This window comes from Notothenia rossii (assembly GCF_949606895.1).
Source record: "Notothenia rossii genome assembly, chromosome: 3".
NCBI lineage: Eukaryota > Metazoa > Chordata > Actinopteri > Perciformes > Nototheniidae > Notothenia > Notothenia rossii.
The window spans coordinates 87651933-87796111 of NC_136901.1; the positions used below are offsets into that span (position 1 = coordinate 87651933).

Genomic DNA, 144179 nt, shown 5'->3' on the forward strand with positions numbered 1-144179 from the left:
GGTTGGTGGTTGCAGCAGTTTTGCCTTGCTATATTTGCAATTTCTCCCTGCTGTGTCCGCCATTTTCGTAGCTATGTTTTGTATTTGTGTTTAGGATTTTGCACCTTGTCCTGACCTTAAAAATCCTAAAATCGGCACAAAAAAAAAAAAAACATAACATTTTTGAGAGAGGGATTGAGAAGGGGTTGTAAGGAAAATCCTACCGCTTTTGAATGATTTATGAGGGATGGATTCGTACCCATCATTTCGTTCTCTCTGTGCATACTCGTGAGTTGCATGCCTCCGGCCATGTTTGCTCCGCGCTGAGCCAACTGAGTGGGAGATAGACCGAACCATTAAAACCAATCACTGAGATTCAGCGAGTCTGACTTTACAGAACGTCAGGTTCCCTCACAAACAGTCCTCCTTCGTGTATTAAAAGACCGAGAGCTTCTTAGTTAAATGCAAATTAAAGCTGATTCAATAAAAACATGTTTGATAAGTCGAGGCTTAATAGAGTGCAAGAAGTTGTTATGAAGTTACATTGCTTCAACAGCTATTCCTTGACAAGTTGTTTTGTTTTGGACAGCTGACATTTATTTTTAAATCCCACGGTTAATATTTGCTTGAAAGGTTAATTATGTTCATAACCTCAATCAATCCAGGGATGGTTTACCTGAGCAGAACAAATCTGTTGTTGATATCCTCAAAGTAATCCCTGTCTCTCTCCTTAAGAAATCTATACAGACAAGTTTCTTGCTCAGGGGCTCACATACTCGCTTGAACCCAGAAGTTACAAAACTGGAAAACCGCAGTTTAAAAAGGGGGCGCAGAGAGGCTGAACTCCAATTAATGAGTTGAATAACAGAGTCACCACAGACAAATTGCAAATCCTTGACATTTATATGAAAGAGGCGGACTGTGAGGGGATCTGCAGAGATGTGTCTCAGGCTATAAAGACGAAGGCTGCAAGTGCATGAAGAGTTTATTTCATTTGTTACGTTCATGGTATGCACAACTTAATGTATAATAATTGTTTACAAATCTGTTTAGTGTCTCTGTGAACACACCGTTGACCAAAAAGAAGTAGGGAGAAGAAAATAATCTCATATTACCTGCCCCTTTCAAAAAAAAAAAATAGAAATATATGGTGTGTCCTTCATATTTCTTATTCACAGCCAAACATAACAGTTTTGTAGGATAATAAGAGAAACACAAAAACGTAAAACAAAAAATATTTAGTTCCCACTTGACAGTTAACGGAAATAAACAAAACGACAACACCAAAACATCACATGTACAAGGGGAAGTGTAACACCCTCATCTGAGTCTCACTGGAGAAGATCTGTGAGGTGACACACAGAAATAGTTTTCTGCTTGAAAAGAAAAAGTGTCTAATCTTGTTTAGACATTGCATTACATTGTTCCAGCTGTTAAATTAATCGCAACACTTCCTCTGACTGCATGTTTTAAAGTTTAATCGTGAAACAATATGAACTTTAGAGGAGCTTTTTAAGATACTACTGGATTAAAGTGACAGTCTGTGGCCGTTTGCACGACTCTGAGCCAGACAGGCTGTTTGGTTCAGAGTTTAGTATTCATATCATTCCTGGACTGTTTAGAGTGGAATTAATGTTCTGTTTTCTCCCGTCAGACCACTGCTGCCAGGTTTTAGACAGAAACGTACGAAAACTGAGCAAAACAGCGATGTTATCTTTACTGGGTTTTCATGCCTAGAGCAAAAGCCCCAAAGTCAAAACTACTCAGTGTCTGTTTAAATTCTTTATGGGACACCGTGCTGCTCAGAGCCGAGTTCAGACTGTGACCTGGCTCTGAGAAATGAGTGCAAAACAGAGACGCTATAAAAGGGATATAACAATGGCTAGTCGAGGAGAAAACATTATTAGGTGGAAGACAAACAAGCTAACCAGAGGTATACTGTAACTGTGATGAAATTGAACTTAAAAGAGACTCGTGGAATGTGGCATATGATGGGAGTGTAGAGTGAATGAAGACTGTTTAAATTACAATATCAAATAATACAAATAGTTGCTACTAGCTGCTGCTATGACGTTTTATTTACACAATAATACGTGTGTGATTGCCACTGGTCTGCTCCTGAGAAACACAATTATTATATAATAAGACGTTTGATGTCTTTAGGAAACTGCGTGGAAGTTTAAATATGTCCGAATACATTAGTGCGGCCCTCCACTCCAATTTGTAGTTATAGTTGGTTCTGGAATAATCTGATTCAATACCCTATTCACATACTAAACAAGCTGATAGGTTATCACATATGTGTTACATTGCATTTAGCTGAAGCTTTTATCGAAAGAGACTTACAATAAGTGCATTCGACCAACAAGAAACAAACTTGAAGGAAACAGAATCATATAAGTACATCAGGTTTCATAGAGCTAAAACATTACAAGTGCTCCTCAACTAGCTTTAGATAAGCCAATCCTTTATTAGTATATAAGTGCTTTGTTAGTAATTCTATCGCTCGAAGTGGAGTCGAAAGAGATGAGTTTTCAGCTCACAAGCTTTTGAATACAGGTCACTGAGGTCAGGCTGGCACAAAAATGCTTAATGTTTAAACATGTGAATGTAATGTTGTTATGGCATTGCAGGAAAAAGGCATTCCTGCACAGCACCTAGTTTTGCACATCAAATAAAAATAAACAGCAATAGCTACATTATTTATTTTAGTTTGTACAATAACAACATCTTTCATGTGCTTCTTGAGTGATAGGATAATGAGAGTAAACAGTTCCAGCAGTGTGAAAGCAGCGAGGGACTGTAGGGCAACTGTCCAAGCCGAGCAACTACATTCAGGCTGAATGCAGGGCATTGTTGGAGTTTGTAAAAGCTATGGAGCCACCAGACCATGTAACACTCACTGCCCAGCCCCCAGTAGTGGCCTACATACTGGGGCAGTGCACTAGTTTGACTGCTCTTCTTCTTCTTCATCTGTTGTTGTGGGGCTTACACCCTAAGGCACAGTTTCATGTGTCATTTGACTTTCGCTCAACCAGGAATTACAGCCTTTTTACTGAGTAGCTAGAGGTAAATCTTCGTCCCGCTGCGTTTTGAATTGTCCCCTGTGGTCAATAAGAGGCACATTATCAACAGGCAGCCACACGGCGGTGCACTCAGTGCCCACAGTTTGAGCTGGAGGGTCAGTTTACGAGTTGCTGTCGACAAAGACATGTGGTGAAGCGGCAGGACAAAACTCAGTTTCACAAAGTGAGGAGCTGTGCTGCTATGTGGGTTTTTAAAAAGGCCACCGTCCACCTGAACATTACTATTCAACATGTTGGAAACAAGCATGGTTAAATACATCAAAAGTACACTAACGTTTTAGTATTCTGACAGTCACACAGCTCAAGTTTAGTTCAGGAAAAGACGTTTTGTAATGCATTGTAATCCTTTCACTTCAAGTTAGATTTATAGAATTGCTTAATAATAAAAGCTATTTAACTGAATGGACATTTCTCTTTAATATTAGGGCTGCTCAATTAATCGTATTTGAAACACAATTACGATTTTGGCTTGCAACGATTATGAAAACAACATAATCGAAATAAAACGATTAGTTATTTTATTTTTTATTTTTTTAATGATTTTTCAGTTGAATTATACTTAAAGTTCAGGCTAATCACAGGGGTGTAAACTCAGGTATGGTGAAAAAAGAGAGAACTATTCGAAGCAGAAAAAAAACAGCGTAATACCATCGGACAAAGGCCTGTGCTATAATGCTTCAATTAACTGGCTGTTCTTTGTACTCCGATCAATAGGAGACAGAGATGTTCAGTTATAAATCAAGGGTTTTTATTATTATTTACAGCAGGGGTGGGAAACCTTTTTCCTTTACATTTTTACAACATCCTCCGAGGGCCGTACAAATGATTGAACTCAACCTCTGCTTAAAAAAACTAAAATCACAGCCCATTCATTTCGCCTTTCTTTCATGCTTAAGCAACCTCTTAATCCAGATATCTCACCATGACTCGCGTATGCATTCACGTGCACGGTGTGGCATGACCACCAAAACAGAAAGATATGGACACAAGATGTGTGCAAATGTATTTACCGGTACATGATTTAAGTGGGGGGGGGGAAAACCTAACTTCCTCTAGGGAGGTCCGGGGGCATGTTCCCCCGGGAAGATTTTTTACTCTTCGGTTCTTCACGAATTACATAAGTCATTATGTAACGCTTTAATCAGCGTTAAAAAAGCGGGAGGCGCCGAAAAGTGACTAATTTGCATCACTGTAATCAACTGTTGAATTGATGTTTTCAAAGTAAATGGATAATCGTTTTTAATAATCGAGATTATGATTTTTGCCATAACCGAGCAGCCCTATTTAATATGTGATATAAAAGACATCATTAAAGGTGAAATGAAGGTGAGAACAGCTGTAATCAAACAGTCGGACATGTTTCCTGTATCCTTTACACATCCGTTGTAGGAATCAGTGAGAAATGGGTTTTCTAACATAAATTCACTCAAAAGTGGCGCTCGAATATTTTCTATCACTCCGGCGTTCCCTGCCTGTCGTCCCGAGTTTGTTTGATCAATTTGTGATGAGACACAAATGTGTTTCATTCTGTCTTAACTCCCGATTTCATTTCACCATTTCTCAAACTCTTCTGCCACACTCGGACAAATCCAAACTCAATTTTGCTGAAGTGAGGCGGACAGCCGTGTACTACACAGCTCATTGGAAAGCGCTTGGCGTCGTTCTCAATGAGTCTTTGTTTGCCTGCGGATTCCAGTGACCTTGCTGGACACAGGCAGGGAGAGGGAGGGAGCGAAAGACAAAGCAAAAGAGAGGGAGGTTGATATAGGAAGAGAGGGAAAAGAGAGCGCAAAAGAGGAGACGGAGGAAGAGAAGAGAGGGTGTGTTAAAGGAAAATAAGAAAGCACGAGAGGTAAAATAATCTGAGAGGGGTACAAAACAAGTCTTGAGCAAGAGAAAATGAGAAAAAGAGGTTTAGTGGAAGAGACGTGGATGAAAACAGACGAGCCGGAGCAGAAAGACAAATGAGAAAGAGCTGGAGAAAGAGAGAGGAAAGTAGAGCATTTAGCGATAAAGATACAGACAGAGACGGACAGTGAGACAGAAGGTGTGTGTGATTTATGAATGAAAGAGAGGGGTTATGAAAGTGTGGACTTGTGTATGAGAGAGAGACAGAAGGAGGGCAGAGAAGTGTCTGACAAAAGGCTTTTGTTTTGAAAGTGGCCATTTTGAATCTTCTCCTGGTTCCGGGTGGCTCCACTTCACTGTGTCCCAGCCTAGTTGTTTGGCCTAGTTTCTCATTTAGTCTCCATTTACACGACGACAGCGTTTACTCTGTGTCGGCCCGCTCACTATTTATGGCAAACATCATTACGGGGTTCCTGGAGACGAGGCGCAGCTTGATGCCACGCTGTTGAAAAGAGTTTCTCTCTCTCGAGGGCAGCCCACGATCCTGTAACATTTGTTCTTTGTGCTAATGCGTGTTTAAGCCTGTTAAATACACTTTAAATACGTGCCAACCATTTTTTAACAAGATAAGACCCTCTGACATTCAGGTTGTGACTCAGCTGCCGAAAGAGCTACCAATTTAATGAAAGAGAAGAAGAAACTAATTCACAATGTCTCATTTGACTGTCAGAGATGTTACGCGACAATGCTCCAATGCAGTGGTTCTCAAACAGAGTAATGACTGCAGTTTGCCTCCCTGTCAGAATGACAAATATCCTCAGTGAAGCACAAGCCCGTGTTTCTCACTAAATTGTAAGTACAACTTATTAAAAAGATCAGTTCAATGCAACTAATGTCGTCTTAGTGTTATTGCATTATGTTGAATTTGGTTTGCCATGAATTTAGTGATGGATTGTAAACATTTGAAATGTAGCATTTAAGTGTTTCTCAGTTAAGGTTGTTTTAATAAATCAGACACCGATGATGCAGCACTTTAATGTACCTCTTTACTGTATATAGGCATTTTTTCCCTAACAAATTGTTTTGCGCTGATCAGGGGGTACTTGGCTGAATTTTTTTTTCAAAGGGGGTACATTATTGAAAAAAAGTTTGAGAACCACTGCAGCCATTTCTCAGATCTAATAAATTGTCAAAAAGGACAAAAGTGTAAGGTTATTTTACAAGGATGGATAAGGAAGTGTCTTCTTTCTTTTCTGTAATAAGTTTACAAAAGAAAAAAAAGTCTGATCTTCAAGAAACTTAGTTAAAAGGGTGTAGCATGAGCCAAGGGAGAACCCATTACAATTTGGAGCAGATAAGAATCTGATTCACAAATTAATTTTCACTTCCATTAACATCGGGAGATAGGATGTAGCCTTGTCTGTTCCCCCTGAGAGCCCTTCTAATTGTTAACTAAGACTAATTAGCGTTGATTGATTAACCAACTCCGGCAAGTGGCTTATTGATTTCTATGCTGTGCGAGTATTAACTGAAAAGTGTTGATTGACATTTCAGTTTAGTGTGCAACAAGATCAGTAATAACTGTTATTTATCAAGCCTACAAGTTATTGTTAGAGCTGTTTTATATAATTGTAAAAATAATTATCTTAACCTGCTTGGATATTAAATTAATTCAAAAGTATTATGATCACCGAACCGGAAAAACATCACTATTTTATTATCGACATTTTGAATAAAAGCAAAAATCTGCAGAACGATTATCAGCCCTATAATCTACTCAAATCTACTGCATGATTGATTACTGCTATGTGATTGGGTATTTAATATCGACTCTGATCTCGTGTTCCATCATCAATATACTCCATTGAAACAAAGGTAATACTTTGCACATGCGGTGTATGGAAACGCATTGTGAAAAAGTGTCTGCAGTATATTGGATTAAAAGGGTTACATCCACAAAGAGAGACTCCCACAGTACACACACACACACACACACACATACAGGCTGTTGCGCATGCTTCCACAGAAGCACAGATAAACAGGCCCACATGCAGAGACCTCGGCCTTCTTATACAGTGAGTCACAACAGCCCGATTCATCTCCATTCATCTAAACCTGTTCAGTATCCTCTGAGTCAGTCCTCTTGTTATTCCTTTCTGCGAGTCATCTCACATCATTCATAAAGCGGCTTATTCCACTGAAGCGTTGCTATAAATGAGATTCACTATGTTATACAACCGCACTGTCAGAGTGTTGCTTCACCATCCATCGTACAGAAGTTTTTTTTGACCATCTGTTCAGAAGTTAATCAACCCGTAGAGCCCATCCATGCTTACATGCAGTAATAAAACAGATATATAGTGCTAGCTGGGATAAGCCGAGGCAAAATAATTCAGCTGGGATGAGCCATAGAAACGGCTTAGTATTATGGGATGCCTTTCTCTTGATGTTGCTCAAGCTAATTAAGCCTTGTACCGAGCTACTCGGGTCTGTTTGAAGTACACAAGACACTCACTTTAATGGTGTGCTTTGTGCAATTCTGTGTACTTACATTACATTTGAATATGTTTACAACCCAGGCTCCTCAGATATATAGATAGGGCTTCAGCGCTTATTGTAGATGTACACACATTTCCATCTATGAGTTAATTTCCTCCAAATATCGTCCTGAAATGTATCGATTATATTGAAAATGCAGAAATTACAACCAACCCATCTCATACTGGAGGTTAATAATAGAAGGCATCATTATCATTGTGTGCTCTTAGGTATTATGCATGATTGCTAAGTATCATTTTGAAAAACACACATTTATGATCTTTTTAAATTGGATTCATTTTGGATTGGACACATTTTATCTATGTGTTGGTAATTGCTTATTACCGTGATTACAAAATCTGGCTGTCAAGGACATTAGGCTCATTCCACAGGTGCATTCAGGTGGAAGTTTTGAAAGAAAATGTAAATGGTAGTGCACACTGACCCCTACTGTTGATCACATGTTATCACCCTGTTCTGTAAAACCCACCCCATGGCTCACTGTGGGGATTCAAGTGGGAGCAGCAGGGTCACTCAGTGGTTAATGGAGACAGGAAAGGTCACTGTGTTTGTGTTTATGGTTTTGTTTAGGATCGGAGTGCTGTGTGCCTACGCTGCCAACCAGAACCTGAGCTCTCAGGTGAAGAACATCCGGAGATTGGTGAACAGCAACATGAGGGACCTGCACACCTTCGTTAATGACACGCCAATGGTGAGACAGTAATGTAAAGTGGTATTCTGGAGAAGATACGGTTGGATTTTCTCTTTGCTTTGTGTCCTGTCGCGCCAACGCACTTTTAAACCATGTTAAATTAAAATGGTTGGTGTGAGAATAAGCCACTAGTAATGGACATTTTAGCGAGTAAAATAACTTGGGATGGTCGAATGAAAGCAAAACATTTAGCAATGCACTGAAATAAGAAAAGGCTGTCAGAGTTGTGTCAGACTACCTTGGCTCTGTGTTATCTTTTCATTACTGCTACAAATTGTCATTTTCAAAACATAATTCTTATTCCATTCAATATCAGGAGCCCATGCTTTGACATTTACTTTACTTTCAGGTGTTACATTGGAACGGTTTGTATTGTTGTGATGGTCCTTTGTATTTTAGGTCATTTTCTCCATTTCATTCTGACTGAAGATGAAACCGTGCCATGCTTCGGAGTGTCTCTTGCCGTCTATGACGAAACTAATAACCTCATTTTCATTTATTTCCATTTGTAACACTCTGCTCTGCTCTCTTGTGTTTTCCTGTTTGCAGCAAATTGATTACCTAATATCCCAATACGCCACAGCCAAGAACAAAGTCATCTATGACCTAGATAGTAAGTAGACCTCCTCTGCGCCTCTGACGGTAAATTAGGAGGACAGAAACGATTCACTGAGTTCTTGCTCTCGGTCATATATCATGCTTATTATCCGAATTCACCGTCCTTGAATTGTTTTCCTAACAGATTTATGACATAACAAGGTGTAGAAACCAAAAGCAGTGCCTGTTATAGAGGATCTCTCGAGTATTCATCTCTACTTTTGTGATAGCACAGCAGCCATTTAAGTTACACATAAACTTAATAAACAAAAGGGACTGTTTGTTTGTCTTCTTCTGCTGATCTGATGCTGCGTTCTCTACAGATATAGGTCCATTATTAGGTGGAAGGATACACGATCAGCTGGATAAGGAGGTCCATCCTGCATTGGACAGAGTTCTCAATATGGCTGGAGGTACGACCGCTTATTTTTCATTTCCTCTTTATTACGATATGATCAGGTTGCAAGACACTGAATCAAAATGTTATCAAGTGACATAAAGAACCTGGCTTTTATATCAAATGTAAGCCATTGATGCACAAAGACTATATTTAGAATGGCAAGGAAATGGCTTTGAATATAGTATGGCAATATTTGGGGCAAATATCTGTTAGATCGCACGAAAAATCATACTTTTCAGGAATTTCATTTAACCCTTACATGTAGATGATTAAGTGGGATTTTGTTGACCCGGTGGTTTTCTTGAAGTATCTTTGTAATTAAAAATGTTTTATCATTTCATATTCCAGCTATTCCTCAAAAAACATGTTTTGGATATCATGCCTTTTATATTTAAAATGTACATTTTAAGAAATTGTAGTTTTTGTATTACTACCCCAAGCTTCCACAAGTGGGTCAAAAATGACCCGCATGCATTTTCTATGGGATCCTCTGGGAACCTTTGATTCTTATCAACTGTTGCTGTCAGGAATACATTCACTGTAGACCACACAGACTACATCACATGGGACACCTCTCAGGAAGATTATTTGACACAGCAAAATCTGATACCTGTCAGTATAATAATAATAATAATAATAATAATAATAATAATAATAATACATTATATTTGTATGGGGCTTTTCAAGGACTCAAAATCGTTTTACAATATAAGGGAAGGTTAGGGTGGGGGGTATAGGACTATTAAACTTGATCAACAGGCATGGATTGATGGGGGGGGGGCTATGAGTAGACAAGAGGAGAAGAGATGAGTTTTGAAAAGGGACTGGGATACTGTGAGGGTCTCAGAATAGCAGAGATCTTTGCATCAATATGTTCCAAACCTATTTTTTCAAAATGTCTAAAATTATAAACAGTGAAAAATTAAATATAAAATATTTCTAGTGTGAACCAAAATATAATACTAAATATTATACAAGTGATTCTTCTTAACAAAAATGGCATAAAAACACATATTATTCTAATAAGGGTCCTTTTAGACCCACTTATGGAAGAGTGCAGAGTCCAGTCACTCGTGCATCTAAGGGTTAAGAAAATTAAGAGAAAGGCTAACATTTCGTTAATTGAATAACTTTGGTACTCATCTTGTTACTGTATGTGTTCATACATAGAAATACTTGATTGTGTTCATAGAAAAAGGCTGTTTCTATTTGAGACGAAATCACCTGTTCAGATTGACATATTCTGCCTTGGAAACAACATACAGTAATGTTTTTTGGAAACACATTTTCATGGAGATCAATGTTAAACATCAGAGTTAATAAAAGCTTTAACTTGTAATTATCTTTTTTACTTGTTCAACATTTATACTTTATGCTTTTTTATAAAGTGAAAATCGAGAGAGTCATCAAAGGTAACAGTAACTAAGTAACTGGACAATTTACCCACAACCATGTGACCCCTGACCTTGTGACACCAGTGTTGCTCCTGTGATTTGTTCCCTTGTGATCCTCCTTGAGCAACTTGGATCTGAGCATCGTCAACAACCAATTAATGTATATTAAAACTGCACTACGCCACAAAAGATATTTGGTTTTGTGAACTCGCAATCCAGAAATGATGTTAAGCAATATCAGTGCCGCTTTGTGACTTTAAAGATATATCTCATACAGACTTGTAAACTTACATTGATTTCTAAAGGTGAAAAGCACCACCTACACAAAGCACAGATGTTTCTTTGAGTACTTTCACCACATCAATTGTTGTAATGAAGATATATGATGTACATACTGTATAAACCAATATGTCTCACAGTGTTGCTTAGTGCGGTTTTAAGTTAATGGCATCACCAGATCTTGCCAAAAACCCAACCCTTTTCTCTCCAATTGTGTTTCCCTGCTGTGAAGTGAGCATACAACGTTGTGTTTGTTTGACAAGTCTTATTGCTTTAACTACATTTAACTAATAAGACAGCACACTCCCTGTACATTCACCAACCAGACTTGTTATATAACAGAAACAAGCATTCAGCGATCATCCAGAAAGTTAAGGTGGTAAAACACTTGATTGCAGATGACTGGAAATTAAGTTTGTGTCCTGTGTTGTGTCAGTCAAAGATTTGAAGTATCCGGTATGAATAGCGGTGTTGTATCAGACGTGCTGCTAGGGCTTTGTAAGATTAATAATTTGATTACACAGTTATAATGCATTAAGCTCATAGCATCCACCTGAGTACACACACTGTTTGCTCTCCAACACTCTTGTATCTCTGTTATGAATGTGCATGCCAGTGTTTTTTGCATTTTTATCCTGTTACATTTTAAAAGTCTGCTGCAGACTTCTCTTTGATTGTTAACTAACACTGGCTGTTGTCTTGTGCTGCATACAAGAATTGCAGGGGAAATATTGCCAAAAGAAATGGCAGCAAATTCACATTAAAGTATTCCTGTTTGGTTATTGTTTGCCGAGAGAAGAGTCCAATTTCAGACGCTGGAGATTCACACAGACACACTCTATATGCCAAACCTAATAACAAACTCCAGGGATTGAATATGAAAGTGTAAGATATTCTCGGCTCAGGCCTAGTCCTAATAATAAGTGTATTTGTCTTTGCTTTTGTGTAACATGAGCCAGTATTACTCAGAGTCCATTTTTTTTTACTGGCCGCTAAATCTGTTTGATTGGAAAAATCTAAAAATGCTCCAGAAACATTGACAAAAAAGTTATTTAACCTCTTTGAAAATAATAGTGAATTAACATACTTCCTAGTATAACATTTACACGTAATTTCCCAGGACAGAACTTAAAGATTTAAATCAAATGTTAATTATGAAGTCATTAAGTAATCATTATTCTCCTTATGAGTCATTTCCCCGCTGAGCTACAGTCTGGATCTCATTAAAAACATTTCTAACAACTGTTTTTAATTAAAATTGTTACCTTGAAAAATAGGTTGGCTAATGAGTAACTGAATAGATCATGCTTAACAATCCAGCTGTATCAACAATGGCTCAACTTATTAAAAAAATGTGAAAGGACAAGTTTCTAAAGCAAACAAGGAAAATGATCTCACCCTCTATTGTTCTATTTTTCACTTTTTTAGTAGGAAAAATGGTGTTAAGAGAGTGTTTTGTTTTATCAGCTATGCGAGAGACGAAGGAGGCTCTGGAGAACGTCAGCGTGGGTCTGGAGGTTCTCCAGGAAGGAACAGGGAAGCTCAACTTCAACCTGAGCCTGGTGCGGACCAGCATCAACCGAACGCTCAGCGACCCGGGCTGCCACGACGAGGACTCGGACGCCACCTCCGCCCAGCTGTGCCGAAACATCCGCCAGTCCCTGTCCCAGCTGCAGATCGGAGCCAACTTCACACGGGTACTAAACTCAGAGCTAATATGACTTTGTATTCTCACTGTACTACAAACAAATGTTTACACACTTGCACTAATGTACCTTCCCAAAGATATTGAAGTGACTGTTGTATATTGATTGTTGTGTTTTTATCTTAATGTATGCATATGTATAAATGTGCATTTTTATATGCTGGATTGTGGGATACAGTATTTTGATCTCTCGGTCTGTACACAAACTGAAATATTGTCAATAAAGTTGACTGACTTTGATTGAATTTTACTAAATGGTTGCTGAACTATTCGGATTTATCTCCTCCACGAAAATGATGCTCTCAGCCATTAGTCTGATAACTTAATTACGACTGAATCTTGAAATACTGTCTACACAAACTCATTTAGCATTAATGTATTTTAGGGATAGGACAGGGAGGCATACTTGTCAACCCTCCCGATTTTCGCGGGAGACTCCCGATTTCATTGCCCTCTCCCGGTTTCCTCCCGTGGTCATATTTCTCCCGCATTTCTCCCGATTTCTGACAAAATTAGATTTACACACGACTGTTTCCACTCGGACTGTAATACAGCTACACCATTGTTTGGTTTCCATGGTAACACGTCTCTTTAGTAGCGCGCTCAACTCAAAGTCTGAGAGGGTGAGGCAGATATTCACAGAAAACAGAACAAGAATCGACAACTTCTCTACTCTCTGCTCACACCTTTCCAGGTCCAGCCCACACATATGCTCCATCAAGGACGGTGCTACAGGCCGCAACGCAGTGCACTTACAACTACAATAAGCATGTTAATGTTAATCTAACAGCTCCGGCGATCCACTAGCAACCCCCTCCACCCCAATTTTGCGTTTTGAAATGCTCCCGATTTCTGAGGTCTAAAGGTTGGCAAGTATGCAGGGAGGACAGAATTGTTGATTGTAATATGTTGATGTATCTCTGTGAATGTGAACTGTATATAATTACTTCTGTCTGTTTATCTTTCAGCTACCTAAAGTGAACGATCAGCTGGAAAAAATGAACGATGTAATGAGAACGGACCTCAGTGCGATCGTCCAGAAGGTGAGCCTAGAACATAAATCTATAGATATTCTTACATTGTCATGTTATTGGCTCGTTGGGATTTATTTAATGTGCTTGTTTCAACACGTTTTTTAAGGTGGTTTGTGTACTTGTGCCTCAGTCAGTGTTTTCCAACATTGGAACAAAATGGACCAAAAATTCCATGTTCAAACACTTTGTCATTTTTCTCTCACAGGGCTACTCCTCTTTGAACGACACACCAAATATGGTGATTGAACAGACCAGAAGCGTTGTTGAGAGTAAGTGTTATTTTACACGACTAAACTGTCTTCTTAAAGCAAAACATTTCAGTTATGACTACACCTAAATAAACCACTGAGATGTTTTACTTCTTCATACATCTCTTGTATTCTCCTACCTTGAGAGTTTTCGCAACATAAGTTATATATTAAAGGGGACCTATCATGCAAAATGCACTTTTGTACGTATTTTCCTCCATACCCAAATCTCTTAATAAGGGGCTGCAACGGATCTGATACAGACTGATCCAGATTTGAACACTTCTGTGACGTCACAGAAGTGGCGCTACGGCTATTGGTCCAACTCCACCAATCAGGAGGAGAGAGCCACGGACATTGCCGTTGGAAAGCGCTGGAGACGCTGTAGTACATATGCCAGGCCTGTAGATGGTGCTGTTCTCTCAGAATCAGCCCATGCAAAGACAGTGTTAAATTGAGCGAAATGAGGAATGGCTAAAATGCATGATCTGTTTGGTATTTTGAAAAATATAAAGTATAAATATGCCTTATAGGTATGATCCTACACTATATTATTCAAATATGGCATGATAGGTCCAATTTAAGTTAGAATTTGCACTTAGCTTTCCAATTAAAATCAAGTCCAATTTAAAATGCACTCCATCTTTCATTCGTGTAACGTTGAATTGTTTAATATGAACCAATCTTTAAGTGTGTTAAATTGGAAGTGTAGCTGGCGCCTTTATTCCTTTATCTATTATCTTAATATATGTTTTTTATTGAAACTGATGGATTATGGATGGCTGTGTCTCTCAGGTGTGCAAGGTTTGATGGACGGCATTGGAAATAACATCAGCAGCTTCTCCAAAGTGTTCCCTGTGCAGAGTTGCCTTTCCAACTTCACTATCGCTATCAGCCATGCCCATGCCAAGATTGAGGAGTACTACCCTGAAATCGACAAACTGGATTTCTACAGGTGAACTCATCTCCTATTCTTAAAACTGTAAAAGGTAGAGAGACAGAAAAACATACTGTAGAAAGTGTAAATACAGAAATGTGGGCTCTGTGTCGATGCTTGTGTTTTAGGTTCCTGCTCTCTAGCGGACTCCTTTTAGGAACTACAGTACAAGTAATGTGTGCTATAAAAGCTTGCCCTAATATTTTGCATTAATAAAATATTCATATGCGTTCAACATTAATTCAGTTCAAAATAGTGCACTCGAGGGAAATCTAAGATGATTTAGGAGTCATTTTATTTTCCCGCATCAAGCTTATGTGCCGTTTTATAATAATTAGTTTTTAGCTTTGGCTTCCTTGTCTTACTCAAACACATTTTTCATCCTAAGTTTGTCATCTTAAGAGTGAAATATCTAACTGTGTGTCTGCTGCTTGCAGGTGGATTGGCTGTATTGCTCTGTGCTGTATGGTGGTCCTGGTCCTGGCCTTCAACTACCTGGGCCTGCTGTGCGGCACTCTGGGATACGACAAACACGCCTCACCTACGACACGAGGCTGCATCTCCAACACGGGAGGAACCATGCTCGTGGCGTGAGTCAACTTTACAACTGAAGGAGGAGGTTTTTGTCGAAAAATAAATCTTTGATGATGCCAGGGTTCAGGTCACTGCTAGAAATGTCTTACAATTTATTGCTAGTTAGTGCTAGTGCTAGTTACTCTCAACAACAACTTATATTTCTGCCACAACTACTGCTACGATTTATCGTACATATAAGCTACAGTACTTCAGAAAGGTGTAAGACCAGAGGATTTATTCAGAATCAAGGGAAAGAACCAAAGTGCATTTAGGAACAAAGTTGACCCAGATATTTTATTGAATGCAGAAACAGAAAAGAATAACTTTAGTGCATAACATAACATTGTTTAAGGCAAAATAAAGTTATTTACTCGAACAGTATTTGTTTCCTACATGATCAGGAAATCCCGTATTTAGGATTTAAAGGGCTCTCATACAAAGTGGAACAAATGTTTTTGAATTTCGAAGCATAAACCTTTGACAAAGTATTCTACATGTCATGATTTTTGTCTTATTTTATATCTAGTTTGAGATACTTATTCACATCAAAATGAAACCTCTGCTGATCCTTTTAATTCCCCTCTTTCCACCCATTCCAGTTCTGCTACACCTCCATCTCTGTTTGTTCAATACTGTTTCTGTACCTGTGTGTCCTCCTCCACAGCGGCGTTGGATTCAGCATCATCTTCTCCTTGGTGCTGATGGGAGTGGTGACGGTCATGTTCCTGCTTGGAGGAAACATGGAGAAACTTTTCTGTGAGCCTTTCCACACCAAAGAAGTTTTCAAGGCAAGTCAGGAGTCTCCGGAAAAAATAAGCACATTCAGAACTCTCCATTAGGGATTCGACCTAAAAACTATAAAAATGATACGTCTGATCGTAGCCTTGAAATAAATGTATGGGTTATTAGTGCCCTAAACTTGTTGACATTTTTTTTTACAGAAAAGAAAAATTGTTTAAATATTATTTTGGTATAATTTCCTTCTGTGCCTCTCTCAGCTTTCTTGCTGTTTCAGTTCAAAAAGGTGTAATAAAGGGATCAAGGGATGTGTATCGTTTTTTAAAAATTATATTATTATTATGAGTAATAATATTTATTATTATTATTATTTATACAAATATAACCTATCGTTTTTTTAAGGTTTTAACGGTACTTTTATCGATACCGCTTATCGGTCCGGTCTTTTAACGGTACTCTTATCGGTTCTTTTAGAGAAAAAAACAAGGTAAACTAACTAACTAAACAAATTGTGAACAAAACTAACATTGCTTTTTATTTAAATTAAATTAATAATATTTCACACCAAAAGAAACAACAATGCTTTAACAAATCGTATTAAATAATGTGATGACAGAACTGTAAACAGAATAGCTGAAACTTTAACAAAATAAATAACTCAGTTACCTCTAATCATTAGCCCATGTTTGTATAATTGAGTTAACTCCGTGTGTTGCTGCTAGCATACATAACACCTGACGTGGAAACGTTACTCGTGGACGGGGCTACAGAGCTACTAGAAAGACAGTCCAACCCGGTGCATTCCTCCGTCTGGATGATGTGCACTTTTGCTAAATGTTTAGACAAATTGCTCGTGTTACCGCGCTTACATGCTAAACTCTTATTGCACATTTGGTAAAGAGCATTGTCCACATCGAGACGGGTAAAGTTTAACCACACCTCGTGCGCGTTCTCTCCGCCATCCCCTCCGTGTGTGTGTGTTGCTGCATGTAGCAGCTGAGCAGCTGCATGTGTGTAAACTGTCCCGCCCCCTCCCAAGCAGGCGGGGGAGAGAGATATCTCTCGACTGGATTGGAAAGATCGAAAATAATTTTAAAAAACATAGATGCATTTTGCAGTCTTATTGCATATTAGAAACGGATTTGGCGACAGTAAAACTGCAATATAATGTTTGTGTAGCAATAATACATAGGGCATACATTTTTTAGATGTCTCCAGTGCCGATAAAAAGACCGATAACGTCAGAGCTTAACGGTACCGGTCTTTAATAATTCAGCCCCGCCCGTTTAATACCGGGGCTCGGTACCCATCCCTAATCAACATAAAGCCTTTCTTAATCAAACTGGACACTAAAATATTAGTTCGGACTAGTTCAACCATTATGACCGTATTTAATGATTTAATTTAGTTTTACCACAGCTATACTGCCAGGAAATAAATGGATTGTAACAAGAGAATTTCCATTTCAGTTACAAAACTAAATACAGGAATTGTGAAGCAAGAATGCCGCTTTGTTTGGGTTTGAGTGTTTGTCTTGAAGTATCCTAGCCTTTACTTAAAGTGGACCTATCATGCTATATTTGAATAATATAATGTAGGATCATATCTATATAAGGCATATTTATACTTTTTATTTTTCAAAATACCAAACAGATCATGCATTTTAGCCATTCCTCATTTCGCTCAATTTAACACTGTCTTTGCATGAGCTGATTCTGTGAGAACAGCACCATCTACAGGCCTGGCATATGTACTACAGCGTCTCCAGCGCTTTCCAACGGCAATGTCCGTGGCTGTCTCCTCCTGATTGGTGGAGTTGGCCCAATAGCCGTAGCGCCACTTCTGTGACGTCATAGAAGTGTTCAAATCTGGATCAGTCTGTATCAGATCCGTTGGAGCCCCTTTTTAAGAGATTTGGGTATGGAGGAAAATAGAGAGGGTTGTGTTTTCTGGCACTTGGTGAGTTCCCTGGAACACCGGGGACACATATTCATGTAGAAAAGACGTACAAAAGTGCATTTTGCATGATAGGTCCCCTTTAATCAGGGCACACTAATGATTGTTTTATTTCCTTGCCATGATAATGATTGATCACTCTTCCTCTTCCTGGCTTTCTCATCCACCAGGTTGTGGACACGCCATACCTGGTCAACCCAGAGTGGAAGAACTTCATCCCGGGCTACATGTACAACGACTCGGACCTGGAGCTGACAGCAGAGAGCTTGTACAGGCAAGGAACAACTTTTATGTATTTAGATGACCGTTTAATGTTTCAGAAGCAATCCTTAGGAGATCATTATCTTCCTCACAACCTACTCCACATCTGTCTTCTCTGCATTTCCTATTTAGATCTGACTAAACAGCTAAATTAATGAAAAAACAAACAATGTATTCAATAATAAGCTGTGGAATTACTGGATGAACAACATGCTGCTTATAATTTAGTTTTGGCGCAGGCGTTGGGTCAGACATCAAGCATGCAACTGAATGTTATATCCATTGATGGGGATGCAAATGAGAAGGAGAGAATGTATTAACCTTGAGAAGTTAATTAGCATCATTTTTCTACAATATCTGTGCTGCTTTTCTTTAGCCTCTTTCTCAGTGGTTACATCAGCTTTCATCATCTCCTTTCAGTGAGAAGCTGCATATACTCAGTAAAGGGGATGGCAGTCTTTATATACTTCCAAATAGAGCAGTGTTTCTTTGACCTGTCTTTTCTTTGCCAGTATTACTACTATACTAATACTGTGTACATGATGTGAGTCTACATGGTATGCAGCTGCCTAATGTTATCGTGGGACATTTATCTTTGTTATTTTGGCAAATATTCCAGGCTTTTTGTGTAACGGTACAATGTTTTCTGTCAGGGAACATGCCAATGTCATGTACTTCCAGTCAGTTTCACTTGGTGGCAGCAAATGTTTTCAATCAAAAACGATTAAGTTGACATTTCCTCTCTCTTTTCTTCTCTTTCTCCATTATGTCTGTGTCTTTCTTAGTACTTGCAAAGAGAACAAAGGCATCTACTCAGCCATGCGTCTGGACAAACTCTTCAACATCTCCTCCTTCCTGAACTCTACAGTGGTCAGTAAACTCAAGACACAACATTAAAACATTCCTTCATATGCAGTGACTAACCAAGTATCTTTCTATTACAAGTATAAGATTATGGATGTATTTGCAAGTTACAAACGGTTCAACAAGTTATGGTGTCACTTATTTGGCTCAATACATGTATGTTTTAAATAAGCACTCGGTAAGGGAGTTCTATATTGTACTGTAGTTCTGATTTATCTGAATCTATGTTGATGTTGTAAGGTATACTATACTCTGCAACTTCATGTAACAGAAGTATTGGCAGAATATACAATAAAGAAGGCATTGTACTACATTCTCAAACCAAAGGTAGAATTAAGCAATTTGAACATGTAGCTAACAGCTGATGTAGTGTCCAGACATCTTCATCCTTGGCTGCAGGATCTAATTAGCATTACCTAATGTCTGTGCTGAGGGCCGATAGCTTTGACATGCCTCAGCCCTTACCTCAGTGTACGCCTGAGACATTACACTGATGTATGTTTCTATTTCTTGTTGGCTGCGAGCCAGCAACTCCTGCCTGCCTGAGACATTCAGTACTTTCCTGTCAGTTGGCAAAACTGTCTTGGCTTGTCCAAAACAACGCTGGCATTTCCAATGCTGCTTGTCTTTCTGCATATTGGTCATTTATCAAAGTGTGTCATCCTACATGATAGGATTTGAAAAACAAAAAAAGACTATACAGTAGGTCAGTTATTTAATTGTTTGTGCAAAAGCTATATTGAAAAATGAGTTTACCCATAACGAATAGTCGCAACATGCTTAAAACATTATTGGATCTTTAAAATTATTTAATCTTTTCAGATATTGAATAGCTGTCTATTCCACATTAAAATATCCCCTTCTTTTCAATATGAGCAACAACATACATTACATTCCCATGGTGAAACATGGTTCTCAATCAAGTCACTGTGATTATAGAGATATTGGTCTAATTCTTTAATGGGGGTTGAGATGTGAATAAAGTTGTTCTTCAGCTTGATGGTACTGTAGTGTCATTATCATAACATGTTAATCAGACCTTTTTAGTATCATATCCTCTTGGTCTTTGAGAGAGACCATTTGACTTCACCATAATGCATACCAGATGATATGCTCACCTGTTGTCAATACATGTTGTCCCATAATAACTAAACATACCGTATTTACAGGGCTACATTTACATACAGTACCTAGAGACATTGACAAGTACCAACAGTATCAAGTATCATTGCACCTATCCAAGCTTTAAAAACAGGCAGTGGCTCTGTGTCGGCCTCGTGTGGACGAACCGTCTACGATAAAGAACCCGTTTCGTCTCCGTGTGGACGGGGCCTAAGGTTGTTCTGACTTTAGTTCCCTTCGTGTAGCTTAATCTGCCAATTAAATGAATTAACTGATAAAACATTTAAATGAATTCCATCTTTTAAAGAAAAACATAACTCTACTGTATACTCAGTACAATGACTATTCTGAGAAATCCAAACCATTGTCAGCCCTGGGGTAAACTCCTGTTTCGGCATTTAAGGGCAAAGTGAAGAGAAACATTTTAGGAAACAAACATCTCCATTGCCAACATTTTTGTTGTGTTCTCTTCAAAGTGCCATAAAAAAGCTTGAAATTACATATTACTTTTCAAGCCTTTTGGAAAATTTGAATTTTTGATTATGGCTTTCATAAACGACGTTACAATAAACCCTTATTGACACATAAAGTCATTGTAGAAATGTTCTTTCATGTCTGCCCAGGAATAGATGTCGTCTCTTGGTTTAATAACTTGGTTGGATAAGAAATGCATTCCAATTTGTTCATTCATGTAGCAACTTTCAACAAGTCAACAAAAGTGCTTTATGCATTAATAAGGACAGCAATTAAGAGTTACAAGAATGATTTGTCCACACAAACAACCTCAAGAAACGTAATTCTGGTATGCTATGTGAATTACTATCCAAACCACATCTTTAAAATCGTTTTTCACCCTAGTACTAACGTTTACTTAGCATTTTTGTAGGCCTATCATTATGTTAACAATTTGTATGTATTCACTCTGTTCAAAGACTAAAACTGTGACGTACATAGAAACCTTGGTGAGAGATGTGAGATGTTAGGTTGACTATTTGAGAATCCAAAATGTAAAATAACATAATTAAGCCGTAGTGTTTTACATGCAGTCCTTGTTAAAAACGGTTCCTTTTTGTTCGCAGTTCACTAAGGATGTGGTGAGTCAGCTGGACAGCGTTAAGATCGACCTGAGGGGAATAATCCTGTTGGAGCCAGAGGGGAAGCAGAACCTCATGGATTTCTCTGACGCAGGGCTGTCAGAAATCAACTATGCAGACTACCTGGAAGAGGTGACACATAATACATAACATAACCATTAGGGGTGCACGATTCGATTCGATTTCTTGGGGTCATGATTCGCTTCACAATCGATTCGCGATTCAAAACGATTCGCGATTCAAAATAGCTCAGGAGTCCAGTGAGTCATGAAGAGTGATTTCCTGGTGTGTTTCCCTGGATGCTGCATAAAGTCTAAGTGCCATGTTAGCGGGACATTACGGAGCTCACGCCGTAGAAAAAATGGAAAACAGCGTTGCGGCAAGACTGAAAAATGTGAATCGATTCTCGGAATTTCTGAATCGATTCTGAATCGGCAGAGATAGAATTTTTTTGCGCACCCCTAATAACCATTAACTGCTTACTGTAAGGGAAACCTCTGTGTAGCAATGCAGTGGGAGTCACCGACTCATGAAGGAGACACGGGAAGAGCAGGAGCTTTGATGTCAAACACTGATGGTTTATTTAGGAGCTTCGGCCGGAAAATTCCCACCACAAGTCCAAGAGCCAGAGGTTCTGACTTCACGGTAGAGATACCACGTCAAATCTGAAGAACTCTAACCCAGACCCATGCATTCAGCTAGTTCAGAGAGAATAATCAACATGCTGCAAAACAAGATAGAATCATAACACCTCTACCAGCTGACACCAACAGGCAGGAACAGGGAGACAAAGCACTGAGAGGTTACAGGTGCGTGTGCCCAGTCAGGACAGTTTGAACTGATAAACTGGGTCAAAGTTATGGGCCTTAGAAAATATTTCCCCAACACTGACAATTGCCATGCTTACATTTTGGATTCTTTATTATGAACTTTTTGCTACTTTGTAATCAAACTGCTGCACCACAATTTCTCTTAGGAGAAATAAAGATTTATCTAATTCAAAAACGTAATAAGTATAAGCCCAGACAGATCACACTTAAACTGTGCATGATTCAAAATCAAATACAGAACAAATGAACTGAAAACAGAAAAATACATTCACATAATAACTATATATGATCTGTATGGAAATTACAAAGTCAAAGTCAAATATAAAATGTAAGACATATTCTGAAACGTTACTTTAGTAAAAGAAGCAATACCACATTGTGAAAAGTAGTAGAATATGTTTTCAGTGATGCCTTTAGGTGTAATCACCAAGTTTAAGTGAAATATAAAACGAACATTGTCCCTAAGATATGCAGTTGAGTAAAAGTATAAAAAAGCATTACATGGAAATATTCAAGTAAAGTCAAAGTACCTCAAATTGTAAATACTAAGTAAATCTACTTCCATTCTACCACTATAGGCTCTGACGTCAATTCATTAGTGATATCTCTTTATACAGTACATACCACTTCAATGAAAGACCAGGGTAAATATTGATAACAGATTGTTCTATACATATACTATAATGTATGTACTTTAAAGGACTGTTACCAGAAATAGCATGGTTCCTAAGGGTCTGTTAAACCTCCCCCTCCCTGGCTGTCAGTTAACATACAGCAGGCAGCCATGCTTTACCCAATAGGAGCTGCGACCTGACACAGTACACTGGGTTCTGTTGAGCATCACTGAAGCCTGATTATCCAAAAGTATTTGTGCCAAGGCAAAGAGAGCGTAGGAACAAGCCGGGACTCGGTACTCCCGCCTTCTTCGACACCACCTGTCAGGTTCACTCAGATGTATTTCTTCTGAGAGCAAAGAAGAGGTTGAAGGACTCCATTCAAGTGCAACACCTGTCCTGATTCACAACCCACTCTCAACAGTCAGGAGGAGAGGTTTGAGGTTCTTAAACTTAGATAATAATAGTGTATTATGAGAGCAACTCTAGTCGAAATATATTACAGAGAGGACCCTTACAATTATGCAAGTTTCCAAACCCCTTGTCTTGGCCATTTCCTGCAATATCTATAGAACATTTAATCTAAATAATCTTTGACTTTTTGGAAAATTAATTACAATTGAGTGTAGGGAGGTTAAAAAAAAGAGATTGTGTATTATTCAGATGATCAATAGTTCCTTTCTTTTTTTAAATATTATGGTTTTAATCAAAAACTGCTACATAGAGACAACATTTCTCTGCTGCCAAACACACTGATTTGATCTTGTGCATAATGTAAGTGGCTTTTTTGTTAAAGCAGCTTTACAGGAGGTTTGAAGAGGTTACCTAAAGTGATAGCACCATGTTGGCTTTTTATTTATTATTTAGCCACTACTATGTCTTCATTCCTTTTGTTATGTGTACCTCCTGAGTACATGGATTGCCTCTGAGTTTAATAAGTATTTACTGCTTGAGCATGTGCTTCCAAAGGAAATACTGGAGCAGTGAAGTGGTTTTAAAATTCAACGTTGCCCTATTGATGTGTGTTTTTACTACAGCAGCTCCGGCTAATTATGTCTCAAGTTAACAGTCATTCCAAGGAGCAGTGGGATTTTTGAAATGTAAAAGCAACAAAATGAAGTCATTTTTTAAACCTGTTTTATTACAGTATGCAGTTAATAATGGATGATAGCCTCTTAAGTGTTTTAACCTCCAAAATGACCACTGAAAGAAGATTATTTATTCCTCTCTTTATACCCGCGTACCTTCAGGTCAACAAAGGAGTTACAGCGATGGACCTGCTCACATATGCCAGAGAGCTGGAGGCGCAGACAGACCTCATGGTAAGAACACCTTGATGCTTATTTACGTTACGTTACATTTAGCTGACACGTTTAAGGCTAACATACACACATGTTTCTTTAGAGGTACATCATTAGATTAACTTGTTTCTCCGCCCGTGTGTGTGTTTCAGCCCAGAGGCGGTCTGCAGAGCTCTCTGAAAGGTCACATCGGCACTCTGCGGCAGATCCACGCTCAACAGGTCATCCCCATGGAGCAGGCCATGGTAATGCCTCATTATTATTTTTCAAGCTACTGAAATCGCTTAAAAACGTTGCAATAACAGCAGCTTTTATTGTATTTTCCATCTAAATATGTGGCTTAAATCTGTTGTTTTACGACGGGGAAACAATGAACTGGCACGATATCAGGGTAGAAAATATTTGCAGCTGAACCTAGAAGTTCTCTCGTTAGAATTTTGTCGAGTTTGGCAGTCAGTGTTGAAGAGGAATGGACCACTTTTCTTAACCACACTGGCCTTAAAAGACCAGAGAGCAATGCAATGAGCGGGGCACGTTGTGTGCGACTGAGGGATGCTTTTTCTTGTAAAAAATGTACAGCTCTTGTTCTACTATTGCTGTAAGGGCAAGTAAATGCTGTACGTTCTTAACAACTCTTAGCTTGGAGGGTTGCTCGGGGACACACTGGGAAAAGAAGGAAAAAGATGAAGCAGGTTGAACTAGAGAATGCAAAACTGGATTTGACCTTTTAGGGTATCCAGTCACTGAAATGTACTGTATGACACAGGATTTGATATATAGGACAGTAAAGTGGAATACTTTTTATTAATTGCCAACTCCTGCCAATTCCTGCCCAACAGACTTTAAATCAAAAATATAATTTAAATAATATTGATAATAATATAAATATATCTATATAAAAACTAGATCCAATGACTATTGTTTATATGAAAATGGCAATCATAGCAACAAAGTCAGAGAATTGCCCTCAGCTTGGAGAGGAATTTAGCATCTTTGAGCTCATTGTTTTGGTCTTAGGGCCCGTAACGTTACAATACAGCAAACCCTTTTATAATTGTAATTATAGCTCTGTATACATATATAAAATAAAGATGTGCGTGTGTAGGACAAAGTTCATAGAATAAAAAGGTAGACAAACAGTATTGCATGTACGTAATGTAACAGTCCAGGCTTGATAGCAACAGTATTATGATATTACGGCGAGATGGTGGGGACCAAAAACAGCAACAAGAGAGAACATTTTGACTTGTATACATGCATCAGGTGGCTAGAAACGCATCTCTAAATGAATGCTAATGTTGAATGTGTTTGTAAAATGTTTAGCTGCTAATTTAAAGATCAAAGTGAAAATGTGTTCACAGCTTATTTCACTGCCAAAAGGTGACCCAAAAATTCATTAAAGTAGTCATTAAGAAACTCTCCTTCAGAATGCAGTCAGAGGCATTGATTTGTTATCAACGGGCTAATGCTAATTCAAGGGAATGATTACATATTAGACTAACATATTCATATCATTACAACGTGGAGTGTTTTGACCCTCAGGCCACGTTCAATCATCCCATGTTGTGGAAAACACATTAAATATCATTTTTAATTTTCCCTGTCAATACTATATAATATTGAATTAGGGTTTTACAGCTACTGGACATTCAAACAGTGACGCGCTTCAACACGACTTTTACAACAGATTCTTGTGTTTTTCTTTTTCCACTTTCCACTTCAAGAAATATGTTAGAGCGAGGGTAAGCTGAAATGTGTCCATACCATGTATTTAGTGTCCCCATTCATTATATGGATCATTTAGAGATATTGTATCTCACAGATGACATATAGTAATCTGAGAAATCTCATTCTGGGTGGTATTGTGGGATATTGTGTGTGCTTGTGTTTGTATTTACATAAACGTATCCTATTCAATGGTTTTAATCATGGTTTTGTACCAAAATATTCAATGATATCCACTTTAAGAAAAGAAATGCGAGTTTAATCCAGTTATTCATTTGGTATAAAAGCTCTGTTCTCTCCATCATTTTTGTGAAAATCAAGAAAATATTCATAATTTCTTTCTTTGCAATGTGGATATTACATTTTGGAACACAAATCTTCAGCATGCTTGTTATAAAAGCAGAATATTGTTCATCAAGTGTTGTTATTACCGGGTCTCCCTTTGTGTTTCTCTGGTGTAAATGGCTCCTAAGTGTTTCCCCTGACTTTTCAGGTTTATGGTGTTAAATTGTGCGGTTTTTTTCTTTTTAAAGAGCGCATTGAACCAGAGTATGAGGTTCCTGGAGAGAACAGCTTCAGACCTGCCAGTAAGCCAACAAGCTCTTCAGTATAAATCAGAAATATAGGCTTAGATTAAAGTCAAAACTGATTAAATCTGTAATTTCTTCCCTGCAGAACAAAGTTTTAGCAGTTCTGGAGGCGATTGAAGCGGCCCAGTACCTCATCTCCCAGAATGCAACACATTTAATCAATCAGGTAACGCATGGATACTTTAATTTGTTCATATGTTCTGTTGATCTGCACCTCACATTTTGTCTTAATCTATTACAGGAAACGGGAAAATACACAGCCACCATTGTTGGCTACTTCAATCAATACATAGAATGGGTCAAAACTTCAGTAAGTGTTTGCGTGTTGATTTGTTCGCTTTATTTGCACATTTTTAAAACACCAAAAGGAAATGAAAAGTAAAATTAAATCTAAGAAAAGTCAAATACATGTGCAGGTGAGGTAGAAACCCATTATAGGTTTATCAAAAACATATTTAAGTATACAAAATAAACGTATCTTAGGTGTATACTTGAAGAATTACATTATTAAAAAGACTTAGTCAAAACCGAACAGTGTTAGTACAAAGAGAGAAATGCACTTTGCATGGTACATGAGTCAATTCAGAGAAGACCAATATAACAATTACAACGACTATAAATTGGAGGAATTTTCTTTGTGGCTCATTGGTTTTGGCCGTAGCTAGCTAAAGGAATTCACAACAAAAGCAAAGACACGTCTATCACAATGTTTTTGTAGTTTTGTGAGAACACTTAAAGTACAAAGACCTACTCGGACTTATTGTGCAATGACAAGCTAGACTTTCCGTAAGTACTTAAGAACGGTACCAAGAGAGGATTTCATCTTTTTAAGCTGCAAACAGAATGAAACATAAAAGTCTGATGTGTTCCTGAATCTGTTTGTGTTGATGTTTACTGATTATATCTCTCTCCCTGCAGCTGGCCTTAGAGGTCGCACCGTGCAAGCCTTTCAGCAACATGCTGGACACGGCGGAGATCATTACTTGCAGTTTTGTGGTCGACTCCATGGTAATGATATCAGGGAGAAAGAATCTTTTAAATATGATTGGGAATGTTTAAAGAGGGGTGGTGCACCAGAACTCTTTTTTGTATATTACATTTAACAATGATCAGGTAGATCAAAAATATGCAAGACATGAGTTGGGCAAAAGTGTGAATTTGAATTGACATCACAGTTTGTTTGAAGCTAACAATTTAATTAATCGAGATATTTTCTTTATGCACAATTTCGTCTGTAAAATGTCTGAAACTTCATCTAACATGTAGGCCCAATATAGCAATCAGTAAATATGACTATTTTGTCCAAACAACCTTCTGAAACCTAAAAATATTGAATTTAAAATCACTAAAGATAAAAAAAGAAGCAAATCCTGTTCTTATAACTCGGGGAAATTGGGCATATTGTCTGGGTAAATGACTTCATTGATTTATAACTTATCACAATTAAAATACTGGACTATTGGTTTGTTTTTTCTCTCCACAGAACACCTTCTGGATGGGCCTGGGCTGCAGCGCTCTCTTCCTGCTGCCCAGCATCATACTCGCTGTGAAACTAGCAAAGTTCTACCGCAGGATGGACACAGAGGACGTTTACGACGAGTGAGTAGTCATATGTGTTACTCCTTTACAGCTGCATACATTTATTTTATAGTTTAAACTGCAAAAGATGAATCTCGTTAAGACAGTGTTTAGTCTTTACAATTGATATTATTGAATATGCTGTGGATGGTTCTTTCTCTCCAGCTTCTTATGTTCGGTAACACTTTATTTTGATAGTCCATAGTTAACACTCTATAAGTCATCAGTTGACATTTAGTAGCATGTCAACAGCGTATTAACCAATACTCAACCTTACTATCTGTCGATTGTGTCAACATCTTCAAAATTGACAATCAACTACTCAAAATCAATCTGTCAGTTGAAAGTCAACAGGGTCATGTCGACTATTTGTTGATAATCTGTTGAGAGTCAAGATGTCAACTAAAGATGACATTAAGCATTAGTTGATGATCAACAGATAAGCAACGTCAGAGTTTAGTTGACTATGTGTTGACCGTCAACTAATCTAGAGTTGACAATCAGTATACTTTTAGTCAGCATTCTCCACTAAGCGTTTGTAGGCATGTGTTAGGACTATCCAATTACAGTGAAAAACAGTTGAGAACAGTAGAAAGTCTATAACCTATCAACAGAACACATACATTCATCCACTAATTATATGCAACAGACGTGGGAATAAAGCAAAATGTTTTCCAGAACTGATCACGAACACTGGATAACTGAAGTCAATACCAGGCTATAAAGCACAATAATAACAGTTAATAACCTGTTGCAAAAAACATGTTGACAGTCAACAGACGCTTTTTAAAATCTATAGATCAACACTTGAGATGTACCTTATATTCTACTGGCAGTTAGTTAAATGCATGTTACTTGTCTGTTGAAACAGTGTTGTTGATTGTCAACTGATGACTTATAGTGTTAACTATGGACTATCAAAATAAAGTGTTACCTTATGTTCTACCCGCCTTCTGTAAGTTATATCTAGCTAAGCTGCAGAAAGAGGAATTTGACTTTTAAGTTTGTAGTTGTATAATAGACATACTTAATCATTTGAATATCATTTGAACATAAATTGCTTCACGTTTTTAAATCTACACTTCTTCACACTCTACAGACACTTTTGAGTTTAGGATTCAGTGACTTCTATAATGTGTTTTTTCGTTGATGTGTTTCCTTCTGCCTTTTCTCCCGTTTGTAGTTCCTCTGTTTCTGGGACTTGGCATTTTACTTTGTGATAACCATTTCTACGATTTCCATTTTCCATATTCTTTTTTTTTATCGTTTCATCCCTCTCTGTCAAGCACTTGGCACTTTACAAAGAAACATTGACACATTTGTCAATTTACATTTCTTCTCCGTGCACCTTCTGTTCTCTCATTTAATCCCAGCTTCACACAAACATCACGCAATGTCTCCATCAGCTGTCAGGTGATCTGTGCCGGGTCACATGTCTGTGGTGCATTTCCATCGCTCACCATTTCCATCAAATGTTTATGTTGTTGTTTTTTGTGTATCTTTATAGCATTGAGACAATGCCCATGAAAACGTAAGACTTTTAAACCACCTCCCTCTCCTTTTCAACTTCTCTCACTCTGTGCTTTTCTCCGGATCTTGTAAATAGACTTGTTTACTAAATTCTTGGTGCTGGTTTTACGTTTTTAAGCTTGACATTGCTCTTATGGGTGGATGGTGTGGCTTCTTGTCGTGTGCTACCTGTGAGACGTGCCCCTTACCTTTTAATGAAGGGCTCTTGAAATCATTACCTTACAAGTCCACCTGTTTTTTGTAAGTTAGTGTAAATAAAAAACGATGGTTTATACTCCAACAAATATTTATCTCTTAACATTCTTGAAAAGTTTGATGACTTGGAAAATAGGCATTTCTACTACAAAGCTTTGATCGGCATGTCTCTTACATTACATTTCTCATCCCTTTTTTTTGTATACGACATTTTGTTTTCAGTATGGAAATTGGTAATAATGGTTATCATAGTGAGAGTTCACAAGGTATCCCAAATCCTATGATGACAAGGTAATCCTTAAAATAATCCTGTTACTGCATGCTATGGGAGGTGGAGGCATGCCTGGGGACGTGGGATTCTTCACAAGCATTATGACGGACGAGTGCATGCCTTTGAGGGAGTTGATTCATTGCACACACACGTACAGTACACACACACACATGGTGGTCAGCTAATTGACAATATCAACAAAGCTGACAAGTAATGGTAGCTTTTATTAGAAAAACATAATATGTAAGACGTTAAGAGTATTTTCATAACAAAGTACTTTAAAACAGATTTTGTGAGGAATTAAAGATATATATTTAGACGATTTCAGAAATATGCATATTTCCTCTCTTAAGTGGATTTTTTCAACTATATCAACAATGCGGTTCAATTCCGTGTTTTTTCGTGAAATGCCATCCATGAAATGCACACATTAGGGTGAATTGTAATGACTTTAATGGTCTTTTCACTTTTAAACTAGCAAAATACTCAACACTTATTGGCTAACACACTAAACTAAGATGGGAAAATAGTAAACGTAAACATCAGCATGTTAACATTATCATTGTGAGCATGTTAGCATATTGATATTTAGCCAATTCAGTTAGAGTAACAGAGATTAATTAACAAGACAAAACATCGGGAATCATATTTGTTATCTTTTAAGACAGCCGGGATATGTACTCCCGGTGCCAGTCTTTATGCTAAGCTAAGCTAGCCCTGTCCGTATTTAATGCAAAGCAATGAGAATAGAGGAATCTGCTGTTGTAAATTATTTACTGAGTCGTCATGGTAATATTTTTGCTACCATTACTTCTCGTTATCTTCTTTCGCTATGTTCTGCTGTGTGGTTTTCGGGGGAATCTACTAACCTACTGCATGCTCTGTATGTTCCTGTGGAATGAAAAACCTTCCTGTTTCTTCTCATTCAGAGTGAGCCAAAACCCACCGAATACACACCTGATCATTTTGTTCAGAGAGAGGCAAGCATGTCAAGCTTTTTGGTGTGACGCTGCAAACGCTGCTCCTTTGTTTCCTCCTTTATTAACAAAAGGTCTAACTGCATGTTGTGTGTTTTCAAGTTGCATTTGGACGAGGAGACGACTGTAACAGAAGCTACAGGGAGAGAGCAAAACAGCTGGACCAAACATCTTCGCTTCAGCGTAATCTTTTAAACTCATTGAACTTCAGTATCATTCCAAAAGCTGGAAGGCAAAACCCAAAGAGAAAATGTTTTTGGGCAATTTTTATGATCTTTACTGGTAAAACATTTCAAAGATATAAAATCTTAAAATGAGTACAAGATGTTGGAATGACAATTACGAATCACTGTCCACAAATACCGCATGTATCCACAACCTCATTTGAGCTAAGGTTACAACGGCTGCTACTGAAACACTGACCCTCCAGTTTATCTTTAAAAAGTATTATTTTTTATAAATTAATATTTTATATTAACCTGTAAAGAGACACAAGCAAAGTGGTCACATTCACACAACCGGAGTGAGTGAATAACATTTTGGAAGCCAGACATTTTAGAACCTGGTTAAATTATCCTTTCGTATTGATCAGCAAACCCCACTAATGTAAACTTCATTTTATACTTTAAGACAACTCCCTACTCACTGCCCCTAAAGTGAGGATACAGTTCATCCATCGTGATGTTTATAAGCTGTTTTGCTCTCTGCCTCGTCAACCACTCGTTCTGCTTCTCTCGAAAGAAGAGAAGCAAGCAGAGGTTGTTACGTTTCTTTTATGTGGCTGTTAATGTTTTGCCCTCTGTGTGTGTGTGTTTTGGTAGCATCCCTACCTATGACACTATGAACAGGTTCCCGCGGGCCTCGGCTCCTCCGAGGCACATCGACTGGTGACAGAGAGCCGGCTCTGGTTCTGGCTCCTGAAAGGTACAGAAAACCTGCGTCAGACCTCTGTTTACACTTTTTTATTTAATTCCTTCCTTCCAATCTTTAGTCTTTCTTTTGCACAGCCATCATCTCGTCCCGCTGTTCATCTGTCATGAACACGTAATCTTTCCCTCTGCTGTTTTTAATCGTAGTTATTTTTAGTACCTCTTCTAACCAAACTCTTTATCACTTCTTTACAGCTTGTTTTAGTGCTGTTCTGCTAACAGTGACTTTGCAGGAAAACCATCATGGTGAAGGTTGCCAATTTTAGAATCACTCATGAACCATTAAAGGGCCCATGTCATGCTTTTCCGGTTATTACCCGTCCCCTTGTGTGTTATGAAGGTTTTTATGCATGTAAACGGTCTGCAGTCATAACCCTCAAAGCACACCCTGTAGGGAGTAAAACTCTAACACAGAAAATACCTCCCCAAAACGCCTCGTTGGAGATACGTCACTGTCCATTGATTCTTCTGGGTACCGCATGATGTCATGCGTTACCCGGAACCAAATGGACCAATCCGTGGAGCCGTTACGTTACGTCCGCGGAGCCGTTAGTTAAGCCCCCGCTGATTGGTCCAAATTGACCAATCCACGGACTTCCTCACACACACACTCAGTGAAGGCAGCTCTGCTGATCTCTCCTCCCTGGCTGCAGGCTGATAACAGACAGTTGGGATCGCGGCGAAAATCTCTCTGCAGACCCATTCTCACAGCGTTTATCAACCTTTCTCTTACTCAATATCAAGCCACACTTATTGTTTTTACTTCGGCTGTGACTTTGTGTCTGCTCAGGGTGAGTTTGGATGTGTTTCGCTGTGTATCGCTAAACAAGGAAACCACACCTCCACGGAGCTCAGCGCAATTCACAACGTCTCGACCAATCAGAGCACACTGTGCTCACAGGGAGGGTGGGGGCTGGAGCTACTGGAGCTACAACGAGCCGTTAAAGGCAGAGAGTGAAATTCAGTGAATACACGTAGTTTACAGAGATGCTGTTTGAGAAACCAAAGTGATTTTGGAAAATTGCACAATATAAATCTATTCTAGTAGACCTCAACAAAGGAATTATGATCAGTGGAAATGGCCATGACATGGGACCTTTAATGTCTTTGCCTTTTTTGATGCTGGTTGAAAATATTGTATGTTTTCTTCTAAAAACTGCTTTATTATTTTACTGAACGTCAAATAGCATAATGTCAAGGTTACTCCCAAACATTTTGGAATATTTCTAATACATATATTTGAATATCTGCAAGGAAATGCATTATCCCCAGAGGAGAGCAGGTTGTATAGGACTAATATAATAAAGGTTACATTTCTTCAGTTACAAAAAGCACCACGCAGTTATTGAAATTCCTCTGTGGAGCTTCAGTGAAGACTAATCTGACTGCACTCGTATGTCTGTTATTTCACAAAACAGTCAAAGCTACATTCATCTCCTGGTTCATTCAAAAGAAAAGAATATGTTATGCTAATTACATTACATGTCACTTGTATCCGATTTACATACTCAATACTGTGGGCAATCCCCCCAGGAGCAATTTGGGGTGAAGTGTCTCAGGGACACAACGACATGCTGACTGCAGTGGGGTTTGAACCTGTGCTCCCCCTGATCCGAACACCAACGCACTAACCCACTGCGCCACACAGCCTCCCTAATGAAAAAGAAAAATGTTCTTTGAATATAATTAATTATTTGGAAATATTTGTTTTTCTAGTGCCATCACAAACTGGAACTAAAACACACCATAGTAAGTATGTTTGACTCATTTACATTTTAGAAATAGATAAAAGGTGTTAAATCTTGCCAAAGTCATGAACACTTCTGGGATGAGGTGCTTTATTGAGAACAAGTGATATTACCTCATGATAAGTTTTTAATTTACTGACATGAAGAGTTACGCAAAGCAGTAAAACGTTTGGTACAACAGTGGAGCAATGCCTGGATATATTCGGTATATTTTTAGTTTACTAATTAAAACCTTTCTTTTGTTCCTTCTTTTTTCAAGCTGTTTGTTTCACGAGGCCTCGGACCAGAAGAAGTTCAATCGAAGCTGGTTTCCTTACAACAAAAGAACACACAAAGCCCTTTGGGTGTTTTTTTGTGTTATCTTTAGTGATCAACTCAACCTCCTCAATCAAGCAGATCACAGCCTTCGGTACAGAAGCCTGCTCCCCTTCAAAGAAACTGCCTGCAGGACATCAAACGTCTCCTTAATCAATCCGAGTCTGGCTTGTTCTGCATTTTTTTTTTTTTTTTTTTTTCATGGATTTCAGCGTCTGCGTTTACATTTGTTCAGACATAAAACTGAGCTGAAGAATAATTTCAGCCAGAGGACAATAACGGTGATGCCTGTTATCGTAATGTACTTGTCTGTGTTTAGGAAGTCAGGGACTGAAAGGTCATCTGGAGGTCATGGCGAGCTGCTAGAGGAACTGTTTCTCCTGCTGTTAGGATGGATCTATCACATTCAAAAGACGCTTATTCTAAAAAGGGGAACAGTCTGTCGTTGTATCTCTAATGCGAGGTGCAAATTAACGTGAAATCCAATGTGTTTAGTTGAGAATGGCACAGCGTTTTCAGAGTGTTTCATGATGAGTGAGAATTGAATGATAGAAATAAGGTGGTTAAAATAGAGACAAGTTGGTCCCAGGTGGATATATATTGTGATTAATATGAAAGACTTTAGCATGACTTTAAAACAAAAATGTTTACAATATTACAAAACATCCAGACACCACTGCTGGTTGCGGGGATTTGCAAAAGACTGGTTGCCTTTCAGAAGTTTGTTTCATGCAGTTTTTGTTTTTACAGATATGGTCCTTTCTTAAAGGGAAAATGAACCCACGGATGCTCTTACACTGAAAATGTCATTATTAATATCAGAAGTTTGACCAAAGAGGGATTTCCATGCTCAGATGCATTCATTCATCACACTGTTTTTAATGTTACATGTTCATCATCTTGGGACCCCTCAGGTTTAGCTTGGGACCATTTGGTACCACATTTTTAGACATCTGAAAAGCATACCTCCATTTAAGAAATCCTGGTTTGGGCATTAGTCAAATGAGTACCATTGATACTCAAACTAATTCAGTAAAATGCACCATTAAATATAATGTAACCAACGGTGTAAGCATTGAGGTGGATTTTCCCTTTAATTCATAAAGTTAGTTTATATATATTACAAAGTGTCAGGCTTATAGATTGTTCCCTAGCTGATGAATCGATTAACAAGCTATCATGTTGAGTTCACTAACATGACACTTTTACTGAGATGTTTCTTGCTTTCATAGTGATGATATGTTTAAAGTGGAGAAATACTTCTCAAGCCAAATTATTTTTCTTACCATAGGTCTGAGTCTTTAGTAAATGATGTGCATATTCAGTTTGTGCTTTTTAAACCCCACTGTAGCTATGGATACATTCGCAGTATACTGCACAAGTGAATGTATTCAAGAGCTATTTCTTATTTTTGTATAACTTGATGATGTTGGTTGAGAAATATGCTGAACTCTTATCGATAAAACGCATTAGACAAGCCAGTCCAGTCGTCCCATCCTCGCCGCAATGTTTACACATTAGATTTAGACAATCCGTTCACGGGAAAATTCAAATATCAGAAAACCAGAAGAATGCTTTCCGGTTTACACGGTGGATGGAGTCGAAGCACACTGTAGAAAAATAAATGTCCATCTTAACATGGAAAGCTTGATTTTTACAGGTCTAGCTAATTGTATACGCTAACCAAACAATAGCGACCTACAGTCATTACTTAAGAGTACCAAATGTAAGAGTTTAAAATATAAAAAATACGATTTAAAGTTTATTCAAGGAAAGAGAAACTGTGAAAAACATGAAATAAATTCGAACAATTTAATATTTAAACTGTATTTTGGTAATATTCGTAAGACAGCTGACTAATTTAACTCATTCATTAGTTTAAATTATCAAAGGAATAAGTTTCATAATTTGGGATAAAAGTTGTGACATAACAAAAGTACTTAACATTAGGTGGCTAGTGGGTGTTTCTCAATGTCGAGGACGCTTCCTTGGTAGGACATGTCTTCCGAGTCAGGTCCTTCAGAAGCGAGGCAAGAATCCTTCCTAGCCTCGGAAAACGAATAATGGTCGGAACAGGCTAACAGGTTTGCGTCATATCAGAGGCCCCGCTTAAAATGTTCCGCCAATTTTTTTTGAAATTGGTCCGTGCGCAAAGCATTTTGGGGATTTTAAGACTGCGGAGGACACACATGTGCAGCCTCGAAATTTCCCGCAACGAAGGACGCCGGCCTCGGTAGAATTCCAAGCATCCTGGACATTGGAACAGTCCTTCGGCGGGATCTAGCTAGCTCTCTTGTTCTAAATACAGTAACTTATAAACTACTGCATATACACGAATGTATACGTTAAATATTCATAAGCAGTATGCTGCATACTGTAGTCTTAATGTGAAAATCTTACTATCATTACGATATCATTCAAAATCTAAAGCATGTCTTCAGATGACAGTTTTTACTTGTTTCTTTATTAAGATGGACATTTTTGAAGTACCAGTGTACTCACTTTGACAGGCCATCATTCTTGTCCGCTATAGCGTCTGTATGTGACCCGTCTTGGGAGATCAATGGTGTGATTTTACTTTAAGTGCTAAAACTCGGTATCGTGTATCTGAACCTTCAGATACATCAAAGAAAGGTTTGAACATTGATGCTCTAAAGTTAGGCACTGATGGATCAACTGAAGAGGAACTTCTTATGTTGGGGGGGGGGATGAAGAGAGTGTATAAATTGTGAATAAACTTTGAAATTCAGTCTATCATTGTTTTGTTTTTCAGTTTTTATTTCATTTAGTGCCTTCAAAACAATGCCAAACTGGTTCTGTCAACATAACAAGTGTGGTGTCTTGAATGGGAAGTGCGTTTTTTGAAAAAAAAAAAAAAAAAATGCAATATTTGTGGAAAAGTACCCAAAAAAAAAAGCACACTTGAATACAAGCAAGATTGGCAAACTGTAAATATTTAAGGCTACATGAATTAAAATAGTGATAAGCTATTTAAAGGGACTGTATAGTAGTTGTTAATGTCAAAACAATAACATGACAAGTCAGAGAAAGTGGTGGAAGAAGTTGATCATAAGTGGGACTCGACTTAAAATGTGTTCCTAAAAAAATGTATCATGTAATTGTTGACGATATATTTTTGTTCATGATTTATTCAAATAAAAAGTAAATAAAAGTAATCAATCAAATGTAATGATGTATAAAGTGCACTATTTGACCGTTTTAAAGTAGCAGGATTTACTAAACGCCTAATTAAAGTACCTGAGTAAATGTACTTCTTAGTCACATTGCAGCACTGGAAAAATGAGACATCCTGCTCAGAGTGTATTTTAAAACTTTAACACAATCCTGCACATTCTTCTGTGGTGCTGCCACTTCTGGCCAGAGCCCACTGGTTGCAATACTGGTCAGCTATTTTCAATAGGAGATGATTATCTTCTGCCATAGGCTTCGTTCTGAGGTTTCCTTCTGCACCAACCAGCGTGTGGATAAACACCACCAGAAAAACCACATGCAGACTCATTCCTACCTCTAAGTAGGCTTGTATAAAACATACATGAGAACAAACAAAAAAAACATTCAAAAACAGAAGCAGCGGTTCAGATTAAATTCTATTTTGTATTTGTTTACTTGCACATCAGTCACTGTTTTTAAAATGGTTATTTCCCAGCTTACACAAGTTGTACATTACGGTAGAATGGTTGTTTTTGCAATTCAGAACAAGTTGTACATCATGGTATATGCAATGTTTGTTTTCTGAGATTCTGTACTGGTAGAGCTTTACACTAAGAGCTGGAGATCCAATGGCTCCTACAATAATGTGCACTATAATGGGCTCTGGAGAAAAGCTACTCGCATATTAAAAAGCACAAAACCGTCTACTCAGGATTGTTATTGTTTTTTATTAATATTTGTATTATTTCATAGCTCATTGTCCTATGTTAAGAGCAGCCACACAAAACAGCGCCTTACAGGAATAGATAGTAGAAGCTGTTTTAAACTCAATAAGATAAGAGGCATTGGACAAAGTGTACGGTGGATATGCTGCAATCTCAGGGGAACACAAAACTCTCGGGGTAGGTTGGAGAAGAGTTTAATGAGAAACACTGCTGATTCTGTGTTTAGAAAAAAATGGGAGCTTAAGAATTTCATCTGAGAAAAAAATTAAAAAACGTCATCCTATAATAGTGATAACACTTCTGATGGAATTCACTATGGGGCAAATAATAAATACACATCATTTTGAGATGCTTCTCATTGAGTATTTACATTTTTGTGCCACTCTTATACTAGTGCATTTCAGAAGGAACCATTGTAATGTTTACCCCCTCTTTTCAAGCTGTAAAAAACATGCATTTTACATAAACACAGTATTGAATGGAAGACTACTTACTATTTTTACTTAAGTAAATGAATGGACTGTACAGTAAGAAAAAGTTGTCATTGTTTTTGTTTGGTTTTACTGTAAATCCATAAACATTTAGGTTACTCATGGTAGGCCTACGCTACAATTAGTTTTCACTCATGTCTCACAATGGGACCTTTCTCTCTATATGGAAATGAAAAAAAGCAATGTTATACATAGCTAAACCCCCTGGTCTTTTACAGACATCTCTTGTTATTTCTCAATTGACAAAATGGCTTTCCACGCTCCTCACTGAATTTAGTCTGCCATGTGTGACTTCCACACACGTTACTTTGTGGTTGTGCAGGCTGATTGTGTTTATATTTGGGAAAGAAATGACAGGGTACCCAGCATGGTTGTGAGCTAGAACTGCCTTTTAAAAACAAGCAGGAACTTGAAGGCTTTGGGGAGGCTTGTTTACATGAGCGCACTTCCAGACATTTCTTTCTAAATGAGATGTACTCAGCAGACATGGGAACATTTCTGAAAACTATACTGTGTGCAGAGAAGAAACTGTTCTATAAGATGACTGACATCATTTGGTTCTTCTTTATGTGGGACAGGTTGTACTTTTTATGACATATCACCATGATGAACACGAGCATTACTGTAAACAGTTTGTGGTCCCTGCCTCCTCAAGACAGCTGATGGAGCCTCCTCCTCCTCCTCCTCCTCCTCCCATATATGTTTTGTTTAGTCCGTTTTTTTCGCAACATGAATTCCTTGCTCGGCCAATAAATAGCAGGAGGGACTGTCAGCTCGAGCAGTCAATCTCTCCTCCTCTTACACTCAGCATCAGTCTCACACCATGTGGACCCAGGTCAGCGCTCTGCTGCTCCCGCTCGCCTGGTGCCTTTGGTCAGCCGAGGCTCAGACTGCGAACAGACAAAGCATCTGGAACGACCCCATTCAATTCCAGACCAAGGCCAAGGACCAGTGCACCATGAGCATCACGGGTCAGGGGGATTACACACGGCTGAGGCTGATGTGCCAGAGCCGGCAGCGCTCCTACTGGTGCGAGTACGTTGGACAGCCTCACACCTGCGGCAGCTACAACAAGAACCCTCGCCACTACTTCGTGCAGATGATGTGGGGCCTCAGAAAGCTGCACAACGCCTGCCTGGGGCCGAGGCAGATCAAACCCCACATGTGCAGGAAGGCAGGCGATGAGTCTCAAATGGTCTTCTCAACCGGTTCCTTCTCCAGAACATCGCCGGAGGCTCCGACGAGGGCAAAACCAGCCGCACAGCCTGCCGGACCTCAACCTCGGCCAACAACACCCAATTCTACAAGGCAACCCAAAGCAAAGCCCACAGCGAGATCCAATTCACAACCTCTGACGCCACCTGTGGAGAGCAACGCTAAGAGGCTGGCTCAGCAGTACTGCTGGAGGTCGCTTCGAGGCATCTGCTCCTACTTTATTGGCTTGGTTCGGAAAAACTGAGGAAGGTAAGCAGCATTAGTCCGGGTCCCTTCAATAAACCAAACTTATATTATGTTGTTTTTTGACTAAAGAGAGACTACTTTCATTTTTTTTAATTCAAAAATTGCCTCCAAAAGGATTTTTTCTTTTTTTTCTTGCTTAACACACTACTGATCCAAATAATGTACAACTGAAAGCATCAAATGAATGCAATTTGATATGCATTTCTCCCCTCTGTTACATTCACAGATTTACAATGAAGATAACTTCAACTGTCTGATTATACCAGCCATCATGGAGGGAAAACCCGAGCAGCAGTCTGGTAGAAATTGTGGAAGAACTGTAGCGCCCTCTCCAGAGCAAGAGACGGTACTGCTGGGACCGTCTGAAGAAGGATTTCTGTGAACCTTGAATGCATCATCTTACAGATGTCACTGCTTGGAAAGACTCTACTACTGGTCTTAATTGGGTAAAAAAAAAAAAAGTTGTATATGATAAGTATGAAATGTAAAGTTTGACTTGTGAGAAGGTTTCTCCTGCTGCAAAAACATTCTCAACAACGCATTTGCCTTACTGGTTTCACTCATTAGTTGTTAAGCTGTTTACCTATGCGTATAATCTACGTGCATCACTTAATATTATATTGTTGGGAAAGAGCAGAGGTCTGATAAGATAGTGATTTATGTACTGTTGTATTTGAGGGAATATATAATGAATGTGAAAATATCTTTATTAAATAAATAAATATTATGATCCATTATTCTGTGTTGATCAACTTTTTTTCTTGCTTATTTGATGAAAAATGTGTGAGATTTGATAGCAAAAGAGTGTCAATATTGGAAACAGCTGCTATACACTGTATGTGATATATATTATAAATACAAATATCATAAAGTCTTAAAGGTCCCATGTCATGGCCATTTCTTCTGATCATAATTCCATTGTTGAGGTCTACTCAAATACATTTATATTGTGCAATTTTCCAAACTCACATTGGTTTCTCAACATACAGCATCTCTGTATAGTATGTGCATTCACTCTCTGTCCTAAACGGCTTGTTGGAGCTCCTGCCCCCCCCCCCCCCCCAGCCCCCCCCTGTGAGCCCAGTGGCCGTCTGCGAGACAGCGAGACACAGCGAAACTAGAGATGTCCCGATCCGATCACGTGATCAGGGATCGGAACCGATCACGTGATTTTCAAAAGATCGGAATCTGGACAAAAAAATCGGGGATCGGATATTTTTATTTTATTTTTTTATTATTTTTTTTATTCAATGTTACAAAACAAAAATACCATGTTCAAGTCTTAAAGTCATCCTGAGGCCTTAGTTTTGGTTTCAAATTACACAACATCATGTATGTGTTGCTTCTTTGGGGCTTGTTTTCATAGACCTGGTTGCTTATTTCTCTCAAATCTGGCAACAGAGTGGGCAGGGCGCAGTGTCTAATTGTAGCAGTAAGCTAACGAGTACTGATAAGCTTTATTTTGTTTTGATCCAATGCTGCACAACTGAACTGATCCAATGCTGCTGTGAAAGAAAGAAGCTATATCCATGTTGGATAGAATATCCAATTTAAATAAAAAAATAACCTTAAGGGACAACTTGAATGCTTTTTTTTCTCTTAATGCATTGCATAAATATCGGATCGGGAAAAATCGGTATCGGCAAATTGTCAAAATCAAATGATCGGAATCGGATCGGGAGCAAAAAAAGGTGATCGGGACATCCCTAAGCGAAACCCAGCCTGAAACACACACACTCCCGCAGCCTGGCTGGGAGTTTGTGTGTGTGCCCAGGCTGAGTTCCGCGTGTCTCGCCGACCCCACACCAGTGAGCCAGCTCACAGTGTCCCGCTCCTCGCAGCAGCGAGCCTCGCAACATCCCGCCGAGTGTGTGTGTGTGACGCAGTCCGAGGATTGGTCCAAACGTAACGGCCACAAGATGTACTTGCTTACGTCACTATACCCGAAATACGTCACTATAACCAAGAAGTAAACAATGCAAAAAGAGAAGTCTCCAACGAGGCGCTCTGGGGCAGCATAGACAGGTCTTCTCTGTGTTACAACGGCTACAGGGTGTACTTTGAGGGTTTGTGACTCTGCAGACCGTTTACATGCAGAAAAACCTTCATAACTCACAAGGGGACGGGTAATAACCGGTAATAACCAGAAAAGCATGACATGGGACCTTTAAAAGATCTTCATCCTCATCACCACATTGCAACACCACATTTGACCATTAGATGTCGCTGTTGTTTCAGTTAAACTGATCACTAAGTTCAATCAGTGATTTTCTCCTACAGAAAACATCTGGCTCTTTCAAGATATTTCCAGTATTAATCTTTAGTAAACTGTTCTAACAGATGATGGAGTTACAGTTTGAAAAGACTCAGAGCTAATTTGCATTTGCTTGCCTTAAAAGTGAAGTTATCGTAAAAGCAGCTGAGACTTCTTAAAGCAGGCAGCACAATCTACAATAACAGATCATTTTAAGTCTTGAAATCTCACATAACGCCGGTAGGTGTCTCCAAAAGTTTGAAGTCTCGAATGTGCTCGATGGGGAACGAAGACAGACAGAAATTAGATTTCAAAGTGCATAAAACAGTGAGGACATGTAGTCTACTCTGACACAGATTAAATACAGTTTGGTTGCAAAGCAGGATCTGATTTGGTGCTTCTTGTAAAGTGACTTTACCAGAACAATTTCCATTATTTGATTAAATCAACATGTTACAAATCTGCATAAGAAGCTTTGGTAATGGTTTGGGGTAACACAGTCCTTACAAGCTTTATCAGAATAGCAGGATATCTCTAAGGACCACCCTTTCATTAGATGACTGAACTCAAGCCGTCCAATCATGCATTGTGTGTGAAGGGGAGGGCTGATCCTGCAGCAGTGCACTGTGGCTGCAGGTACATTAAGCAGAGGAGACTCTCAGCTCTCAGGTGTTGGAACTTTAAACTCAAGTTTACTCTGAAAACTTCAGGTAAGTTTAGCAATCACTGTTTTTATCTGAGCTCACTCTGTAATGATTACTAATCTCTTTGGATTTATAGTATTAGGATTTATAGTGCGTGCTTGTTCTTATAACACTCCTACGGTGAGTTAAAATGCTCTATATGCTACAATACAAATCCATTTCTCATTACAATCACTATAAACGGTGTGTTGGTGCACTAAGAGTAGTTGTAGTATTGACTTTCTAAACAATCACTAAATTCATGTCACATGTTGTTCAGATTGTTTCATCCTAAAAAATCAAGGATTCAATCTCTTTATTCATTTATATTTCTTGCACTGATACCTTTCATTCCAATTATTATTCAAATGTATTCCTTAATAGCTTCTTTTTGTTTTCCATTTTATTTGTATCCAAAATCCAATATGAGACTGATATTGCTTAATGTTTTTATTATGTCTTTCCCAATGCATTTCATTGTCTTAAATTGCCTTTTAAATTGCCTAAAAAGATGATATTCTGGAACAAAACTTTGGATGGAAAACTAGTTATTTCCACGTAACACAAGGGCCTAATAGAGGATTGTAAAGATTATTATTAAGAAAGGGAAAGTAAGGGATTGTGGTCATATCTAAATCCTAATGTATCCTCTTGCAGGATTGTGTGTGCTGCTTTCATGGCTCTCCTCACCAATGTCGCCATCCTGCTGGTCCTGGCTTGTATTTCCCATCAGCTGATGTTGAGCAGCTGCCAGAAAAGCCATGGACGGCGGGGAAGAGAAACAGAGCGAGGACAACACAAGGACAAGCTGAAGGTCAGCCGCCAAACTAAATCTGTCTCTGCACAGCCCATCAAGGGAAAACTGGTGACCAAAGACAAGTCTGAGTGCACCTGGGCAGCAACGCGTGAGGAGGTCTTCATCCTCGGTGTCAGCTGCAAGAAGGGGGGCCGGAGCTTCAGCTGTGAATACGTCGCCAATCCGACCGTCTGTCCAGAGTACGTTTCAAATGTCAAACTTTACTGGAAGCAGATCGCCCGGTCGCTGAAGAAGCAGAAGACTCTGTGCAAGGACAGTAGTACATTGATCAGGACAGGTTTGTGCAAACGAGCTCCCAGAGAGGCTCATTTCAGAATCCATAACACCCCGGGGAAGACTGACGAGCGATCAGACCGACAGCCTGAACCCCAAGCTGTCAAATCCTGTCAGCCCCGTCACAAGAAGCTGGCGGGAGAGCACTGCAACGACTCCTGGTCGAGTTTCTGCACATTCTTCTTCACTATGGTGCAGGATATTGATTGCTGAGAAAGTGAGGACCTCAAATAGAATCAGCTATATATGCAATCACGTTAAGACCTGTCTCTATTAAACATTCTTTATAGATAATTGCTGCTTGTATAGACATATTTCTCCACATGTTGTTTAATGTTGATTCTACACATCAATAAACACTTTTCTATCTATTCTCTAATGTTTGTTCTGGGATCTGGTCAATTTGAGTGAAATCTACAGTTCTGATTACTATTGCAAGTTTTGTTTCTAAACATCAGATGTGTATGCAATTTCATTTTAAAGGAATGTATGTTCCATCATACCAACTGTATCCTTCATTCAAAAAATGTCTTAGTCAAGAGAGCCTCATCTTGTCCTTTTCAGCGGGAACAATTAGAGCAAATTACAAAACAATGCTTTTCTGAGCCTCTCTAACTTTGAGGTTTAATGCTCGTCTTTGTTTTTAAAGCGTAGTAAAGTGAACATCTTTGGTCTTAGACAAACCATTTCCTGACAATTGAAGACCAAACTATTAATCAAATAATGTAGAAAATAGTTTAATGAACACTGAGATGATCTGTAGGTGATACCTTTATATAATTATATACAAATAAATGTGTTTCCCAGCATACCCATTTCATTTAAACTCTGCGTCTATCCAAGCTCTTGTCTCTGTTTTCCAAATGTGTGTGCAGAGTCCTGCTGAACGTACTTGTGGGAGATTAGAAGTTTGAGCATGTTGGGTATTTACACAGTAATTTAACCAGAGGGAGTGAGATTTTTTAGAAAGCCGTGGCCTGCATACTTTGGCACTGACAAGCCTCTGAATTCACACACGCTCAACTTGCAAAATCAAGTTCAAAGGGCAGCAGGTTCTTGGATTAGATCATGATAATAACAATAGAGATTTGGCAAATCCAAGTCAAGAGACATTATTTTTGGCAATTAGAACAGGAACATTATACATTTCCACTGCATTTTACATTTGAGAAAAAATCTTTCCTAAAATTGCAGTAGCAACCAAATCTATTAAGAGTATCAAAAGTAATAGTACTTATAATGCAGCGTGGCTACTGTCAGCATCATTATATTATATAACCGGATCAGTATTATCAATTCAATAATATGTAAGCAGCAGTACTTAAATGTTTCTGCATTAGTCAAATGTTAATAACTATGCTACGTTAAAGCCTTGGTAGTTTTTTTGTAACAATGGATTCTGCCTATTCATGTGTGACTTAAATCTTATTTTTACCATCAGACTTGTTTCTTCGAAAAAGGTGAATTAGCAATACTCTCTTGTCCCTTAATTTGAGTTAGCCTTCAGAATGAAATGTATCCCATTAGTCTTATTTCTATCATTGGTGGGGAAAGTGAGGGCAAGAAACAACAAGAAAAAAAAGTCCTGAAGTTAAAAGAACAAAATGTGATATCATATCTCGCTAAATCATGGACAAGTGTCAGTACAAATGTTCACTTCGGAGATCACAGAGACATTTTTAGGGAAGAGGCTGACATGCTTTCTCCACCCACAGCTCCAACAGACCAGAACAGAGCAGCCTCGGGGACGTGCTGTGATTTTTTGAAAGGGGAATGACTCATTATTCTTGATGATTTTAGCTTCATCCATCATAATGCACTACCAACAGCCGAAATCCATCAAAATCCAAAGACTCTCAGCAGGTTGCATTCTGGGCCATGTATACAATCCCTTAATGGGGACATGAGGCAGCAATGTGGCTGCAACCAAAAGTAAATTAGGTGGCAGTCATAAAATATATGCAGGAATGCGAGGAAGTAAAGGAATGAGTTTTCTTTTCAAGCATGACTTTGAGCAGCAGCTGCAACTGAAAACACCAGACTTTGATTCTGTGGGTCAGCTTGTGAAATGTGAGGCAAAGCAGACAATTAGTAAATACAAATCCCATGAAAAAGACAGAAAAACCCCTATTAGTTATTGTTATTTTAACAGCTATAAATTGATTAAAAAACAGGACTGAAGTCAGTGTTCAAATCTATTGAAATCATTTCACATTAGGGGCCAACTGTCCTTTTCAAACGCAAGCAAACCGAGAAAAAACTATATTATTAGGGAGGTTAATGGGAATAAAAATGTACTAAATACATTTAATATGCAATCATTTGAATGCCTCGGACCAATTTCAGTGACACTTGAATGACCAGCTATTGTTATTCCCTCTGTCCACATTCTGCATGCCTCAGTAAGTGGATAAAAGGGAGTACTGTAGAGCCGGTGAATGGGAGTCGGAGGCGGCGTGTTGAGTATGGAACTCCACACTTTATTTTCCATTTAAATTTACAGCAGGGCAGAATACTTTGCATACACGCTACTCAAGCTAGAATGATAACAACCACCCGGTACACTCTAACAGGTCCGTGGTGCAACACACACTTTATCACAGTGAATTATGTCCCGTAATGTTCTACCACAGTACAAAGTATATTGTTTTGTTTTTTATTTAGTGCAGTAGAAGCATAATATAGAAATACTTAAAAGGTCCCATGTCATGCTTTTCCGGTTATTACCCGTCCCCTTGTGTGTTATGAAGGTTTTTATGCATGTAAACAGTCTGCAAAGTCACAAACCCTCAAAGTACACCCTGTAGCGAGTAAAACTCTAACACAGAAGAGACCTGTCTGTGCTGCCCCAGAACGCCTCGTTGGAGATTTCTCTTTTTCTTCCTGGGTACAGTGACGTGCCCATGCCCAAATGGACCCATTGGTCCAAATGGACCAATCCGTGGAGCCGTTTTGTTACGTCCGCGGAGCCGTTACGGTAAGTCCGTGGATTGGTGCAAATGGACCAATCTCCGGACTTCCTCACGCCCACACACTCAATCTTTTCTCAGCTGCAGCTACGCCGATTTTTCCTCCCTGAGACGGCGGGACACACTTTACCACAGATGAAAATTCGAATGAGCACTCAGCTGTCTCACTGAACTGCTCCATTTCATTTGAATGCGTCTCCAATGTGGAAGAAAGGTCATTTTTACCGCGTTGTCCTTCTGTTTTCATATTTGGTAATCCTCTCGGTGTCCGAGGTTTTGAAAGTGTTTTTCTTGAATAAAACACACAGGAAGCAATGCTAATGCTATGTTAGCCTCACATGCAAGCTAGCAGTTAGCCACTTCGTCCTGGAGAAACACTACACGTTAAATCTAGTTCTTTTTATCAGGAGGACATAAAGGACAAATTCCAACGGCAGGGTTTGATTGAAAATGTATTTTAAAATAGACTTAAAAACATGTGTTGTAGAACATAATCCAACTCGTAGTTTTGGTGACCGCCGTCATTATCCGCTTTAAAAGAAATTCCAACGTCAGGCCTGCTATGAGAAGTAACAACAGTCCTGGTCAACAACCAATCATAATTCAGCAGAGCACCAGGCAGTCACTCTGCGCATGCGCAACACTGAGCCGTAAATTCGTTGTGAACGTAGCGACCTGTCAAGCTAATTTAAAACACAATTTAAAAAGCAAACTTTAAAAGCTATTAGTCTAATTTATAAAAAGATGAATAACTGTAGCATTCTATAAGTATGTATGTCTTTCTAAGTGGCTGTGTGCCACTAAAACTAATTGTACTGCTGCCAAAAGGTGGCAAAGCATGGTTACTGCATTGAGATTTATCAGTGTTTATAAAATCCTCAAAACTATTAAAGTTACAATGCAGTTGCAGCAACTGCAGGTTATGAAGGTGAACATGTTAAGAAACAATAACTAAACAAATGTAGATGTTATCCTAAAATGTGTGTATCTAAAATACCTGGTAAAAATGGTATTGTGTCTTTTTTGTTTTTCTTACTAAAGAAGGGACAATTCACGTTGATTAACATGAGCAGCTGTTCCTGTTTCAATTCCAAAGAGCACTCAAGAGTACCAGCAATCATAAAAAGCCCTCTGTGAATAAGTGAAGTATCCAACATGTAATTGTTACTTCTATATCCCAGTTTGCACAGAGCGCGTTAGCTATTTTTTCAAATGTTGCAATTTATGCCACTAAAAACCTCTCCATGCCCTATTTTCTGGTCAAAGCATCCTTCCTCTGGTGATGTTGGTGGCCTGACCGCCTGTGGCTCCTGATTGGCTGAGAAAGGTGGGCCTTGGTCAACACAATCCGGCACTACAGACATTAAGGAGATTTTTATGTGTGTACAACAAAGCTTACTATGAATGCTTTGTAAGAGAGTGAAAGGGCATTTGGTTCATAAAGAGCTTTACTCTCTTTGGAGCCAAGATTACAAACTAAAGAGAATTAATGAAACACCACAAATGTTAGGCTACATTGTTAGCGTGACGTGAGACTGATAAGCGTGTGAAGCTGGTGGCTGGTATAGTCCAAGCAACCACAAGAGAAGAGAGCAGAAAATCACCTCAAACTCTTTGAAGAAGCAAATGTTTAACATCATTAGTTCTATAATGAGTAGAAGAAGTGATCGCCTTTGTTTGTTTTTTTGTCTATATGTTGCAAAGTTGTGGAGCAATATCCCCAAACTGGCAAAGGCAACTCAAAATGTATTTAAAGTATATACCTTTAAACACATTTTAGATGAAAATAGTCCACAGAGGCCAACTACAGTCCACGATTGAAGGGACCGTTTGACTTTAGTTTTGTCTTTTGTAGTTTACAAAGTCATAAAACATTTCTTAACTCAGTAATAGGGATACTACTTCATCTTTATCTAAATGTGACTCTGGAGGCTGGATTACAGCATCTTCCTGCAGTGGAAATGAGCACAAAGTGATTTATGACAGCCAGCTGCTGGCCACATAAACCCTGAGTCATCCTCATCGATTAAACAACTGCAACAACAAGCAATATTGCAGACTTATTATAGGGATTTTGAATTACAGCACCGTTGAGATCCCGACTATTGCTCCCGCTGAAAGCTATAAATAACATCAAGTAATATCCGTTTTTATTATTTTTTGATTAAATAAAAAGATAGCAATTTCTGCAGGAAGCAATAAACACTTTATTCACTGTTATTGTTTCTGATCAAGTTGCTCATTAAGAATGACTGAAATGTGTCCAATCAGGGAGCATTAAAAACAGGCATGGCTTGACTCAGCAGGTTAAGCTTTCAATTACAGGCCTGCTATCAGCACCCAACAGCCACTACTGCACTTCACCATATGCTTGCATAAATGTCACATACATAAATGAAAACTTAAATATTCATATTTTTTCCTGTATGAATGTTGTGGACATTTCGGGAAGTCCTTTATGAATAGATACGTTAAAAGCACATGTAAAAGTTAATTTGCCTTTTTTTAAGACTAATTAATGTTAACATACATCTGTCTCCTTTTTTAGATGGATTGCAGTTTGGTTTAAATACATTTCAGAATACTTGTTGATTTTGCCATATACATGCATTCATTGCAAAACATCATTCTCATGTTGTGCCTCATAATGAAATAAAAACACACGAGCGTAGCTGCAATAAAAAGCTCCTTACCAGAATGCCTATAACTACAGAGTAAAGGTAACATCATTTTTGCAGTAAGATTTGAGGGAATACGTGTCTGCAAAAGGGCACATGAGCCTCTGAGGGAAAACATGTCAACACATGAAAACATTTTCCAAATTGAACCTTCAGGTGGTTTTTGAATACGGAGCACAACGTCTGGCAGGCAGAGATTTAATGCACATAATGAGAGGCTTATAAATCACAGAGAGACATCTATAAATACCCATGCAGGTTAATTTTTCTGACAGGCCTGTGTTTAAGGTGCTGTTTACACTGGAACGAAACGGTTGTATCCGCTACTTTTCTCCTTCGTATAGCCCGTTCGTTCACACGAGGCCGTAACGGAACCGCGGAAACGGACCCCTAAATCGATAACTGGTCCCAAGGTGGATAGATCTGCGGACGGAATACTCTGGGGGGCCAAACGGATCCGTGTGTACGTCCTATACGAGCCTCTCCCCACCTCTGCTGCTCACTGCTGTAGCATGGTCAGTAGCTACCATGCTACAGATGTTAGTGCGAAATCTACAGCTCCTCTACCACAACCATCAGCAAAAAGTGGAGAACTACATGTTGCTAAATCCACCTCGGAGAATAAACAGAAGGGCAACCATGCTCGGGGGTCTTCTTCGCTGCTTTTGGTGTATTTTGTGGCGGAAGTACAGCGCCACTTATAGGCCCGGCATATGTACTACAGCGTCTCCAGCGGGTCGAGCGGTCTCGTGTGGACCTTTATATATACACAGTCTATGGTGTGAACGGACACGTTTATTTAGCCGACTGCGCGTGAACGGAAGACTTTTTTGATATCAAATTTGGATTGTTTGCGTTCCCGTGTAAAAGTCATAAGGATAAAACCACCAAGCCTAGATTTCCATATTCTTTAAGAGTGTGGCAGGTAAATAGATACTTTGTCACTCACTTAAGAATCACCCTGTTTTGATCATGGAAACTGATGTATTATGCATCCAAGTAGAGTCAAATATTAAATAGCTTCCTATTTAATGTCTTAAAACTAAGAAGTCCTGTTGTTAGGACAATTACTTCTGAAACCCAGAACTTTATTTGAAATTGCAGCTCCGATTGAAAGGTTTCCAAAAGGAACAATTTGAAAGTTATCCCTTTTTTTAATTTTTTTGTATTACTTTGGTAACCGTCTCTTTCTTCTATATAAAAAGTATTAAAATGTGTTTTTTCGAAATAGCAGAACGTGACATTGAGAGAGACATACAAAAACAAATTCAATTAGGTGGTATTAAAGTCTTTAAGTCCCTGTGAATGAAGTTAAATTCAGACTTTGCTGCCACCCTGTGGTTCAACTCCAACTAAATCTATTGATCGAAAGACCCAATTTGTTTGACATCGAGCCTTTTCATGCAGAAAGACATCGAGGCAGTGGATGTCTTTATATGGGTCAACAAATATCCAAAAGTGTCATATTATTTATTGATCACCGACAGCGATATTGTAATCCGAGTCAGCAGTTCATTTGTAATTAATGAAGGCAGGAGAGCTGTGGAAATATCCCGTTTAATAATTCAGCATCAGTATTGTGTTTTGTAAGCTGCATTTTACACACGCTTACAACGCATTACAAACAACTGTACATTTTTATTCAAAACAGGAGGAAGTGTTGGGGGAATATTATTGACTACATTCAAAACAAAGCCTGTACACGACATTGAGCCGTTTTCTTTCTTCTGTTGTCAAACCAAAAGCAAATAAGACTTTAACTGCAGTTCATGAAGATGTACGTTTATTGTCATAATTCAAAAACGTCAAGGAGGTAATTCACACTAATTCAATCAATAGCAAGCCAAAGTCAGAAAGAATCAACAACTCCAGATCAATAACCTCATCACATGTGCATCTTTGTCCCGCAGCAGCAGTTCATCATTCAGTGCTGAGACTATAGAACACCATTAATCATTCCCACCACAGAGGTACAGTAGAGCCTTCTGGTAGTCCCCATCTGTGTCCTCCTGCAAAACAACACTACATTATTATCAGCGATGGCAAAAGTACACACATCCTTTACTCAAGTAGAAGTACAGATACTTGTGTTTAAAAAAAAGTACTGACTAAACTTCTTTACTCAAGTAAAAGTAAAGTAGTATGGGCTTCGAAATGTGCTTAAGTAAAAAGTACCCATAACTACCAGCTGTTTTAAAGAGTACCTGACCTCTCTTTATATCAATAGAACAATAATGTCATTGTTAGCTAATGAATGTTTCGATGCTGAACAACGGCAACGTTTTCATTGGTCCCTCTTCTTTAGAAAAGACCAGGGGCCTCATTTATAAATCCGTGCGTAGGATTCACGTGGGAAGGTTGCTTACGGAGTAGAAATCCAAAAAATAGGTACAGAAATGTTGCGACATTTTCCGATTAACCAAACATTGCTTACCGGGGAGGAAAGTGCGTACGGCACTTCCTACGCCGGTTTCCATTTATAAATCACAATCGACTCGAAATGCGGTGCAGCTTTTGCGGGCTTCACGTAACGCCCATATTTGCCTATAAATAGTCAAAGAAACGCCCTTTCATTCATTCATTTTGACTGACTGCATGGAGAAGATCGCAGGAAATGTCGACAGAACAGCTAAAAAAAGACATCTCACACCGTGTCAGATTTTGGTTATTTTGGGGCGGTCGAGATAAATCATAGTGTTTGGTGGATGCAGTTTGAACCAGAGTAGCAGCATGGAGGTCAGATCGTCAACAAAATAAATAAATAAGTGGTCCGAAAAAGGTTAATGACAAAAAAAATACACATAGCCTTCCTCAGGCAGTGTATGTACCGGGGACAGGAGACCCCCCGTGATGAGAAACTGTAAGACATGATCGGGGAATCCCTCCAGAGTGGAGTCATGACGATAACTATCCGTATTTATTTATTTCTCCAAGTTATGTTTTTGTGTGCACTGAGGAGTCTCAAACAGGCGTTTGTTTAATCATTTTAAGATTGGCTTTAATCAATGTTTGAAAATGAATTCATGATAAATTAGGTAACATTTGATTTATGGTATTATTTCCACATATTTCTCTCCATTCTTCCTTCTGCCAACGGTGTCACAGTTTCTCGTCTCTCCCGTTTTTGTGCTTAGTGCGTACGCATGGGTTGAGGACCGCACATTTTCCCGTCAAGTTAGTATTTTATAAACCGCAAACATTGCATACGCCATTTTTTTTGCGTATATCCCTTTATAAATGAGGCCCCAGGAAATGATGGATACACGGATGGTATTCAAATCAATAGGCACGCAATGACTAAATAATAACGATCACGCCACCAAACACACATTCACACTAAAGTAACTAACCGGTTTTGAAGTAGACAGTATAGGTATTGGTGTTAAAAATATAAGTAAAAGTAAAAAGTCGTCAGAAAGATAAGTAGTGGAGTAAAGTACTGATACCAGAAACATTTACTTAAGTACAGTAATTAAGTATTTGTACTCTACTACTTCCCACCTCTGATTACTATGCATGTTATAACATTCTGAAGGTTCCCCTCAACTTGATATATTGATCCCGAGTTGATTTACCAACTGTTCGTTTCCATCTAATTTGAGCTTTTGGCGCCTGTGTAATGCATGTAAACTATATAGGTGCAATTTCAGGTACTGCAGAAGGAAATGATCTTTTAGCTGTAATCTGGCATGATAGCATCTTTCTCTCTTTGAGATTAAAGCAGTGTTGTGCGTGGTCCTTGTTTAATAAAGATATAATAATGTAGTATCCTAATAAAAGAGTAATATGTTGGTCTATTACAGTTTATTCTCACTAATTTGGTTTATTCTATAGATGTAATTGTTCTACTGTTGATGCATTTACCGTTTGTTATTTTTTTCATACATTTTATTTTTTGACTCTTGTGCAATGCATTTTGAACATGTTACAGTTTCAAAAATCCTGAATAAATAAAGTATTTCTTAGTATTAGTACATCTTTTTGCTCACTTTTGTTTAAATGCCCTTTAGGTATTTTTTCAATGACACCTCCATGCCACGTCCCTTTCTGTCTGTGTGGGCGTTTGTGTCTCAGGTGTTTGGATCGTCTGCTCCTCCTCCCCACATGTCAAAGTGTCCTTGACTGAGACACTGAATCTCACATTTCTCAAATTGTCATTGTAGCTTTTCACAAATGTGTCTGACAAATGAATATAAATAATTAATGTTTTTGTCACACATCTCTGAAACCCTCGCCCTTCAAACTATCACCGCACTCCACGCAGGCTCAGTAAATGCTAACAATATGTAGCCAACTAGCTCATTAAGAAGTTCGTGTTTAACCAGAAACCAAACCTAGGTTCTTCTAAATTCGGTCAATCGATTGCAAATGTCTGATTTACTTAAAGGGACCATATTATACCTTTTGAGATGTTCCCCTCCCTGTAAGGTAGTGGATTTGTGTGCATGTAAATCAGGGGTGTCAAACTCAAGGCCCGGGGGCCAAATCCGGCCTGTGACTTCATTTTATGTGGCCCGCAAGAGCTTGCAAAGAATATAATATGTTTACATGTCACTTTACAGAAGCAGGTTGCCCATAAACTACATGTCCCACAATGCATCTTGTTTTGTGACATGCACACTGAAGGGACTTGCAATTATTTGCCCTGGACTTCTGCTTTCAAACGTAGTTAGGTATTACCCTATCCGATAATAATCCAATTCAGAGGCAATAATGTAACATATTACATTATTTTATACATATATTTATATAGTTACAACCGGCCCTTTGAGTGCAACCATAATGCTAATGTGGCCCGTGATGACACCCCTGATGTAAATGGTCTGAAAAGGCTCAAATCTCAGAATGTCTCTCCCACAAACCCTACACGATGTGACGGGGCCTGGTTTTCCCACTCAGCAGCTGGTAATATTGTTATTAATTATTTGACATAATTATAAATGGAAGAAGATTGGTTTCTTTCTCTAAGCTTGATGTATCTGGAAGAAGCTGGCAGTCAAGTGGGTGGAGAGTAAGGAAGCAGGAATTGGTGAAACAGACATGTTTGTGTTATTCTGCACTCATTTCATGTTGAATGTATAGTATTAGTAGCAGCATTGATTTAAAAAAAGCCCATAAATCCATTATGAATGAGGGTTCAATTACATCAAACGACAGACTTCGGCTTACATACGTTTTCTTTTTCCAGGCACTCAGCATAGTGAGTTTATGTGAAAGCTTTTAACAAATAGGATGTGTGTTAATATGGTACCTCATCACAGAATGAAAAGCCCAGGTGAAACTAATACATTAATAATGACTCATTTCAAGGAGCCAGCGTGCAATTGCAGAAAACCATCATGCACTGCACCATGGTTGTGAAATATAATTGAAGAGCAGCCAGTCATTAGTTACACCTGTGAATGACATTTTAAAATATAAGCAGTGAGATTAGACGCTAATCATAAGAAATGAAATCATTGGGAGTAATACCTCTATCAAATATGACTACTTGTGAAAAATGAAAGGAATACTTGAAGTAATAATTGCTATAATAAAATGGATATTATTTTTGTAGTCTTTGCTGCTGCTACCGGAGGATGGAAATAATTCTTCACTGCAGGAACATCTGGCCCCGGGAGAATTGATTAATTTCTCTTCAGCTCTTGTGAATAGCATCTCATCTCAGTCTCATCAGGCTGCACAAGGCATTTAAAGTAAATGACTAATCTTTACTCCATCACTGCACTGACATGAATGGTGTATTAGCAGCAGAACGTTCGTTCATCCAGCTGCTGTTTTAAATCATGCAGAGGGAGAGATGGGCCATTTTAAATATATTTACTTTCTTCTGAAGGTTTGGAGCTTTTAGAACGTGTAGAAACCCTAAAAAGGTCGATAATAACTTCAGTACCTGGATGGTGGTGTAAAGAGATGCTCCATATTTCTTTTTGAAGCAGGTTCGGATGTCCAACATGTCTATCTCGCTCCTCGACACCATAATCCTCGTCAGTGTGGAGTCATCTGTTCCAGCACGCTAATATAGAAACAAATTCAGCAGTTGGGAGTTAATAATCTATGAAATTGCATTTTCTTTCAGCTTTCTATTCCAACTGTCAAACATCCAACTTCATCTGTTTCGTTTTCTTTCAGGTGCTTCAAAGACAAAGGACATTTCCCAAATTAGAGTTTAATCCCCTTCCTGTTAATCCACTTTGGAAAGAGGTGTTTGCATTTGAGAAAGATAATTTCAAAGACACAACTGCCTTTGTTTTGAGAAGGTAACCATTTAATAATATAAATTATCGGCCCAGACTCTAGGGGTTTTTAAAACAAAACTAAAGACTCACTTCTTCTCCCTGGCATTCTAGTCCGAGCAGAGTATGACTACAGACAATTCCCTGTGTTGGATTTTTATATTTGTTGTGGTAATTTATTGTCTTCTGTTCTTTGCGAATGTAGTAATGCGTTATTTATTATTTGCATGTACAGCACTTTGGTCTCGACCAAAAATCGTTTTAAAATGTGCTTTATAAATAAAACCTGATTTGATAATATAAATTATATTTCTATAGCACTTTTCTCTAACTCAAAGATGCTTTACAGTCGGGGGAGGGTAGACAGACAAGGACAGGCAAAAACAAACAAAACAAATAATAAATGAATAAAATAAAACAAATAAAATATGATCAACAGAAAGGGCAGTCAGGAGGAAGTTGATTCGGGGGGGGCTTATGGATATACAGAGTTGAAGAGATGAGTCTTGAGGCGGGACTGGAACAGGGTGAGGGACTCAGAGTCACGGAGGTTTTGGGGGAGGGAGTTCCATCGCTTCGGGGCTGCCACAGAGAAGGCTCTGTCCCCAAAGCTCCGGAGTTTGGCCTTGGGGGTGGAAAGCAAACGGGCTGAGGTGGATCTGAGGGACCGGGGGGGTTGGTAGAGGAGGAAGAGGTCAGTGAGGTAGGGGGGGGGGGCAGATGGTGGAGGGCTTTGTAAGTGAGGACCAGGAGTTTGTAGTGGATGTGGTGTGAAACTCCGCCAGTGGAGTTCTTTGAGGACCGGGGTGATGTGATGCCATGATTTGGTGAGGGTGAACATTTAAAGAGACTACCAGTGATTTGAGACGGTTTAGCTCTTAATCACACACACTGCATACATTTTTTTCAAAAATCTTTTCCACAATAATGGCTTGACTCCATCATTGAAATCCATGAACTCTTGACAACCTGCACTGTGTGTGTGTACCATAATTTAGCTACCTGGACTCACACATCCAAATTGAAATGTATATATATATATATTGAATACACCCATAATTAAACATGTCTGTATATATGTAAACACCTTAAATTTAAGTTATACTGTAATTGTTTTTACACTTTTTATTAGTACATTTATTTACTTCTATTATTATTCATATTAATATCCTTGTGTGAATTAAAAGGCTGTCCAATATTGTGCTTTTCCCCCTTGTTGCTGTTTATGCTAAGACACTTGAATTTCCCGTATGCGGATCAAAAGATATCTGCTTATTTTATCTTAAATGCATACTTTACATTTGTGGATGCATTTTTCCAAATTCCTGCTTTGAATAAAACATATATGTTTAGGATATATAAATGTTTTAGTCACAGTCTGCAATTTTGGGAAATACACTTTGAACAGAGCCAGGCTAGCTGTTTCCCCCTGTTGACAGTCTTTGTGCTAAGCTAAGCTAACTAGCAGATTTATATTTATTGTGCAAACATGAGGGTGGTATTCATGTTCTTATCCAACTAACCACAAATGCTTTCCAAAATATTAACCATTTCTTCCAACTGCATTGATTTAACCCTTTTGTTGTGTTCGGGTCTCCCGTGAACCGTTTCAAGTTCAAATTATATAATAACTACGCTCTAGTTTTTTTTTTCGGAACAAGGCTTCATGATATCCTCCACAACAGCTATATAAACACTACGAAACAGATTTGGACAATTTTAGCCAAGTCTGAAGGTCACTTAAAAGAAAAGTGTATAATTTGTGGTTCGGGTCTGGGGAGACCCAGCAGAATTGTTGTGGGTCACTCGGGGTCAAATTTGGCCCAATCAAGATTCATCTTTTACTTTAGACACCCCAGCCCCTCGCCATTCATCCAATGTAACAATATTTTTTTGCAACATGCACCTGAAAAAAAGTCAGATGCTGTCGGGCACCTACCCTCATAGATTTAGACAGGCCTTCAGCGAAAAACTCTGGCACACTCCTGACACATTTCACTGTGGAGAAAAGAAAGAGACGTAAAGGTCATGTGTGAAATGACTTTGTCATGTGGATCTCTGCTCTCTACTGCCAAGTGTTATTTTCTTCTGCTCCATTTCATTCTAACATGTATTGCAGGAAAGAAAAGCTCCCATTCTTCGCCGGCTGTGTGATCACTGAGGTGTCATCCTGATGGATCACAGGTCTTACCAACGGCCAGCAGTAAGTTCTCCAAATTCCCAGTGGTCTCTCCCTCAATGCTGTCCTCTAGTTCAGAGCCAGAGAGCTTCTTGTAGGCATCAAACACTGCAAAACAAATACAGAAATACTTCAATATAAAACATGTTTTACTCAGCATTAAAAAAATATTAGAAGGTTTTGAGTTAAGGGCAACTCATTTTGTGTGTTATATTGCATCTGGTTTAATGTAGCCCGTTCACTTTATTAGGTAGAATATTATCCGCCAAAAGCACAATCACATTACCACTTGATATTCTGACTCATATCAAATAGCTTAAAGGAAACATTTGCAGCCTTTCAACTGGATTAATATTGTTGTTTTTAGGGTTGTTTGTGCAAATGAGCCAGTTTACTTGGAGTTATGTTAACACCGAGTGACGCTGAACGTCTTAATATACATATAAGTATTGTTAGGAAAAGCAATTTTATTTTTACAAAATCTAGCAGCTGTAAAAAGCATGTGACAAAAGCAACTTTTTCCAAATCTGTTTCACAAGGAGCACCCCCATTTTTATACCATTGTGAAATGTTCTAAACATGTACATTTTAGAGCAATATATACACACATATAGATTATTTACCTTACCTATTTTGTTAACATATCCTGAACCTGTCACTGCGGTCCTGCCTGACTCATCATACTACTACTACTTCCCCTTCACTGCTCCCACAGGATTGTTGACATCCTCGTTGATTCATCTTCTTATTATAGACACATGCCTACCTCTCTGAAAGGTCCCAATGTGTTCATTTTGATGGGCTGTCTTCTGAGTGGTTAAACATTACTAATGGTGTTCCTCAAGGTTCTGTTTTAGGTCCACTTTTATTCTCCATCTACATCAATAGTTTAGGTGAACATGTCGATGGAGCAACCTTACATTTTTATGCGGACGATACCGTGGTGTACTGTGCAGGTCCCTCCATTAAGGAGGCTGTTGTTGAATTGCAAGCAGTTTTTAACATTATTCAGACTCAGCTCTCTGAACTAAAGCTTCTTTTAAAATGTTGATAAAACCAAGAATAAAACTTGAAGTGGTTACCTATTACAAATACCTTGGTATCTGGCTTGATGATTGTCTCACTTTTAAACGTCATGTCAATAACCTGCTTAAAAAAAAACTGGAGGGTGAGGCTAGGTTTCTTTTTCAGAAACAAGTCCTGTTTCTCTGCTTGAGGCCAGGAAAAGGCTAGTCACTGTAACCTTTTTACCTGTGCTGGACTATGGTGATTTGATTTATATGAATGCACCGGCCAATTGCCTGGTCAAGTTAGATGCTGCGTATCACAGTGCACTAAGATTTGTGACAAACTGTAAAGCATTAACCCATCACTGTACCCTGTATGCAAGGGCTGGTTTGCCTTCACTAACTGTACGGAGGATCAGTCACTGGTACATTTTTATATACAAAGCCATGTTAGGGAAACTTCCATCCTACATCTGCTCCCTGATCTCACGGCGAATTGTAAGTGGCTACTGCCTGAGATCGCATGCTGTAGTTTTATTAAATGTGCCAACTGCTAGGACTGTCTCAGGGAAGATAGCATTTAGCTGCGCAGCTCCACTGTCTTGGAATAGTCTGCAATTGAAATGGAAACTGAGCAATCTGGTGCCACTAAATGTTTTTAAAGCTCGGTTGGATGCTACTCAATCGGAAGCTGTTGGTACCTGTTCATGTGGATAGTTATTTAAAATTGTAAATCCCTGTAATGATGCTGTATGATGTCCTTTTTGTTGTTCTGTTTTTCTGTTTCATGTGGAACCTACTTGAGCAGGTCTCCCTTGAAAAAGAGATCAATGATCTCAATGGGATACACCTGGATAAATAAAATGTTTGAAATTAAATTAATGCATTTCCAAACATTTGGTCTACCTATATTGTAAATGTATTATCTTTTCAATTTACACACGGCATCTATTGCACGTCTGTCCGTCCTGGGAGAGGGATCCCTCCTCTGTTGCTCTCCCTGAGGTTTCTCCCATGTTCCCCTTTAAACTGTGGGTTTTCTCTGGAAGTTTTTCCTTGTACGATGTGAGGGTCCAAGGACAGGGTGTCATATTGTCATACTGATATTCTGTACAAACTTTGAAGTCCACTGAGACAAATGTAACATATGTGACACATTGATTGATATCCCAATTCCATTATAACCCAACTAGCTTAGAATCTGCTTACTTGGCTTAGTTTGTTTCATTTCTGACACTTTGTAAATGTGAATAAAGTCTATTATTATTATTATGAGACACAACGAGTGTTGCAGGTCATTTTGGAAGACACATCCGTGTTATCCTATTGTTTAGCTGTGAGGACTTGGTAACGCACCTTAATACGAAGTTACTCTAAAGAATCACGTTCACCGTTTCTCTCAGCTATGGTAACCCGTTAGCTGACCTGTTTCTTGCTGCTCGAGTTCATCCACTTAAATGTTGAAGTTTGTCGTCGTCTGACTCACACACCAGCTTAAACCACTCTCCAATTTCCACTCTGACCTCTTTCTGTTGCAGCCAGACATGTTTACCCCTCGGGACGAACAAGTTGTTTTTTCCTCAAACCTTAATGAACTCTGCTGCTTGAGCTTTGTTTTTGAAACTTTTGTGCTGCTTATATTGGTTTGGTCTCTTATTTTTAAATACTTTAAATTATTAATGAAGTCTTGGTCAGCAACAAATTGTTTCTTGTCCCGTTTCCCTTGAGTGATGCAGTTTCCAACTTTTGACGTTGCTCTTTTAAACAGGTGGCTAACAAATCACACCTTATCACATACTGACATATTGTGTTGCCACAAACACTCACCTTTTCTGAGATGTTCTACCCTCCTGTTGCCAAGAATTGTGATGAATTGTTCCTCATCGGTGCCAAACTTTCCCTCACCAGCGTCAAACAAGGCCTGAAATGTCAGACACACTTTTACACACACAGGAAACCTTGTGTACATGACCTGACTTATTCACACAAGCAGAGCAGGAATGACAGCCCTGATGGAGGAGCTCGTACCGCACCAAAACAACACGGAAAGTTTTTCACAATTAGTGTTTGCTATGAAAGAGAAATTAGAGTTCTTCACCTGCGGCTGTATGTATGTTGTTCTCATCAAGTTTTAATTTGTGCAAATGAAGCAATAATATTGATTCTTAATGTTTAATTATGAATAGTGTATTTCTGCTTCTTCTTTGTTTTGCACACACATAAGATTGAATAAAATCCAGAAGAAAAGCAAAATATAACCTAACAAGGAAGTTGTTGCGTCTTTCTTACATACAGTATGTTAGAAAGACAAAACAACAAGTGATGTATTGTCTTTATATTTAATAAAGTAACTAACCACAAATGCTTTCCAATAATGCTTTTAATAGAGTTGAGTTGTTCCATTCTATGCTTTAACAATACGCTCTGGTTGGTAAGTTATAAAATACAACACTGTATAAAATGAGTCATTTATCCATATTGAGTCGCTTTTAAATTTGAAAATTATTACTCTTATCTGTACTTTTACCTAATTAACATTTTAAATTCATGACTACAATTAGCAAAGCATTATTAACAGACTGTGATATTTCTACAAGGATCTTCCTTAAGAACAGTTGTTGACATTTAATACTTTAACCTTTTGTTACGAGTCAAACAGGACTGGCTTGGTAATTTTATTTCACACATGGGACATTTAATCTTTATTAATAGATCCCAACTCACAACTCAACATCAATAAGTAATGGCCCATAAAGCTCAATATGAAGCCAGATGTTAAATTCCTGGATGTTGATATTCTTTAATTAACTTATCCTATTATCTGTTTGTCTGACCTTTGTTCACTGCACTGTGGGGAGAAAACTCAATTACATGATCACATCCTTCACATGTTGACATTTGAAAAGAAGACAGTGAAATAAAATATGCATTGTACCGTAGAGGTTTCTTGATGTTTTGCACAGGATTTCTGCATCATTTTCAGCTCTTAAAGTTAATGTATGTTGCAATTTATAAACAACACATTCCTTTCAACACATGAAGTGTAAAGAATTAAAACCACAGTGCTTTCAAAGAAAGACTATCAAGGGTGTTTTTTATCAAGCCATCACTTTTACCGTCGGGCTTATGTGCTGGACTACTTCTCGGCTGTTGCCAGGCAACTAGAAGTTACTCTGAGAAAAGTACTCATATCTTTAAGTAAGAGTTCACAAGTATTAGCTTTAAGTTCTTATTATTTGGAGTGGCCACTTTCAGAACAATGTGTGATATGATTGAATTATAATTGCTGATGCTTTAATGTTGCAGCTTAAAAAAGGAGGAGCTCTGTCTCTTTACTTCGGCTCTTCACAATTCATTATAAAAAACACAGCACTACTAACTACTGAGTAGGGCTGCTCGATGACAAAAATCATAATCTCGATTATTTGGGTCAATAATTGATATCACGATTATTAAAAACGATTATCCATTTAGTTTGTTCTCCAATAAATTGATGTTTTCAAAATGTTAACAGTATGTGTTAAACAGTTGACTACCCTGAACTTTGAACTTTTAAGTATAATTCAACTGAAAACCAATAAAAAAAAAAACGTTTGTTGTTTTTGTAATCGTTGCAAGCCATAATCGCGATTAAAATACGATTAATTGAGCAGCCCTACTACTGAGGTATTCTACATGTACCATAAATCGAATCCACACTGCATTAGGACCCAGGACTATTTGGTCTTCCAGAATTATCATGGTAAATCTGAGATAGGGGTACTGGTTTTAAAATGCTTCACACATTAGATGAGAAAATCCCTTTGACTGATATCAGGATGGATTATTTTTTGTAATTGTTTTTTGTACTTTATGTTGATGTCCCTGTCCTGTTGCCTGCATAATTTATTGATATATACTGTAAGGTCTTTGTGCTTTATATGAACTGTAACAAGACCCAGTACATTAACTGAGCTATATGGCGGCCAAATTACTAAATATTTTGAACGAGTTAATTTAGTGTAGTACCCTCTAGTGGAGTGAGTTCTAGTGATGTGGAAATGCTTTGTGTAGAAACAAGACATTCTCGTGTTCTTTCTTCTTACCTTTGCATCTTTATCAATATTTTCCTCGCCTAGTCCATCCTCCCTGCTCCCCTTCACAGGCGGACAGACGAACAGAGAGACACAGGTAGACAGACGAACAGAGACACAGGTAGACAGACGAACAGAGAGACACACAGGTAGACAGACGAACAGAGAGACACACAGGTAGACAGACGAACAGAGAGACACACAGGTAGACAGACGAACAGAGACACAGGTAGACAGACGGACAGAGACACACAGGCAGACAGACGAACAGAGACACAGGTAGACAGACGAACAGAGACACAGGTAGACAGACGGACAGAGACACACAGGCAGACAGACGAACAGAGACACAGGTAGACAGACGAACAGAGAGAGACACAGGTAGACAGACGAACAGTGACACAGGTAGACAGACGAACAGAGACACAGGTAGACAGACGAACAGAGACACAGGTAGACAGACGAACAGAGACACAGGTAGACAGACGAACAGTGACACAGGTAGACAGACGAACAGAGAGACACACAGGTAGACAGACGAACAGAGAGACACACAGGTAGACAGACGAACAGAGAGACACACAGGTAGACAGACGAACAGAGAGACAGACGAACAGAGAGACACAGGTAGACAGACGGACAGAGAGACACACAGACAGAGACACACAGGTAGACAGAGGGACACACAGGTAGACAGAGGAACAGAGAGACACACAGGTAGACAGAGAGACACACAGGTAGACAGACGGACAGAGAGACACACAGGTAGACAGACGGACACACGGGTAGACAGACGGACAGAGAGACACAGGTAGACAGACGAACAGAGAGACCACAGGTAGACAGAGAGACACAGGTAGACAGACGAATAGAGAGACGAACAGAGAGACACAGGTAGACAGACGAACAGAGAGACCACAGGTAGACAGAGAGACACAGGTAGACAGACGAATAGAGAGACGAACAGAGAGACACAGGTAGACAGACGGACAGAGAGACACACAGGTAGACAGAGAGACACACGGGTAGACAGACGGACAGAGAGACACAGGTAGACAGACGAATAGAGAGACGAACAGAGAGACACAGGTAGACAGACGAACAGAGAGACCACAGGTAGACAGACGAACAGAGAGACACAGGTAGACAGACGGACAGAGAGACGAACAGAGAGACCACAGGTAGACAGACGAACAGAGAGACACAGGTAGACAGACGAACAGAGAGACCACAGGTAGACAGACGGACAGCGACACAGGTAGACCGACGAATAGAGAGACGAACAGAGAGACACAGGTAGACAGACGAACAGAGAGACACAGGTAGACAGACGAATAGAGAGACGAACAGAGAGACACAGGTAGACAGACGAATAGAGAGACGAACAGAGAGACCACAGGTAGACAGACGAACAGAGAGACACAGGTAGACAGACGAACAGAGAGACCACAGGTAGACAGACGGACAGCGACACAGGTAGACCGACGAATAGAGAGACGAACAGAGAGACACAGGTAGACAGACGAACAGAGAGACACAGGTAGACAGACGAATAGAGAGACGAACAGAGAGACACAGGTAGACAGATGGACAGAGAGAGACACAGGTAGACAGACGAATAGAGAGACGAACAGAGAGACACAGGTAGACAGACGAACAGAGAGACACAGGTAGACAGACGAACCGAGAGACGAACAGAGAGACACAGGTAGACAGAGATGGACAGAAAGAGGAATCATGTCAGTGGATGGGAAATCCTCTCAACACGTAATAACTGAAAATGACTTTATCTGCCATGTCCCATTACCAAGAAGATTACATTTCTGTCTGTACACCAAAACACATTTCTGAAACCAACAGTGTTGGTGTGTTGTAAACCCTTCTCCCCTCCTGCTCCAAACTCTCATGCCTGTGTAACGTAATGGCACCACCAGAGGCTCTCATTATTTGGAAAGGAAACTTAAGTCTTTGCAGCAGCCGCCACCACCCCCCCCTCTCTACCTGCAGCAGGACCACCAGTAGTCTCTGATAGTGCCCCGAGGTGTCACCGAGGATATCGGTCTCCAGCTTTCTGTTGAACTCTGGGGGAAAGAGGAGAAGAAGAGCAGCGGAGCAGAGGATTACTTACACTTCTCACACACAACAGCCACTAATGACTCTGCAGGAGGATTTACCCAAGCAGAGATTGGATAAGTAAGCTAACGGACACCATGGTCTTCTCTTATCCAAACCAAATAACTGTTGCATTTTTTATCGCATAGTATTTTTTCCATTGTGGTTTGTTGCAATCAGCTGAGGAAGGAGAGGGTTTTCATTATTCGACAACTCATAACACTAAATACTCCCTTTAGACATTTTGCTCACAGATCAAGCAGGATTGTTTTGATGGTGGATGTTGGAATTAAAGAGTAATCAAAGGCTGAAAAGCAGTTGTAAGTGTTTTGCACAACACAACAGTGATGTCACCCTGGAGTACATTTCTACGTCACAGCTGCGAGATAAGTAAAACCACTGGAAGTCAGTAAAGTTTCTCTTTACACTCGGATTTTACATTTACAACTTGCACTAGAACACAAAGAGCCTGACTTACACTCAAGAGTAAACATGTGTATCTGTCTCTCTCTTTCCCATCGGACTAACTCACCTTTCTTGTACGCTTTGACGATATTTGTAATCTGTTCGCCGGTCCTGGAGGCCAGGATCTCGATCAGCACCTCGTCCTCAGTGCCGAGGCCCTGGGAACCAGAAACAAGACGTGGATGAACATTGATTGGTGCAGCAGCGTGTTCTCAGACATCTCTTGTTGTATACCTTTGTTGGCCAAAAGCAAAATACAGGGAAGCTAAAAAAAGTTATAAGAAAAATGGTTGAAGGACATCAGTATAGGTCTGCATAAAAACGAAAAAGTATGCAATTAGAGCTTTAATAATCTCAGTTAAGAGGGAATTAGCTTTGAGGTTCATTCATAATTTAAATCAAACACTCTTCACTTGAAGGTTAATTAAATCAGAGAGAAAAGAAAAATGTCTGACAAGCCAAACCAATGATTCAGAAGGCGAGGGGAATGTCAAGGACAATTTTTACTGCTTTGCCTTCACTTTGATTGAACGATTCATTTGTGCTAAGTGTGTGTGACGTTTCAATGTGATGAAAGAATAATGACCAGGAGCCTGGAGTTTGAAAGAAACGCTTTTTCCCTGGGGGGCCCGTTATGTTCATTTTCAGGTTCTTGTGCCTCTACTGTGACATGTTTCGATGCTTTAATATTCAAAAAGCTCTTTATTTTTCTCATACCGTCTGTGCTGCAGCACCCTCTTTTCACCATCTGTCTGAAACCAGAGCCCAGTCTGCTCTGATTGGTTAGCTAGCCGGCTCTGTTGTGATTGGTCCACCGCTAAGAGATGTCCCGCCCCTTAGTTTATAACATACAATGTGTGTGTGGTAGAGAAACTTCCTCTGGAGTGAACACAGGGATTGTAGCCTTTGCAGATCATTTACATGCACACAAACCTATATAACACACAACAGGGAAGGGATTCGGGCTGCACGATATATCGTGTCGATAATCGCGATATTCACGACATCGCAGGACGTGACGATTAAAAAAAAAGAAAAAAAGGACTTGCGATATTAAGTAAGCAAATTAACTCAAACACTTCATGTTACAATTATTTTGCTGCTTGCTACAAAAGGAAAACTTTCGCGGCTCTCATGTCAGGGGTACTTGAGTGAGTGACATGCAAGCTCTGCATGCACCGCAAATCACCAATCACAATCTAATCTCCAAAACAAACGGACCCGGTGATTAAAGGTAAAAACACTGAATTAAGTGTTTCATGTGTTTCTCCAGGGCAGTTTGGCGCAGCTAACCGAGCTAGCTCAAGATCCAGACGTCCATGACAAAAATCCTTCATCCGGTTAAATATAGTTAAAAAATAAATAAATAAATTGTATAGCATTAAAGTTCAAGAAGGATGGTTTGCGGGGGGGGGGGGAAATGGTATTTTCTTCAATTCCTGTATGTTTTTGTAACGGAGGTGATCTCTGGGGCCATAGATTTCGGCCTCCGTTACAGATTGTGTAGCTTCGTTGGTGGCGAAGTGTATGTAGTGTGTGCATCTGTCTGTGATTTTAGTTTGTCTGTCTCTGTTTGCTGGTTTTGTTTTGAAAAGTGTCCCCCTTCCCCATGTCTGTTACTGTCGATTGTGTGCACCTGGTGCCCTGTGTTGTCTCCTCCCCCCTCACCTGTGTCCTGTTGGGTTGATTGGTCTGTGTGCATTTAGGCTCTGGGGTTTTTCTGTTGGGCTGGTAGTGTGGTGTAAAATCCCTGTGGTTGGTGACGGTGGGCACATGTTCAGCCGGATTGAGGCTGTGAATCAGGTGTTTGATTTAATAAATGCCCACACCGGGTTATATTTATGGACGTTCTGCCTCTGCCTCCTTCCTTCCTTCCTTGCAGCTCAATTGTCAGCTTCACAGTTTTCATATCGCAATATATATCACAGGGGGAAAATAAATAAATGGCAATGTCAGTTTTTTCCAATATCGTGCAGCCCTAGAAGGGATACAAAAATCCTATTAGGGCCTCTTTAATGCTCTGTGTGATATAAAAAGCAGCAGGTGCTCAGTTTATGATGCCCAAAAGCTAAATAAATCGATATTAAAATATGAATAATTTCTGTAACTATAAAATAATTAGCAAATCTACAGCACCAATACATTATATTTGTGCTCAGATTTTATACCTCTGTTCTGTTACAGCCTGCACTGAAACAAAGCCCAGGAGGGAAGGCAGTCACAAAAATATTAAAACAAGATTGTATCTCAAGAGTAGCTCTAATGAAAACAGCCTGGACCTCTGACACCTCTTGAGAAAATAACACCTTGTGGAAGATGACTTTCATTATGAAGGACTGTGTCGAGTGCTCGGCCTACATGGTCATATTTAAAATGTAAATGTCAACTTCATTTTCAACCCAACAAGTATACCGCAGGAATTTCATTCAATAAGCACAGAATACGTTTCGGTACATTGCTGTAATAAAAAAATAAAAAAAATAAAAAAAAAATCAGCTGGTCATTCTTGGTTTGATACTAAAGCCTGAAAAGAACAAAGAAACATGTTACTATAGCAGTGGTTCTCAAACTTTTTCTGTCAGGCCCCCCATTTGGAGAAAAAAAAATGTCGGGCCCCCCCCAACACAAATAGTCAGGCTCAGTGGCCAACACAAATAGTCGGGGTGCTGTGGGGTAGCTTGACGTTTCATAGAGGGTGCTCAAACATTTAGGGTTTCCCATTAATGTACCGGTCGCCACAGTTGAATTTGAAACTACAACAATCCCCACGCATATACACAGTGTACCCACGGCTGTTACAATTAAGGCTTGATAATCAGCTCACGGCATAGGTGTAAGAAGGGGTAAAGTGCTATTTTTATAGGTGGTGTGTGGACCTCACACCACCTAGACCGGGGGGTCCGGGGGCATGCTCAACACCCATTTGAAACAGAACTGTAAACAGATTGACTTTTTCTTTATGGATATTTTACAAATCACCCTTTTAAACTTTGTTATTTTTTTACTGTCATATAGTATTTCATACCTGTTTTTAATTTAATCTCTTATTTTTTTATAACTATAATGATCATATAAAGGTGTGCCTCGGAAATAATTGTTTACATTAATGGTGACCAAAACGTTTGAGACCCACTGAGATAACACTGAGAGAGTCCTTTAGCTCACTGAGTCTCTCAGTCTGACAGGAGAGGACTCTCCTCCACCTTGTTGTTGAAAAAACTCCTTATATCCGTTAGCGTAGCTCGCTAGCACCAGAAGCTAACAACAACGATCTCCGGTACCGGTGCGCTCTCTCTCTCTCGCTCGTTCCACACACACAGCTGAGCTTTAATGAAACACAGAGACCCAGACGTAATAGTACTGTACTGTATCATATTATTTTCGAATAAATAATTTTTCAAATTATGATTTTAAAAAATAATAATTTTATAACCATTTTTCCTCCTGGTCTCTCACGCCCCCCCTGTCATGCCTCTGCGCCCCCCAGGGGGGGCCCGCCCCCCACTTTGAGAACCACTGTACTATAGTAAGATCTCAAATCATGAGCAAACTATCTAAAAAAGTGTGCATTGTCCCTCCAAATGACTTGATACAACAAACCTAGTTATATTCCAGCATAGGGTATTCATCACTCTTGGCAGTTGTAATGCCATGTAGTCTACTGTGATACATAACTATTTTAAATGTCAAAACACAAAACGTTCTACTCTCACAGCGTACATTCAAACTTGTTGATCAGGTGATGCCAATGCCAAAGCTCTGCATGCCGTTTTAAGTGCAAGGCTTAAAGAGCCTTCGCCAGTGTTCTCCTTCTGGGACAAGTGGGAGTGAGTGCCTTTGAAAAGGTCCGGTGCTCAGCTGAGTGTTTCAGCATCAGATGTTGGAACATCTGTGCACTAACACCACGGTTTCCTCTACGAGTTTGAGGCTCATTTGCATATCAAATCTGCAATCTGTATTAAGTGGAGCATTGGAGGAAATGTTCATTAGTTACCTTCAGAGCCTTGTGCAGTTGGGAAGCATCATATGAAACAGGAGGGGTCATCAAGGCCACGATCAAACTCTCAAAATGCCCCCCGAGCTCCGACTTCAGAGCGCTGACCAGGTCCTGATGTGGGGGAAAGATTATTAATAATAAGAAAAAAACTATGTGTTTTTTAACATCAGCCAAATGCTGTTTTAATAAATACAGGTTTGATTGGCGGTGTTAAATTCCTGTTCTTAGATTGTGATCTTTTTTCAATTTAAATCTATTATTTATCCGGGCTTTATTCATTAAAATCCCTCATTTATCTTTTAATTTGCCCATTTTTGATACTGGTCCAATCTCAAAATACAATTGCATGTCATCTATAAAAATATAAATGTCATGACTCTTTTTTATATAAATGGACACAATCCGTAGTCGACACAATTATAGTCTTTTCAAGAAAGAATAACAACTCAGAATAAAATGGCCATCTGGACATTTTAAGTTTCTTCATAGTAAATAGTCCCACAATATTGTATTCCAGCAAAGAAACAAAATCACTTTACAGTTCCCCTTTAAACTATTACAAATAAGGCAACGGAACTTCCTAATTAAAGCAGCTACATGCAAAATCTCTATAACGGAATAAAAAGTAGTAGTAGTGGAAGTATAGTGGGAGTAGTAGTAGTGGAAGTAGTAGTGGAATTAGTTGCATAGAAAACCCCAATGACAACATTAGGGCTAAAATATTAAGTGATTCTTCAGAAATCATTATAACCCTTGCTCCTCCCCTTGTTGCTGACATGACTATAGTAATAAGAACAAGACATGTACCTGCAGAGAGACGTACAAAGTATTTCTTTGCTATAACTACCAGCTTTATTGATTTCTGTCATCAGATATCAGGGCATTGCTGGGAGCAAACCCTCATTAAATACGGTGAAAAGAGTGAGTTATACTGTGTGTCTGTTAAAGGGATCCTTTCATCTACCGTGCTTGGCAAGTTCAATATAGAGTCAAACACTCATCTCTTTAACGGCTCAATATGTGAGACCTCTAACAGAAATATTATTTATTTCTACATTAAATAATCCATCTCTTTTCACAAGCCGTTTCGATTTCAAATGAAATTCTAGGAGGGGGATTTTTCAAAAGATGAATATTGCAGTGCATAAATGACACTGTCTGGTATAAACTGAAACTAGCAGCAGAGAAAGAAGAGTATGCACTCTACAGGAGATGATAAAATATCTCTTATTTTAGATGGCATTGCTAAACAGTAAGAAGAAATGTTGATAAAAGGTTTATTTGGCAAAACCCTGTGATATTCAGAGATACTCCAGGAGCAATTTGGTGATTTTCAGATGCACCCTTGTTTCCTCTCAAGCTGCCACTCTGCACTTACATCTGCTTTTCCACAACACCCAGGGAAAGCAAATTAACTCGCAGCTTTCAATCCACAGGTGGTCATAAAATCGCTCAACAGCGAAATAGGAGTGAGAGCAGGCGAGCGGAAAATGCACAAGGTCGGGTGAGACCAACTGCACTGCACTCTGGTCCACGGGGGCTAGGGGAAATTGTCACTTCTTGAATGAATGTTGCCGTGTGTGGCTGTTGAATGTTAATACAAAATGTCAAGTCTTGCTCTTTCATTTTTAATGACAGAAGGAAGTTATTATTTATGATGGCTGGCAGACTTTTAAAACTCAGTCAGATCCTTTACTTAAGTAAAAGTAGCAACAGTTCTGCTTAAAAGGATGTTGATGTAATTGGGCAACATATAAAAACCTTCATTTATACTGTAGTTAAAGTAGTATGTGACACAAATGTAGACTTTTGCACCTCTTAAGAAAATCTAACATTTTGGCCAATCAGAGGTCAGTTCAGATAGACAGAGTTTTTGCCAATGCTTCTGTTCGTCCCGTCAGTGCACCAACACTATTCGGAGCCATAACTAATTTGTTAGGTTCAAGCACAAAGAGTCCATGGATTGACTCAGGAAAATAATTTTTTGGGTTAAAATGAATGGCGGAAGTAATTTAAGGGGCCTGCCATGTCAAACTTTAAATGGACCCATTCCCTTTTAAAGAGCAGAATATCCTGCTGGAAAAGTAGCTCACGTCTGTGGTTAACAAGGGGCTAAATCTCACCAACATATTCTCTTCATCTCTAAAAACGTTGTCGATAACGTAGCTATAATGCCTCGAATCACAGTACGCCCTCTCACAGGGCTTTAGAAGCACACAAGTCTGCAAAGAAAACGGAAGGTCATTCTCATAGAATTGCAGCCATAACGGCATCAGGACTGTAATCACTTTATGCTAATGTTTGAATTGTATGCAATGTCAGGTTGCTGTTTGAAGCGTGTTTCTATGCCAGTGCTCGTTTGGTTTGAAGGTCTTTGGACAGAGGGGGAATAGGAGAGCTGCATGGTGAGGGCAGGTCGTTTTTCTTTTTTTCTTTCAGAAAACTGCCCACCCTGAGGTACCACTTGAATTACAATATGCTTAAAAATGATAATCAAATAGTGCCTCCCCTTCCCAATATTTGCTTAGAAGATACAGAAGTTATTTCAGCAGTTTGCACTTCAAACTTGTCCTGCAGAAAAATTTACTTTGACTGATGGGTAGTATTTTACAAGCTTATAGTTACTTATTTTTGATGGTATTCGTTTTCAAAAAACACATTATTGAATACCGTCAGCCCCGCTCTTAAAAAATTAACTTTATCAGATATATCCGTGCCTTTAGGTGTCTACACGTGATGTGGTGGACACGGTGACATAACCAGTAACCATGACAGCAGCTCGTCATCGGCTCCGTTTCCCCTCCAGCAGCTCAGCTTACCTTTCCGTGCACCTTTTTATACACCGCCTTGATATCCTGGCGCTGATCGTTGCTGCGTGAAGTCAGAAGCATGAGGATGGTGTCTTCATGCGTACCTGCATCAAGTCAAGCCAGCATTAAATAACATCCAATAGTGATGATAATATGATTTCTATAGCCATTTCTCGAAATAATGTTAGCAAAGCGATTTATAAACAAGAAGCATACAACTCTGTCTGTTGATGCTGCGTAATCATGATTGTGACTATGATATGTTCTCCAGTTTTTAATTTGTTGTCTGTATCCAGTCAGGATTTGTATCAAAAATGAGACTTGTCCTTGTTTAAAAAAACAAAAAAACATTGAAATTCAAACCCAAGGCAACAATGATATAATAAAAATCTCAAAACAACTAAACACACCAATTAACAGAAGATGCAATTAACAGATATCATTTGACAGAACATTAAAGTGCACAGTGGTAATTCACATTCAAACCTGTTAATAAATGTGTGCTTTTAGAAGATCTAGAACAATACCAATATTTTAGAAGCCTAATATCTTCAGGCATTTTGTTCCACAGTACAGGCACCATTAGTATAAAATAGAGCTTCACATAATCGCTTGCCAGATATAGGCTGAATGGTTTGTACCAATCTGTTAGCAGAAGCATGAGCTCCTTGAAAATAATTGACAGCGCGCAATCTCCTCCTTAATGAAAAGTCGGCAAAACCATGATCTAACAATAAATACTCTCCACAAAGTCACCTGCACCCCCGAGGAAACGGCTCCCGAAGAGTGTTTTTTCCGCAGAGGGATCAAAATGTCAAATGAGTCCGAGGTAATTACGCCACAAAGCCCTGCTGATCTGTGATCACTGCTCTGACTGTAAATGTCTGTTCAGGTCGCTATTGTGCTCCTATATATATTTATAACTAAATAACTACAGTGGCCATTCTTAATTACTCTTATTGTGAGAGCAATGAGCTGACAGGAAGCAACAAGGTGGGGATTCAGTAAGGTTATATTAAGTAAGAAAGCATGAGTTTTAATGGTAACACACCTTTAAATCAGTGATTGTCATTTGACCTATTGATTTGCACTAATGACTGCGGGTGTTTTTTTGCATTTCTGCAATTAGAAATAACGTCACCTGAGAGAGGAAGCCAGGGTCAAATGTCAAACTGTTGAAATTGTATCCAAGATATGCCGAACAGCTTTCAAACAAAGGTGTAAATTATGTGACAACGTGACGCATCCTTTCAATTATTCATCCGTGGCAAATTACTACTGGGTTAACGGATCTGTGACATTCTGTTTTGTGAGCCTGTGATCTTAGTACACCATCCACAGGAATACATCAATTACTCACCCTGTTTTATATTTAAATATTGAATGAAAACTTGAAATTGAGAAGATGCCTGATGATTTGAAGTAAATTGTGCTAAAAGATGTTTTAATTAAGAGTCAAGGCCCATTTATTTCAATAAATAGAGAATTTTCTAAATGTTTTGATTTCTCAGGTTAGGGTATTGAGTTAGACATAAAATAATAATTTTGAGGGCATATTATTCCCTTATGTAAAGCAGGCCTATAAGAGAATAGATATTGACAATGTGATAGCCTCAAAAAATAAATAAATAAATAATAACCCTGCTGCTGTTGTGGGGGCTCACCTTACAGGGAACCCTCACACATGTCCTCTGAGTCACAATACACTGTAAATATTTCATTATGTTTGTACAGAATATTTTGGATAAACCAAATTGTTGCAAAACAATTCATGCATTTTCAACTTTTTATAGGAAAAACACCTTATTTTGAAATTCCTAAATGTTTTGCTTCACTTTAAGATGTCAATTTTAACTAAGTGTCAGTTGTATTCTCACCTCTATAATCTCGTTAGCAAAGATTGAAACTATTACTACAATTGTTTTACTAAACATCTGCCTGTGCCGTCACATTATAGACGTTTCTTTTGTGCGGAGTGTCTCGGTTTGACGCTACAATAACTGCTCATTACTGTGTTTCTTTTTATGTCAACATAAGTTTAAAACTGGGTGGTGCTCAGTTTCTCTTCTAAATTAGACCAAGCACACTGTGAAAAGTAAAATGATTTATTTTGCACCACAGGAAGAATGTCAAAACTCAGTTAAAATCAACCACACCTGCCATCATACCGTCACTGCATGCTTGTTTTTTTTACTGATTATACACTTACTTTCTAAGTGTCTTTGCATGATTCAGCCTCATCATTCCTCTCCGTTTTGTTATATGGTGTGTTTTTTATCTGCTGTCAGGGAACAACAATTGCTTCACTGTCACATTTACAGTGATGTGCATCAATGTGCTTTGTCCCGGAGAATAAATACCTAAATTAAAATAAGATCAGCAAATGGAAAGTCCACCCTGACAACTGTGTCATCACTGATGTTATATTCTTTTTTAGAGAGGAGCAGAACAAGCGTTTGATTGCATTGTAAAACTATGTATTCTACTTTGCATCATTCCACTTCAATTATAGTTCCCCATCAAGGTGACGTGTGGAACAATGACATTACTGCCAGGGATAAAGTAGCAGAGAGTGTAATGACGCTTTATATAAAGAATCAAGCTCATTAATGACCCTCATGTTCCCCTTGAATTTATAAAAGATTTCAAGGATCAGTGGGATCCCGTGACTATGTTAGTTGTAACTGCCACCTAAAAAAAACTTCCACTGTGTAAATCATGTATCTATGTTTACATTTCCTTGTGGTGTTACATGCCAAGTGTAAGAATGAAAATCTAGAAATCCTAAATAAGAGAGAAAACTGACCTATTCCCTTCATGGCTGCATGGAGAATTTCAGCATCGTGTTTGGGGTTGAAGTTGACGAAGGGTCTCACGCTGCCTCTGTACGCCTGCGGGAAGAGTGCAACACCAACACATGATGAAAAATGATCAATACATTTTTAACAAAAACAAAGGTTTCTTGTACTGGTTAGTGAAACTGCTGTGAAAAAAAAATCAATGTATGAGTTTGCTGTAAGAGATGTTTTTAATTTGCAAATGAAATTAATTTTTGTTCCAACAAGTATGTCTTAAGGGAAGTAAAACATATTTTAGTTATGACACTTATTTTCAGGCATCATATTTGTATGTTTTGTCTCTACTGGGACATGTTTCCATGTTTTAATGCTCAAAAAGCTATTTTTTCTCATACTGCCTGTCTTTTCACCCTCTGTCTGAAACCAGAGCCCAGTCTGTTCTGATTGGCTGGCTCTGTTGTGATTGCGCAACCTCTTAGCGATGTCCCCCTTAGCGATGTCCCCTATCACGTACAATGTGTTGGAGCTCTAGCCAATAGAAGTGTGAGTGTTGCGTAGTGATGTCTCTACGGAAGTAAACAAAGGAGTCCAATTGAGTCGTTTCAGACCATTTACATGAACAAAAACGTATATCACGCACTACAGGGAAGGGAAAACCCCCAAAAGCATAAAAGGGCCTCTTTAAGTGGGTTGCTGTACCTTTAAGAGACGCAATAATAAAATGAATATTGTTTGACTATTCATTTGTATTGCCCTCTAATGGTCTCTGTGTATTATACGAGGAGAAGACGCTACCCTAATAAGAATAAAAACCATGGGCATAAAACATTTAGAGGTACTAGACATTACTGCAGAAGACATAAAAATGTAACTCCATAAAAACCCACCATAACTCCGAGGCAAGTACCTTAACCTCAATCAAGTGTGGCTGCTGCTTTGTGTCATGCAAGTATTTCTAAAAGACACTTGGAGATTGTTCTTCAGGGGAAATGTCATTTATAGAAAAAGCAATACAAAAACTGTCTCAGCTGCAGCTCCGATCAACTCAGCAGGAAGGAGCTGTGGGAGAATATTGTCTGCAGCTCCTCTCAGCAAAGTTCTCTGTTTTTATAATCTCTTTTATGATTTGTCATCTGATTTCAAGAACCTATTTTTGCAATGAGACAATGTTTACTTTGAAGTGTCACTTAAACAGGTCATTGTCACAGCTTTAACCCTGCCTGCGTCATGAAACTCAATTTAGATTTGACACTCTCTTTAGAGACAATGCATCCTTGATTCTTCTTCTACGGTAAAAAAAATAACTGAGCTATTTCAAAACCTGCATTCATTACTGGGATTTGAGTCAACGTTTATTGTAAACTCAATTTCTGTCTTTTGTCACAAGATTTCGTTTTACAAAGACATCAGTTTTAGCTTTCAAGCTGTCATTTAATTCTTGCTAACGTTGCGGCTGTCGTGGTGGTAAATACGCACAATTTTGATCTCTCAACAAACTCGAGAGGATACAATTAAATCCAGGATATGAAATGAAGCTGCTCTCTCTTTTGGGCTAATGTGAGCATACTGCGCGAGTCGTATATTTTTCTAATGAGTGCATTGTGGCGGAACATAATTTTAGTGAATTACGGATCATGAACAAGTCAGGGGATCTAAAGCCTACATGTCAAGATTTCACAGGAGAAGGAATTAGGATTTAATGAAATCAAAATGTATGCAAATAAAGCATTGAGTGTTGCATGCAAGTCGAATGCTGCTGCTGACAGTTATTTGTGATGTGTATTATTGAAGGCTGATCATGCAGCACTACAGCTCTCGGTGTGGTTTAAAAATACACTGACCTTTCAGACAAGACACACTTCATCACACAAACAGGTTAATTCTGGTGCTGTAAACACTAGTTTTAATTACCTCCAACAGTGAGGCTATGCTTGTTAGCAGTAGAAAACTACTGGGCTAATTGCCATAAAACCTGGTGGAAAGGTGAAGCACTGGTCAAATTATTATATTATATTGGATTGGATCACAATAAGATGTAGACAATATTATTTTCACTGTAAAGACGGCCTTGAAGAAGATCTGCGCTCACTGAGTGCCATTTTGAAATCCACTCCAATACAAACAAAAACAGAGTTGTTTCTGGCAGTTTTCAAAGCCTAAACTTTACATACTTTAAGGATATTAAATGTAACATAAAATAAAAACAAATAAAACAAACTCTTACCATTATTGTTGCTGATTGAAAACAAACGAAGTAGACTGGAAGAAAATGCAGCAGATTCATATTGCAGGGTTAGTAATATCTATGTAGTGTAGGATGTAGAAAAGTGTAGCCTATATAATGAAGCTCAGCGCAAGTTATTTTTGGAAGACTGGGTAGGCTATACATTCACTCCGCAGCTGCATATAATCAGCTCATCACGGGCGTTCTTAACCAATTACATTTCACCTCAATCTCCAGCAGCCAATCACCGTGCTGCAGCCAAAGTTCAAAATGGTTCTCCTCTCTCCTGCAGTCAGCTGTGATTTCAGGTGTGATTTCAGGTGTGATTTCAGGTTATCATGCTGCCGCCCACCTGCTCCCCATCCACCTCCTACCCATCCGCCTCCTTCATCATATCCAGTGTCAGGAGAGCTAACCCAAAGACCTCATCCCTAGTGATGGCGAGATGAAGCCTTATGAAACTTTGAAGCTTTCCAGCCAATTGGTTCGCAAAAGGGTTCATCTTGTCATGAGGCTTCGTCATGGGCTTAATTTGAACACAAACCCCCCTGTTGGTCAAAGTGTGTAAAACAGGCAGATTTGACATCTCAACAGTGTGCTTCTCATACCGAGTTCCCAATGAGTAAAGCCTTAGAATAACTCTAAACAACTAACATAAAATAATATTTTTATGTTAACAATATTGTTTTTATTCCAGTTTAATGATTGTGATTGAAAAGCCTAAGGAGGCTGGTAAACATTGCAAAGAGGGATTTGTATTCCTTAATAATATTTGTAAACTTAAAACTATGTTTATTCATTTATTCATGTTTTTATTCCTACATTTATTTATGCTTTTATTTATTTATACTTATGACATGTTCCGACCTCTATATAAGTGAGGGTCTGAGCTCTTAATTCCATCGTGTAACCGGGCCCGGGTACAGGAGGGGTAATATCGTTCTTGTACATCCATGGGTATTATGAGCGTTGTGGTTCAACCGATCTAAAGCACTTTCTGAAGCAGTCACGTGGTATTGAGGGGCAGCAAGGCTTCGTTTGTCATCGGTGACGTCACTGGCCCAAAACGATACAAGCCTCGATACAAGCTTCACAAAAAGCTTCCAGGAATACTCGAAACACAGGGTGTTTCACAAGGAAGGCTGCTCCAGAGCCACTATTTCAAGGATGCTACGTCATCGAGTCCAGCCAATGACTGTTCCAATGTCCAGGCTCCTTGGAATTCTACCGAGGCCGGCGTCCTTTGTTGCGGGAAATTTCGAGGCTGCACATGTGTATCCTCCGCGGTCTTAAAATCCCCACAATGCTTTGCGCATGGACCAATTTCCAAATCTTTGGCGGAAATCGCGCTCCATTTAAGGCGGGGCCTCGCATATGACGCACACCTGCACACCTGTTAGCCTGTTCCACCATTCTTCGTTTTCCGAGGCTAGGGCCGTTTCTCAATCATGAGGATGCTGGCTTGGTAGTCGCGTACTTCCAAGTCACTTCCTTCAGAAACGAAGCAAGTATACTTCCAAGTCACAGCTTCGGAAAACGAAGAAGAATGGAACAGGCTAAAAAGTGTGCCACTCTCTCTAATGGTTTCAACATAACCTGTAACGAAAATAAATACCTCACGATGTCTATCTAATTATGAAATTGCTTTACTTTCACGGAACACATTTATGGTGGTAACAAATTTAACAAAGTAACAAATTTACCAACACATTTTCCAACCCACTACATACTTACATTTAAATGTGTGCTGCGTCGGTTTAGCCATTCTCCGCAAGGGTTTTTGAAATTGGTCCGTGCGCAAAGGATTGTGGGGATTTTAAGGACACAAAGTCTACCAATGTGCAGCCTAGAAATTTCCCCCAAACCAAGGACGCGGCCTCGGTGGAATTCCAAGTATGCTGGAGATTGGAACAGTACTTCGGCGGCACTCGATGACGTAGCATCCTTGAAATATTGGCTTGGAAGCCAGTATCCTCGAGATTGAGAAACGGCCTAGGAAGGATTCTTGCCTCGCTTCTGAAGGAAGTGACTCGGAAGACATGTCCTACCAAGGAAGCGTCCTCGACATTGAGAAACACCCATGCTCCGAAGCCTCGACGCAATGCGTAACATCACTACTCATCACACCTCTCCTCTTCATCCCATCTCCTCATCAAATCCAGATCTTCAGCATCATCACCATCGTCTCTAGACCCTGGGGTTATATGCTCACGGCTGCATTTCCTCCTCAAGATATACGATTTCAGGATCGGGTTCTAATCGCCAAAGACTTAACATTTATCATATGGCATGTGTCAATGTTATTTAAACAAAATGAAGTCTCTCCTGATTGAACTGTTGTAAGTACTGAAACACAAATTCAAGGTAGGCTACTTGTACTTTGTACAGAACATTTCCATTTTACACACCTTCATCTAAGAGGAACATTTTAATAGTAACCTCTTTTTCAAACCATGTAGCCTAATTATAATTGAATTAGAATGGTTTTAATAAACTTAAGCTTGGAGTCTTTCTTTGTAGATTGAGAGGTTCTCCTAATTCTCTAAACTACTTGAAATGCCTCTTGGATCAGCTGGGAAATCAATTACAAACTATTAAACAGGAATCTAAAAAGTCAGGTTTTTAGAGACACATCCTCAGAAGACAGTGTCAAGCAAACCAACACATGATGATCTTAAAATATTATAAGGTAAGGTACATCATCATTAACACTTAATAAGAAGACTGCAGAAAGGAACACAATAAATAAACATAATGGAATAACAGATGCATAAAAGAGATACAGAATAGTTTAAAAACAACATTGTAAATACGGTAGGTGCTAAAACACGTTAAAAGACTTCTGGATAAGTGATCATATATGATAATGAAGCGACAGTATTTATATAGGAATGAAATACAACACCTATACAGCAGTTAAAAGCAACCCACACAACAATGCAGCAGTAATATGAATCCAAAACAACCTATATAATAGTAAACCATCGACAGGGAACATTTTGCTGCCTATAATCTGTTTAAATTATATTAAAACGTTTTGTACTTCTTCCACCACTGTTAGTATGTTACTCTCTAAAACAAAGCATGAGTCCAGAGGAATTAGAAACTGTAAGTGTTCTTACCGACAGGTGTGTTTCTGCTCTCTCCTCACAGGTGAAGTGCGGCTCAGGTGGAGCTCTTTATTTTCTCCTCTGCAGCGTCACAAGGGAAAGCTGTCAGGACTTCCTCTTCCTGCAGGGATCGAGTGTCCCGCGCTGTCATTGGAAGCACGAGATCATGACCTCGTCACAACGTTTTTTGTGTGACCTTTAAAAAAATGACAAAGGGTTAAATATTTAAAAGCAAGTGGTTCTAAAGAGATGTTGCTATGAATAGTGGACGCCGTTTTAAGACGTTAAAAAATGTTCTGGTGGGGTTCCTGATATATTTAATTAATGAGAAAATAGTTTTGTTTTGCGAATAATAATTATGAATAAAGTGGTAACTAAATATTTGAAAAAAGGAACTCTAAATGTACTTCTGTCTGACTCTATACCCTTTTTAAATCAACATGTTCCGAAATAAAGTAATTAATATATTAAAAGAACAGATGATTTGTATTTGAGCCTTATCAGAGGTGGATTCTTCGTATCTTGTACTAAAATATAATCACAGTGACATTCAGTTCTACATTACATTTTTACTACATAAGTAAAAAATACTAAATACAGAAAAATATCCTCTGTCAGTGTTATACGATCTATACTTATTGAATTATGCAACCTGTTAAGCCCCGAGCCTGTTTCCAGGTCTCAGGCTCGAAAATGACATTCCCAGAACAAATGACTATAACTTCACTTCTAAAAGGGGTAAATTAATAATCTTTTTTCTCAAAGCAATGACAAACCTGTGAGTTGGATGTAGAAAAGTCAGAATCAATACAGATATTTTAATTTTAAAGTAAATTCAGATTGAACATAAATTATAGTGTCCATCCAAAAAAAAAACATTACTTACTGGCTGTGTCAACCACCTTATGTACACAGATCATCTTTTCCCCGTGCAGTGCTGGCTTACAACAGCTTCTAAGGATTTGTTCCCAGTATGTCATTGATTTTAATATGAAGTATAACGCCAAGAACAGTAGCAAGTGTGTGAAGTAAAGGGGATAAAAAGGCTGTATTTCCTCATTTTATTCTCAGTAGCAACATTCTTCTTGTGTGCAGTGAGATGAAGTACCTTGGTCATTATATCTCTGATGATCTCACAGAGGACAAAGACATCCATAGACAACGCTCCAAACTGTATGCCCGGGCAAAAATATTAACGCGGAAATTTCTGTAGTGCTCTGTAGATGTCAAGGTATCACTTTTTAAAGCTTTCTGTACACCATTGTACACGGCTCACCTGTGGAGTTGCAAAAACTAAAAGTTGCATACAATGATGCTTTACGGTTGCTGTTGAGGGTACCAAGATGGCACAGTGCCAGCCAGCTGTTTGTTAACTTACCTACTGTACCTGTCAAGCCCTTTTAAGAAATGTAGTGTACAAATTCATGTCTCGCCTAGAAGAGTCAGACAATCATGTTATCTCGATTTTAATTAACCCTGTGAAGAGTTCTACTCGGTTCCATGATTTGGAGACATTGGCGCACCAGCCTCTACAGACAGTGAGCATATACAGTATCTGTGGCTAGCTGTAATTGGACTGATTTTAGGTTTTTCATCTGTTTTTTTGTTTATTTATTGTTGTGTATTTTGTCATTTTGTATGTGATATGGACCTTGAGTCTGAAATAAAGATTGAATTGAATTATAGTGAAAACCACCCTTGAATGATGGGATAGTAGATTAAAAGCTTTAGGAATCCAAACTATAACATATAATAAGTACCCTGTATCAAGATTGATGCAAAACAAGTGAAATTTGACCTTTTTAGAGAGGTTTAGCAAAAAATAAATACTTCTGTGGTCATTTGGGTGGATTTTCCATATCTCCGGCCCCCCTTGGTCGATTTTGATGATTGACATCTCTTTTTAACCGTCAGAGCCAATATAATCGAGGGGAAATTCTAAATCCACCTACACGTTACCAAATAAGGAGTACGAGTGATGCGTAGCCAGAATACCCAAAACAGGAAGCTGTCAAACACTCTGGTAGCTATCACAGCAGCTAATATGAAAACTCAGTTTTTGACATAAAAATGGAATGATGTATTATCACTAATCATTTCAAAGTGACACAGACACATTGGATTAACCTTCAGCCGCGTTTTTCTCGTTTTAATGCCATTGAACATAACTTTTGATCAGAACAACAGCTACGACGTTTCTCCCGTTTTTGCTCCATAAAGCTCTGTGTTGTGATGTCTGTATTTGCTTCCCATGTCACGAGTTCTGATCGCTCAGTGATGATACTAATACCTCTAGAATCTGTGGAATCTCAGCTTGCTAGCTAATATATTGATTGTGCAGATCCGATAAGTAATAAAGTATTTATAGCTAGAGTTCTGTGCTAAGTGCGTTAGCAATTTTTCGCTCAGGGCTAATTTAGACGCTTCTTGTGAGATTTGTGTTTTGTTTCAGTAAAAATGGTTCGTATCGTCATTTAGCTGAGTTTCTTCCCGTTAAGTGAGTATGACACATTCATAGTTTATTAAATCTTAAGAAGCCCTGAGACACAATTCCGTGAATATTTTTTACACTTAACCTGTTAAGCCCCGTAACCCCCCGCCGGCGTCATTTAAAATGTTGAGTTGGTTGAGGTAGAGCTATTATTTCATTTAATAATAAGATAAGATCAGAATGTTTTGTATGTAAACCCAAATGTGTAAAGTAACAATGATTGTTAAATGAATGTAGTGGGGTAAAAGTAAATCAGGGTTTAAACTTGAGTGAATTAACAATACCTGCATGTTTTACTTAAGTAATTTGGTTATTTTCTATTACTGAATATCAACAGTGAAAGAGATTCCTTTTAAATAATAATAAACCATTTTGCAGTGAGATTTAACATGTCATTTTGATTAGTTGGCTGCCTCTCCCTTACACATATCCAGTGTATGTTTCATTTCGGAGGACATGTTTTCACGAACGGTTGATTCCAGGCAGACGAGTGTTACTGCAAACAGGAGACGAGCAGATGCTGGAAGTCTGACAGGAGTGAAGGGATCAGCAGAGCGAGTCGCCGAGGTGCATCTCACATATAATCAACACTGCCCCTGCAAACCTTAATTAAAGTGAGAGCTGTAATGAAGGATGAGAGTGTGAACACCATCTCTCAGGTTATCCGGTTACAGGCGCTCCAGTTTCATCTCAGACTGACATTGAACCAATTTTCATTAATCCGTTATAAACAAGCAGCTAATAACACATTCATCAGATTGAATATTGATTTATTTTCTTTCATTCCTCTATAATTGAGAAGTTGTTTTAGTCCATACCCTTCATGATTAATCATGCAATGGATCACTGTTTGAAAATAAAATCTATGATAAATATTTTAATTCCTTAACCCTTGTGTTGTGTTCGAAAGCTGTACATGATGTTCACGGGTATTTCATTTTGACCCATGATTTATCTCAGTCCAAAACACTCAAAAAGAATGACTATCATCCAATATTGTTTTAACTACATCATAACTAACTTATAATGCATGCATAACCGTACAATCCTGTTGTAATTGTATTGTATGGCCCAAAAACACATTACACCACATATTGCACACGTGCCTGTGTGTTTTCAGGTTCAAGTGTTAGTGTACATATTCTTTGAGAAAGGTCGGGTTACCGTGGGGGGAGGGGAGATCAGGTGCATGTTGCGAAAAATTATTGTTACAGTGAATGAAGGGGGTGGGGGTGTCTAAAGTCAAAGATGAATCTTGATTGGGCCAAATATGGCCCGAGTCACCCACAACAATTCTGCTGGGTCTCCCCAGACTCGAACACCAAATTATACACTTTTTCTTCTAGTGACCTTCAGACTTGGCTAAAATTGTCCAAATCAGTTTTGTAGTGTTTATATCTGTTGTGGAGGATATCATGAAGCCTTGTTCCGATCAAAAAAACTAGATTGTAGTTATTATATAATTGTAACTTGAAACAGGTCACGGGAGACCCGAACACAACATAAGGGTTAATGGAGGTTTTGATTCCATCTATAGTCTTGGGGTTATTCCTTTATTATGCTCATTTAAAATGTCATAATTGTATTTTGTGCCTTTATACTGTGACGTGTTTACATGCTTTAATGTTCAAAAGATCTTTATTTTAGTGGCTTAAACCTAGTATTTCAGAAATAATTTGGAAAGAAAAAAACGCTTTATTATGTGCATGCATTAATCATAGTGCCTCCAAGGAGGGCAATCAGTGCAGTGTTTTTATAAAAGCCAAATCATAGCTAAATCCCAAATTGATGTCTTTTTAGGTGTTGAAATTCTCTTCCTGGACAAATTACCTAATTTAAATGTCATACAGTATTTTGCAGAATGGCCCTGTTACTAATTTACATAAATAAAGTTAATAAAATTCATATAAAACACCCCCGTATCTCCAAAAGAAGAAGAAAATCTAAAGCTCCAGAGCAGATGGACTTTGACGTGATGTCAAATTGAGTTTCAAGATTTACATTTTTTACCTCAAAATAAAATGAGTTTTCATTCAAGAAGCAACAGCCATAAAGTGCTCTAACTTTAAAAATCAGGGAGCTGCTGACTGCTTCCCCTTCCTGCTCCCTGAGTTGTTTGTTGTTTCTAAACTGAATCAATGTGATTTTTGATTCATGAGCGTAGCGCCATGGGACAGCAGGTGTACAGAGCTGTGGACTGATCACTTTGTCAGGTGCTGACTGACAGACAATAAGCCATCATCAATCACAAGACATCCACAAACAGCTCTCAGAGGCTGTTTCATGTTCTCCTCTCTGCTGAGGGCAGGTGTTATCAATGCAGATGGCTCTATTTCAACAAATATTAGCTGGCCTCTTGAGCACATCATAATATTTGAGTCAGTTTTTTGAAGGGTGAAAATCTACCTTTTGCGTTTGCTAACTTTCCACAGCCCTGCTGGAAAGAACAATGTAGCATTGGACAGAGAGTACAGTTTCCAGTGTGGCCCATTTGAATAGACATTTAAGTAGAAAACTCCATGTAAGATGAGCACTGCCTGCTGTCCGACAATTCCTTCAAGACAGAACAATATGATGTAGTTGTATTAGCTGCACCAGTATTGATTATCTGGAGTTGATAGGGAAGTTAGCCTGTTTGCCTGTTAGCTTATAGCGTGTTAAATGAACAATCAAATGACGGCATGATGTGAGCCTTGAAAACAATGTCCTATTACTTGGGAAACTACCAGCAAAGTTAGCTTTGCCTGCTGTCAGGCATACTTGCTTCAAAACATAGGAAAGAACAACATTAGGTGTATAGTCTATTATCCGCACCAACATTGATTACCTGGAGGTGGTAGGGAAGTTGGCCTGTTTGCCTGTTAGCTTCTTTAGCCTCGATTCCACTATAAAGAAAATAGGCTTTAGGGCCTACAACCTCTGAACCATAGCCCTCTCATTCTAGAATATGCTCAGTCCTATTATATTAAGCAAAACATGTCTCTTCATCTCACCAAATAATATTTATTTTAAGCTAATAAGCATGACTACTTAAGATAAGATAATTGCATCTTGCCATTAGATCCATATTTAGCACATCTGCATTGAAAGCTTTTAGCTAGAGATAGCATGTGATGTTTGTTAGCATAAATGCAAGCAGGGGAAACGCTGTCTAAAGAAAACATATCTGGGTCATTCCTAGCATTCGGTGCCATTTCATTTAGGGTATTCAAAAATAAAAAACCTAATTTTCCATGTTTTTTTAAAATTTAATCTGAATGATGGCTTGTTAAAGTATAAGAAAAATATTTTGGTCAAGCTCAGGATATTAAGCTTAAACATTTATTTTTGTACCATCCCCAGTTACTGTGTGTGCACCTGTTACTGTGAAATATAATAACAGGGTGGACGGTAACAGGGTGGACATTTTATGCTAAACTTGGCTATTGCTACATGTGTGATGATAATCAAGCTAGGACTCGGTGACAACAGAAACATATATTTGATAGATATATTCACCATATTTTCTAAATGTAAAACAAATGATCAGTTCCACTAAAAATGAGCATAACAGGGTGGACATTTTATGCTTTACCGCAATAGTTAAGTTCTTTAAAACATTAGAAAAACGTTGAAGGAAGAACGCATTCACTCTGCTTCTTGAAGATTATTTCCCACTCAAAATGTATCCTTCTTCTTCTTGAGTCATACAAATAGTAGAATAGTAAAGGGGCGTGTCCAGACGGATTCAAATCAGAGTAACAGGGGGGACATTCAAACAGGGGACACACACTTTATTTTCAATACAAATGAATTAATAACAACAATTTCAATTTGGTGAGGAATATTAGCAAAAGGGTCATACAACACTCACAAAAATGTAGAATTTGTTTCTATTTCTTTGATTTCTTTTTGTATATCTGTTACAGAAGTTGAGCAAACATGATTGGGGACACAGCAATTTGGCCTACTTGTGCTAAAATCAGAGTAATTATTTAGAATTGTTTATATCCTGGCTAAATAACATTGTTGTTTTATGGTAGAGGGTATAAACATTTAAAACCAAGCTTTTAAAAAATAAGCATTAGACCTTTTAAATACAAAATATATGATATAATGTGGTGGGGACCTAAATGGCACTGAATGCTAGGAATGACCAGCTCATCTAAAACTCAGAAATTAATTTATAATGTTGCATCTTGTTAGTTGAGTCAATACAAAATAAATAAGTGTAAAAACCACATTGTGCCATGCTAAACCATGCTAATCATCTGCCCGCTGAAATGACCCTTAAGAACATAATTAAAAACCTGATTAAAAAGCAAAATAATGTTAATATGTTAAACTACTTAAGCATGTTAGTTAACATGTGAGCAGCAGAATAGCATGTTACATGTAAATTACTAATAAGTGAAAAATAACATCAGCTGTCAGCTTTGAATCCGTGTCTTGTGATTGTTAACAATAAATACATACTCCAAATAGGTATGATTAAGACGAATAGTAATACCAATGTAAACCGTGATACTGTTACCACTCCAAGTGTTTTCATAGCTCACACAACAACACAACCATAGGGGCCAGGAAATGGACACAGAATGTGGGACAGAGACTGTTCCACTTTCACCACATGTTATCTGATGTTCTTATCGTTTCTTGACCAGAAGCTCTCTCTCCAATGTCTTCAGGATAAACCCAGCAGGGGAATACAACAGACAGGACACTGTCCCATGGATGCTGTCACTCGGTAAATGTCTGAATTAATAAGGATTTTCTCTTATGGGTCTGCACATGTGCAATGTATTCGCAGACATATGGCACTGTACTTATTAGAGGACGATTGAGACAACACAGACGGTCAGGAGTGCCAGGGGACACATTTCAGCTCAACAACAGAGAAGGAGAAACATGGCGTCGTGGGATCTACGCACAATGTCAGACCTCATTAAACAGAAGCTCAGTTGCTGAAGGGAGCTGCAAACTGTTATTAGTTTCTCTAATAACCTGTGTTCTGACGTGTTGAAGGGAAAACCATGAAGATGTCCTTGTTTGAAATAGAGATAGTAGGAGTTTTCAGACCGACCAATAGAAGTGAGAGACCGTATTAACAGGAACAACCTTTTGGGAAATACACTTATTAGCTTACTTGACAAGAATAACACAATAAGATTCATGGCCATCACCTCTTTACTCTTTGTATGCAGCAAGTTTTAGCAGCTGGTTAGCTTAGCTTAGCATAAAGACTTGAATCAGAAGAACAGCTGGCCTAGCTCGGTCTGAATAGGCCAATATGTACACTTTGACTTCTGTACAGGTTAAAGTCGATAATTAGAAAGCTTTATAGGCAGTTATATTTTGTAACCTTTGTACAAAGTTAGGAAAGATGTTACCCCTGTTTCCTGTCTTTATGCTAAGCTATCTGCTGTTTCTAAAATGGATTCAATCAAAAATTACTTAAATTAAAAGGGGTAGTTATCAGTGACAAAGTAGTACCAAATATAAACCAGTTTATTTTGTGCAAATGAAACATAATACTGAAAACGAGGACACTCACAATTAAGACATTTGTTGACTCTTCGCAGAACATCAGTGCCCTGCTCTGTTAGGGAATTATGCAAAATTATTTTTTCTTTTTATAAAAATCAACTCTATCTTCTCATCTTACTTGGCAAGAAAATAAAAAGGCAAACAGAAGCCACAAAAACAACAGAAAATAGATGCCTTTAAATGAATCTATGGGTAGAAATATTAACGCTAAGGCATCTCACCCAAGAGCTCTCAGTCTGAAACATGTTCGTTTTAGTTCTTGCTCTTTTCGAAAATTAACTGTCGATGTTTAATTAACATGCTCCCCCTCAGGGAAGTGGATATATTGATTCCTCTCGCAGCATTTAATCACAGACAGCCTGGCGACCTCTCACTAATGACTAAAGAACATCAATACACCTAAGAAACAATGATAGAAAAGGGTTAAAAAGCCTCTGCATATGTTCAGTCACCACTTGGTAATGAACACCGGCGAAACTCTTCTTGCAGTTCACATTTTGCTTTTCCCTCTAGGGTCTCGTTTACTCTGTCTTTTGACATGGACAGGGAGGTGAAAGGAAGCGGCACATAGCTCTTTTCATATTTCTCCTCGTTGGCATATCCTCAATGTTCCTCCTGCCAATTTACCAATGAGATGAGAGAAATGCAAATGGCCCACCTGGATGCAATGCTTTAATCAGCATTTTAATCTTGGCAGTGCTTTTTCTCAGCAAATAAGATGCTTGTGCTTGTCTCTGTTTATCCACCTGAGAGATCAAATGAAATAGCTGTTGCATTATAATAAGGTTTTTAATTTTGCAGGATAATATAGATGTTTCCTCATGCATGTCAGAGGGACAATGTTGTAGAAACCATATTACACTGTTAAAAAGTAAAAAAAACAGACAGTGATTTCTATAGACATGTACACGTTTTATTATTTTTAGAGGGAATATAAGCATTGGAGTTTTAAAGTCATTTTCTTACATGAATCTGCAAAGAAACTCCAACACGCCTCATCCCTGGCATTGTTTTTGGCAGATTTGTCCCCTTTTCTTTCACAACACGTGCTGAAGCCTCTGTTCTAAGCCAGGTTGCCTGAAAGAGCGTCCAGGCTGCAGTGAGGATTTCCCCACCGAGTTACTCAGCTGCTTGAGGAGCATCCAGAGGAGAAGCAGCATGAGGGTGAGGAGTCCGAGGAGCAGCCCCACGTACAGGCTCAGGTTCACGCTCCAGTCCAGAGCCAGGGGCAGCGAGGTGGACTCCACCAGAAATTGTCTGGGGGCAGGCATGAGGTTAGGTAGAAACCCACCCTGCCTACCTCTTCCAACAATAACGAAAAAACCTCTTTTCCCACACTTTGATCTTCTCAGGGGTTTACAGATGCTGTGCTGTAGCTGAAGGAGCCATTGTACGAACAGGTATCCAACTGGTTTTGCTATGTTATTGAATTCCCCTCTGTTCCCATGGTTTTATTCTCGATAGAGTCCCATGTGAGTGCCGTCAGTAAGATATAAAACCTGTTGAGAGTGTGTGCATGGTCTCAGCTGTCCATTCTCCTGAAATGGTGGAAGGCTCTCTGCAGCTGGATGTGCTTCCTCTCTCCTGCCAGACTCCTCGCACAAAGCCTGCCTCCCAATTTATCATGAGAAAGTGGGGAAGAGAGAGAGATGCCTACAACGTCACCAGCTCTCTCACTTCACTTTCACCAAGGAAATCAAATCAGTGAATGACGACTAAAAAAAAAAGAAGCCAATCTGATGTCATTAATAATTCATGCAGACAAAAAAGGAGCAATGGCTTGCCACGCATGATATTTATGTTTCCATTATACTAATTAAAAATTCAGTCTAACAATTTATTTAGACCATGTTGGATTTACATTACTTACTTTGAGGGATAGTAATCATTTCATTGAAGAATTTTCCATAGGCTAAAGTGTAAATGCGTTGTTCAAGCCATTCTCCTATTTTATAAACAGGCTTTTTATTTGACTAAATCTTATTTCTGTGAACGATTTAACAAGCCACGTTTAAAGTTGGAAGTGTTTAGTACATAAACACCTTTTTGCATATGAGATCATTTATTCCTTTGCTTTAAAAGGTTAGCCTTCAGGTGTGTCCAACAGTTTAAACGTGTCTATGCAGGCTATTCCCCACAGGTTAAATGATGGTCTGAATACAATCAGAGCTACGCTAACTTGTGTTGACTTTTCTGTTGAAGTCAGAGTGTTTGAACTCAAAGTATTGCAGAAGAGATGTTAAAAATAGAATGTCCACTTCAAGACATGGAATTACCATTAGTTGAATTTCCCTTTGTAAATAGAAGAAAACCTTTGAGCAAAAGTGGTCCTCTGCTGCCCCCATGTGTTCAATGTGAGCATAAAGATGTAGACATGAAGTCTGACTTTAAATGCATTTTATTTACAAGAGCCATATTTTACAGTGCAGATGGTGCCTTGACAAAAGCAGTAGAATTTACAAGACTCCAATATAATGACAGCTGACTCCACTACAGACAAAATGTACTTTAATCTGCATTTCACGACGTCAAAAGTTTAACCATCAACAATGACTGCTTTTGACCCAAAACCATTAAAAGTGTAAAAAACAGGTTTTGAGTTCAGAACATTACAGGTCTAGTGGAGATTAAGACGCTGTAGCTTGAAGCAGAATGAGCGCTGATAAGGCCTCTACATTTTGTCTGTGATTAGAAGTCAACATTAAAACTGCTTGATTCACCAACAAAACTGTAGCATCTGGTGTGATGTCAGGATTATATAAAAATACCTTTTTAAAAAAAAACTCTAAACATCTAGCGCTACCCCAAGAAGAGTAGGCATTTTCATTTTAAATTGTGGTATACATCATTAAAAAAATATTGAAGACCGACAGGGTTACAAAACTACACGGGGGGAGGGGGGGAAGAGAAGTTAGTTCAGCAGCAATTTCGACGGTGCATCGATGAGGGAAACTTCAGAGTACCTGGAAGATAAATAAAGTATTTTAGAACAATTGTTCGACTTCATAAAACAATAGCCAATCCAAGGCGTCCAATAATGAGACTAGTAGAAGCTACTCACTTGGGGCCCTTGTATTTCTCTCGAACAGACTGCTGCGCATGCTGAGCAGCATTGAGGTAAATTTGGTGCAGATCCTCAACACAAGGCATCAGATCTTCCAGGGAGTAGCCGCTCATCTCTGTCAAGGACTTGGGCTGAGGAGCAGACATGGAGAGTCATGTTGCCGTTTGCACACACAAGGAAAATGATTCCCATTCAGGGGAAGCTAGATGTTTAAACTGACATCTTTCAGCAGAGGCTTTCACAAATATATCTTTCACATTATGGTGTCGTTTAGACCATTTTATCTAAAAACTTACCCATGAGCCACCAGTCACCGTGTGGTTTGCCAGAGTGTAGGCTGCAGCTGCTGTGTGGGATGGGATGTACTTCAGGAAGGGATCAGAGTCGACCAGACTGAGCTCCCCAAGGTACTGCAAAACAAAATGTAGGGATCAGTCGTTGCCCCCTTGGATAGAAAATGTTTGATATCGCGTCCAGAAGCATTGGGACTTTTATAAAATATTTGTTCTGCAAGCTTACCATTGCCAGGCTCTGCACCTGTTGGTTGACTGACTTATTGAGGAAGTACTGGGAGAGAAACTGGATAATTGTTGGAGCAGCCAGATCAAAGGAAAGCACTTTAAGCACCAAATGCTCCATTCTCAACACTTGCTTCTTTGTGTAGGTGTCGTCTGTGATGTAAACAAACTCTGCCACCTCTGGGGGGTAGATTTCTTCAAATTTCCTGCAGAGGAACATTAAAATAAACATTTCACACATCAGGAAAGAATACAATAAAACATTGCATTTCAATATAATATGTGTACATACGAAGCCAACAGCATCGCGGCGGTGCCGACCAGCTGCAGCTTTCCCCTCAGGACAGACATGGACGAGAGGAAGCGATCGATGTAGTTTACAGCCAGGTACAGAGTCTCATTCTGGAGCTTGTACTCTTCTCCAACTTCGACCAGCCAGTCCACCAGGATGGCCCTCATGCTGTTGGTGATGTCCGGCTGCTTCTTCATGTAGCCTGCTTTAGGCCTGGTCTTAATCTGTGGAGCAGAGAGTTACTCAACAACTTGCAGGAGAATTGTGAATACCTGAATGAGCTCTAGAAAAGGCCTCGTCAATTATATTTAACTTGCAAAACATGGCTTAAAGGATTGAGGCAGAGATGCATTTGTAGTATTTCTCACCTCCATTTCCCTCAGGTATGTGTGGATTTCGGCAGCATACTCTGGGACATCATTTACATCAACTAGTTTCTCCTCCCCCTCAACCACAGACATGTCCATGGGAGAGTCTGAGGAAAGAAAAGTTTAACATTTAGTGCAATCAAAAGTGTGTGTTTCTGCAAAGCACAGGATTGTGATTGTCAATTACAAAAATGAAGATGGTTTGTCTGAGGTGTCTTGTAAAGGTTGCAATGTATTCAGAACCCACCAAAGCTGACATCCATTGATGATGGAATATCGAGGGTGGCCAGGGGCTGTCGGAGCCGTGCCACAGCACTGATTGCGAGGGAAGTCGCTTCAGCGCTGGCCTTTGCTTTGACCACAGGCTGTGGCTTCTTGATGCAGGCGCCATCAGGCTCATCCACATGGATCTGGAAGATGGGTGGCTTGGCGACTGGCTTCTCTGAGCAGTTTCTGCCCAAATCTTCATTTTTGCAGGACAAGGACTGTGATGATTCCTGAAAGCAGAAAAAAAAAAAAACTGTTCAGCTATTTATCCCACAATGGGAAATGTTTACACACCTGAAATAACCCTACAATAGTACAAGACATTAAAAAGTGTTGGTTCTACAATCTAAATATGTAATTGAAGGCTCATATACCGAGGCTACAGAAAGCATGAGATTGTAAAGTGTTTATTTGTATAGGGATTTAAAAAAAGAAGGTCACTTCGCATCAAATCAGGCATGTGAAATTCCACAAGCTACTTTTAAAGCACATCGATATTGCATACATTTTTTGTGCATCTAAAATAGGATGATAGCATCGAGCACTTATGCAACAGCCACTCATAGTATACAACCAACAGAGAAGGCGGGAGGAACTCACGTACACACAGATGATTAATTAGACATTAAACCACAAGACAAGTCTGTAGTGAATAATAAAATCCGCTGAATACAGCAGTAAAAGGATTAAGTATTTCACAAATGGTGAGATTAAAATGGCGGACTATCTGGAAAACAGAAGTATCCAATATCTTTAAAAGTACATTAATCTGCATTGTTTTATAACCATGACGCAGTAAAGCTGAAGTAATGTTAACTAGCGAGTGTAACAAATTATTTGCCTCCAAAAACTACAATGGCACCCCCTCCTTTCTTATTTACAGTCATAATTAGCAGACACTAGCTGCAGCTTGGTGAGCTATGGTAGCATCGTTGTCCCCACACTTACCTGTTTCTCGCACTGGTTCTGGGCTTTGATCCGCAGGTTGTTCTGCAGGGCTCCCAGCACGGTTCTGCTGCCGGCGGCTCCTTGTTTCGGTGCAAGGTTTTCTTGGTTTTCGTTTGCAGCAGCTCGGGGTTTCATGGAGCCTCTCAGTCGTGACAGCACATTCTCTTGGTTGTGAAGCGCACTAGTAGCCGCGCTTCTCTCTCTGCTAACTCCAGACATGTTTCCCCCTCAAATAACAAACTGTCTTTGCTTGCCTGAGATGCTACAGCTGGTGTGTGCTCTTGTAAATCACTCAAATATAAAGCGTTTCGAAGTATCGCGTATGGAAGGTTATATATGAAGGCTAGCGTTAGCTGCTAGCTTGCTGAGGAAGGTTCTGTTGAGATGGCAACGACTCTTGGAACTGAGGCGCTTAAATAAACAAAGTCACAAAACACAACCAAGTGCACCGGTGGTACAATTACAACGAGGTTCAATGTGTTTCTCAAGTCGCCATACTCGAGAGTAGTTCCAAAATGATTTTACCAACCTACAAACAGCAGCAGCAGCTAGCCTTCAGTGCATAAACAGTAAATCGTGCAGATGTAGGTTTGTAGCTTTCTCTCAGTTCAAGTAGCCCGCGAGGATTGAAACGGACCAATCACAGACCGCACAGGGAGTGACGGAGGCAGTTGTACGGGTGCCGGTAGAGGACAATATTCGCTTTATTGCATATTCACAACCGGTTTGACACATTTGAATGTAAAAGGCGCACAATTTATTGTTCAGCGTAACAGCTGCGATATGGTATCCACAGCGTGTATTTAAGTATAACTAGTAATAAAGCTTTGCATAAATACTCTGGAACAAGTACAAGTATTGCATTTAAAAGTATTACCATCAAAATATACTTAAAATTACTCATATGTAGTATATACCTTGTGCATTAATGAGTAAACATCCTACATTAATATATTACTAATAATAATAATAATAACTTTATTTTATTTATAATAAAATATCATCAGACAATACAAACACATGCTCTATTGGAATTTCATTTGCTTTCATTTCAAGTATACGATATAGAATCATTATTTGCAGCACACACATTAAAGTTATTTAGGTTAATGTGGCTGTGATCGTTTATCAGTGGTGATAGATTTTAGTTTCTGTACTTTATTATGGTAAGAGAAGCATGACAAGCATTTAGAGTCGTGTGGCACCTTGTAAAAATAGATAGGCATAAAGGCTATGGATATAAATATATGAATAATTATAGGAATGAGACTAGAGTGTTGTGTGGAAAATTACTGCACATTTGTAACATATGTCCCATGGTATCACACACGTTTTTTCTTCTTATTAAGTTGTAATTGTTCTCTGTACTTTCCAATAGCTCCTTGAATTACTCAATGTTTCCAAAAAAGGGGGAACTCATAGTGCTTTATAAATCTGTGTGCTTTTAACTGGCTTATATTTGGTCACTGAAACTTGATCCAAAGCTTTGTCACGAACAAATATAGCAACCTGTACAAACTTTGCAGTAGTTTATTAAACAACACAATTGTTTTTAGATGCTACCAAAATAAATTATATAAATATTTATGTACTGTACAACACATGTAGGTCAATCTAAATGACGGTATAACAAAGGACATTGACACTGATAGTAACTATCATCAAAAACCTAACTTTTGTATTTACAATACAAATATAGCACAAAGGAAGAGACTGAAAGACAAACAAGTAACTACATATTCACCCTTTGATCTACATGTTCTCATGCTTCATTGAAAAAGTCTAAAAGTGAATTTAAGTCATAATTATCAAGTATCTCCAGCAATGAGGACACCTTGCTTTTCACATTCTGGCCTTTAAACTTGAATTTGTCGATGAAGAGGTCTGTGATCATTCCTACAGGAAAGAAAAAAGAAATATTAGTTTATAATATTATTTATATTTCATAATAAGAGAGTTTTTTTTATTTATTCTACTAATTCATCCAAAAAGAAAAAATATAATTCATACACACAAAGATAAACAAAATGAGTAGAAGCGGGGGGGCTGAAGCATAGCTTATTGGAAGTAGCCCTCTCGTGAATCATCCTAATATCACATTGGCATTATTGCCTCAGAAACGTATAGAAATGAAGGAGTACAAAGAAATAAAGAAAAATAAATGCATATATATATATATATATATATATATATATATATATATATATATATATATATATAAAAACTAGATATAGGATCATTTTCTACACATGTCAATAGCAGTTGACTATCATTTTTGAAAAGGAAAATACTATTTATAAAAATATATGTACTTGGCAAACAAATAATAATAATATATGCATATACACATTGTGAACACTTATTTTCAAGTGACTTTTTTTACATTCATATGTTCACACATACACAGAATATACATAAGCACCATATGTTCAGGTGTATAAGTACACACATACTCATATACACCAATACAAATATTACAATGCAATTTCCAGGGCTGAAATAATAATTCAATCGCATAACGATGAAAATAAATAAGTAATGTAAACAATATTAAATAAATAAACAAACTGAGAAGTTATTATTTCTAAACAAATGAATTGATTCTGGGAATACCCAATATTTGTTAGCTGGAGAAATCTGCAAATATACATTTTTTGAATTTAGTGTGAGTGAAATGTAATGAATAAGCTGCACCGTAAAGCCTCTCAAGATGCGCTGGCTGCTTCTTGTACTCCACAAGTAGATTATTGGACTCATCCAGGATGTTACGGTACTCTGGGATGAGGAAGTCAGCGGTTCCCTCATGGACCTGAAGCTCCTGCCAATCAGAGACATCAGAGAGAAAGTGAAGTAGAGGTTAGTAATTGTTGTTCAGGGATGCAAACTCATCAGGTATGAAAAAGGTGACAAGGATCCGAGCCCCCGGCTCCCCCACCCCACGGAATGACAGAGGATTTTAGCAGTCAGAACAACTAAAGCAGCAGTGTTAATAATAACAGAAACGCCAAAGAGTCACATCTAATAGAAATATATAAAAGCATTTATTTTAAATTGTAGCAGTCAGTTTATAATTTTGGCAGCACTGTTGAGCATTTTGAAAATGTATTTTCATGCCTCTGTGCAAGGCTTAGGTCTTTTTATCTTTATAGCCACATGGTGTAAAGTAACTAAGTTCATAAACTCAAATAGTACTATACTTGGGCACAATTTTGAGATACTTGTACTTTATTTAAGTATTTCAATGTTTTGCTACTTTGTTCTTCTACTCCACTACAGTTCAGAGGTAAATGGTGTACTTTGACTCCACTCCATGTATTTAATACCTTTAGTTACTTCACAGATCTGGATGAATTAAGTGAAATATAATCAAGTGTTGAATCAGACTTTAGTTCCACCTGGAGTAAATCCAAAAGCTACCCTGCAGTATACAAAGTCATTCAAACTAGCTGCACCTTTACCAGCTTTGAGAACACTTTAAAGTGTAATCATTATAAAACATATCATATCTATTATTCTGAAATGGACCAATCTGCACAATGACTACTTTTACTGTCACTACTTTCACTATATGGTGATGAGAATACTTTTCTACTTTTACTTGAGGAACATTTTGAATGCAGGACTTTTACTGTAACAGAGTATTCCTACACTCTGGGACTATTACTTTTGATCAAGTACAAGATCTGAGTACTTCTACTTTTACTCAAGTACAATATATATACTTATACCACCTCTGTTTATAGCCTATGAAAAAAACTATTAGAAATAGAAGGCTAAAGCTAACGTTAGCAGATAGTGACAATGTATGCTAGCTAGCTAGCTAGCTCAATGATTTCTTAAATAATATTGCCACAGAAAAACTTTTCAGTTCACATCACGCTCTGCCGCTCCGACAGGGAGCTCTGCTCTGAACACCTGAACGGCCCGTTCTAACAGCTGTTCACCAGCGGTCCAGTCTGTGCCACAGTGACTCCGGACGCACAGTTAATATTAACGAACGCACCCGTAGGTAATGTAGCTGCTGAAGCTAGACCATCATCTCGGAGCAGCAGAGCCTTATTATACATCCATGAGCAGAGCCGACAGGCAGGAAGACTCGAGCACACAGCTCGCACTTCATTATACCATGCGTGTCATGATGGCACATAACAGCTCACGGCCGCAGATTACTCCGGGTCCCAGGCCCCCCCATAACCTAAAAATATTTTTATTGCAGATCTACATGAATCCCACAAACGACCTATTTTGGATTCAAAACGGCGAATTTCGCCGAAAGGTGACAAGTTTGCATCACTGGTTGTTGTACAGCCCACAGAGAATGGGTGAGTACTTTTAACCAAAGATGGGCTTGTGGGCATACACGGGAACATATTGAAACAGACGTCAGCTTCAGAATGGATTTTTCCTGAAAGATGTCACTTTGAACCAATACATACTTTTAGTGCATCGATAAGCTGGACTTTTCTAGCCAACATCAACTGGTACTCCAGCTTTGGATGTATCATCTTCAGGGTGTGGCTCACAGAGTCATCATTGATATCTGAAAGATTAACAAACAAACATTTTGTTTTACAGGATTTATTTTGGCATAGATATTTCCCTGGAGCTTTATGAACAATTACACATACCGTATGACACGTTCAGATTGATTTTCCTCTTGGTGGCTTCTTGGAGAGAACATCACTCAGTATGGAGATGGTAGAGATGTTGTCTGACTTGAAGTGACCCTCCCCTTTGCTAGGAGTAAGAATACAATTAAAACATTTAATTCCAAGTACAATCAGAAACAAAACCTATACAATTAGTAGGAAAAGGTTAAATGATGCTCAGCAGCGCAAGTTCTTTCAGGAAGACTGGTTCCCACGCTCTCATTCACAATTCTCTCTCACCATGCCCGGCGCCTCCCATTTGACATTCCTGCCCTCCTCCAATAAACACGTTTTTATTATTTATAAAAAAATATATATATATATTTTATTTTTGTAATTATAAATAAACTGTGAACTTTTATGCTACGATGTATGTGATATCAGATAGTAACAAAAAAAAAATCGCAGGCTATGTCAAATAAATGCAGGTGTCTGTTGTGATTTGTGATTCGTCCACAGTTAGACCAGTCACAGCGTCACACTCTGCTGCCTATTCTGGATTTGTTTATTGTGCATTCTGTAGAATCCCATTTCTGTTGAATTACAAAATGGACATCAGAAATTGGCTTAAAAGGTCCAAGGATTTATTAAAATATCCTCCTCCTCCTCCTCCTCCTCCTCCTCCTCCTCCTCCTCCTCCTCCTCCTCCTCCTCCTCCTCCTCCTCCTCCTCCTCCTCCTCCTCCTCGCCGGTGCCTCCACTACAGACGCTACCTTGCAGCACATCAACAGGTAGGCCTATTATTGGGCCAGCAACCGCTCAAAGACCAACAGCCCCGGCCCCCAGATGATCTTGGGGTTAATAAACCCAACCAGGTGAAACTGGATCGTTATCCAGGGAGATTGTTTTCAGGAAAGAAGCTCACTTTTGCCGCTGCATGGTACTACAACAGACCATGACTTGAATATTGGTTAAAAGCAGACGCAGCCTTTTGATTCCCCTGTAGACAGTTTAAAGTAAATGAGTCTTCATCTGATGCGGCTTCTATTGTCAAAGGTTTTTGCGACTGGAAACACGCATTACAGACTGATAAAGGACCGCTAAGACAAGCCGCATCAAAAGAACACATTTCATGTGAGAGTTTGTGGAGAGAGAGAGAGAGAGAGAGAGAGAGAGAGAGAGAGAGAGAGAGAGAGAGAGAGAGAGAGAGAGAGAGAGAGAGAGAGAGAGAGAGAGAGAGAGAGAGAGAGAGAGAGAGAGAGAGAGAGAGAGAGAGAGAGAGAGAGAGAGAGAGAGACGCGAGGAAACAAATAAGCGAAAATTAGTACTTTGTTGCAGTTTTACATTTTCTCCCATGAACATCATATGCCCTCCCTTTAGATTTGTTCTGGCGCCGGGTCTGTCTCTCACTCACTCACTCGCCCTTTTTCTCAATAAGCAAAGACGCAACTTACCCCAGCTAAACCAATCGGTTGCGTCTTATCCCCACAGCCAATCACAGCACACCCGGCAAACGTTTAAATCTGCTCTTTCTCTCCCCTGCCAGCATCGTTCTGGAGAATTGATGCAACCCTCCTCCACCTCCAGCTTCATCAGATCCAAGGCAGGCTAGCCCAGAAGAACTCTCATCACTCCGGATTTTTATTTCCCTTTAGTACTCACCACCACCAGTGTCGAGACCCCGGGGAGTTTCTCTTTCTAGTCGGCTTCTCCTCCCCCTTAATTCATCACAGTAAGATGGGGTCTATTCTCCAAAACGCTATTGTGCATACGGCAATAAAGATGTTATCAACTACGAACTAAGTCTCTCCTGATTGAAATACAAACATAAACAAAACATTTCTAGGGGGATTAGACAAGAAATGGTACAACCCCCTTGTCAGTGATCTCATAATGTCATCAATTGTATATGCAATCCTGGGAGAGCCTTTCTACTGTGTACTTGTATTTACCAATAAGTTGCTTCAAGCTGTGTCCCAAGGAAAGTGTTGTGGAAATAGAAAGCGATGCTCTCTCCTGCCGGTGTTTTCTCAGGCACCTCCGGCAAACAGAAGACTACCCAGGAGTGGATCTCAGCGAAACTGAACTGTCCCACCAGACTGAGCCTGTTCATCGGCCTGTAAGACGGACACAACAAATAGGATTTGGATAGCATTTCATGGCTTCAATTAAAATCCAGATAAAAATCTAAGGTTTGATCAAGTTCGGATTTTTGTTTTACCTTTCTTGGTCTATGCTGTGTGTGCGCTGGTGCAGGGACAGAGGCTTGATCTGGTACTGGCGGACCTGGCATGTCTTTGGTTGCAGCCTCGGGGTTATGTACGCCTGCAGGGTGCCATACTGCCCCTCAATGGACCTCACCTAGAACAGTCATTGTAGATTAAACGTTATTTTTCTGTGCTGCATCCTCAAACAGTTCTGGGTCAAATTGATTAATGAAAGGAGTACTTAATGCGACTCATAATTACAGAAAGAAAGGCTCACTCACTATAGGCGCTTTCACACCGGAGTACTTTTCCCGTTTAGTTCCGATAGTTCCTGGGATTTTGCGTTCACACCAAAAAGAGAACTTAGTTTATGAGAACTTTTACCCCCTTTTTAGTACCTGCTAGAGAGCAGGTACTTTCCTGGGGAAAAAAAGGTTCCAATTTCTGATTGGCTGGGCAGATTGCAAACCACGCCCCGTAAAACTCTGAAAAGTTTTGTGAAGCCGCCATTTTATTTGCTCGCATTAGCATTAGCCCAGCGCACCAACGCAGAGACTAAATTATGACAACACAAAAGAAAACATGGGAGCGGTGGAGATGAGGAGGTGACGGCGTTCTGGCGATTTACTCGGAAGGCTTCAGTAGAAGCTGCTGGGAGTCCCAGCAGCTTCTACTGAAGCCAGTCCCCAACTCCGGGGACTTCCGGCCGGGAACTTCAGGCGTCAGTATACGCCGTGAAGTGGTTTGCGGCCTGCCAGTAAACCCAAAGCAGAAGAAGAAGAAGTGACATCAGCAGCTTCATTTGCCTAATCCACCCTCAGGGACTAATTCCGGTGTGAACGCGATCGGCTCTTAGTTCCATGGGGGTACTAAGTGCTGGGAACTAAGTGCTGGGAACTAAGTACGGCAAAGTACTTGGTGTGAAAGCGGCATTTGGTATTGTATAGACATACTGTAGGTTTAAAAATCTGCTCAGCTTTAATGCAGGTCTTACCTTGAGCTCTAGCCTGGTGGTGTTAGCTTGACATCTGTACGTGGCCAGGAGAAAGTTCCCATTAGGCTGCTGCAGACAGAATAGAACAAGTCAGATTTCTGGGAGCAGCATTTCTTTTAAAGTATGTTTGTGTACAAAGACATACCATCTCACCTCTGAGTCACATTCACTGAAACTGACAACTGCCGAGTTCTTGTCCACATCCAGCAGGTCTATAGGGACGTCGCTCTGCACAGAATATTCATGGTTAAATTACATTTGGTATGTTTATGTGTGCAACAGGGGATCGAGAGCAGGATTTATAACGAGGACAGTCTCTAGGCACCAGAAGTTACAACCCTCAGGGATTTTTTTAATGAGCACACCTGGAGCAGCAGGTTGTCGATGGCGGTCTGCACCTCCAGCATGAGAGTGTAGCTGGCGTCGTCCTGGCAGAGGGTGAACTTGTCGTTGATGCTGAAGACGGGCACAGCAGAGACGGCGGTGCTGGACTGAGACGTCTGCTGGTACTGCTCCCGGCCCTGCAGGACTTTCACCTGCAGCTGCTCCAGCTCAGACCTGCAACAGAACAATATGAGCAGTCTTACTCAAACTATTATATAGTAAGTCAAACACTTAAAGTGGAGTACCGACGCGGAGGTATAGCAATGATCTGCTGTGGATGAGGGCAAACGCAAACTTATTCTAGCCACCGAAAAGAATAAATACTGGTTTAAGTGTACACTATATTTAAAATATTTGGTCACTGTAGTTTCCTTCAGACAATTTCATAGCCACTCTAAAGTTGTGCTGAAAGGTGAAATTAATGTTTTTGAGGAGAAGTCCAGAGGCCTTGAAGTGAGCCTTGTTAACCGCGTCATCTACCCGTCTGTTTTACGTTAAGGTAAACATACATGTTGTTGCTGCCCCTCCACAGCAAACAACCACACCTCAAAACATCCGTTAAAAAAGACACGAGAACAGACTTGGTACCTGAGTGCTTCTACTTTGGACTGGACCTCCTTGCTCATTCTTATCTCGTCTCCCGGGCCGGTCTCAGCCTTCTGCGGCTCAGTTGTTAAACCAGTCACCCAACCTGAAAGAGAGTGGAATAGGCTGCATGTCAGATCTCCTTTAACTACTTTACAATAATGGTTGGGTTTTAAGAAGCTCACACTACAAGTTAGAAAGTTTTACCAGCAGGACAAAAACGCATATTCTTCTTAGAGAAGCCTTTTCCTAGGTGCTGTTTATAATCTATTTCTTTTTGTAATCTTACCTGTGTAAGTGGTGGTCAGGATCTCATCATAAGACTCTTTCCCTACGCAGCCCCCCTGGATGGAGGTGATGCTCTCTGACAACACCTGAAGGCGGGAAAGACAGGAAACTTTGAGCATCAATGATCAGAATAAATCATGCAATGCAAAAGTTATAATTGTAGGGGCATCTAAGAAAAGCCAAGCAAGGTATCAATGCAGGGGCAAAACAACATAATGCTATTGTTTCCTTGTAGTTAGTAAGAAGGAACATTGACATGAGTAAACCCGGGTACATGGAAACAAATCCACTGATAGACATACAGGATTTGTAATTTTATAAACTGATAAAAGATGAACTCACATGCTCGAAGCGTAACGTGGGCTCACTGGCGCTGTCGAACCCATAGACCTCCACTGTGCCATCATCCCTGCCCACCAGAAGGTCATTCACTCCGTCGTCCACAATGTCGTAAGTGTCAATGCAAAGAATTCCTAATGGGGACAAAAGAGTGTAAAACTACGAAGTTAGGGCAACCTAACATATTAGTGATTTGTTGAAGGGTGTGATCCTGTGAACTACCCACCTCCTTTCTTTTTGTCGTTTTCTATCTCCCATTTGGTCGACGCTGAGCTCTCACCAATGTGCACCAATCCTATTTTACCATCTGTAGTTCCATAGAGGATTTCCTCCCCTGTAGAGAAATCATTAAAGTAACGTTAGATCATTCCTGATCCGATTCTTGGTATTGAGTTGCTCTAGCACACGGAGAGGTCCACTTGCCTCCGTCTTTATTGTAAAGTTCCAAGAGAGATGGAGGGCCAGGGACTTCAATGTCATAGGCAAGCTCTGATCCCTACAGGAAACAAATACAAATAAATTGAGTCTGTTAGTTTGAGTTGAAACTAACGGTAATAAAATCAAAACAGTCAATCAATTACTTCTTACTTGCTACCCCTCTCCCTCAACCCCACTAAGGGAGTGCATGCTCGTGGACACGTTAGTTTTGCTGCTATAGGCTTAGACTGTCGGGGGACACCTTACTTCTTCCTTCTGTCTGTCTGCACCTGTGTACTCTCATGTTCCCAATAACCCAGCTTCCCCCACATTTATTTTTGGTGTCTATCTACGCCGGGATCCTGAGTCGAGGCTGATCCTGTTGCTGTGGTCCTGTGTCCTCTATCCTGAGCCCTGGACTTCGAGTCGTGGCTGAACCTGTCTCTGCGGTCCTGCCTGACTTTCATCGTACTACTTCCCTGAAGGCTCCCACAGGATTGTTGACATCCTCGAGGATTCATCTTCCTATTATACACACATGCATTTCCAAACATTTGGTCTACCTATGCTGTAAATGTATTATATTTTCGATTTACACACGGCATCTATTGCAAGTCTGTCCGTCCTGGGAGAGGGATCCCTCCTCTGTTGCTCTCCCTGAGGTTTCTCCCATGTTCCCCTTTAAACTGTGGGTTTTCTTTGTAAGTTTTTCCTTGTACGATGTGAGGGTCTAAGGACAGAGGGTGTCGTATTGTCATACTGATATTCTGTACAAACTGTGAAGTCCACTGAGACAAACTTAACATTTCTAATATTGGGCTATATACATAAACATTGATTGATTGAATCTAATCTTATTTTACCCGCAAGACTCTGAGAACCCGATCTTGGCAGGCCAGGATCGGGACAAAGCGAGTCAGGTTTTCTGAGGATAGACATGTGATGTCATTGATTTTGTCTCCAGAGAGGTAGTAGTCTTGGTCCTTGCAGTCACAGTAGTGGTTGTAGATGTAACTCGCACACACAAAAAGATCAGCGCCGGAGACATGCCTGAAGAAGAGAGATAACCATCACGGCTTAAAAATGGTGTAAATCACACAGTTCTGAATTTGTCAAGCCAGCAGTTCAAGTTAATTTAAAAAGAGTAAAAGAAGTGGCTCCTACATGGCGTTAATGCTCTCAGTGAGGTTGGCTTCAAAGGTGAGGAACTGTTTGCCTTTCTTGGTGAATCCTCGGACCTGAGAACCAGAACAAACAAAGATCTTCTCCTGTGGAGTTCCCGCAGCTCCTCCAAGATCCAACCTGGTTATTTTCTGCCCCGGCAGTGTTTTGAACACAGGCTGAAACAGAGTCAGATTCCTTTCCATTAGAGACTGAAATTCAACACGTTAGAATCCAACTGACTAAAAGAAAAATCGTACAAATGGACACTCACCACTGCTTCTCCCTTCTTCATCCCAAAACAGGTTAGGACACCATCATGATCAGCAACAGCAACCTGATACAAAGGGACAACAATGAAGAATCAGGCTGTAGTTTAAATCAAATAGCATGTATAAATATCACTTCTGCTTCTGATAACTGTGTCCTATTACAACCTCTGACCTTCATGCTATCTCTAAGGTATTGTAGGAAGCTTATTGTAATACCTTAGCCAGGGACTATTTATATAATGTTTACATATACATCTGGACCCTTCCTTCTTTCAAATATACTAAATTAAACTGTTTAATCCAAAGACAATACACAGCTACAAGTTGTTTATCTTGGTATAATGTTGCATATGCATTGTTTTGATATATTATTACCTTTTGGGTTGCCTTTTTTCCCACTGCTGGAAGCAGCCTCATAGTTTTCTGGGATGTCACACCAACCTGTGAGGAAATAGCAATCAACAAAAGTAAAAACAAAAGTAGTTTACTTGAGGCAGAAACCCTGAATAGACAGTACATCTACTAACATTGTAACAGATGAATAAGCAACCAACTTAGTAACTAAGTACATTTACTTAAGTACTGTGCTTAAGTATCATTTTGAGGGACTTGTACTTTACCTTAGTATTTCATTTTTTTTTTTATTCTGTGTACTTCTACCCCACAACAGTTCAGAGGTCAATATTATACTTTAACTTCACTACATTTGTGTAGCACTTTTAAATAATTATATGTATTCAATACTTGAATAAAGTCACACCTGCATTAAGTCCACAAGATACCCTGCAGCATAGAAAATTAGCTGCACCTTCACAACATGTGATAAACACATTAGTTCTTCAATAATTATAATCAAAACATAATACATATAATTCTGTAATAGATCAATCTGCATAATGAGTACTTTTTCTTTTGGTACTTTAAGTATTTTGATGCCAATACGTTTTTACTTTTACTTGAGTAACATTTTGACTGCAGGACCTCTGGTATTCCTAGACTCTGGTAGTTGTAATTTACTGAAGTACACAATTTCAGTACATCTTCAATCTCTGAACAAAACCAATCCATTGTCTTTGTACTTTGTGTTACCTGAATATAATCCACTCGATTAAGGTGGATCTCCATCTTCTTTCTCCACTGTGTGTTATCTTAGTGGCGAAAAAAAGTGTTGCAATTCTTCCAGGTAGGTTTTCCAGTACCACAGGAACCCCCTAAAGCTATTTAAAACGGCTCGATAACATTTCCATCGGAATTACGGGTGGTGGGTTTTGGTGAAGTGAGATTATCCAAAGAGATTAGCTCGACGTGCTATTGTTAGCTAGCAAGCTAATTGGCTAACACGATGTATTAACACATAAACTCTCTATTGTGCTAAACTGATTTAATCTTTCATTAAATCTAACGAGCCACGGAAACCTATTTGAGGCAGGCTGTGGTCTTTAAATGCTGTTAAAACGCATTTAAACCTATTTTAAAGCGTATATTAGCTCGAGTTAGGCAGAAACGTTCAGGACCAGATAAACGAAGCGCCCGTTGTCAATAGCAACGCTGCAGTTGTAAGAACCTGTCATACCATTGGATGGGATGGAACAGAGATGCATGCTGTGTCCTGATTGGTGGATAAAATGTGATACCATTGGATGAGAAGACATTTAAGGTGTGTTCTGATTGGTGGACACGCAAAGAAACTCATTAGGCTGCAAATCACTTGTTGATGTCATTGAAAAATGCGTTCATTCAACTATGCATTTATTAAAATCAACCTTTATTATTATAATTATGTTCATAGTCACATGTGGTATTTACCTGCACTACCTTACATTATATTGAGGTGTTTCCACATGTTTGTCTTTCTCATTGACATGTATACATAAAAGGGTCAGTAGTAACATTTATCATTCACTTTTTTTTAAAGAACTCATGTTAAACTACCAAATATCCATATTAGGATAGAAATGTTCTTATTTAAAACAGCCTAGGCAAAGGTCTGCACTCTTTGACCACCTTTTACATTTTAATTTGTGTCAATAACTAGGACAAGATTAAGTACAAATATATCAGATCAAATGTATAACCTCAAACCACATTGCTGTTCTTTAATATTTTATTGGTTTAATTAAGAGATCATTTTATTCTTGTCATAAAAACGTGGTTTGTCTGTAGGCAAATGAACACATTTAACACGGCAGACAAAGAAATCAGAGCATGCGTTAAGCAAAAAAAAAAATACAAACTACATAGCAACAAATAAATGAAGCAATATGAAACGAGATATCGGACTGAGAAACAAAGTGAGAATGCATTCAAAACATGACAGGCATCGTGCTAATCCTTTCATCTATCAAGCCTACCGCAAAATGCTTGGTACCTTAACATATTCTATAAAATACAGCAGATATCTTGTTTCTCAAATCAACATCATACCTACATAGACTTTGAAGTTGTTAAAAACAGTTAGTTGATGGCATTGATAGGATACACTTAAAGTTAGGCATTTAGTCAAATCAGAGCCTTGGATGCTTTGCACATACAAAAAGAAATTGGAACGTGTAGAAGCTGCACACAAACTCCATTCAACCAAGCACATCATGATCATTAAAAAAAGTATTAATAATGTAGAAGCTTATTTTTAATTTAAGTTACTAATCTCAGAATGTTAATGTTTCATCATATAATAAGCGATTTTCATGAATAAATAAGGACATAAAAAGGAAACAAAGATAACAGCCGGTACATCACGTTACAGCTGATGACAACTGAGCTGCATCCAGTGAATGTAACATAGTGAGGGTGTCCACCGCCTGAATGAGGTCACATTAAGAAGATGGGGAAAGGAACATCACCATGAGACTTCAGTGCATTACTGGCTGCTCTTCAACTGTACTCCAACATACAGAGAAGTTGGAGCAAAGAGTGTAAAGTTGACATTCGAAAAACAGTTCCTTCTGTTGATGGCAACGTCTGTCCTCATCAAAGTTTAAGTCACATCTTAAAATGGTGGAAAAACTAAACATAAAGAAAACAAAACTTCTATGGAGCGTGATCAGACCCCCGTGGGGGCGAGGCGGCTGATGAATGCGATGCTGCTGAGGCACGCCTTCCTGAAGAAGGCGGGGCAGGCGGGCTTCATGATGAAATGCTCCATGAGGATCCGCAGCTCCGTGAACAAGGTGCTGGGGAGGACACGGATGGGTTAGATACTCAAATCAGGAAGTCCTTCAAAGATTTTACATTTCTGAATCCCACACCTGTGAAGAACATTTGATGTCCTTTCTTACATTAGTCAGGGTTCATACACTTTTTCACCAATGACTTCTCCATGACCTTTACCTAATTTTCCATGACCAAAAAAAAATTCTCTCAGCGGTACCACTGAAAATGGTTTATTTTAACATGGAAAATAAGGTCTGCATATGAAACATGTTGAGCCTATCTAAAACAAATAAAATCCAATAGGCTAACTAGCTTCTGCACGCTAAAGCAACTCAAATCTCTCACCAGCAAAGTACCTCGTCAGCTAAATGCCATTTTACGTTTCATTACTATACGATACAGTATTTATTATCATTATAGTATTACTATTTCAGCGATTCGATAAAATATAAATTATATTTGATGCAACTTTTGTTACATTTTCATGACTTTTCCAAAACTTTGGGAACATTTTTGTTTTCCATAACTTTTCCAGGGCCTGGAATTAGCATTTTGAATTTCCATGACTTTTCCAAGTTTTGAATGACCGTAAGAACCCCGATTAGTTTTATTTTTCTCGAATGTCAACGCCTTCGTTAATACTCTTGCTTATGATTGATCTCAGTCCTTGCCTACAGTGCATTTCTGTAAGCTAAATAGCATGCCAATCAATCCTTTGGAGCAGACTCCCCTTCCAGTTGCTCCAGAGAGATTCAGAACTACAGCCACCCGCTTATTGCAATGTTACAGATGTTGAATGATTGATTGTTTAGTTAAATATAGAATATTCATTGCCAGGCCTTTCCACACAACACATGTAGCAGAGCCAGACTTATAGCCCGACTAGATTTAAAGTTATACATACTGACCTCTAAGAGATAAAGAATCTATTTGTGACACAGTTTCTGAATTGGCTCAAAAGGCAATTTCAATAGTAGTATTTCTCATAACATGTTGGCCAACTGAAACATCTATACCGTACTAACGATGCGCAAATCTTGGCCAATAGTATCAGTCCAGCTCCGTTATTGGTTTCAAAGGATGCAAATGGTCTTTCCATCGCTCCAAACATGCCATATCTTCTGATTTAATTGAATTTTGTTTTGCAAAGAAATATACTTTAAAATAAATGTTTAATGTCAAAAGCAGCAAAACACTGCGAGAACTGGACTGAAAAGATTCTGCAATAATGACCAGATTGTTTTATGTCCTCATTTTCATAAAGACCTGAGCTTTGTTACAACATTATTTATCATCTTACCGGCAGTATGGGTTTCTTCTGGATGTGTAGCGGAGGGTGAGGAATCGGTAGTAAATAAAAGGCAGCAGCAAGCTCCCCTGGCCACTGTTTCAAAGACAAAATGGAAACTGAGATTAAAATGCAATTCAATAAACAATAACATCAATGAGGGATGCTCCGATCGATATCGGCCGATACTCACTTTCTGCCGATCGATCGGGGTTTTCTAAAAATGGCGATCGCATGACGTAAAATACATGACACTTTTCTCTGCGCGGCAAAACAAGCTCGCCAAAATGGCTTCACCGGTCTGGCAGTATTTTAAGGTGTCCGGAAAAGACAGTAAAATAGCGGTATGCAACGTGTGTGAAGCAGAAATCCTGCAGCTCCGCCCGCTGTGACGGACCGGAGAGCGAAACACACTAAGAGTTAGACCTAACACACTTCGCTATTTGATCTACCTCTGGAACAAGCTACACTAGTTATACATATATTTATTCTTCACTGTCGGGTCACTCATTACTGGATCAGTGAGCAGCATGAGACGATACTGACAGGCTGTCAGGAGAGAGAGAGAGAGAGAGAGAGAGAGAGAGAGAGAGGGGAAAAGAGAATGCTTCTGCTCATTTCTCACGTGTTATTCTCCAAAGTTAATGTAAACTTGAATAATGTACTTCATTTGAATGTAATAATTATGTTGGTTGTTGTTTGTGGAAGCGCCAGTGAATGAGCCACATTAACTGAGTTTTAAACATCACTTTAAATGGAAGATCCCCATAGGCCCCGCCCACTCAATCGGATGATACTGATTCCGGCGATTGGCCCCAAAATTGGCGAGCGGAGCATCCCTAATATAAATAAAATCACTTCATTTGTTCAGCACTTTTCAAAACATTCAATACAAATGAAAATTGCCATAACAATGAACAGCTGCATAATCTAATGCAATCCAACACAACCACTTCACCAGACAGGACTCTTCGTGCAGACTGCCTTGGGCATTTGAATATGAAAATGTTACGTGTCAGACAACTAGGGTTGCAAAATTCCGGGAATTTTCAAAGATGGAAACTTTCCAAGGGAATTAACGGGAATTAATGGGAATAAACTGGGCATTTTCAAAATTGAAGGTTGGCTCTTCACAGGGAACTTAACCATAGTTGGGGAAAGTTATTTTAGCATAATCTTGACTAAAACAAACAGATGCCATTCAAGTACACTTGAATACCCATACCATAGCACACTGCTTACGGCATGGCTATTGAGACCACACAAAGGTTCGCAACAGGCTCACAAATGTGAGAGTGGAAAAACTGGTTGGCATTCGGGCAAACCTAAGGCTCTCTGAGCCTGACACAGAGCCATCCTCATCAAGGCTGGACAGTGACACTGAAGAGGAAGACTCAGAGTGTGATGTTGATGAGGCTCAGGAAGAGCCTGTTGACTGAAAGGGTTCAGCCAAAATGCAGAGGATCGCTTGAAGGAAGATTTGCATGTGTAATGGGACTGTTTGGAGGGAGAAGGGCTCTTTTCATTTCACATTTTGAATGGGACTTTGTGGGGATTTTTGGATGGGGGGTGCATTTTTGTTCATTTTTTAATGAGTGGGGTTGGTTGGGGGGGATGAGTAATATTTAACTCAACATTCCTGTTTTCGTTCTTCAATGAAACAAATAATTGTTCAATAAAATAATTAAAACCTGTTCTACTTAAAAACATGTTTTTACCGGAAATGTTCCGCCCCTTTGCAACCCTACAGACAACCCTAGAAGCTGACACGCACTGGTAGATACGATCTACTAATAAATATAGATAATGTGGTAATTATGGGAACTGGGATTTGTTGGGTTTGCACTATTGCTGCCCCCACGATTTAAAACGCAATTATAGTGACTTAAAAAAGATTACATGACATGTCACTTGTTAGACGCTTTCATCCAAAGCGACTTACATACTCAACTGTGGACAATCCCCACAGGAGCAATTTGGGGTGAAGTGTCTCAGGGACACAACGACATGCTGAATGCAGTGGGGTTTGAACCTGTGACCCCCTGATCCGAAAACCAACGCACAACCCCCTGCGCCACACGCCGCCAAAAGTGTTTGACAACATGGAAAACCGCTCTGTTTTGGTTTCCTTTATCTGTCCTGAGTACGTCTGGCAACACAAGATTGATAAGCAGAAAACTGTCTGTAGGAACATCAGCTAAAATAGGTTTCGATTGTTGTCTAAATATAAGAGATAAATAAGTATGCCTTAATCGTCACATTTAACATCACTACAGACCAGAAAGCAGGCGAGTAAACGGAAAAAAGCGTTATGTTTTGGTCAAAATTGTCCTTTTCCATGGGCACGTACCTGAAGAGCAGAAAAGCAGTGGCTGGCATCAAGAAAATCTCATTGCAGGCAATAAACTTCAGGATGTTCTGCTGGTTAGATGTAAGTTTGTCCAAAAGGTTTCTGATGAACATCAGGCTGCTGGGGCCCACAGACTGCAAAGAAGAAAGATTCAAACATCAGAAACTGAATAACTCATGAATAACTAAAAACAACATTAGGTCGGTCCTTTTCTAACCGGGGCTTACAAAGAATGTCTGTCTTTCAGCATTATACATCACAACAGCTTCACACTCACATCCAGGACTTTCTTTGTGTAGGTAGTTGCGTGAAGCACTGAGAAGAGGAAGACTGGGAATATGCTCACTGGACACAAAGGTTAAGGGTCATCATATCAAAAGACAGAATAACCATCCCACAATGATTTAGTGCAATGAATAGAGTTACATCGTTTATATACATGTATCTTAGAATGATCTAGATCAGGGGTTTTCAAAGTGTGGGAAGGTGAGCCTCCCCTCAGAGAACATAACAGCCGCGCCCCCCCCCCCAATTATTATTGCTATTATTATTGTTGCTATAATGCAGGGGTATTATTATCCAGTGGAATGCCCTTACCTACTGGCCTAGTTAAATCAAAGTGGCTGGGCAGTGGAGTTTTACACACCGTCTTATTTGACTTTCTCAGGACTTAAAACTGTTTTTTGGGGGAAGACCCTCATAAAGAAAAAAATACATTTACACACGTAAGGTCATCATCTTAACAGTTTGTTATGCTCATCGAGTCATCCGTGAGCAGAGCATCAAGTTGGCATGTCTATAACAGCTGAATGCGGCGATTACCATGTTGTTCAGCAAAACGCCTCACAAACTGATAGCTTTAGTGCGTTTTGATTCGATGCCGAGTACAGCCAAACTTCAGTCTCCTCTCTGTCATTGTAGACCGCACATACCTTATTCCCTTTGTGTACTTGGGTCCGAATGCTTCTCATTTTGCGCCGTCCCGTTCAAATGAAATCGCCGCCTATCACATTTCCTCGCTCGCGCCAGGGCCGGGGTTACAAGGCTTGCGTCTTGTGCTGCATTCACTTGCACTCGGACATTAGAGATTTTCTCTCATAAATGTCCGATGAGCCACAACTTTTATTTCAAAACAAAGGTGGCAGCTGGGGTGGCAAGGCTATCACCCCGGTAGATCCGCACCTGCTTGACCGGTACTTGCTTTTGATTAAAGTCAATGTGGAAAACCTGCACTCACACAGGTAGGCGGAGGTGAAGGGAATGAGCACTTTTACAGCTTTTTGGCGAGGTGGGGGAACTCGGTCTCCACAGACCGCCAAGGAATGTGTTCTGCCAGACGCTGTCTCCTCTCTCACTTTAGGTAACTTCACTAAAAATCGGTCCATGTTGCCGCTCGCATAAAGTTAGCTGAAGTTAACTAGCGGAAATTCTCGTTATTTTTTTCCTCACGCTGCGCCTCCCCTGAAGCTCTCTGGCGCCCCCCACCACTGATCTAAATCATGGGACTAATAAGAAACTCTAAATGCACCCTTGTTAAAAACAGATGAATGGAGAATCTCAACATTATACCCAGCACTATCCAGCTGTCTTTTCCCCATGTTTGAAGGGTAAAGGATACTTGTGATGGGGTGGGAGTTGACCAGGATGAGTGAGTAGAGCAGGTAATGACAGCTGTCCTCCTGAAGAGCCTGGGCCAGGAAGGCTCTGCTCAGCTGAAAGCGTGGAAGCCTTTGATGTAAGCGTAGGGCACTGGTGAGGGCGTTCGCTAACAAAGCTCGCTGATAGAAGTTAGCTGCTGCATAGGGTCTGAAACAAACAATCAGTCACAACAAGTCTGACACAAATTCAGGCTGGGAGAAAGGAGAATAGCTGAAAGCAGTGTGTTGATGATGTGCTCGGTCACTGAATGTACTCACCCTAAAATCGGTAGAATAAACATTACGGAGCAGTAGACAGTGAAGAGCCGTGAAAGCCACATTGCCGTTTCTAGCTTGTTACTCATTAAAAATTGCTGTGGAAGAGAGAAAAGATACATTTAGGATTAATGCTGAATGAATAACCTGCTCCATCACTTATGATATAAGATCATGGGTAGATGGTGTACAGTGTTACATGTGCTTGAAGCAAAGTACTGGGATATCCAGGTGACAGGAAGGTTTTCTGTTGCCTCACGCTTACTGAAAAGTGTTTTACTGAAAGGCTCAGAACTCCCCTCATGCTCCCTCATTGGTCAGCAAAGCCAAGCTCAACTCAAAAACAACTTTGCAGTTTCATTTCATAAAATAAATCACGTTAAAGACGTTTCTGTTGAATTTCTTACAATTTATAATTGAAGAAAAGCCCTAAACAATTAACTAATTATGATTACTGAAATGGTTGAGGATTTCACTTTTGCAGCGCTAGAAATATTTCAGCAACATTCATTTCTGTGCAAAAATGATGCAGTGCTAATACCTATTATTTTTTCATTTTCATTGTGTAAGTCATTAACACAAATAATCTATTATTAAAAAACTATGAATGCTTAATTTACATTATTAACAATGTAATAAAGCTGTAAGGGTTACTGACAGTTTGGGTGACTCTGTAAAGTGGTTAGGGGCTAGTTAGTAGGCTCAGTAGTATCTTTGTACGTGGAATCAGAACACCTTACAAAGGGACTAATAGTTGAAGGGTTAGATCAAACAGACAAACTTACCACAGGCCCTAGCTGTGGAGGAGGAGGAGGAGGACTTTGTTCGTTGGTGTCAGCCATCTTTGGGATTGTGGGTTGCTCTGTTGGGAAAAAAGTAACACCATGAAGCAATACTGACTACCAGCAGGGGTCACGTAACTTACTGCTTATAATCCCCTCCCAGAACTGCTATTAACAATGTGTCTTTTTTGACAAGTCAGCCTATTAATTCTGTAGGAAATGAACACAAAAAGATATTCCAAAACTATGCACTACTCTTTGTTTCAGAGGTATCATTTACTTTTGACTTCACATCATTGATCTGACAGCTATAGTTACCAAGTACATCCTAAATTGCGATTTGTATAGACAATCATGCAACATACCACTCACAGGGAATCCTTTCACTTTTTAACTCTAAATAGCTATATTCCTGATTATAATTACCCTACATACTTTTATATTACATTAAGTATTATGTTCAATGCATGGTTTTACTGTGTGGTATTGACCTATTTTTAATTGCAGGAATTTTACTGGAAAATCAGTATTTCTTTGGTGTGGTATTGAATACTTCCTCCCCCACTGTGTTTTTTTAGCTAAGCAAAATGAAAGACACCATGTCCCTCACGGTGAAATCATTCATCCGTGTGGGACCAACAGTCACAGGAAAACCCGCACTCAAAAATAACTACTATTATCTATGTCAATATAGGCTAAAACTGAAATGAAAGACTTAACGCTAGCTAGGTTAGCCCACCTAGCCTTCTCTAGTTTGGATAAGTAATGACTACATTATTATATGAAGCACCGAAACAAATTTAAATTATTGTAACAGTTGCTTATGCTGCTGATGAAAATGAATAAGCCCAAACAAATTGGTGTAAACATACAATAAAGACTATTTTCGGTGGTTTATCAATGCTAATGCTAATGTTAGCGGCAGGTGGCTCTAGAATATTCGCTGTGTGTTACCATCGTTACTAGCATATAAGCTAACCCTCCACTAGTTACATCGATAGCCCTTAATACGATGGCCAACGTAAGCAGTTTAAATGAGCTAGTAGAGAAGGAATACAACTCTTTGATAATATATATATGCCAGTTATAAAGTGGACAGCTTACCAGTGATTCAGAGTAGAACCGTTACGTTGCGTGCTAGCTTGAAATTGACAGGCTGCTAGTCACTGAGGTAAATGATCAGCTGACCTTCTGAAGCGAAGAGGAAACGTGATTCTCGCGATATTTTAGAAGGAGCGTTCCGGATCCCAGACACGGATCACAGACAACACTCCCCTCTAGTGGTAACACTGTGAACTGCTCTTCTTTCTGCTCTTAGTTCTGACAGCATTGGACAATCATGTGCCAATACAATGCACAATGTTCTACATATTAAAAACAATGAACTGTTAGACCATTATGTCTTATAAGTGTGACATAACTAACCATTTGCTGTACCTAAAAAAGACACATATTACAGTTTAATATCCATAATTTGCTATAAGACTGTTTTGTTGTTTGGGTGTTTCCAAATGGAATACATTGTTTTCAATGTTAATGTTTTGTCTGTGAAAAAAGAGAGTTTCAAACCAGTGGCCCAGTTTATGCATTCGCAGATTAGTTTCTGATAGATTACTATGTATTTCTAATATATACTCAGATTAAATCTCTATGTGCTCATCATTTTAGGAAAAAATAGCCTAGCAACATTCAATTACTGTATAGAAAAACCACAAACTTACCTATTTATAGACATTTTCCCACATGTTTGAAAGTGTTTGAGCAGCAAGTGAAGCAATGATTTTTGTTTATCTCCCTTCTTTTGAAATGATAACGTCACAATTTTGCAATATAATTTGAGTATCAGTTAGAAATCCTACTTAAATCACGATCAGACACTAATTAAAAAATTGGACACATGTACATGACTATATGACAGATAACTATATGTGTCTTTTTAAAGAAAACACTCCTGATCAGATGACATAAAGTCTAATCAACTTTATCACAGATTTACATTGTTGAGCATCATGGATCACAGCTCAGGGGGAAACCTGTAAGTGCGCATGTGCAGTGGCCAACGCCCTCATGTTTAGAGCACATACTGTTTATGTAACCTACTTTCTGGATAAAAAAAATGCTCTTTTCTGAATTTCAGGAGACACTTAACATAACAAATGTGTCGAATACTTATTTATTAAAAATGATTTACTGGTCAATTTGAATGTTATGTTGCGTGTTGTCCACCAGAGGGCGGACTCGACCAGCCTATGGTTTGTCTGCTGATTTCTTATAGCCTGTGTTGGATGATTATTTTAGCTTTAAGAGCACCTTATTTGGTCGCAACATGTTTTAAAATCTTACATCTGACTGCTGCCGCAGCGCATATACCCGCAGATTATTGGCACCAGTGTCGCAGGATGATGTGTTTGCTGTAGATGCCATTTGAAAATATAGGCAGTGTAAGCACTGTAGAATCTAATTATTTCTTTGCAAAACCTAATTAGGCATTAAAAAAGGTTAACGCCAGCGCCTGAAACGTTTTTGTTTAATAATCCCATTACTGACGGCTCATCATGTATAAAATGGTGCAGGAGGACACTAAGTTTCCACTTGTTAAAGGGAATCTCTGAGAAATAGTCGCAGACTTTTTGACACTATCTGCGATTGGGAATTAGGGCTTGTAATTAAACTGCGGAGCCTCAGCAGAGCACAGAGTAAGTAAGGCTGCAGCGCCCTGCCTTGCATGCATTTTCTATGTTTAATTGATCTGCCTACTGCAAGAAAGATTGTCTCTATATTCTGCTTTTCTCTTTACAATGTCTTAATGTGCCAGGCATGACAGAACTCGTTAAACAGGCAGCGTACAGTGATAATATCTTGATGATTTTTAAGCGTCAGCTCCTCTCGGACCGTTACCAGTCACTAGAGAGCTGAAGGTGAGAATTTAAATGAGACAACATTTTCTGCCCGAGTTTTAATTTATCCAGGCTTCTGAGGAACAACTGTGATATCCTGAGACACGTTATGAGAGAGAAATGTGTCGATGAAGACTCAAATATGAATATATAGTATATTGAAGAGTAAAGGGATGTTACAGTGATGCAAACAACATGTGTGCCAGAGCCGTATTAACAACTTATCAGGACTTATTCTGATGTGTAATTGCTTTTTAAAGTATCAAATTAAAACTATGTTGTTGGTTTCTTGAAAATAAATATAGTTGTGTATCTTAGCTAACGTGTAAAGGAGCCTACAGATCATAAAAGTAATATACAGTGTTGAACATTTTTTTTATAGGATAACCCACATACAAAAATAGTATTTTTTTAATTATTTTTTTACAGTATATTGGAGCAGTTTCGCAATGTTCCCCTCCTCTTTGCATCGGTCTAACACAAAGACAGGTTTCTGCGCCAGTTATTCACCTACAGGATGAATGACTGTTTATTTAAAATAAAAAATAATAGGGAAAATGAAATACATCAAAAGCGAAAACGAAAGCCAAATAAAAAACATATTTACGGGTTATTATATAATAATAAAGTGAAAAATAAAGGAAGGAAATTAGGATGTCAGAGGATAATACATTTTTAATATATTACATTTTGTCAACTTTATAACATAATTATTATTGCTGCTGATGTGTTATCATTATTCGTATTATTATTTTAATATTGAACGCCGCGAATATTTTGACTACTGCGAGAATAAGCTTAATAATATTTGTATTTTCTTACGTACAACGACCTTTTTACGCACGTAAACAATGCGCTGTTAAACCTACATTCACTTCATTCTAACAACTGTATTTAAACCTTTCATTCGAAGCTTTGAGGATAAAGAAAGAAAGAAAGGAGCAGGCAGTGAGTGACACACCAAAGCTTTCTCAGAGAGATGAAACTCGGTGTGTCCTGACAGGAATGCGCTGGTAATCGCTCAATATCTCCGTGTTTGGATCCATTCGGCCCAAAACAAACAGGGAGTGGTAAGGGAGGAAAATCGGGACAAGCGAGGAGGAGGTTTGATGGGGAGGGAAAGAAGGACACGGTGCATTTCCCTCAAACTGGTTAAAGCAACAATACAGAGACTACAGACTTCCCTGCCTATTATCTCGTTGTCGGCTGATCTAAGGAAGGCGTTTCACACTTCATGATGGAGAGAACCCCCCCTTGATTTACAGGGAAATACAACAAAAAAAGCATTTTACTCGTACGCTATATTTTATATTCCGATTAGTATAAAATATAAAGAACAACCAAGTGGTGCTTTCGGCTCTGATAAGTGTTTTAAAATGTGTCATTGCCTCTCAGTTGATTCCGCACATTTTGCTTTGATGCATTTTTACTTATACTATTTGCAAAACCATAAAATGAAATTGCGAGATTATAGTCTTCTCTTGTCAGATAATAATACTCTTACTAGTCATATGTTCTTCTCTATGGCTCTCGGGTTATTGCAGCATGCAGCTCATGTGTACATTTTGGTTGATATTTTCAAGCAAAAAAACACTGAAGTATTTGTTTTTATTCAAATGTGATAATAATAATAATAATAATAATAATAATAACATTGATGACCACTGATGACCATATCTCAATTTCAATCTTCAGCACATTTAAATATCTGATCATGCAACATTTTCCAAAAGGTTTAGAGAGACTCAATTGACCATGTTTGCTGCTGTCATAAATACCCAAATGACAACACTTGTCATGCATGTTGAATCTTAGTATTTGGCCATCTTATGGGAGATTGACAACTAGTAATTCCCCATTTATTTAAGCAACATATCACACATTTCAGAGGAGTTTTCTTGCAGAATGCTACCCCTCTAACATGGTGTTATATGCATGCAGTGACCAGAGGCTCTTCTTTCGGCCTCTCAGCTTTCATCCTAAGCTTTTTTCCAGCATGCAAGGCATCCATCTCATGGAGGAGGCTCTGCTGTACAAAGCATCTGATGCTACATTTCCCTTATTCTACTTTAAAGTCTTTAATGTGTGTTAAGACTCATAACTCCTTCTATATTAATCTTTGAGAATCTCCATGATCTTTCCTTTACTCCACACTTGTCTCTGCACACTGGCTTCTGATTGATGCGATTATCTCAGGAGTGAATTCAGGACAAAGGGAAGGAGCTTCCTGTAGGTTTTGGGATGCGAAGAGTTAAATCTTAATACAATGAACATCCTTTAACAGGAGAAGTGTGCACAAACAATATGTTAATGGCAATATAAATGCATTATCAGCAAAGGGCAGCTTTTTGTTTCTTTTCAAATGAAAGTGTTTTTTCGTGAAATGTCCTAATTAAAAATACTAAAACATTATAAACACAACAAATATAATCACAGCTATTTTCTTAGAGGGTGCATTCATGTCTTTTTTTATTGTTTTAAAACAAGCATGTTGTTTTAAGGCTGGAGGGAATCGGATGCCCACAATGAGCCTTGAGCCAAAATCTATTGACACCGAAAGCTGACTTTTCCCTTTTTGGGAGTAAAGCTATGTTTGTTTCTGGGCTGAATGGGGGTCTATAATGGAACTGATGGCATCAGGATTGTCACCACAAATGGTCTGGGCGTTTTGCAAGGCTGCTTGACAGACCCCATTATGTCATTGGTCACGTCCCTCCACTCCTAGTCCTTGCTCGCTTGGTCTTGAATGGGAGTGAATTAATCAAACGGTTTGAGAGAGATCAGGCAATTTAATGCACTTTATGTCAAGGTCTGCAGCGAGGCGAGACCCCCGGCCTCCCCTCTACCTGCATCTTACAAATCCAAGTACAAGCTGAGAACACAAACCGTTTATGTGGCCCACAACTGATCGGATTTTGACCTTTTATTCAATGGAGCTTTAAAAAAATAAATCTTAAATGATCACTTTGCTGAGGGGTCTTGTGGTGTGTCAATAGTGAGTTAGTCAGAGATAGTTTACTGAAAACTTAAATTATGTATTTTTGTATTCATTTATATAGAGTCACTATTAAAAATGTAACATTATAATCATGCAATTATAAGATTTTATATATCCCAACAATAATGAATTTCTAAGAGCCCATTAGATGAAATTCAATATTTGTATCCTATGGAGGGTTTGTTGTGTGTCTGAGGATTTACAGATCTTGGAATGAGTGCTGCTGAGGGAAATAGTGTGACACCTATAATTGGGTGTCATTCATAATTTGGATAATTTGTGTGGAAATTCACCCTTGAGGACTAAGCAGACCCCACCTGGAAAACAAGCCTCGTCAAGCCTGATCTATGTGCTTAATAGATTAAACACTGATATAAATCTTTTAAAAATCAAAGCACAGCCTCAGTCATATTTTTTTTCTCCAGGAGGGAAAATGGTCCAAAGGGTGCAAAGTGGAGCTCTGTAACGTTATTGCTTTATCCAACACAATCAAACCGTGAATTAATCAAAGCACTCTGCGTCACTGCGCTATGCATGAGCATTGTTTGGCTGTAATGGATGGCTTTAAAATTTTACGTTATTATTTCCCGTCATTTCTGGAAACAAATTGAACATTTATTGCATATATATTAAAAATTACACAGTCGTCGAGAGAAGCTGATGTCTCTTTTATTGAGGCGCACCGAGAGGTGAGGTCTCCGCGGATCAATTTCCCTGTCTTGTTACTCCCGCAAGAGGATGTTGGGAAAATGCCTGCACCGCTAAATTGATTCAGAAACGAATTCATAACTTGGGGGGTTTAAGCAATTTTGAGGCGCCTAGTTTTTTTTTTTTTATCGCCTATCTTTTCTTTTGTTTCGTGTTTTGATTGCTTTAAGCAGACAAACAAAGTTTTGTATCATCCTCCTTTTTTCTCAGCTCTACGTTAGTCCAAAAAAAAATGCATTTAATACACTGGGTTTTGGGTGGCTTCACAAACATAGCCATTAAGCAGTCACAATGCTTTTATTGTGCACTTGATCTCAAAATAGAGGCTGGTCTGACTGCAGGGTCCAGACGAACCTATGGAAAAGGCCTTGTCTTTGTCTGCCTGTACGGAGATGAATGGCCCGTGTCAACCAGATGATTAGTTTGCGCTATTAAATTGTCAAAAAGGAAGGATTTTTCCCTAATAGTGCCTTTTCTTGAAGAATTATGGAATTCAGAGTTGTTTGCGACTGCCAGGGAACTAGCAGGGCTTCGCGGGGTTGAGGGCGAAGGTCAGACAGAGTTCTCAGCGTCCAGTGAGCCGCAGTCAGGGGAGGATGTGGAGACAAATGTGCGCCTATATGTGCTGCAGGATGGCAAGATTAATCTAGACATTGTATCAGAAGAAGGATATCCATGCAGTGACACTGTGATTCAACAACATGAAGTGAGATCATCCGTCAATGAGCAGTCACAGAATGCGTAAAAGTCGTGCGTAAATGCGCAGAAATGCCTAGAAAGCCAGAGTAAACATCAACAACAGAGAAGACTTAGCGTTCACAATAAAAGATGGGGAACACAGGATTAACAGCCTATTTCAATGTTAAAATTCGAACTAATAGGAGACTTCAGCTCATATATATTTTTTAATTATTTTTGCGTAATTTCAGACGCTGGTAGTGCCACATCTCTCCCCGTGTCATGACTGCCATGCTCCACCCAAGAAACCCCCCTCCATTCTGCTCAACCTCTATTCTAGTGCCAACGTTTTGTGTTAAATGTTAACAACTTGGCCCGATCCATTTAATCTGCAACAAAACAATCTGTGTTGACTCAAACACTCGCCCCCTTTGTGCCCATTATGTGCCTGCCCTCACTTGAAGATTTATGTATTTTTGATATTAAATTCCTTCTGTCATCAAGACTGTTCTCTTGTTTACTTTTCTTGACCCGTTGACCTCGTTCCCCAAACTTTCCCATATTTAAGGCGGGACCCTCACCCCCCAACTTCTCCTGCTCCACCGCAGCTGAATGCTGTGTGGCTCCTTTTGTTGGCATGTGCTGTTTGCACTGTTCTTGAACTTCATTGCGCTGCCCTGTCCCCATCCTGTACTTTGAACCCTGCGGGACAATATTCCTCCAGAAAAGAACGCCCTTTTGTTCTCAAGCAGGGGCTTCAAATCCCTGCATGTGCAGTTTTTATATTATTCTGGGCCACTGGTTGTCAGAACATCATATTTTGGTAATTATCTGCTCATTGATGCCCCGCCAAGCTTCACGTCATTTCTGCGCGTCTGTCACAGTCTGCATTCATGCAGTGTTGACGCAGTTGACGGATGCCCATATACCTTTTCCATATATGACGTCCATGTCCTCTATACAAGCCTCCCTCTGCTGCCCAGCTTGCTAATTAGTTAAACAAACGCTCATACTAATGATCCCACTGGCCTGGTGAGCTCTGGGGTTTTTGTTCCACCACTTTGCCCCAACTTCTCCTGCGGGAAACGTGGCCCCTCTGACCCGAGCTATCATGGCGCTGTGGAGACGGCTGGGCCGCCCTGTCCGGAGTCCGGCCCCCCAGGGGCCAAAGGGCAGCGTCCGAGGCCCGGGAATGCCACCACCAGCTGCTAGCAGTGACACCATTTACAAAGGGGTCTTGGTGAGCCATCCCTCTATGGGCTGTCAGTGTTGTGACAGTGCTGGCTTGACATTTATTTACTCTCTCATAGGACCAAACACCACTGGGTTGGTTTCAGTAGCCACCAAGTTTAATTTGACTCCAACACCTCTGGACGGCTGTTTCTTTGGGCACCTCTTTCTAGAGAGGATCCCTTCATAATACAGGGTTTATGATCTGTTTTTGCTTTATTATTTGTCATAAAATAGTTTACTGTGCTTTTAGATCAGTTAAGAGTCAGTAATAACAAAAATGGTGTGTTGGCAGGTATTAAGTTTATCTTTGACAGTTTGATCACTTGATTCTAGAAAAGGAGAGCAGAACATCCGGATCAAATACAAATATACTATTTTCCCCAAACCTGGCAACCCAAAAATGGTCTTATATTTGTCTGATTTACATGGTCTATAAAGAGGTAATCACACATTTAAGTAGAAACCCCCTTATTCAGGTGCCTTGTTTTGGTACAACAAATGAAACGTGCAAAGTGAGGTTTCATAACCTTTCAAGCCAAAATGTGTTGTTTAAGTATTAGCTGAGATATATCATTAGCACATGATTTGTTAATCGTTCATTAAAGCCATTAGTTACACATCATAAGCCCTTCACAAAATGTGCCTCAGGACGTAGGCGAATAATGCTCCACATATCTTCGTGTTTATTCGCAATAAGAAGATAAATTAAATATATTCCTGTCAAATGCTGTTTTACGTATAACGTTAACTGCCTAATAAATCACTCTATTGCTGCTCATTTATTGTTTATTTTCACGACGAAACAGCATTTTTTGGGTTTATTTTAGAAACCATTCAGATTTTATGTCTTGTTCTTCCTGAATTCAAACGTTTTTCTTTGCCCACAGTGCCTTTCGGTTAACACAGACCCATTACGCGCTGTCTCTGAGGCTCTCGGTGTTATTTGGACAATGTTTGGCCATTTACCCGACCCTCTGTCTGCGCGCTCCAAGGAGGTCTGGACAGAAATGGATACTAATTGCGGGGACTGTACACTGCTGGCTGGTGGAGGCCTGCAGGCGGTTGCAGGACCTGCTTGTCACCGCCTAATTGACAAGGGCTTGTCTGTCCTGGGAGCAGCTGCTGCTAAACACTGGCGCACAATCGCAATCCTGACACGGCCTGCACTCGCCTCAAGGAGTTTTGAGGGGAAACGCCGTTAAAGGGAGATTTATTGAATCTCCCTTTGGGGTGACGGTGTATTAAGTACGCAATATAGGCTTATTTCCGCGGGTGAAAGGGGAGCCACACTCCTGATATTAATAAAAGAAGGTGCCAATTAAACCAGACAGGTGACATTTCGTGTGACATTATGAATCACTGCAAACAAGACAAGCGTGGGTAAATAAAAGCTGCCCCTGCTCTGAGATGGGGTTTTAAGGAATAGTTATTTTACTTCTCGCTGCTACATGACACACAATGAGGCTATATGCGCAAATCGGATGAATGCAGGGGCATGTGTTGCACCAGCCATTCAGCGAGAACACAAATAACACCAACCCTCACAGTAAAATAATCAATTCACTATTCTGGCCTGCTTCTATTAGCCTATATAGCTGAATGCAAAAAGCCAAGCAAGTATTGTTTTGGTCTGCAAGTGGAAAAGGTTTCCCTGCACTTTCCCACTGCCTGTAAAGAAACGGTGCTTTTTGGCCCTTTTGAAGTGAAATCGTGATTTTTTCCCCTGGTGTTCTCCGGACGCGCTCCTTTCTCTGTGTTTAACAATGACAACACTGGAGGAACCCCGCCGGTGCGCCACAGTTGGGGATCCCCCGGATTGTTTTGGACATCTTTGGATTTCATCAATCAAAATGACTGCAGTTTTCCATAAAAATGCTGAATTTGGTGCTGGAACCGAGCGGGCAAGGTAGAAAATGCGAAGCTGTCCTTCTCGATGATAAATGGCCATCCTTTGATTGAGCAAATAGAGAAATACGTGCCGCAGTCTACTGAGAAACAGAGGAAGATTGTTAAGGAGAGAGGACTTGTCTCAGATGATGCCAGAAATGAATCGAGCAGAAACATTGGGCTGTAAAAGCAACTGCATTTTCCCAAAGCTTTGAGAATATGCGGGATATATAAGCAAGACAAACCTTACATTGACTGGATATGTCTAACATTATATTAGAATTCACATTTGTTTGCCATATTTTGCAGAATAATGTGTTTTTTTTACCTGTTTTTGAAATAAATATAAGAAATATAGAGTAATGGGATTAATAATACCTCTAACTGACTGATGTTATGTGTCATGCCAGTAGAATTGGTCTTTCTTACCATTTTACTGGGTGTAGAAAACCACATAAGGACCAATAAATATATAGAATATAGATATGATGTTTATTTGGCCTGGATCTACAGGAAGCTGATCCTGTATCCCTTTACTGCACGTTTGCACCGATAAAACCCCTGTTAACATGGAAATATCACATCCTATTGACTAAAACCCAATTATCCGGCGTCTCAGCGGCAGCTCTCGTTGGAGCGGAGCTGGGATGAAATTAGAAAACTGCAAAGGAAAACTTTTAATTTCCTGAAAAAAGCAATTAGGAATGAACGGCGCCTCTCAAGGTGTCCTGTCTAAATGGCCTTAATGATGAGGCTAATTATCCAATATTGACATTTTGTCCCGCCTCTGGTCAGCAGGTCAACAGTTGGAGATTAATGACACTGGACGGAAGTAAAAGGACAGGAAACCAAGTGTAATGTCACTATACTATTACTGTGTTACATCTGGTCTGTTAGGGCCCTATGTTAGGACATATTAGGGTTTGAAAGGACTTACATTGTGTCTGTCAGAGCCAATGCTTCTGTTTTGACCTTATTGTTCGTTATGTTTGTCTGAATATCAAATGTTTTTGCACAACAAAGATTGATAGTCTGTGTTTGACCTTATCTTATAGGTTTAACTCATTATGTTTCTTCTTTAAAAGCATCCTGTGTGTTTTCAGCCCTGGTTCATTATTCTTTATGATTTTAAGACAGGCAGGTAGGATAGTAGCTGAAGACACTATCCTCTCCCTCCTTCCGCCTCCTCTCTGGAACATATAGCAGAGTTGACTGGCTTGTCGAGCTTGAAGAATTGTTTAATTTCAGGGCCCCGGCGTTTCCTGAGGTGAGGTCTGCATTGGCTGCTAATAGAGATCTAATTGATGGGCCGAGTCCCGTTTCCGTGCTCTCTCTCCCTTTATTGCGCCCCGGCGTCTGCTGTAAAATAGGTCTATAATCAGATTGGGCTTATTCCTCCTGGAGCAGAATGAGAGCTCAGGGCTGCAGAGAGATGAGGCTACAAAAAAATAAAAAATAAGAAGAAGAAGAGAAAAAGTAAAATTAGGTTAAGACTTGAGTAGAAATTCGACATACTGTTCGGGCTTGATGAAAAACTGAAAAGTGAGCTTAAACATAGAAATCCAACTCTTTCTAGTTTCCTTTAAAATATAGAAACTTGAGTGAGTTTACTGTGACATTATCAGGTTTCATCTGTCAGAATATCACTTGATTTCTTAGGGGATTCGTAGTTTTGCAGCAATATTTATACACTGAACCCCTCATCTAAAATTCTCACTTATAAGATTACTATAGATCTTCCATAAAAAGGCTCTGTTATTGCTGCCTTCTGTAATGATTATTTTAACGTGGTTATGTGCTTTCATGACTCAGACTCTCACTTCATGATCAAATCTACTTCCTCGCAGGCCAGTCTTGGTTTGTATACCAGTGTTTTTGCACCCAGAAGGTACACAAGATGTCAATCACACATCAGAAACAGAGTGATTTCTCTCTCTTTCTGCTTCTCTCCCCATCTCCTATAGAGCTTCCTGCAGGGCTGTGATTGGCCGGCCTGTCGGAGCAGTGATAGCAGCCCTGGAGCCGAGGATGATTGATGATGGCGAGGGCAAGGCCGAGCGCTGGCAGCATAAAGCCCCATAGACGCCTCAATAAAGAGCCTGGCTAGTGGAGAGCCGGGGCCCCCGCTCAATAGGGCCCCTCCGAGAGAGGAGTGCATGGAGAGGGAGGGAGGAGGGAGGGAGGGAGGGAAGGAGGGAGAGAGGGAGGAAGGGAGAGAGGGAGAGAAGCAGAAGGAGAGGTGCTCTGTTGTTGGATAATCCGTTTAGCTATCGAGCCAGCAGCCGTCTGAGGCTGGATAAGTGCAGCGACGGATGTGTGTGGGGTGAAAATAGCAGGGGTTTGGCTGGTGGAGTGCTGCAGGGGGGGGTGGGTGGGGGGGGGAGGGGGGAGGATGTGCAGAGAGAGGGAGAGATGGATCATCCAGTCTCAGGATGCATAATGGAGGAAAAAAGGAAGCGGATGAACAACACTGGAAATGAGATCTGGAGCCTGTTTTTCACACACAGTAGAAATGATCACCGGACAGAATAAAAGTGGACCACATCAAACTGACCTGTGTGTGTTTGGAGCAAAGTGAGATGCTTCAAATACTCTCGAGGTTTTTATTCAAATCTATGTTAAACAATTTGCCTACGTTAAGCTTTAGGTGAATCTTACAATCTGGCCACTGAATTGAGGACAAAATCAAAGTTGACCACACATTGACTGACCTCTCTGTTCCCGCTGCTCTGCTGGCCGTCACTCACTGCAGACGCAGAGCTGTGGTGACCTTTGCTGTAGTGACCTTATTTAAAATATTACATATTATATAACCAAGTTATTTTTGTCCATAATTAAACCTTAGAGGACTCATTCTCCTTTCAAATTAAGTGGAACATTCGCAAGAGCAGTGAGAATATGTGTACCTGCTTCCAATAAGAAGTGTATTTGTTCTTGTTTTGAAAGCAACATCTACTCTGATCACATGTTGAAGTTTTGAAGTGAAATATTTGACATACTCTAAAGAGGTTTTGATTCAAATCTACCATTTGTGTAAGTTAAGCTAAGTGTATAACAAACTGGCCACTGAATTGAGCACAAAGTTGACCACACATTAGCTGACCCCTCTGTTTTCTGCTGCTCTGTGGCCGTCACTCACTACAAACACATAACTGTGGTGACCTTTGCTGCGTCGGATCAATGAGACCCTGCGATGTTGGATTCCTCCGCTGCAGCGTCCACTGACCGCAGGCAGCCTGTTGAAACCCCCAGCGCACAGCAGCTCTGAAAAGCACAATTAGGCAGAAATCTGCTCCTACCAAGCCAGCTTTCAGTGACTCCAGCATGGAGGCACGGTGTCCTGCAGACCCTCCTGGCTGGAGTTGGCAGGACGAGGGTCTGAGACGGATGGCCTCGTGACGGTCTCTGCTCTGCAGGGTTCACACAGAGCACGGAGGAGACGTTTTAATGCACTTAACTCACTTTATGACCCTGCAGATGGTGCACTGACTTTGATTTCCAAGGTGATTAAAGGAGACTTCAAGCATCAACTTTAAACAACAGGAATCAAGAATCTGAAAGTCAGAATTGTTGATGTTTTTTAGATTTGAATGAGCTTTTAAACATTCAAACAAAAAATACTTTGCATAAGTTATTTTTGTAGCAATGCGTGTATTTTGATCAAATTCCATTGTATTTTTAATGTCATTAATGAAAATAAATCTACAAATGTTTCCACAAAATACCTGCTTTTTGTTGTTATAATTCCAGCTCCTTTATGCATCCATTAAGGAAATATATGCAGCTTTTTGGGGACAAAGTCCATTTGAGTCTCGAGCCATTTGAGATGAATTCAAGACTCAGTTTGAAGTCTCTATTTATGTCCAAAGTCATTTTAATTTCAAGCAAACTCCAAGTTATTGCAAAGCTTTGTATTGAACAGTATTCAAACAAGGGACCCAGATGCACTAAAGTCTGAAGGGTTTTGTTTATTATAATTACATTTGGTTTTGAAGACGCTTAAAAAATGTAATATTTTTTTTCTTAGTAATGCCTTGTGTAATGAAGCAATATTAATTTGCATTTTAATGTCTGAAATGAAAATAAATCTAAGAAATGTTCCACAAAGTAAATGCTCATTGTTCCTTTTATTTCCTGCTTCCTGCTTTAAAGGTACTGCTCTTCCATTTATTCATTAAAAGGATATATGCATTACATTAAATGTTACTTAGACTCTTATATCCAAAGCAACTAACATACTCAATACTGTGGGCAATACCCACAGGAGCAATTTGGGGTGAAGTGTCTCAGGGACACAACGACATGCTGACTGCAGTGGGGTTTGAATCTGTGACCCCCTGATCCGAACACCAACGCACCAGTCCACTGCGCCACAGCCTCCCATACAGCTCTGCTACAAAGGTTTTTGGGAGATGGCTCGAGTCAGCTGCGATTAATTAGTCTTCTCTCAATTCATTTTTATTCCAAGTCAAAGAAGGTCCAGAAAGTTGTTCAGATCTACATATTGACAATTTTGATATTATGGTAAAGTATTTGTGGATTATATTTATAGCAGTGATCACAGCACATTTAAGACATGTTTTAGTGGCTGATTGAACAGATGTGACTCCCTAGTACACATTCATGGTTTAATTCAGAATGATACAAATAATCCATGAAATAAATAGCATTACGACCTAAAATAAAAACCTGGAGGCTTAGATATAAATTTAAAAAAAAATTAAATTAAATCTTTAGGCATTCAAGACTCTCAGCAGACGAGACATATAGAAACTCAAATCTGCTCTAGGTCCAAGTCTAAATTCAACATATCTGAATACGTTTTAAAAACTGCAGACATGATGTCACAATTGCAGATTTTTTAAGGTGGAAGATTGATTGTTGAACGATTAAAACTTAATATTTAGTATTTGCATTTATGATACCCACCATATCTCCAGCATCAGGATCCTCCTTGATCAAATGATAAGTATCAGGGTGTTTTTTTTTGACAGACCTGTAATGAGAAGAGACAGGAGAGCTGAAAAACACTCAACACATTTAAAATAAGACACATGGAAACTACCTTCTGGCTATTGGACATATTGGCCTGTAATTCTAATAGTAAATAATAAACAAAAACACTTGAACAGAACTACAAAGAATGATGTTCACACATGTTCAGGTGCATCACAAAGCCACATGTTGCTCTCCTCCCTGCTTACCTTTGACTTCTGATTGAGTTTAACAGCCTTTCCATGATTACAATCAACGGCTATTTACTAATGAAAGTAAAGGTGCGTAACTAACAACACATTACACCTTATTGCTTTACAGCCAATTAAAGCCACACAAAATCTGTGTAAGCAGTTCAAAAGCAATAGGTTAATGAAAGCGTTACAGTCAAACGTGTCTTTATTGATTTGTGATTAGAGCCGGGGGGTTTATTCACGGGGTTTCCATAACTGCATTCTGCTTCGGATTTTAATTGCTTAATTGGACTGATTATTTAGCAATGGGAACCCCTTCCACCTGTTCCCCCCGCCGTACTTCAAGAAGCATCTGATACTCATGGTGACACCGAGAGGTATTCTCCCCAGGGGTAGAAGTACTCAAAACCTTTAAGTAAGAGTAAAACAATGTAAAAATACTTCCTTACAAGCTTAAGTTAAGTACCATTCAAAATCCTACCAAAGTAAGTAAGTATTATCATCAGCAGTGGAAGAAATACTCTGAGCATTTACTCAAATACAATTACACATAGTAGGTATGATCTTCAAATACCCCAATACAAGTATAAGTCAGAAGTATTTAAACCAAAATGTAGTGTAGTGTAACTATTTGAAGTACAACATGGAAATACACTTTGAAAGTAAGTCTAAAGACAACACTCGAGTTAATGTAGTTATATGTAATACTTTCTAATAGTGTCCTATACGGTGTGTATACATACATACATATTTGTATGTAGCATACAAGATGTGCAGTTAAGTAACAATCTGTGAATTCATCATTTATATTTTCTTACGGACACCTATCCTATTGTATTATATATGTATATTATATTACCTATTATTAAGGATCTATGATTAAAATCCATACGGCAGAGCTAGAGATGATTATTTTCCCTCGTGTTCTTATTCCTTATCAAAATTGGTGCCTACATTCCCCAGAATGCAACTGGACAACTGACAGTTCGGTCTGACACTCTGTTGTGTTAAACTAACCCCTGCGAACGTAGCCGTGCTGCAGAGATCTGGTAATCTTTTTATTTTATTTGTTTAAAGCATGACGTCTTTATACAACACATTTCACAAACTTGAGGGAACCAATCAGTGGAGTTTCCTATATTGTATTTTTTAAGTAAATATGTTTATTTGTCATCACTACTTTTTCCTACTGTTTAATGAATAGAATCATGTCAGATATTATGAATACAAAATGTACATTGTAATATATATTAACGTCGACATTTATTCTTCCAGAAGGGTCTCTATGGTGGATGTCCTCTCTCGGAGTGACACGGTAAACACGTGTTTATGTGCAGGAAGAACAAATCTAATCTGAGCCCATTACCCAGCGCTGAATTATTTCACATTGCTTGTTGTTGTGTGCATTGTTGGTGGGCAGAGGTTAGCGAGAGGGCAGCTCAGATCCAAGCCACCGGCACCGTGCGCATGGGGAAACGTTGGCAGTCGAGCCGGAGAATAATCATACACTAATCTGATTTCCAGCTCTGATAATGGAGGCCAGGCTAAATAAGAAAAATTCCAGGCAAATTTGTGCAAATGAAAAAGGATTCCTCCTGACATAATGGTACGGTGCAAGGCAGCTTCTAATGAGCAATAATCTGTCTAAGAGCTTCTCTCTCTCTGCTTTGGTTTCTCCCTCCATCTTCTATCCCCCCCCCCTGCCTCCCCCACAACTCCAGCTCTCAGCAGCTCCTCTCTTCCTGGTGGTGACACAGATATGGGACAGAGGAGGAAGTCCTGCTCAATAAAGGTGTGCAGTTTTTATCTCATAACATTGCTGATGTATACACTTAAAAAATCACAAGGACATGTTTTGAACACAGCAAAAATATCCATATCGCCAAGTCATTTTCATCCAGTATTATCACTTAGACTATTTTTTGTATTAAAAATATTTACAAATAGATGGAAAATTGCCATGAAAAGGGTTATTTGCAAATTGATTTGAACCATTTCCAAGAAACAAGTGAATTTGTTCTTGTTTTTACAGCCACTAGTCTTATCACAAAACAAAAGTGCAAACTAAATCTTGAAATGTGTTGAATTGTATTTGAGAAAAGTCTAATTACTCCTGATACTCTAGATGTAGATATCTAGCTAGTTAGGTTAAGCTAGGTGTACCAAACAAACCTGCAACCTAATTTAGGGCTCAATAATAAACCAACATATATATTTTAAGTAGAAGTATAGGCCAGGGGACAAAACATCAGTGATGCCTTGTCAACATTACATATTGTCTTTAAGTTCAAATAAATAGACGTAAGGATCCTGTTTTTCATCATATTAGATGATCCTATTCTCAAACTAAAACCTAGACATAGTGAAAGTTAAAAATGGTGCTTCTCTGAATAATACTTGTCTGTTTTTAACGCTTGGATTTTAAAGGGCTCAAAGGTTCAGAAATATATAAACAATGAACATGAAAAACAACAAAATGGCAATAACATTTTACCACCAGCAGCACCATCACACCAGCCAGTACAATGTCACAGCAGCTGTAAGACAATTTAACTCCACAGAAAAATAACACCCTCTCTCCTCCCTCCCTCCCCTCCTCTCTCCCTCTCTCCCCTCGGCCAGCGGCAGCTTGGCTCTGTGTTCCTGACAACTTCCATAAATTATTGGAGATTTTCATATTTCAAATTTCATCTGCATTCATGCTCTGCGGCCCTGCAGAGTGTAGCGTCGGGGTGTCGGGTGGAGAGCCTCCGAGGCAGCGCTGCCACCGGCTGCTGCTGCGCGGCCCCAGAGACCCTCGGCTAATTGAATTGCATCCCCTGATTAGATTATCCTTGCGGCAGCTTGCTGCCAATCTGAAGTATGGGTGCCTTCTATCCTACTTAACCCTTCTGCCCCCCACCCGCTGCTGCAGGCACACACACACACACACACACACACACACACACACACACACACACACACACACACACACACACACACACACACACACACACACACACACACACACACACACACACACACACACACACACACACACACACACACACACACACACACACACACACACACACACACACACACACACACACACACACACACACACACACACACACACACACACACACACACACACACACACACACACACACACACACAGGCAGGCAGAGTGCCCAATATATTCAGGGGCCATCAAAGTTGGCCAGTTTTGTTATTTTTCTTTTGCATTGTCTTGCCTTGTAAAAGGGGCCATCTTTCAGCGCCGGGCCCTCACCAAACTGCCGACCCTGGCAAACTGCGAGAGTCATTACTCCAATTCTGTTTGTTTGTTTTGCTTCTTTCTCTACACAGATTGTGAGGCCGGCTTTCACTGAGGGAGGATCCGAACATACAGATCTCCTCCTGACAGGATCAGAGATTATAGTTCACATTTGAACTGACATCACACTTTATTCTTCAAACAGCAAAGAGCAGTTTTAATCACAACTTCATTATCCTCTCACTCACTTGTGATTATTAGAGATACAACTAAACACATTCATGGTTATGTATTTGGTGTGTTATGTTTCTTATTTATTATCCTTCTATTATTCATTGCAGATGCTCATAACATCTTCTAATATATTATGTTTATTCTCTTTTTGTATTGTGCTTTATTTTAAGTACAATTTGTTCATTTTTGAGTTTTCATACAGAGGGAGATTATTAAGCTTAAAATACAATACAGTTTTGTTAAACATAAGATTTTGTGACTGCATTAAATGTATTAGTGTTTCGGTAATGTCCAATACTTTTGTACACTTAGCCTTATTTTAATGAAGTAGTGGTTGTAACTAAAAATAAATCACATTTACTCAAGTACTGTGCCACGATTTTGCTTTCTAATCGGGTTTCTCACATTGACTGACTTTTAAACACAAAATACTAGAAAACAACCGATTAAGTCATGTTCATAAAATGTGGCATTTATTTTGAAATTTTTAAAGATGTATGTAAACATACCTAAAATGTATATGGTCAAAGAAATGGCAACAAATACACATTATAATTGTCTTTGTGTTTCACAGTAAAGGTTATTTCAGGTCATGATTCACATGTTACAATAAAATCTGAACTGCAACCAAACGCAATTAATTGATTATTGGTTAATGTGAAGGTTTGAAGATTGTTTTCTTCATTTATTATTATTTGTATATATTTTTTTTAACTTTAATCCCCTTTTTTTTTTAAACTCATAAGCCATAACCAAAACCTTTTATTACCATGTTAACTGTTTTTTTAAATACAGTATGAGTGTGTAATTAAGCATAATTCTTCAGTTTTAATCAAACCAATACGTCCCAAAGCTAAATTAGTTTACTTAAAGATTATTTTAAAAAATCAACAAATATTTCAGCTGTGTTTCCTTAAAATGGACAAATAAATAATAGATGCTTAATGTTGATTATGCAGCTTTAAGATACATGATATACTGCAAAAGTGTGTTGTTTTGTTAGAAACACATCCACCAAACACCGCCCTGTGACCCTGTGATGACTTGCCCCCCCCCCCCCCCCCTCAGTCTCCAGCAGCATGCCATCTCATGCGTTGCCACATTTCAGTTTTGGGCCGATGCATAACCCAGATGAATATAAGTGTTCGCTGAGGAAAAGTCATGTTCTGATGTAATTATCATCTATTGCTTCCTGTAATCGTATCAGATCTCTTTGAACAATAATCTCATGGTGAACGTCTGGATGGAAACCCTCCTCCCTGTTTATTGTTCTCCACTCCGGTAAAACACAATCGAATTGAGGACTCTGCTATTAGATTTTTTGCTCTGTAGAATAAACTGAAATCCTATTTTTGTAGGAAATTATCAATACATCTTGGAGAGCAAGTAAGAAGACACAAAAGTAGACCCTGGGTAGAGACAGCGAGGAGGAGGAGGAGGAGGAGGAGGAGGAGGAAATAGATGAAAAATGAGGAAGAGTTGATGGAAAGACTTTCACCAACTGGAAGCAGGATTTATTGACAAACCGGGGTCAGATACTACGGTTTGTAAATCGCATCAAAATACTGCTCCTGCAGGGAAGATACTTTATTGTGCACCTGATAAATCTAGTAAGTAAACTAAGGCAGTGTGCAGTATGTATAAATACCGTTTCACTGCTGAAAACAATGCAATCATGTTATATTTTTGGAGCCTAGGAGAAGCAAAGTTTAGATAAGCAAATCTCAGAAAGTAAAAAAAACATGGGAACATCTTTTTTCCCATAACTTCCCACATCGACTTTCATGTAAACAAAAGAACAACAAAAACAAAACAATATTGCAATCAGCAGCAGGTGCAACTAATGTTTAGAATAATTTGCAATTCAACTTAATAGGAGAGACAAGCAGGTGGGGTTTTCCCTTCCTGTCGTGTGTTATATAGGTTTTAGTGCATGTAAATGGTGTGCAAAGGGTACAATCCCAAAGTTCCCCAGAGACGCCTCCATTGGACTCCTTTGTTTACTCCTGTTTCATAGTTACATCACTATGTAACACTTGCGCTTCTGTTGGCTAGCGCTCCAACACATTGTACGTGATAGGCTAAGGGGCGGGACTTCTAAAAGAGGTTGACCAATCACAACATAGCCGGCCAGCTAACCTATCAGAGCAGACTGGGCTCTGGTTTCAGACAGAGGGTGAAAAGAGGTGCTGCAGCACAGGCAGTATGAGAACAATAAAGAGCTTTTTGAACATTAAAGTATGATATACTGATATACACCTGAACATCAGCAGGAGAGGACTCTTTAAAGTAGAGAAACTACATACTGATATGCACCTGAACATCAGCAGGAGAGGACTCTTTAAAGTAGATACACTACATACTGATATACACCTGAACGTCAGCAGGAGAGGACTCTTTAAAGTAGAGACACTACACACTGATATACACCTAAACATCAGCAGGAGAGGACTCTTTAAAGTAGAGACACTACCTACTGATATACACCTGAACATCAGCAGGAGAGGACTCTTTATAGTAGAGACACTACATACTGATATACACCTGAACATCAGCAGGAGAGGACTCTTTAAAGTAGAGACACTACACACTGATATACACCTGAACATCAGCAGGAGAGGACTCTTTAAAGTAGAGACACTACACACTGATATACACCTGAACATCAGCAGGAGAGGACTCTTTAAAGTAGAGACACTACATACTGATATACACCTGAACATCAGCAGGAGAGGACTCTTTAAAGTAGAGACACTACACACTGATATACACCTGAAAATCAGCAGGAGAGGACTCTTTAAAGTAGGGACACTACATACTGATATACACCTGAACATCAGCAGGAGAGGACTCTTTAAAGTAGAGACACTACATACTGACATACACCTGAACATCAGCAGGAGAGGACTCTTTAAAGTAGAGACACTACATACTGATATACACCTGAACATCAGCAGGAGAGGACTCTTTAAAGTAGAGACACTACATACTGATATACACCTGAACATCAGCAGTGGCTAAAAATAGTGTTTTCTGACAACTTTGCATGACAAAACACCTTAAGGATGAATTATTGCTATTGTATAATACATTATTCTGGTAACATCAAAATAACTGGAATAATACTTCCAGACTTTGAAGCGATGCAGCAGGTCTGCAGAGTTTTGGAACTGGCCTGCAAAATATTGATGACACAGAGTTTGAGGCAAAGCAATAGCTTTAATTCAATCAGTAAAGTCATACAGTAAACATGGCCAGCGACAGAAATCCATCCTGAAATGTGATTTAAAAAAAAGCAGAAGTGCAGCCAGGGATTTACGATTGGACAATAATAATTTAAATGTACATACAATATACACAATTACCTGAGGCTGCATGAGGCGCTCTGCTTTTACTTTGTTTTTAATCATATTTGACAGGCGGATCTATTGCTCAAAACATTCTGTTCTTGTGTAAAAACAGATGGACATTGCTTATGAAAGAGAAATCAGCTTCATAGTTAGAAGAAGTAAGTTAGTTGGTTATTCTATACATTTAAATATATGAGATTGAACTAAGCTCAGACATCGATGCAGTGTATTTTGGCCGAGATTTCATACCTTGCATTGAATTCAGACAAATAGTTTTTTAGTCTTCCTAAAAGTAGTTTAATAAATAAATGTATGTTGATTACAAATGCGAGAAAAGAAAATCCCTGACAATTTGTCAGACCCCTACTGAACATCGATCGTCAGTCATGGTGAGCCTCTCAAGTTCTCCCTTTCCAAAGAGTTTGGGGGTTGTGTGTGTGGTTTTTTTTGTAAACCTTTCTTAAATATTAAGAATCAATTGGTAAAAAGAGTAATTGGTTTGATATTGTGTAGTTTGATCTCAGTGTAAGACAATGTGAAAAGTCACTCTCCATCCATTACTTTTAATTTAACATGGCATGAACGGGACATTAGACGGCCATTTTTAAACCTGTGCTAGCTTCAAAACCTTTATTCCGCCTCAAGCAAGTCAATGGGAATGCCTAAAAAAAAAAAAAATAATAACACCCCCAGCCCCCAAAATCTGCACCGCCAACCCTGAATACATGAGTGTGAATACAAAGCAGCAAAATTATGAAGTATCATGGTGTGTGGGGGGGGGGGGGAGAAAGGGGACATGCCATTCATATTCTCATTCACATCTCCAGAATCTAGAGGAGCTTCACACGGTTGAACTTATCGTGTTTGTTATCGTTGTATTAGCTTGGATGTAGAAGGACAAAGTTCAATGAAGGGAACATGGAAACATACTTGCCAACCTTGAGACCTCAGAAATCGGGAGCATTTCCAAAACCACCGCTGGGGGGGGGGGGAGCTAGTGGATCGCCGGAGCTGTATTAGATTAACATTAACATGCTTATTGTAGTTGTAAGTGCACTGCCTTGCGGCCCGCAGCACCATCCTTGATGGAGCATATGTGTGGGCTGGACCTGTATTTTACAGGAAAGGAGTGAGCAGAGGGTCGGGTCGTCGATTCTTGTTCTGTTAGCTGTGACTTTATATTCCTCACCCTCTCAGACTTTCAGTTGCGCGCGCTGCAAAAGAGACGCGCTACCATGGAAACGGGGGAAATGCGGGAGAAATATGACCCCGGGAGGAAACCGGGGGGGGGGGAAGTGAAATCGGGAGTCTCCCGCGAAAATCGGGAGGGTTGGCAAGTATGCATGGAAACCAAAAATGTGGCGCTAGCTAAATGCTAACCCTTGATTTGCGAAGATCTCACGAAATGTTAGGGCTAAAATTGTTAAAATTAGTCGATTAGAATCTACTTCAGAAGTTTTTTAACAAATATAGGGGCTAGCATGCGCCATAGTTGTTACATAAAGCGCTTAAACCAAAATCAAGAGACTGGATAAAATAGTCTGTTTATCTATTAGCTGCTAATGTTAGCATCTCTTGCTAGCTTGGTGATTAGATGACCTTTGCCCAAATGATTAAACAAAAATGTAAATACGCACAAAACTGATGATTGGAAACACACATATGAAAAAACATACAAACACATTTAAAGGTGTGCTGGGAAGTTTGGTATCTTACCTCCATCTGTTCCTTTCCAATTCAGGAAATCTGGTTCCTGTTTGGGCCTGTAGGCAAAGATGAAGATGAGGCTGATAATGAAGATGAGGCTGATGATGAAGATGAGGATGGGTGATGAAGAAGATGGGTGATGATGAGGATGGGTGATGATGAAGATGGGTGAGGATGATCAGGATGAGGCTGATGATGATGACGGAGATGAGGCTGAAGATGAGGATGAATATAGGTGATGATGACGAGGCTGATGATGAAGCTGATGATGAGGATGAAGATGGGTGATGATGAGGATGCTCAGGCATGTGCTGAAGGTCGGCCTCCTCTCTCCTCCGCAGCCTCCATCCATCTAGCAGCTCTCCTGAGTCACTTTTCATAATTATTGAATTACATTCCTGGAAACCCATTAAGCAGAACATTCTCTTCTTAACCACCTGCTCTCACCCCCTCCCCCGCCCCATTTTACACCATCAATCTTTCAGCGTTACCGGAGCCCCTAAAAGCTTTCTGACTGCTCTATAATGGGGGACAGCGCGGGGTCAGGGGCTGCAGGACTGTGTGCTCAGCATGGGGGGGGGGGGGGCGGGGGGGGGGGGCAGCGGGGGTCAATCTGTGCAGCCGGGCTGCAAGGGGTCACTGACTGGACCTTTGGCTGCGAACAAGGGGGGAAAAAAACATGTTTGTATGTGTAATTATGTGACTGTCTCTGTGTGTGTGTATATCGCGTGTGTGTGTGGTGTGTGTGTGTGTGTGTGTGTGTGTGTGTGTGTGTGTGTGTGTGTGTGTGTGTGTGGGACCTGTTCAGGTGAGACTGTCAGATATTATACATTTGTCGTTTTCAATATGTTTCATTTTAGTAATGGATTCACTGTTGTAGCCGTTTTTCCTGAGCTTGCTTCAATAGCTCAATTAGTAATGTCCTACATTTCCCAGAATGCCCTTGGACATCCTCCAAAGCAGCAAATTAGCTTGCTGCGTTCAGTGGTGGGGGTTGACAGGAGATGACACAGAGGTTTAGTTAGTGGTTTGAGAAGTATCTATGGATATTTTCATATGTATATAGTGAATAAAAGGACATTCTTTCTTCATAATTGCAGTGTTACCACATTCTCAGTACGTTCTGTAAGAGCTTCAAGAGTATAAGATATTGTAGAATAACATTTCACACTATTGGCCCAATAGCAATCTGCATTATGGTCTTCATGACTAGACTTTTATCAGTGCAATGTATTAATGTTGACATTTTAGTTTTAGACTGTACAAAGTTCATTTTAAATATAGTTGTATATTTTTGTATTTGATAGAAACGTAGCAAAAAATATCAAAGTCACGAGCGCGTATTTGGTGCTAACAAGTAGGGACTTCTTACAATACTTCTAGCATTTAGTGTACAGAAATCATTCTTTTTCTGTTATTGACAACATAATGTAAACAAACTGTTATTTAAAGGGGGTTAACATTTGGAAAATATATGAATTTTGAGTGCTGGAGATGTGTATTTTAGTGAAAGTGTAACATTAATATATGTTTTTCATGTTTGTTTTTTATGCAGACAGTGTTTTCCTCTAAGGATATATTACATAGTTTTTAAATTGGTATAAGGATTCAATTATATTTAATACAAACATAGAGCAAATCATTTTAGTTTGGTGTATGGTCAGAATTCGCCTTGTTGAAATGCTGAATGTTTCGGACACTCATCACATGAACATCACTGACATTTTAACATGCGCATAAAGCATTTTGGTATTGTGACGTGTGCTCTTTTCCCTGTGCAGGATATTCCTCTAACGTCAATGCTAAGTGAATAGCACGGTTAGCTTTGTCTTTACCCTGCTGCCTTATTGACTCGCCTGTCAATACCACTGCAGGGGAGATCCATAAAGCCTGCAAATGTTATCACAACATCCGCTCTGTGTGTGTGTGTGTGTGTGTGTGTGTGTGTGTGTGTGTGTATGTGTGTGTCCTAGCATTACCATCCTTGTGGGGACCTACATCTGTTTACGCTCCAGGAAATGCATGTAAGTCAATGTAATGCCCCCTGAAGTGATGTATACATGGTGTGTGTGTGTGTGTGTGTGTGTGTGTGTGTGTGTGTGTGTGTGTGTGTTCACTCATGCATGCAAGGCTTTCTTACGCAATATTTTACTGGAATGAACATTGGGCACATGAATATATCATTTACCTGCAGGTTAAGGGTCTTTATGATAAAATAAATATATTTCTTGTGTCTTATAAGGACCGGTGCCTTCAGAAAACAAAAGAATGGAAAGGATCAACAAAAGGACATTTCAAAAATGTGTTATGGCTTACATTTAGTTTCATGTTTCAAGGCTTTTATGGTCATGTGTGCATAGCTACAGTGTAGTTATGACAATGAAAATCTATAGAATATAATAGAAAAATACTTTAGTTTAGGAATAAAGTTTTGATATTTCAATTTTGGACACTTGTGCCAGGAGGATATTTTGGCCTTAATGAGTAGCTTTTAAGGCGAACCAATGCTATTTCAAGGTAAAAACTGTGACATTGGACAATTCTGCAATAATCACAGTTCATTCATGTCGATGTTAACTTATTCTTGTTTTCCTGTTTTAGACATCAACATCTATACATGGTTACTCTGGCATTGTTCGGGTTATGGAAGGATTTTGATAAATAAAGGAAAGTAAGCTATATGGTTAGGATTTAGCAACAACAACACCTATTTAAGGTGGTTAATAATATGGGCTGTGAAAGGAAAGCACGCCCTTCTGCACAGCATTATGGTCCATAAACGATTACTTCCCACACTGAGCATTGGCTTTATGCAGAATAATGCAATAAAGGACTTTAGAAAACAATTTACACCTCCAGCAGAAACTCTGTTAAGGTCTTTACCAACTGCTAAGAAAATATATTTGACTGCTAAATGTCCTCTATGTTGACAAGCGAGCCAATATCTTTGTACAACATGTGATGAGGGCAGGTTGGGGTTATGCTTCTGGGTACGAGGTTGTTAAGAGCCCTGACACTGAACTGTACAGTAAACGTGCCTTAAAACCAAAAACATTAGCTAAAGGAGGCTTAAAGGCGCCAAAGAGATGAACAGACTTTACTTAGTTTTAATTTTAAAATAGAGCTTTAAATTAGGGCTCAGTTTTTGATAAGATTTGTGTTTATATCAAAATGAATGGAGGCCCTCACAAGAATAGTAAATGTGTGTGTGTGTGTGTGTGTGTGTGTGTGTGTGTGTGTGTCAGTGTGTGTTTACAAGTACAAAGCATCAGTGCTTATGCATCACCTCACAGCAGCATGCCACTCATTACCTAATGCTCAGATGCCAACACGTATTATTCATCTCTGACAGCTCACCTGCTTTGCATAAAACAAACACAAACACACATGCCACACACACACATGCCACACACACACACACACACACACACACACACACACACACACACACACACACACACACACACACACACACACACACACACACACACACACACACACACACACACACACACACACACACCTAAGACCACATGTAGGCCGTACAACAAGCTATCATGCATACATCCTGGTCAGCTGCATGAATCCCACACACAAAAGCTGAATGCAAAAGTGACCTTGCACATCATACTTTAGCATATGCTCTAAACACACACACACACACACGCACACACGGGCATGCACATGCGCACACACACACACACCATATGAGTAATGAACAACCTTAATAACACCTCCAACTTTTCCTCTTCTTCTCTCTGATGGCTGTTTAAATTCACATCCCCCTTTAACGTAGCTCTAATTTGATTACCGCCGGGCTAATGGCTCTCCTTCTGCTCCTCCCAGACGCTCTGCCCAGACCTTGGAACACACACACACACACACACACACACACACACACACACACACACACACACACACACACACACACACACACACACACACACACACACACACACACACACACACACACACACACACACACACACACACACACACACACACACACACACACACACACACACACACACACACACACACACACACACACACACACACACTGCAGAAGAGCTACATCTGCAAAGTATGGCCGAGGGGAAAAGAGCTGAGAGGAAGTTGGTGTATGGTGTTTATATACATATGGGTGAGTGTTTTTTGGGAGTGGGGGTGAGGAGGGGGGTGTATCAGCAGCCAACTTCACTCCTGAACCCTCCCCACACTCTCCCCTTTCTCTTCCCTGCAGTACCTCCCCCTCCCCTTGAGTAAATCTATAGGGAGGGAAGGCAGAGACAGGTGCATTTCTCCACAAATTGAGTTAGCCAAGACATGCCACATCCAATTGGACTAAATTGATGTGAGAGTTTGTGATGTCTGCCGTGGGTATTACAGCAAAGGTCAGTGTGCCGAGACAATGACATCAATCTGGTCCACGTGGCCGAGCGGACTGCCCCCCCCCCCCCACAGCCCTCTGATTCAGATGCAAACCTGCAAACACAGCGTGGGGAAGGAGAGGGCGGACGAACGCTGGGTGCAAACTGGTGGGCATTTTGTGATTGCTTTTGAATAGAAGCTAAACAAGATCGTTGCCTCAGGCTGCTACGTGCTAATAAACACTGCAGATACCATTTAGATACGAACATGATGGAGATGATTGCCATATCAGTTTATTGTTTTGGTTTTGAAGCATCCAAGGTTTGTTGTTATGCAGACAATACCTCAAATATTCAGTTTGGGCTGTTGACATACCTTCATCATTTATGAAACCACTTGACAGAATATGTATATCTAGGTTCTCTGTGATGTTTCCAACTACATATATACAGTTCTATGTTGTTATATATAATTTGTAAATATGGTTGATGCCCAAGTAGTGAGTTGGTCACTTTGAGTAAGGATGCATTTTCTATAGATATATAGAAATATATTAAAGGTCTCAGATATATACACCACATGTCTCTGATTGGCTCCAAACACCAAACAGATCATTGCAGCATCCCATAATCCCCTCTGTTTCAGCCCTGTTTCAAAAGTGCTGATTCTCTGTCTGTTACTTCTGAGAGAGATTTGGTTACAAAGAACACAATGGTGCTCTAGGAGGAGATTCAGTTGATAAGGGGGGGGGGGGGGGGGTTACCTTGGTTGGTGACTGGCTAATGGTTACTCAAGCCAAAACATCGTTATGACATCATAAAGTGGCCAAAATCTGATCAGCTCATTTTCAGACAGGTTTTTATATAAATAGATCAGGACAAAAAGAGAGAATCTTTTTTCCTGAAACTTTCAGAGTCTCTTTACGCAGAGGGGATACATGTTGATGTAGAAGAGGAATGAACAAGTGA

General features: G+C 39.4%; 8 protein-coding genes across 8 annotated transcripts in view; 3 read left to right on the forward strand and 5 right to left on the reverse strand.

Annotated features, from left to right (window-relative positions):
- prom1a (prominin 1a) overlaps positions 1 to 36903 on the forward strand; it is a gene marked incomplete at its 5' end in the record, with an annotated part of 74548 nt that extends 37645 nt beyond the window's left edge. Inside the window, 24 exons of the mRNA XM_079671341.1 lie at positions 8043 to 8163; positions 8713 to 8776; positions 9084 to 9173; positions 12301 to 12530; positions 13507 to 13581; positions 13778 to 13841; positions 14616 to 14775; positions 15195 to 15347; positions 15998 to 16121; positions 18198 to 18301; positions 19074 to 19158; positions 21354 to 21500; positions 24063 to 24134; positions 24266 to 24358; positions 26372 to 26425; positions 26514 to 26594; positions 26670 to 26738; positions 27347 to 27436; positions 27912 to 28027; positions 29514 to 29537; positions 29954 to 30022; positions 31801 to 31903; positions 33625 to 33657; positions 33916 to 36903. Of these exons, the coding sequence (XP_079527467.1) occupies positions 8043 to 8163; positions 8713 to 8776; positions 9084 to 9173; positions 12301 to 12530; positions 13507 to 13581; positions 13778 to 13841; positions 14616 to 14775; positions 15195 to 15347; positions 15998 to 16121; positions 18198 to 18301; positions 19074 to 19158; positions 21354 to 21500; positions 24063 to 24134; positions 24266 to 24358; positions 26372 to 26425; positions 26514 to 26594; positions 26670 to 26738; positions 27347 to 27436; positions 27912 to 28027; positions 29514 to 29537; positions 29954 to 30022; positions 31801 to 31870 (2155 nt within the window). The 3' untranslated portion in view covers positions 31871 to 31903; positions 33625 to 33657; positions 33916 to 36903. The remainder of the gene's footprint in view (positions 1 to 8042; positions 8164 to 8712; positions 8777 to 9083; positions 9174 to 12300; positions 12531 to 13506; positions 13582 to 13777; positions 13842 to 14615; positions 14776 to 15194; positions 15348 to 15997; positions 16122 to 18197; positions 18302 to 19073; positions 19159 to 21353; positions 21501 to 24062; positions 24135 to 24265; positions 24359 to 26371; positions 26426 to 26513; positions 26595 to 26669; positions 26739 to 27346; positions 27437 to 27911; positions 28028 to 29513; positions 29538 to 29953; positions 30023 to 31800; positions 31904 to 33624; positions 33658 to 33915) is intronic.
- Positions 36904 to 39127: 2224 nt separating this feature from the next.
- fgfbp2a (fibroblast growth factor binding protein 2a) lies at positions 39128 to 40556 on the forward strand. The gene is made up of 2 exons (XM_079672941.1): positions 39128 to 39822; positions 40046 to 40556. Exon 1 carries the CDS (start codon positions 39182 to 39184, stop codon positions 39815 to 39817), a length of 636 nt encoding a protein of 211 aa, XP_079529067.1. The 5' UTR covers positions 39128 to 39181; the 3' UTR covers positions 39818 to 39822; positions 40046 to 40556.
- Positions 40557 to 42669: 2113 nt separating this feature from the next.
- On the forward strand, positions 42670 to 44217 carry fgfbp1a (fibroblast growth factor binding protein 1a). Its single transcript, XM_079672804.1, has 2 exons — positions 42670 to 42783; positions 43414 to 44217. The coding sequence occupies exon 2, from the start codon at positions 43433 to 43435 to the stop codon at positions 44057 to 44059; it is 627 nt and encodes a 208-aa protein (XP_079528930.1). The 5' UTR covers positions 42670 to 42783; positions 43414 to 43432; the 3' UTR covers positions 44060 to 44217.
- A 6814-nt stretch (positions 44218 to 51031) lies between these two features.
- Positions 51032 to 77567, reverse strand: anxa5a (annexin A5a). The gene is made up of 12 exons (XM_079668225.1): positions 77395 to 77567; positions 75179 to 75263; positions 72382 to 72476; positions 69560 to 69673; positions 65633 to 65723; positions 64990 to 65069; positions 63001 to 63051; positions 60743 to 60836; positions 57921 to 58016; positions 57669 to 57727; positions 55387 to 55509; positions 51032 to 51502 (listed from the first exon to the last, which is right to left on the reverse strand). The coding sequence occupies exons 1-12, from the start codon at positions 77452 to 77454 to the stop codon at positions 51443 to 51445; spliced, it is 1008 nt and encodes a 335-aa protein (XP_079524351.1). The 5' UTR covers positions 77455 to 77567; the 3' UTR covers positions 51032 to 51442.
- Positions 77568 to 90901: 13334 nt separating this feature from the next.
- ccna2 (cyclin A2) lies at positions 90902 to 94570 on the reverse strand. The gene is made up of 8 exons (XM_079672445.1): positions 93979 to 94570; positions 93011 to 93260; positions 92764 to 92870; positions 92396 to 92619; positions 92105 to 92309; positions 91882 to 91995; positions 91583 to 91716; positions 90902 to 91484 (listed from the first exon to the last, which is right to left on the reverse strand). The coding sequence occupies exons 1-8, from the start codon at positions 94195 to 94197 to the stop codon at positions 91433 to 91435; spliced, it is 1305 nt and encodes a 434-aa protein (XP_079528571.1). The 5' UTR covers positions 94198 to 94570; the 3' UTR covers positions 90902 to 91432.
- A 920-nt stretch (positions 94571 to 95490) lies between these two features.
- bbs7 (Bardet-Biedl syndrome 7) lies at positions 95491 to 106791 on the reverse strand. Its single transcript, XM_079669999.1, is given in 20 exon segments — positions 95491 to 95874; positions 96673 to 96796; positions 98415 to 98518; positions 98607 to 98651; positions 98654 to 98715; positions 100520 to 100684; positions 100789 to 100928; positions 101769 to 101837; positions 101922 to 101996; positions 102134 to 102326; positions 102741 to 102843; positions 103027 to 103111; positions 103368 to 103498; positions 103591 to 103698; positions 103788 to 103860; positions 104645 to 104831; positions 104946 to 105121; positions 105217 to 105279; positions 105590 to 105655; positions 106304 to 106791. Coding segments are annotated over 20 exon segments (2139 nt in total). The 5' UTR covers positions 106340 to 106791; the 3' UTR covers positions 95491 to 95740.
- Positions 106792 to 106958: 167 nt separating this feature from the next.
- Positions 106959 to 115912, reverse strand: tmem33 (transmembrane protein 33). The gene is made up of 8 exons (XM_079670000.1): positions 115805 to 115912; positions 114704 to 114780; positions 113922 to 114016; positions 113624 to 113811; positions 112283 to 112350; positions 112006 to 112139; positions 109668 to 109751; positions 106959 to 108387 (listed from the first exon to the last, which is right to left on the reverse strand). Exons 2-8 carry the CDS (start codon positions 114758 to 114760, stop codon positions 108258 to 108260), a joined length of 756 nt encoding a protein of 251 aa, XP_079526126.1. The 5' UTR covers positions 114761 to 114780; positions 115805 to 115912; the 3' UTR covers positions 106959 to 108257.
- An 11616-nt stretch (positions 115913 to 127528) lies between these two features.
- On the reverse strand, positions 127529 to 139376 carry LOC307033580 (uncharacterized protein). Its single transcript, XM_079672109.1, has 3 exons — positions 138850 to 139376; positions 130031 to 130097; positions 127529 to 128511 (listed from the first exon to the last, which is right to left on the reverse strand). Exons 1-3 carry the CDS (start codon positions 139260 to 139262, stop codon positions 128233 to 128235), a joined length of 759 nt encoding a protein of 252 aa, XP_079528235.1. The 5' UTR covers positions 139263 to 139376; the 3' UTR covers positions 127529 to 128232.
- Positions 139377 to 144179: the final 4803 nt, after the last annotated feature.

What these genes read in the sequence shown, in the direction of transcription:
- fgfbp2a (XM_079672941.1), top strand. Translation starts at nt 39,182, where the DNA reads ATGTGGACCCAGGTCAGCGCTCTGCTGCTCCCGCTCGCCTGGTGCCTT.
- fgfbp1a (XM_079672804.1), top strand. Translation starts at nt 43,433, where the DNA reads ATGGCTCTCCTCACCAATGTCGCCATCCTGCTGGTCCTGGCTTGTATT.
- anxa5a (XM_079668225.1), bottom strand. Translation starts at nt 77,454, where the DNA reads ATGAATCTGCTGCATTTTCTTCCAGTCTACTTCGTTTGTTTTCAATCA. An exon ending in TTCAATCAGCAACAATAATG is followed by an intron (nt 75,264 to 77,394) that starts GTAAGAGTTTGT and finishes CTCTTCCCGCAG; the next exon opens with GCGTACAGAGGCAGCGTGAG. An exon ending in GCCTGTCTAAATCTATGAGG is followed by an intron (nt 55,510 to 57,668) that starts GTAGGTGCCCGA and finishes TTTCTATATTAG; the next exon opens with CGTGCTGGAACAGATGACTC.
- ccna2 (XM_079672445.1), bottom strand. Translation starts at nt 94,197, where the DNA reads ATGTCTGGAGTTAGCAGAGAGAGAAGCGCGGCTACTAGTGCGCTTCAC. An exon ending in CATACCTGAGGGAAATGGAG is followed by an intron (nt 92,620 to 92,763) that starts GTGAGAAATACT and finishes TCTGCTCCACAG; the next exon opens with ATTAAGACCAGGCCTAAAGC. An exon ending in CGGTGACTGGTGGCTCATGG is followed by an intron (nt 91,717 to 91,881) that starts GTAAGTTTTTAG and finishes TCTGCTCCTCAG; the next exon opens with CCCAAGTCCTTGACAGAGAT.
- tmem33 (XM_079670000.1), bottom strand. Translation starts at nt 114,760, where the DNA reads ATGGCTGACACCAACGAACAAAGTCCTCCTCCTCCTCCTCCACAGCTA. An exon ending in CTCCACAGCTAGGGCCTGTG is followed by an intron (nt 114,017 to 114,703) that starts GTAAGTTTGTCT and finishes TCTCTTCCACAG; the next exon opens with CAATTTTTAATGAGTAACAA. An exon ending in AGAAGAAACCCATACTGCCG is followed by an intron (nt 108,388 to 109,667) that starts GTAAGATGATAA and finishes TGTCCTCCCCAG; the next exon opens with CACCTTGTTCACGGAGCTGC.
- LOC307033580 (XM_079672109.1), bottom strand. Translation starts at nt 139,262, where the DNA reads ATGTTCTGCTTAATGGGTTTCCAGGAATGTAATTCAATAATTATGAAA. An exon ending in TTGGAAAGGAACAGATGGAG is followed by an intron (nt 130,098 to 138,849) that starts GTAAGATACCAA and finishes TTCTCATTACAG; the next exon opens with GTCTGTCAAAAAAAAACACC. An exon ending in ATCCTGATGCTGGAGATATG is followed by an intron (nt 128,512 to 130,030) that starts GTGGGTATCATA and finishes TGAACCCTGCAG; the next exon opens with AGCAGAGACCGTCACGAGGC.